Source organism: Chlamydotis macqueenii, chromosome 6 (genome assembly GCF_036417535.1).
Source record: "Chlamydotis macqueenii isolate bChlMac1 chromosome 6, bChlMac1.mat, whole genome shotgun sequence".
Lineage (NCBI taxonomy): Eukaryota > Metazoa > Chordata > Aves > Otidiformes > Otididae > Chlamydotis > Chlamydotis macqueenii.
The window spans coordinates 23,508,464-23,633,853 of NC_141561.1; the positions used below are offsets into that span (position 1 = coordinate 23,508,464).

A 125,390-nucleotide genomic window follows, 5' to 3' on the forward strand; every position below is an offset into this window, starting at 1 on the left:
ATACCTTGTGTTCTAATCTAGGAAATAGTAGAGCCATTATAAAAAGGGAGGCAAGAGCAGGACTTTATGATGAAAATGAGAAAGACAATAGCGCAAGAACGACGACTATTCATAGGACTGTAAAACTGATCTATGACCAACTACTTGAACATTTGAATAATTTAAAAAATAATTTGTATTAGGTGAGTAGATGATTGTCACAATGATAACGTAAAATATTTCTAAAGATCTGTTTAGGCTGTTAGATGAAAACCGGACCCCTTAACGAGTCCTCTGCCTAATTAAAAAGCATCAAGGATGGATTTAAAAAAATACCAAATTTGAAACTCAAGAGCCACTTCAACAAATATGTCAGAAAAACACATTTCTCATGAATCTTGACATGCACACATAACCCTCCCACAGCTCACATCACATCAAAGCTCAGAACTCTGAAATCAAGTAAGAGATTTATTGACAAGTTACAGTGTTTAGAAGCCAGACATACTCCAAGTCATGTATATCTAATTATTCAAAAATATTTGATGTAGCCCTCTTCAGCAGTTGTAATGGAAAATACACTATTGCTTTCCTTTGTGGCCACAGCCTGATACATGGGTCAATTATTTTGTTGCTGGAAAACATTAAAATATGTCAGTTTGTATAGCACACCTGTGCAGTAGTATGCAGTTATGTTCCTGTGCACACTGCAGATGTGCAATAAGACTGACAGTAAAAAGAATTATTTTTCCAGTATAAGTCTTGCATGGTGTTATAGCTACCATAAAACAACTGTTTCTTCAACAGTAGTTTATGCTGCTAAAATAACTTTTAATTTTTGATACAAAGTAGATGCATAAGTAGCTATAGTAACATTTTGTGTGCTAAAAAAAAAGAAGGGAAAGACTTTTTTAAAAAGAGGATAAGAAGAGTTATTCATATACTTGAGCAAATACATTTTTTTTAATACCTGGGTTCCTTTCCCTCACTATATAAAATTTTTATACAGACATATAAATGCTGTTCTTGCAGTTTTAAAGGGGCAGCATAATGGCTATCAGATACTGCAGTTTGTCTTTAACCTTTTCAAAATACTGCAGAAGACACACAGGTTCTCAGATTCTGCCTTCAGTGCACAGGAATCTGAACGACGCAAGAGTAACTATTTAAACATTGTGGGGGATACCTGAGGCTTGTTAGAAACCTGTGTTAGGCAACCAATACTAAAATTACAGGATCTTTAGCTACTCTAAACCCTAACGTGGATTCTTTATACAGTAGGTTTAAAAGTCATTGTATTTCATTTAAAAGGTTTTAGGATTTGATAAAATTTTTCATCTTGACTTGCACAGGTATCCAAGGCTTCCATAACATCTTTATTTGAGGCTGGCACTTCTGAATTAAACTAAGGCTAATTTTGGAAGGTAAAAATCTACTCTTGACAAAGCTGTTACTACAACCATAAGGCAAAACTTCAGAACCATTTTTTTTAAATATGAAATTCCATTACTTCACTTCTTAATTTGAGGGAGCAGTGGGTATTTTTATATGTTTTTAAGATTTGGCAAATTTGTAAAAAACCATTATTTATTCCACTTAATATTTCCTCAGTTTTAATCCTCTGACATCAGAATCATCTTCACAACAATTCTACTTTTACAAATGGAGGATTTTATCTTTAAGGGAGAAACAAGCCACCTGATCTGAGGTGTAAACAGCTAAAAAAAGTTCCTGGTGTTAGACAAGAGTAGAGTAGTAAAAACTGGGATATGGTAGAAGAAATCTGACTCCTATGAAGTCAGGGGGAAGCCTGACTATAAACAGGAATCAGTATTTCATCACACTAAAATATGGAAAAACATACAGCAACATGACAAATACCTCTCATTCATGGGTTGTTTTTTTTTTTTTTTTCATTGTGGCACCAGTCAATAAAGTTGCTCTTTCAACGTCTCTATAGTATGACAGTAACACATACCATTTTACTATTTGTTTTGCTCAAAATGGAAATAAATGGTCTAAATCCAGAGCATCTTGTTTTGTTCTAGTTGCATTCTAGTTGGAATGCTCACTAAATATCACTCACTACCATTTCCTTCAGGACAGACACAAGTAGAACCACATCTCTTAACTTTACAAGAGAGAATAACACAATTCTCTGAGAGCCCTGAGAAAGAAATACTTCAAATTCCATTGGTGAAGGCAGAGGAGATGGTGACATTGCCCCCTAACTGCCTGTCCTCTGCCTACATGCTCAGGTCAATGGCTCTCAGCTGCAACTGATCTCTTAGGAATAAAGCGGTAATACAAATATTCGTCCCGAAATTCAAATTCATTTGTAATATGCTGGATGACGCCTCCTTTCATCAGTCTGTCTCCATACACCGCAGCTTCACCACGGTCAGAGGCAAGGCCAACTTGTATGAGCCAGTTCACCAGGTCACAGCCAAAGAAGATGCCAGTGGAGATCTTTGCACCACACCTGTATGTCAAAGGAATGATTCACCCACATGTTCTGTAAATCTGGTAGCACCACTGCACGATGGGGAAAGGCAAGGAAAAATAGCAGGAAACAAGGAAAGACATCATGATAGTTAAGAGCATGTTAGAAGAGAATTTGCAAGTTTTGTACATTAGGGCCATGCCAATGTTCACTACCTTTTCCTACAGACACTTCAATGAGAAGCAAAATGTATGTACAAAGTTATTTTAGGCTTGTGCAAGCAAACTTCAATGAACATAGGTATCAGTTCTCCTAAAAACACACACAATGTAATTCTATTTCTTGGATACTTACGTCCTGTGTACTCATTATAGAATGACCATTTCTGCAACAAAATATGAATGCAGCATGCCCCCACCAACAGGAACTCCATCTGCACTTTAATTCCATTTTATAATTTCTTTACAGCTTTAAACAGACACTAACTGCTTAAATATATTGTAAACAAAAACCAATTAACCAGATATACAAGTTAAATATTTACCACATAGGCAGTACTAAGAATAAATAGAACTTTTACAACAAGACTAAACTAATTTTCTTTTACATATTTATGAGGCAATGCCACTACCATCTATCTAGTTACAGTAAAAATAGCATTCAGAAATTTACCTGCTGCAATGAATGTTTCTGGTTATCTAAAATCTGCTCTATGGAGCAGATTTTAGCACAGGGTTTCTGAAGATGATTAACAGCTACACAAGACAGCAAAAACCAAACTTCCTTCTCTATTCTTTTAAGTTAAAAGCAGCAGTAACACAGAGCAAGTGTTAACATCTATTAGCAGAGAAGCAAAAAAATTTAAATAAATAAAATAAAAATCCATTATTGCAATGTCTCAGTTACAGTATGTTTAAATCAAAGAGGATAGGATCGAGTTAGACCAATATTTAAAATTAAAAGATAAATGCTTTCTTTTAACTCATAAAGCAAAATAAGACATGAAACTAGTTCCACTCAAAAGTAATATTAAAACAATGAAGCAACAAATGTCAGATTTTGATGTATTCTCAGGTGGATATACAATTAAAAAAACAAACACAAAACCTAACCAAATGAACAGCCCAAAGCCCAAGAAACCACAACAGCAATAGAGGCACAGGAAACAGCTGTAAAACCTGTCGTATTTCAAAACAAACATTTTCTGTCATATCTTTTTCTGTCTGACATGAAAGAAGCAAGTCCTTGAACTACCATAGTTCATTTTTCCTAAACTGATAAATTTGTTACTTTACTTCTTATGGAACTTTACTGACTTCCGAGGAGACTGAACAAAATGCTGTCAAAAAACACCTGGAATGTGGTTTCAGACTATCTGACCATTAAAAGACCACCTCATCCAGCTAAACTAGTCCTACTTAAAAGCTCACATGACAAGAAAAGCGTAAGTGTCCTGTTAGAACAATTCTTCATGTCTCTATTTCATACAGTAAGTTTTTAAATAAAGGCAGAATCTTTTTCTTGCTCCTGCTGCTTCTGCCTGTATTTCTCTTTTAATCCACCTACACATACTTTAATACATAATCCTTAATTTGAGTATCATAATTTGCATATGAAAGCTTTGCCGGTCTCATAAATGGAGGTTGAGGCTTCACGACAGGAACGAGCAAAAGAAACTGTTTGAACTCCAGAGGTGTAAAGGTCCTAAAAACACTATAATCTCACATACTCAGTAGCCTCTGAGTACACACTGACATGAGCTGCAACAGTTTTGCCTCCTGTAAAAGCTATTTAGTAGTAAACCTTCAGTCACATAAATACTGACATCTTAATCTCAAAATAAAACAAATGAAGGGTCTCAAGTTTGACAAATTCATAGACACATGCCCTCTATTACAGGCATCATTGTACACTTTCATTCAGAAAGATTTTCTCTCCTGAAGTCTGGGGCCATCCCTTAATGATATAAAACTTTTCATAATTTATATAAAACTTCTCATAGTATATATAAAACCTAGATAGGATAACATGATAACTTGCACGTCAATGTTTCAGTTTGAGACTAGAAACATTTCTCTGTTACTGCTAAATTCTTACTCAGCCTGAGGTTTGAATAAATATCCTACAACAGGAATTGCCCACGGTCAGATTAAACTGCGTTTCATTATTTCTGAAAGGTGAACCATATATAACCTTTGTAACAGGTTATATGTGCAGGGAGGAACCTTACCTTCTGCCTCTGACAATGCTTTTGACACAGTGATCTCTATGATAACGAACAAACTGTTGACAGGTCATCCTGATTTCCTCAGGTACAGAGAGATCTGTATGCGCTGCTGATTCTCTTCCTCCCCAGAGAAATTCAAGTCTTAAAAAAAAAAATTAGAAATTAAAAAAAAAAAAAAAAAGAAAACAAAAAAAAAAAGAAAACCAGCAAATCAACCAGAAACATTTTTAAGGAAACTGCAAATACTAGAACAGAACTCATATAGGAATCTTATCACAACTCTTTTACTGGTTTTGTGCCAAATACTTTATATGCAACCTTCCTAATACACTTGTATGGCCTTTGAACACTGAGGCTTTATTCCAGGCTCAGGTAGAAGGAAAGAGAGCGAGTAACTGAGAGCCAGCTTCAGCTGCTGCATTCACACCACAGCCAGCTAGCTCAAAGTTAGAGATAGCTTTGTACAACTTATGCCTCCACAGTGAGGTACCAATGAAAGGTGTCCATCCACACAAAGTCCACACAGAGTACTTGCATGAGGCTACGAATATAGGACTTTAAAAGACTGATGACAGAATCTGGTTCAGCATTCACATTTAAGTTTTAATTTATCAGAATTTTATTATTCACATCTAAGTATTTATTTAATTAATTATATGCAATTATTTCGGAAGATCCATCATCTCACTGATCCAATCACATACTTCACCATCATTTGCCAAAGATCTTTTTTTTATAGGGAAGCTGTGGGACTTTTGTCTTTAGGAGAGTCATTAGGAGAGCAGTAAAAACTTGATGCACAGTGAACTGCAATTAGCTCTCCACAACTGGGAGAGAAAATAAATTTGGAAGGTTGAACAAATATGAAATGGAATGCAATGGCACTCAGTACTCCTTAAAAATTATTACTGTTAATAATTAAGTTTATAGGTGTAAGTGTAAAGATTATATTTACCTTCGCTTGAATGGTAGAATGATTAAATGCTTATCTAAGCCAAAAATACCAAAGGAAATGAAGCCCTGGAGGAAAAAATATTTAAAAAGAAACATTAAGCAAAAACTTTGGTTTCTAAAGAACGGAAATCTCTTAAAAACTCATTGCCAAAACACGCATGAAAAGTATCCCTCTTTAGATATCACTCAAAATGCATTTTGTTTCTGCTTTGATTGTTCATTTGGGCCTTGAAAAAAAAACAGATTAATACATAACAGTCCATAAAAGAAACTCTTCAAGAAACAGTTTAGTAAAACTAATGCCATGACATGCCACCTGACATTTAGGTATCAGTATCATCACACAGCCAGTTATTTAAATCTATTTTTGTTAATGTCAAGAAAAGAATTTACTTCTTGTAATTGGAATGCTAGAATGCTCTCTAGTTAATTTGTTTTTCTGTGTCAATTTTGTACCAAAACTACCATCATTACTTGATACTGCAGTGCATCTGGTAGGCACACCTGTCCACGGATCTGTGCAGCACTCCTCTAGTACGTGTATGAACACTGCCTTGCTTTCACCTTCATAGGTAACAAAGCTACCTTGTGTCAGTTTGCACTGAAATTGGCTGTCTGCAGCTGGAACAATTATACACCTAATTGTCAGCTATTAGTTAATGGTGCTATAACTGAAACTGAAGAGATAATATCTTAAAGCCTCATAGCAAAAGTATCCACATAGTCATCCTGCACCTATTTATTTATACTGGTGTAATTCCACAGAATGGAAACCCATGAGACGTTCTGGTACAAATAAGGCTAAAAATGTTTTCAGAACAAACATTGGTAAGTACCTGACCAAAATTAAACACAGCACAGAAGAACTGTAATTCCACATATAGCCTTCCAGGCTCTTGGTTGAACAGCCACCATAAACAACTGGAAAGATTCTGTTAAGAAAAAAAAGCACAACAACAAAAACCACAAAACTAACCTGACTGTTAAAAATCAAAAGCACTTTTTTTTTACTCTTCGCATGCTAATAGATTCTTGCACAAGTTTCACTATCTTTATTTAACACATCATTTGGATAAAGACAAATAAGAGTGGATAAACACCTTAAAACATAATTTTAGTTAGGCTTAATAGCTGGAGGGAAGGATGGAGAGCTTGTTTGGTTTTAAATAAAATAATGCAAAATATACCAGCATAGAGGTCCTGCCCATTTACATGTTTACATAAGGAACTTGCCTTAAGCATACTTAGGTATTCAGCCTAACATAGACAATATTAGCCCAGACAGACTTGCAGTGTTTGTCTTTAGGTCTGTTTAGCTGAGACCAGTGCTTTCTACATATTATCTGCATAGTTGAGATTGTGTTAGGCTGAAGCACATACCACTTCAGCTATTTTAGATGCCTAACAAAACGAAAAAAAAACTCCAAAGGTAACCCATTTGGGTGTAAAAGCTAATTATTTAATATAACTCGTCTCATTTAGAATCATAGAATGGTTTGGGTTGGAAGGGACCTTTAAAGGCCATCTAGTCCAACTCCCCTGCAAGGAGCACAGACATCAACTAATATTTGGGCTAACATTTGGGACACCTCTTAAATATAGAGGATTTAAAATAATATACTAGCATGGAATATTTGAGACAGGAAATTTGAGACAGGGAAAACTTTCACTTTGTAATATAACAGAACCTGAAAAGCAACGGTAGTAGCTATTACACTACATAGTTGTGCCACACTGTCTCTGCCTTGCAGTATTACATATTTGTGCCATAGTATTTTCCATTTAGAATAAAAATATTTCCCCCCTAATTCTCATCCACAGGATGCTCAACTTTAAACATTACATTCAAACAGAGAGAGTTGTTTCTCATCTTTGTCACAGATAAAAATTCAAATTATACCCCTAAAGCATTACAATCTGGTATTTCACACTTTTACACAGGAGCAGGCACCCTTACAGGTGGGATTTAGTCAATAATGATGCCTGGCAATAATAGTTTAGCTACATTTCCTCCAAACAAGCACTAAAAGCAACAAACTTGCCTTTTCCCATTTCAAATAAAGTCTTAGATTATTCCTCATTACCAAAGCACCTCAGAGAAATACAAGTTCCAAATATAAGCACAATCAGATGGAACAATTTTTGTAGCGTCTCTTTCAGAACTAGAATTCACTTTATATTTTAAATTTATTATTGTCTAGGGAAGAAGACTAGTTCTTGAAAGAAATGGGAAGAGTGGCAGTAGTGATAAATTAATTACCAAATGATATAATCACATTTTTTTCCCTTTAGGGTTCTCCACATGGCTTGCTCACTAAAATAAATTTTAACTTGCCTTTAATTTATGATGCGGCACAGAAAAACTAATTTTACAATATCGTTCTTCCAGTAAGGGACCAAACTAAAGCCTCTAATTTATTTAATGAATAGTTACATGAGTAATTGGAAGATTTTTACTGGACTGTCTATATAGCTCTCCTAAAAATCATTCCACCTCCATGAGTTAAACAACATAGGGACAAAAAAATATTTACAGCAAACAGGCCAACAATAAGAAGTAAGCACAGCAGCACATGTCTGGCCAGCTGTTTGTCTCCAGTCTGTAGAAGCTGTTCTTCCTGAGCCAATACGCAGGTTTGAGCACTGCAATGACTCACACACTGATCAGCTGAAAAACAAACCAGAATTCTTCATTAGGCTTCTAACTTAAGAACTCCATGAGCAAAATTTTTAATATAACTTGCTGAGTTAAATTACCTTGTAAGTATCTGTGCTGAAGTCACACACACAAAATTTAATGTTAGCTTTGACAATAACCTGTTCAGACATCTATTCTCAAATGAAACAGTAGTTTACATGTGCTCCTAAAATGAAGAAACATTTGCAACAGAACTCTTCTTTCAAAGGTTTAATGCAAATTTAAGTTATGGTTAACATTTAGAAAGCAGTACTAAAAATAATGAAAAATTTATCAGAATAGCTTTTAAACTTAGAATTTATTTCTGGAATAAATATTTCAAATATACTGTCAGTTCTGTATCTCAGTGTTGTTGATACATCAGACAATCAGCCATATTTATTTCAGTTCTGTGATTGTCTTTTTAACTTGGCGTATCAGAATACTGTCATAATTCTACCAAACCAGTCAAACACACAGAGAATGAACACTTGAATTCCAGCTAGAGTTCTACGGAATTCTGAGTATCTTCCTCTAGGTGGCAGTGAAAAACTTCCTGGCAAGGACATACTTAAGAATTTGCACCAGATACCTGTCATAGCAGTTCAAAGGGATAGCAAAAGGTTTAGTAATTATTGCAGCCAAAGTTACACAAGTGTATCTGTTACAATTTGCTTTTACTGATTTATAGTTTTGAAGTGTTCACTCAGCAGGTCGAAAAAATTTCCACACAATCAGGATATTTTCTACCTTATCTTTCAGGATAAGAAAATTAAACTAGCCTTCCTCCATCAGGAAGACATTCTTATGATGTTTGTCTGAATTACTTAATAGATGAAATAGTTGGCAACAGGTGGAAAGCTAGCATTTTGTGAGAGAAGACAACTATGTTTCAGTGTAAAATATTTAGATGTGTTAAAAGTTACTCTGAATCCAAACAAAGCAAAAGGATATGAACTTCCTTGCTAAGGATGCAAAAACACAAGAAAAAGAAAATAGGAAAAAAAGAAAGGTCACACTGCAACTAGCTTTGATTACTGAAAGCAATGTACAGTGAAAATGGGCTGAGCGTGCAGTTTCCCATCAGTTACTTTGATCCATTTTTTCTATTTCAGTGACTCCTAAGGCCCCTTTATTCTATTTTCTCCATCTCCCTCCACTAAACGTGAACAGTACAGCAGCACAGACGTTCGATCTAATCTGCAGTATGTGATTGCTCCTCTAGATCTAAAGTTTCTCATTCAAAACCTGTGCATGGTTACAACAAAGGCTCACTTCAAAAGCTTTTCTAGAAGATAGAAGATATGAATATGATTATGTAAAAAAGTGTTTTTAAGTTGAAAACTTGAGGCAAAGTAGTTATGCATTCAGCTTCCCAGTGTCCAAACAAGGCAGCGACAGAGAGGTAAAGTCTGAGTGCCCAGAAGGATGTGTTACTTACTTACTGGTAAAAAAGACAACCCAAAACAACTGTCTGAGTGCCGAAAGATTACAAGTAACTATAAGCAGAAGAGAATAAACACCCTACATATTGTCTAATACTTGTATTTTATATGAAATACAAGTTATCCAGGTAGAGTTGAGAAAACAACAGCCTGAACAGTTTCTTTGTGAGAACACCACACAAAATCTGTGGAAGAGTTTTGCAATATTAAAACAAGACACGACTGCTTTACCTGTCTCAATTGGAGGAACCTTGTTTTCAACAGCATTTAACATTGCTTTGCTCTCTCCAGCACAGAATAATTCATCATTTGTCATCTGACAAGAACAGCAACCTATTAAGTGTACACAGTAACACCACAGTTAGCTTCCTTCACTATCATAACTTATTTTCCGAGTACAACAATACATTCTATACACCTTTAACTATTACGCTCACAAATAATTCAAAAGAAGAAAGTAGACTTAATTTTTCCAATTTGCTGAAAGGGTAAATGGGTGACACTACTAATACAGAGAAATATTTAACATAGCACCACCACTGTGGAAGCAACACAAGTACTTTTAGCTAGAGGGAAAACATACGGGAAGTGATCAAAAAAGGCTACATAAAAACAAGGAGAATTAGAAACACATTGAGTAGCAATGCTGCAGGCATCTAATTCATTCTCAGAGTGATGTTTTAGTGACTGAACAACCCAAGACACCTAGTGGAGTGCATTTATCACATCCTTATCAAGATAATACTACTTACAAAAACCATACGTACTTTTTTTCCAGTCCACTTCCTCCACCCTTACAGTGATAACCATCAAACTTTCCTTAGAAATATAAATCTAAATCCTTGGGCATTTATATCTAGATTTCCTTCTGTCCTAGTGTTACAATTGAAAGTGTAAACAACCGTCCTTCCCAGGTCAGAATTAAATTTCAAACATTATTTTATTGTATCCTGAGCCATTTATTCTTTTACAAATCTATCTCCCCTACCTTTTTCTGCAGATGGCTGTGCAGAAGATCCTCGAGATGGCTGTGCAGAAGACCCTGCAGAAGGCTCAGGCACAGTGGCTGAAACTTGATTCCCCTCAACCTCCTCCACCTGGCTACGTGGTGAATATGGGTTCAATATCTCATAGCTTGACTCTTGTCTATTTCTGTTCATGCACATAAGTGAGATACCCGACATCAACATACTGATGAACAGGATCACTGCTGTGGCAATTATCTGTTAAAGAGAGCAAAGAAAATACACTTAAATACAAAATAAAAATAGTTGCATATATCTGTCTTTCTAACTTCTGTACTTTTCTAAATATACTAACAAATGCATCTGAATAAGACCAAGTTTTCTTTGTTTACTGCTTTTGCATCTTGTGGTATAGAAGGAGCCATCAGTACACAAGACTCCTGAGTAACATAGCTCTTTTTCTTTTGTTTTTGGTTCTTTTTTTGTTTGTTTTGTTTAAGGGGGATGCCTATTTCCCATGCAATCCAAAAACATACCCTTGTCATCATCTTCCCCTCAGGATCACTAGTGCTCCAGTTAAAGTTCTGTTCAGGTACCCTTTAATTCCAAAAAGGAATGTGCTCTTGTCATCCTCTAGCACAGCTTTAATTTCCATGCTTTCTCCAGTGAAGAGCATCCCATTAATTAACCTTTCCTTCTAGTCATCTGCCACTGATACCCAGAGTTCACTGTGAAGCTATTTTAGTACTTGGGAAAGTGCCATATGGACAACCCTGAAAGACTCGTAGCCTCTCTATCCATAAGAAAGAGATAGGGAAAACACGACAAACATCTATGCTAGTGCACCTCACATCCTCTGATAAGAGGAACTATTTATTGGTAAAACAGTAGTTCAGGCTCAGGGACTTCCAACCCATGACTGTGCAGAGGAGTCTCCCACATTGCAAGCAGTTACTGCTACATATGCAATGTAGATCCTATCTATTACAGACGAAAAGCCATTAATTAGCTATTGGGTGGCAACAACTTCAGATAATAATCAAGCGAGACTACAAATTAGTCACAAGGAAAAGGGCTCTGCAATTCATTACCATTCCTAAGCCTTTTCTTTGGGAAGCCTACTCCCTCTTTTTTCTTAGTCATACCTGCCTAAATGTGAAGGTCCTTGTTCAAACAAGTTTTCCTAATGGTTCGTTACAGAAATACATTTTTGTATCAATCTATAAGCACTCTATAATGATAGTATAGATATTATGGTAGCCTGTACTTTGACTGAAAGCTACTTACATAAGAAGCAAATAGAGAACATGTGTTCTCAATAACATATTGGACATGACAGAAGTCTGAAATGAGGACAGAATATATTCATACCTGGTATTTTCCATAGAAAAAGGCAGAATCAATACTAGCGTTGTTACGTTCACCAACAATTAGTAAGATTCCCACCACAAGTGCTGGGACTCTGAAAGAGCAAAATACAAACAAGTAACATATTTAGCATTCTCCTGCTAATTCTACAGGGAAACAGCTGAATTAACTTACCCCCATCCAGCTATGATAATAAACCCAATGGGAATCTTTACTGTTTCTCTCTTCCTCAACAGAAACAAAGACAAAGATAGAAAACCTATTGAAAAAAAAACCAAAATAAATGCCTTGTTTATTATTCAAAAGAGAACTGATAAATAGAGTCTAGAAACTCTATGATGTGACCCGCTCAATAACTAAGATATTCTTCTCAGACCTTCAGATAGTGCAAAATTGTTTTTCTAGTTGTATTCTGGAGAAAGTAAAATAGGAACACCTATTAACTTTAAAAATCGTATTAATAATGAAACATTGAAAAAATTACAGGACATTTTATATTAAACACCCACTTCTAAATGCTTAGAAAGGTTTACAAGCGTATAAAAGATGTCATAAGAACATTTAAGACACGAGTAACTAATTTCTTAAGGTATCAACAACAGTTGTTCTAGACTGACACTCTATAGTAAGTAACCAACAAATAAAGCTGTATTGTGTTATAACATTTCTTTAAAAACTGACTCGTCCTTTATAAAGTTAATGATAAATTTAGCAAAAAAGTTTTACATATTTTTACATATACAACTATATATAGGAGTATCTTCTGGAACTGCCTATTCTAGTCACAACTCAGAAGCTCAGCAGCATTCCTCATGCTGAAGCAAAGCTAGTACTTATGTTAGGCTATACTAATCACGAGCCACCCATTTCAGCTAAACACAAATACAACTTACTCCACAAAAACACTACAGGAATTAAACCCATAGACTTCTAGACTTAAGAATGGTATAAAAAAATTGCCTGAATACCCAAAGTCTCTTTTTTAATCATACAAGTAAGGTTTTCCAGGCTTCTTGATGCATCTTTCAATTCTGCCTATTTCAAGTAATCCCTTCATTAATCATCTACACCTGCAGAACAAACACATTTTCAGAAATTACAATTGCCAGGAGAAAGAAATGTTACAGCTACTTTGGTATTTCCCTTCATTCTGTATTTCCTACTTTTTGAGGCACAAAGTTTTAAAATCTACTTAATGTTGAATAATTAAAATCTTAAACTCTGCATTAATCAAAAATTGCCAATAAGATTTTGACTAGCTGAAGGGCAACCCACTGCATTCACTCCATTTGTAATTGCTTCTGCCTTGAAAGCAGGTTCTTGTCTTTTGATACAAGCTAACAAGGCTGCTGTACCTAGCAAAGACAAACAAGATGTGCCTACCTATAAGTTTCCAATAGCAGAAGAAGTGCCTGACGTTGAGCTCTGTGTTGCTAGTGCTGCAGCTTGGCACAGCTTACAAGTATGTATATTTGTAGAATTACACACAAGTGAAAGGGACAATTACTCTGAAGAATATAGTACAATTATTTCAGTACATTAATCTTTTATTACAGTACCTAGGTTCTGTCTAGAAAAATCATACCTGTCCACAGGTAGGTGCTATAAAGTGAGCTGTAGAGGAATATAAATACTAGAATCTGCATGGTGATGTCTTTCTCTTTAACAATGAAATTCCATACCACCATTCCAATGCAAGCAATAAGCTGCAAAGAAAGATAAGATGCCATTATTTAAATTAGGAATGCAGGATGACAAAAAAATACTGAACATAGTGTAATATAGCTACAATAAGCTTTGAAACTCCACCCCCAGATTCACTGGAGTGTGATTTTATGAATTGGGTAGTTCTCATAGCAGTAAAGCAGTGCAGCAGTAAATTCTATACCACAGTTATGTCAATGACTACAGTACCCTATTCTCAGCAGAGGTTTTTTTGACACCAATTACATAGCTCAGACAAACTGGGAGTAAAGCAAGCCAGAAACAATATATAACCTATATATACCCTATAATAAGTAAAATGTAAAACTTTTTAAAGTACAAAGAATTTATCTGAAATGATTCGGACATGAAGCTGAGGTCAACAGATGTTTGTTCAACCAAGAATTATACAAGTTTTCACCTAGTGACAATGCATATATGACAGTTCTAGTACTGAAGGAATCTGAAAAGCTATGCTGAAATACTATGTAAACAGTAATACAATAGTTCAATTTTTTTAAAGATGAAACCTACTTTTCTGTTATAGACAAGAAGCACCTGCAACTCTCACACATTATTTTTTTCAAATGTGACTCCATCAGACCTCAGAGAGTTTACTATATGTATACAATTTTTTTAAAAAAACTACAGAACACTTCAGAAAGCACTACCACACAGATATATTACAAGCACAGGCTGCTCTCACTGAATTTAACAGCAGTTGTGCAGTTGACTTCAAGGGAAGAAGGAAACATACTTTGTAGTTTTCTCTCAGTTTAAATAACAATTAAAATTAATCCAGAGCTATTTGGCTTTGCCCTTCCCTAGCCAACCGCCAGGTATTCCCACGTCCCTTCCTTGCATCAGCACCGGCACCCGTCAAATCCATCAGTGAGTGACTTCAGGAAGCTAAACCAGCATGGGGATTAGTTTTCTATTTAGCTCCTTGACTCAGGTAACCACAGAGTCAAACACACACTGCTGATAATCCCAGCATTGCTGACTTCAGATTGGCATAAACTGATACAGAAATGCACTCAACAGTAACTAAAAATATATTTCAGAAGCCACTCGCCATTCTGATTACTTATAGTGCTGTCTAAGAACCATACTACCAGCATCAACTACCATTTTCAAGGGTGTATTTTAAGGCACAGAAATTATTTAGACAAGTTGCATATTAGATTTCCCTGCACTCCACAGATTGCTACAAAGACATCACTGTAGAAACCAAACTTGTAAAAATGTTACAAGTAAGACTCTTAAAAAACTGAAACTCATACAACAGCATTCTTCTTACTACTGACCTGAGCAACAAGTAGATTTGTTGTAATCATATGAGGAAGTTGTTTGTATTTCTTACTCAGAAGAACAACAATAAGAGACCAGATCTGTAACACAGAAGAAAAAATTGAATTTAAGAGCAAAACAAAACCCAAATGAACAAGATGAGTATTCTGACTGACTACAGTGAAATTAAATATACAATAAATCTTGAAAAGTTTATTAGCGAGATGACTACTGTAGTCAGCTCTACACCGTCTGGTGCCAGTCAGCATGCAACTATGACCAGAAAAACCAAGGCATCTTTGTGCTCTTATGATGGTGAAATATTTCCAGAAAGCACCAAGAACTTGCCTCTAGTGCACAGAAGCCTGGTTGTTCCTCAGGACCTAAACGACCACAGAGTAGTCCAGCAATTTAGAATTTAAAATTCCTCCTGCCTCCCCTGAATCTCCCAAAATTATCCGTGACAGCAAGAGGCAGCGTTCACTTGTGGCTTCCCTTGAGGCACAGTTTCAAGACAAGAAGACTCCACTGAGACAACAATTTAAGAAAATTCCAACTCCCTCCAACATGAATGTTTTTATTTTAAAAAAGCAAACAAAATAAAACACATTATCTGTAGTGCCTATAAAGCTAAAACACAATTCACATTGGACTTCTGGATTATTAACCCACTTTTTAAGAACTGTGCACCTAGAGTTTCTAGGAAAGGAATTTGATAAAGCTAAATTAAAACTTTCAAGTTAAACATTTTCATCAATATCCATTAGTATTTTATTAAATAAATATTCATTGATGTTTCTGGAGCTGAAGTTTGTACACAGCCTCCATTACTGTGATATCCAAGCACCTCACATGGCTTCATGTAATTCTTCCCTGTGGTGTAAGCTAGTATTGTTATTCCCCTATATCCTGTTATTTAAAAAAAAAAAAAAAAAAAAAAAAAAAAAAAAAGCCCAGAAAAGGACAAACTCTTAAACCCTGCACTACTGCTCTAATTCACTTACCCGTCTTTCTCTATAGTGCAGCTTCCCAGCTGACCCACTGCTAAATCAAGACTTTTAACTCCTACCTCATCTTTCTGCAACACGATACAACGAGGAAACGCAAGTCTCGTCTTACCATGACGTGATTTACTGCTTATGTACTAATGCTACCATGACATGACAGTGTGCTTTTGCATTTCATTTCATCAACACCTACCAGAGAAACAAGGCTGACGATACTTATGTCAAAGCTAACATTCTGGAGTGCAGATGCTAGTGGGTTGGGGTCCATAGATGGAATAGTCAACAGCCATGCAGAAACATACATAATAGGTGCAGACACAAAAGTGCTTATCACCATGCCCGAGGTAATCTGCAAAAAGAGTCAAACAGAAACAAGAACAGAGTGAATCAGATCTCAAGTTAAATAATCTGCTTTCAGGAATACAACCACTGGCAAAATCGTACCTTTGAATTAAACATACATAGACCTTCAACAAATCACAGAGTTGTTTCTTTAACAAATCATTTAGAATTTGAGTCAGAAAGTATCCACTTTACACACACAGTTAAACTAAAAATTTTAACAAGCTTCTGAAAGAGTAGGAATAGAGAGTTCGCTACTACGAATTCTTACAGAACTTTTTCATGTGTGTAAAATATACTAATGACTACAGCTAGGGGTGGATTTACAATGTCATAATTTACTTTTGGATGCAAAGATTCACATCGTAAATAAATAAGAAAACATGTAGTTATGCAAATACTAATAAGCACCAACTAATGAGAAGAAGCCACATATATTTACTTTCAAGTCATTTCTATTTTGGCTTCTCATTGTCTTTCTGTTTTCAAGATTGCCCAGTGATACAAGTATTAATTGTTACTCATACTACAAATATTACAGATCTCTGTTTTAAAGAGATTTCCTGAGTTTGCTGGGCACAAAATTCTATTTTTTAAATAGAATAGTGCCCCCCCGTTACTATTAAAAAAAAGTTGGATTTCTATTGCAAGTTTTAACTCAAAAGCAATACAACAGCATCAGTTAAAGCACAAATTCATTCATAAGTTTTCAGCATTAAGCTAACATTGTTCTTACTGAAATCAGTAATATAACTTCCGTTTTTTTCCTACAAAAACACTAGTTCAAAGATAAAGTCTTTGAAAAAAAAAAAAAAAAACCCCAACAAAGATACAAGTTCTTTATATTTTAAAGTCATCCTAGTTCTTCCTACTAGAGTCATGAATAAGAAAAGTATAATGACTTATTTATGAACATGTAGTATCAAGACACTTGAGACACCCGGAAAGAGTACTTTGTTTAATTAATAATCTGAAATACAATTTATATTTCAGATCTAGGAAATACAAGTAAATCTAAGGAGCCTATACTACAGAAAAGCAAATTCATCAAGCCTACGTATTTATTTATGTATTTCATCAAGGAAGTTAAGCTCAAAGTTAGTACGTGTTTGGAAAAAGCTAACTACATACAATTCCTACTTCCATATTAAATTGACTTGCAAATATTGCGACACCAGGTGCTGCTGGAAAAACTCCATAAAGAAATGCATAGTTTGATAAACTGGTGTGGTTGACTACGTTGTCACTTTTGTCCAAGAGTTCCACCATTTCTCTACAGAGAAATGGCATCAAAAGTCTGAAAAGAGAGGGAAAAAAAGTAATTAAAAAAATATCATACTCGAACTATAGCAATAGACTCTTCTTTACTCAGAAAACAAACCAAAAGGAAATTTAAGGCTTGTTTGAATACTATTTATGAAAAGCAAAATACTGACATCACTTTGAATGATTGTCTTTACTAATACCATGACATTTACCCACGGCTTAAAATTTTTGTGTCACAAGTTAAACCAAAAAAAAAAAACAACCAACAAAACAACAACACACAAAGCAAAATGACAACAAACTGAGCTATAAGCCCATTCTCTGATTGTGCAGACACATTCTTTGTATAAACCTCAGATTTAGAAAGTTTCTCCTCATTTTTCAACTGCTAAAGTAATAGTAGCTATAAGCAGTCAGCAGCTTTGAAACTTAGACCACCTTTCTGCAAGCTGTCTGAAAGGCAAAGGGCTTGACATTCTTACAGAATTTCTCATTGAACTGGTTTACAGACCAGGTCTTTGTTTGCTAGTTAATTATACTCAAATGCACTTTCAAATTTTACAGTATAAACTTAGCCACCAAACAATTGCTCTATTACGTTTATTGTAGCTTGGTAGCAAATAAAATATTTAGTTCACCAGTAACTGAGATATATTCAAGGGAAGATAATTATGGCAGAAGTTCTAAAGAGAAACTGTCACTTATTCATACTTAAAAGTCAGAGAGTTTAAGAGTGTAAAGCAATCATTTTTAAGCTCTTGCAATACAGTAATTTCAAAGATGTATAGACAAAGCAAGGAAAACCAATTAATTCAGAGACACAGTGTAATCCCAAGAAAATACAAATACTAATTAAACAATACTTAAATTCACTCTTGTCTAACTATTTAACTAGTAAATTTTACTTTAAGCTAGTAATCCCCCTTACATCCAATTCATGACAGATGGCCTGTGGGCAGTCTGTGAAGCCACAGCAGCCTTGAATTTTTTTCTCTGCAGAGCCTGACAACAGATTCCTGGTGTGCAAAATTTCTTTTAAAAGTTAACAGTTGTATGCTATCAGAGTTTAGGAAGCCCTCACCCAAAATACTAGAAGTGAAACATACTATCCCTATGTTTTTGAGAGAAAAAAAACCATCTGACCAGCATACTCAGAGCTTAAAATATCTAGAGAACAAAATTACAAAAAGTACAAAAATCAAACTTACAGTTTAGCTGTGATGAGAAGGATCAGTGCAACAAACATACCCTTTGTCAGTTTTTTTGTTTGTCCCATCATAGTTAGTCCAAGGTAAAAAAGTGCAGAGCCAGAAAATGAACTGCCCAGTCCATCAAGGAAGTTTTCAAGGTATGCAGGAATTTTCTGGCCAAGAATAAAGTTTGAAGCAATTCCTATGAAGACCATGAATACAATTGGGTTCTGCAAAACTCGAAGGAGTGCTAGGCCCACTATTTTGATTTTGCTGTGTGACACAGTGCGATTATCCCTCCACTTCTGGATTTCACAGAAGATAAACCCAAGAGGGTTTAGCATCATAAGAGATATTGGAGCCACTAGGTAAATGTACTGGAGATATTCTGGGTAAGTGGTTTGATATAAAGCTTCAACTAGAAGACAGGAAATGAAAAGCGATGAGTGATAACATTTCAGTAAAAAAAAATACATTAATATTGAAATTAAGTTTTGTTCTCTGAAAACTAGTGAATTTTTTTTTTTCATTATCCTTCAGAGGTAACTGCATTTACAATCGATACGAGATGATGTAGTAAAAGAAGTACATCCAGTCACCATTAGGCCACAGTAGTCTAATGAACACATTAAAGATCAAAGATTAACCATCCAACGCTACTTAATTGTTCTATGAATATTCAACATTTACAGAAAAAAAAAGAAAATAATATAGCAATCCCACACATTCTTTGAGTCATCCCAAATGCTGAAAAACATTGGGTTTTTGCAGAATTGCTTTTCCTCCTCAGAAACACGGGAGTCATGGGGAATCACATGCACCTCTGCAGGACACAAGTTGCTTCTCGTCTTAGAGGAGTCTCATATCTCTGGAATTTAACTGGTTTCCAGTGGGTAAAACCAGGTGTAACTGATGATGTACAACACAGCAAAGCAACAACCAAGTAAAAAATACATTAGCACATAATTATTAGTTCATTTTCTGCAACTACTCAGGATAAGAGTTATCATTGTAGTTCCGGTCCCTCGTGGAACTTTAAATCATGAGCGTTTGCTTTCATTGCTACTACACACTTCCGAGTCAAGGTAGAACTGGCTTCTTATTTCAAGTTCGTGCCAACAGCACTTCAAAAATCATGAAAATACTCTGGAAAGATATACAAGATTCTATTTTAGGGTGAACTAAAAAAAAAAAACCAAACAACCAAAAAACCCCATAGTATTTTTGAAGTAGTATTTTGTTTTCTTTTCATTGTAATATACTATATTAGAGGCAGGAAAGTAACCTGTAAATCTGCAAGGTCTTGAATCCTGCAGAATGCAGATGTTTCTGGTCTCCCTATCATAATTTCATGACTTCATATTGAAAAGTAGAAAAGGAAAAGGAGAAAAGATGCATACAAAGCACCTCCTCACATAAGCAATAAAATAACATTTAAATTGCCATCACTTCCTCATGTTTGCATTTTAAATGTGTTTTATAAACAAAGAGTTCAAGTGAAATTACTCCATTTAAAAAAGTCTAGGTCTATACTGTTGTATTTCCTATATTGTATAAAATGATGAATTAAATCTACCAAGATTGCTGTTTATCTGGTTAACAATCCAGAGTTTATCTGTGTAAGAATGCCTTGTTAGTTTTCCAAACGTTTTTGGAAAGATAACATTTATCTTTTACCTGCCTTATCATGGTTATTATTTTCAATAAATTTCAAAATATGCAAAGTGATGCTTTTCACTGTAGTTTTTCCAAGTTAGAGAGAAACACATTCTTCCCCAGGCAGAAGTATCTTAATACGCAAGTGCAATTCTGTTTGTACCTCAAACAATATTAAAAAAAAAAAAAAGCACTACCGCATAAATACATCTACTGGACCTTTCTACGGGATAAACTTTATTTAGTACTTTAAGACTGCTAAGTTAAGATCACTAAGCAGCCAACTATTGCAGGAATTTCCACCTCCCCATATACTAAGCTTGTTCTTTTTCTAAAATAGTTTTCCCTCTTGACTATGTGCTTCAAAATCCAAAAGATTTTTACCTTCATATTAGTTAAGCACCTGGAATAACAGATCCACAAAGTGCTAAATGAACATTTACTTTAAAAAGCCTCCTCTTTAGATTGAATAAACTGACATTCTCAACTAGTTTATTTCCAATATAAAAGAAAAAAGCACTAAAGGTGCTCTACCTCTTACAAGCCACGATTAAGGTATGTATACAAGAGCTACCTGTCCTAAAATCCTGAATAAACTGCTTAACAGAACTACCTAGTTTGTGGTTAATTACTGCATTTAACAAGTCAATTTTAAACATTAACTACATTCTAATAAATAAAACCACTTGAAACATGCTGGATACTTCTTACGTAAGTAAAAATCTTCTAAAACCTCAAACCTTAGAGTGATACTTTTCTGCTGCTTTATACAGAATGCCCATTTCAATCAAACGCAACTCGATAAAAGTCACATGTAAATATGTCTGAGTGAAAAAATGTAATAAATCATTGTTTTTTGGCAAAGTAAAACTATATACCTAGTACAAAAATTAAGCTCTATAAGTAATTTAAGTGATATATGAAGTCACATTGCATTTTTCTGGGTAGCATAAAGTGAAGATTGCTGAGTCAGTGGGGGGGGGGAAAAAAAAAAAAAAAAGAAATCGCTTTCAAGGATCATCAAGATAGTGAAAATAATCCACAACTTATATGTCCAATGAAAAATTTTCTTTTTATTTAAATCAAGGTGCTTACTTGCTGATCATAACAAAAACCTGAAATTAAATATATTTTAATACTCTTTTTCTAAAAAAAAAAAAAAAAATCAAATTTCTACATCCAGCTGCTCAAATTACATATAAAATCCACATTAGTTATTCATGCTTTACACAATTAGAACCATTAAATTCATGGTAACTGAGCCATCATCCACACAACACTTCCGCTACACCTGTGCTTTAACAATACAGTACCAGAGAGTAGATGAAGCTGTTCTGTCAGAGTTGTATCATCTCACCTAGTAATAAAAACCAGACAAAGCTTTCTATCACAGTAATTCTATTTATGTCGGGGGGTCTGCTAGCAAACATCTGTACCAGTTGTTTTTCACTTGACCCAACGTCACATGTTTAAAAGTAAACATGTCATAACAATGATTAGAGAAAAACAGAGTAGTGATTTTTGAAAATTTAATCTGTATTTTAATTTTCCTATGTGCAAATCTCTGCTCAACAGCAAAAAATAGCACAGTGGTTATTAAAGAAAAAAAAATAATTACATGGGATGAAAACTCAAGATGTTATTTATCTATTTAAGAGTTCAAACTGCCTTTTTAAATAGTGCTAGTATAATACTCAGATTCATCAAGACTTTAAAAACATATTTCCATTAGAAGATCAGGTTTTGCTCAAAACACTAGCCATCATCATACATAAAAAAATAAGCAAGGCACTCTTTGTTGCCTAGTCCTGCAAACACTTCAGAGAAGAAGCCACTGACAGTAAAACGTTTGCACACCTGACAGCATGAACTAAACACTGGTGAAAGTTTGAGGTGGGAAAGGAAATAAACAGCTCTGAAATTAACAACCCTTAAATGCCTACAGCATTACTGTTGTGTTAAGGATTCCAGTGAAGCTCTTTATGAACTAAACGAATTTGGCTAGACTGTACATAGAAGAAATATGAATCATATTTTATAAATCATTAAATACTTGAAGAAAAAGGCAAACTGACAAGAAAGTAATTCAAAGTAGAAAGAATATTTTAACTATAAGGATACAATGGAAATACATTCAGACAACCTCAAAGTAGAAAAAAAGAGAAACTCTAATTGGCATTTTAATCCAAGAAACAAATATGTAACCCTCACAGCTTTATTTGCGAAATACTTCTGATTTTTCTCCAAAGAGGAATAAATCTCAGAAGATGCAACAGAGAGAAAAGGGTATTTTAATCTAGGGAAGAAAAAGTTTGCATTTTTCTGTATTTTATACATATCCAGCAAATTTGAAGAGAGTAAGAAAGATTCAAGATTCTCCTGAGTATGCTGCCCTAGAATAGGAGAATAAAACTGCCAAGTCCTTAAGTAATCTGAAATATGGTGCTATTCATTGTTACAAATAATCTGGAATTGCATGTTTAGGCCTCCTCTTTTGTAACTGTATTTTCAACTCGGTCATCAAATCTCTTGCTTTTTGCTTTGCTAGAACAAACTTGCTTTTTTTTTGTTCTTAACCTTGTCTGGATGATAAGAGTGATCTCAAGAGAATTTGAGAGAGACAAAGTACTTTCTCTTCAGGGAGCAGCAAACAAATAAAACATAGTCCAGGCGTCCTCTTCAAATGCCTGCCACTCAAGCTGTATTTTAAAGATCCTGATAACATGAAGTGTGCATTCCCCCTCCAGCCACACAGGTCAGCCTGGGGAGAGGCAGTACTGAAAGCTATATTGGCACAAACGAGCCTTCCAAGATAGGGAAAAAGCACTGCAATTGAGATAGTAGCAGGTGGGAGAAGACTGCTACAACTCCAGATCGCTTCCTAAGTATCATAGTATGTATGGCTAAAAGCATACTAACATACTATTAGGAAAACCTATAAAAAGGAAAAAGAAAAAAAAATCTTCCTTAACAAAAGGAAAGAACATAATAGTCTTGCAGATTGAGATAAAATTAATTTTAATAACTGATATTGCTTGGAATTCAGAATATAGGCTTACAAGAGTAAGAGTACACAGCTATACAAGTTATACTCTGAATGCCTCTCTGTTTTTTGGTTTTAGCTCCACTGGACTAGTTGTTAGTTACATATCCCAAGAACTGCACCATAGCTGCACAAAATTCTGATTTGACGTACGTGAATGTAAGTTACCACAGATCACGCAGCAATTTTGCTTTTAAAAGACAGACTTCTTCCAAGACTATATCCTAACTCATGTCTACTGGCCACAACAAAATGAAGATTAAGGGATAAAACATGATTGGCTACATAAACTATGTTAAGTAGCACAAAAATTAGAAGTTTCTTCTGAACAGATTTGAAGTTTCTCCCACACACCCCACAACCAATAGGCACCAGCATTACAGCTAGATGTCATATTTGAGCTAAACCCAGGGGTAATGCCAAATTAGTAAAAAACCCGCTATAGCTACTTCAGAGGGTACAGGCTCATACTTTGCAAAGACAGAGATTTTAGTCTTGAGGGAAACTCTGGCAATTTCCCATAAGGGCATTCTTAACTTGCAGTAAGTGCAAGGTAATTTATACTAATTTTGAAATTATATTTTAAACCCTTTTTTTTTTTAAACCTGATTTACTTTAATATTACAAGATCACACAGACATCAGTAGTTGGATTGTTTTAAATCGTCTCATTCATACCAGCTGACAGTTTTCCTCCCTTACATGGTCTGAGGTCAATAAACGTGACTTGAGAAATGGCTTAGATACCTCGTAACTTCAGTTGAAAAGTCAATTTCAAATTATGCAAAAAAACCCATGTCTAGAACACTGGAAAATAGTTTTGAAGAAGAAAGCATAAGGAACAACTTACCTATTGGATATCCCAGTGCAAAGTCATTGCTTTGTGTAGCAAAAATAGGGAACAAACCTGCTTTGCTAAATCTATTCTCAGGATTGGCTACCAACAATGTTAAAACGCAGACTAAGAAAAACACAGCAGCTTTGGCAACTAAAATACTGTACAGGAAGGACCAATTCACATTAGAAAAGTCAAGTACCACCATGTTTTTGAACAGTAGAGCTGGGAGTGCAAAACGGGACACAAAATTTCCCAATCCTCTGGCCTGAGTTGCTGTGATAATGTTGGCTCTTCCAGCTATGTAGCCACAAAGAATTATTCCAAAGCATTCTAACAGAGCTGGGAAAAGCCTGCTTATTGACATAGAAGGAGTACCGCCAGTGGTATTGAGTCCAACTTGTCCAGGCAAAGAAATAGACATATTAGCTGAAGATGAGAGGTTCTTTGTATTGAAGTCTGAATAGTTATCCATTTCCTTTGACCACCTCTTCCAAAAAAAGAGCTTGAAATGATCTCATCTGTAAAAGACACAAAAGTATTTCTTTATTAACTTCCAAAGCTGTATTTGTGAATATTTATAGTATAAGGCTTGCTGACAGAAGATTTTACACTTACAAATTATTACAAATAAATAATGAGACAAGTAATAAGTAGCTACAGAGAACTAACTCTTAGAAAGAAGAATGCTGAAAAATCATTCCATACACACATAATCTTCACACATCATCTTCTCACAAGTCTATACAATTCAACAAGACAATTGATAGATGCTAAAAATTCCCAAATAAATTTGAGGGTAACATTGAAATACTAAAACTAAGTGTTCCAGGCAAGGAAGATAAATTTGACCAAGAACTGTAGCTTCTCCACCCTAGCACAAAAAAAATATTTGGCAAGGCCCTCTCTACCCTTGAGAAAGATTCGGAGATCAAATCATCATATCACCCTTCAAGCTTGTACATTGCTTTGTGCAACTTTGACCTCTCCCAATGTTTCAGTATCACGTGCTAATGACACACTTTCCAGTTAGCAAGGGATCCACATATGACACAATGGCCAACGATCTAATTCATCATGCTATTGCTTACCCATATGCCTACATACAATTCTTGAGGCCCGTAACAGTGACATTAAGTATGCATTAAATTAAGTATTTGTGTACAACAGATAAGTCTTGTGACTCCTGATGTTCACTTGGTACCATCGATCCCCTTTGAAAGGGTTGACTATAACACAGCAGGTTCTAGATGTGAGTAGACATATGAAGTCTGCAAACTGGATGAAGAGAGAGCACATCAGACACCACCATTCAGTGGTCAACTGCAGGTCTTGCCAGAAACATATAGGTTTGGGGATACAGCTCTGACACATGTGCTAACATCAGCTAACTCTACATACAAAATTTTGACATTACTAAATCCTAAAGTACTCTGGAAAGGAAGTAAAGACAGCTTCTCTCTCTACAAAATTGGGTAAATTAAGGCAAAAGGAGACTGATTTGCCATAAGCCATCCGTGGCAAAGCTGAGATTCTCAGTTCCCAAAGCAGTGTTTTGTACAGCATAATGGCTAGATTAACGCAAATTAATGACTGATTTAGAAGTCTTCCCAGCCTCTTTGTATTCTATCCTCAGGGAACAGAGATCTGATAATAGTCAGCTAAATAAACAAGTAAATCGAGTCAGAGCAAAGGTGAGATCTTGTATGCTCTATTTCACACCCTGGCATCCAGCATACACACGTTCACATGTAGCATAAACTCTTTGACTCATGACTTTTATTCATGCCTGAGGCTTTTAGTAAGCAATCCTACAATGCTGTTGTAATTTATCTGGACTGAGCAGCTGCATCATCCAAATCTGTGTCCAGTAGCCCTGGCTGGGCTCTTCTCTCAAGGAAAATGAGCCTCACTCCAAGCAGGGCTTATTTTAAAGGTCGTATTTTTCTTATGTTATAGATGATACATTCACCTAGGTGTATTTGGACCCAAAGCATTAGAATCATAGAATGATGGAAAAACTTGCAATAAATAAATAAAAAACAACAACAAACCATTTCTTCTAGCAAAACTTAAGGAAGTTGTTAGGATTTGCAAAATGTCCAAAAGAGGATTACAGACAGATTTCCAACACTGAATTCTTGAAAGAAGCCAGCCACATTCTATACTAGCTGCAAGGTGAAAAGCAGATTTTTGGCACAGCCTCACCTCAAATTCTTCAAGGTTGCAGCACTGCATACAGGTAAAGCTTCTGGCAATGCAATGTGTTCAACCTACTCCCTGCTCCGTTGAGGTATTTTTTCAGCAAGAAGATAAACGTGAAGCTTTTTTAACCAAAGGCAACATTTGATCTGTAGCAGAAGTGTATTTTGGCTGTGTCTATCCCTAAATTCTGCCATTCCTTCTCATCCTCTGTGCTTTTGTATCCAAGGCTGTATCTTTTACCACTGTGTCAATACTAACGACAAAATTTGTTTTCTGATACTCTAACTCACAAAAGCTGCAGTCTACGTATAGTTATATAGTGGGAAGGATTTTTACCACTGTAACACCTCCTTCCTCCCTTTCTCTCCTGAGAAGTGGTTTGAGCTATTCAGGCTTTTGGCTTGCACAGACAAAGCCTTCACAGGTGAGTCAATGAATATAGCTACACAAGCCCACAAAAATTGTGCCTAAATTAAACACCCCTCTTGTCTCTGTATCAAAATTATTATTTCTCCTCATAAAATTGCTACAAAATATAGAAGTGCCCTTGTCCCCATTTTATAATTCAGGACTTAAACAAATATGCAGAAGACTGACGCTGTAGTTCTACCAGTCAGTAGCACATGCTAAATCTTTTATCTCCCTCACTAGATCAAAACTGACACGGATATACACCTACACATCCTACAACCATCTTTTGTAAAGTGCCACAAATATTCCTGCAGCCTTCCTTCAGGCTGTCTTCACCTTGAACTTCATTAAAAGTGGCCTTGCAAAATCAGTCAGGCCAAATTTTTGGTGAACCCTAGAAGTTTCAAAGAAACTGCATCACAGTAAAGCTGCTACTGGCACTCCTCAGAGGGCTTTGCATGTGAATCATCTCTTCAGCTCCAGAGATGCGCGCATCCCAAAACATACACATTTAACACAGATCATCTATTGCAGAGCTGTGGTATTTTCCAGAAATGCAAACTCCTACACAGCGCGCTGCTTACCACTGTGCATACATCTCTCAACTCCTTTTGCTCTATAGGATACATGCATTTACATAACTGTTGTGAGATTATGTAATAACTAATCGCAGAACTAACATACAACCTTATCACACCTGCAGCTTAACTCAAACTAGCATCTCACATGAGCGAAAATGTCTTAAATTCACAGTTCTTAATGAAATAAAAGATATTGATCTGACGGAAAACCAAAACCTTACATATTCTACATAGAAACTCATCTGTTCTTATAGTAGATGTAACAAATTAACTAGTCAAAGGACATTAAAATAATTAAACATAACACAGTCCCAAAGGAAAGCACTTAGCTTTGACTCCATAGGACATATGATTTGTGGTTGTCCCTTCAGGGATCGAGATGTGAATCCTCTAAAACTCAACCACAGTTGCACTGTTGGGAACTACAGTCCAATAAAGACAAAGCTTTTAGGAATGACGCTGCCTTATCTGCTGTCGACTGTCAAGCATAGCTGCTTGCAGCCAGACTGTCAGCTTTCTTTTGAAAGGAAGGACAGTGCAGCCAGCGCAAGAGGAAGCCTGGTATGAAAACCAATAATAGATAGAGAGCAAGGAACAAATGCAGTTGACAATTCTCTTGAAATAAATTGGAGCACTGGTATTTGCCCACTTCTCTCATAGGCTGTCAATATTTGTAAAGTGTTAAAATTCACCAGACCAGAAACTCAATTCTCCAGCAGCTGTGAGTTAAGCAACATCAGGTTCCTCTCTGAGCACTGAAATAGAGAAGCTGTCTCCTCTTCCAGCACGAAAATCCCTTTCATCTTATTTTTAATGAAATTCAAAGACGGTATGAGATAATAGAAGAGATACCTCAATGTATATCTTCTTTCTGGTCTCTTACTCTCAAGTTTTCAGCGTATAATCACTCTCAGGTGATTCTGATGACACTGTCAAGGCTGTGCACGTTGTTCGTAAGTTATATTCCACAATATGACCTCATTTCCTACCTTAATGCAATGTAGACGTATCCCGAGGATAACACATTATTTTATTCACGACAGTGAAAGTGGAACTGGGCAGGAAGAGTTACCATTCATGGCAGCTCTAGCACGTCATCCTCAGCTCAGATAAGAACGTACCATACACATGTTCGTGTAAAAGTATGTACAGTAAGTCAAAGAGGAAGTAGCTTTAACTTAGAGAGTTACAATGATAAAAGTGGGAAGAAGTGATTACTGCAAGTTAACTGCAATTTTTACTTTTCTCTCTACTGGGCTAAGAAAGCAGATATAGGATAATATCGTGATGGCAATTAACACAACAAGTGTGCCACCACTAGCTCCAACTTAAGACCACGAGACAAGAAATATCAGACCCTAAGTGCCTCTGAGCATTTGTTCTTCAAGATCACATTTCCTTTTCGTTTTTTTTTTTCTTACAAGAAAGCACCTGAACAGCGGAGAAGTGGGGAAGCTGCACGCAGAGGAAGCCCAGCGAAGCCTGGGCCTGCCCCAGCACGCGACTGGCAGACCTCACAACAGCAACACTTAAAGCTACATCAAAATTTGTCAGTGCAGGTATTCAGACCAGACCAAATGAAGCAACAGTTGCCAACAGCATGAAATACCAAGCCAGAAAAACAAATGGAAAACATACCTCCCTTTAACTTTCAATTAGGCTCATCTTAAGGCTTGTCAACAGACAGACGCATACTTTTGAAGCAAACAGCAAAACATTTTTCAAAAGACAGATTACATTTTATTGTCGGCACCCCTCAAAAAGCGCCTCACTTAACCCACTTGCCAAATAGGGGTGAAACATCCTTTGACTTCCAGTGAGAAAGCCACAACAAAACAAACACCTCGCGTCTGCCCCTTCCTTGCTCATCACCGCTCTCCTTTCTATGGTCACCCCAGCTACGAGCACACAGCATTTGCACTCAGAAACACCCGAGAGATTAAAAAAAAAAAAAAAAAAAAAAAAAAAGCTGTCCTGTGTAACAGCTGTCTCATTATAAAATAAAGCTAGAAGTCGGAGGGAAGGAGCAGGCAGCTTACCTACTTAGTTTTTGGTAGGCGCCTCCACGCAGGGGTGCGTATAGTGGATTTGCACTCTGCCAAGGTGAGAACCTCTCCAAGGCCGGGGCCGCCAGCACCGAGGCCCAGGAGGGGGAGGGCTGGGCCGAGCTGACCCGCCCCGCCCCCGCCCGCCCCGCCAGCGGCAGCCCGGCAGTCGCGGGTCCCTCGGCACCCGGCGGGGCCTGCCCCGAGGTAGCGGCGCTGCCGCGCACCGCGCCGCCCGCCCCGTGCGCCGGAGGCCAGAGCCCGCGGGCGGGCAGGGGCGGCGGACGCCGGCGGGTGGGAGGGATCAGCCGCAAGATGGCGGCGGCGCGCGGCCGGGCGCCTCAGGTGCCGAGCGAAGCCCTCGGCGGCGGCGGCGGGTCGAGTGCGGCCTGCCCGCCGCGTCCTTTTCCCCGGCGGCTTCTCCCGCTCTCGGGAGCCGCCTTCCCTGGCGGGAGTCGAACAAGCCCCTGCCGCCGCCGGCTTCTCCCCAGGGCAGACCGAACTGCCCACTGCCACCTACCCTCAGCTCCCGGCCCGGCTGAGAGGCGCTGCTTCCCCGCGGAGGTGAGGAGGCTCGGGGGAGAAGCACAGCCCCCAGCTTCAGCAGCGGGCGGTGCGGGGCTCACCGACATTTATCTGCCCGACCCAGGGCTGCCACACGCAGCTCAGCGTGGGCCGATAGCGAGGCCTATACCGGGCCTTCGTGCCTGGTGCAAGGGCAGCCCTGATCCCTGGAATTTCTACGCTAATTTTTAACAGATAAGACTGCTTTGAAAGAAAACGCTATGTTTTCTACATGGCGTTAGCTCCCGAAGGCTGGTCAGACAGTCAGTGATTTCCCCAGTAAAAACTAAAAGCTGGTAATCGCCAAAGATTTTCCTGCTGAAAAAAAGGGGATCCAGCTTCCTCAACAGCTTCCTGTTTTTACTGTGATTGATGAGACAGTGGTTCGAGCTGCCCATTTTCTAGGAACTAAGCCAGATACTACCGCCACAAAGAGAGTAAGTGTGAAATTCTGTGTATTGTACACTTTCTCCCATAGTTTATTTGATGCAAACCAGCTTTAGTGTGGCAGACATACTGCAGTTAGGACATCTATTGCTATAAATTAAGTTTTGTGGCAGACATTATGCCATCCAGAGTCTGTACTTGGCAGTTTCCCCCTCAAAATTGGAAAGATCAAGCAAGAAAAGAACCACTCCTCTTTCATGTAACATCCAGAGGAGACCAAAATAGAGAAGAAGGGAGAACTATATCAACAAAAAAATATTTATGTGATTGACAATTTGTGAAGTGCCATCTCAGATGTGATCTAATGAATTTCCCCATAGTCAGTTCAGTTTACAAGGTCTACTGTCAAAATACATACAGGAACCTTACCAGAAACAAATCAGATACTGTATTTTAGAAAGAGCAATATCAGTTGTAACAACAGAAATAATACTTAAGGGAACTAAATGAGGCCAGGAAAGGGTTAAGAAAATACCATAAAGAATGCAGACAGGGGTAGAAACTTGGGGGGATAAAAATAACTGCTGGAAACTTTCAGAAGGTACCTATTTTGATATTGTATGTCTGCTTTAATTTTAATTTAAATGAACTGATACTTAATGAGTTAATTTTTCTGTTGCCACGTTAAAAACATGCACCCTTAATACAGACCCCAGCTGACATTTAGCAGCAATGCTGACACAGAAGTCAGTGACTGCCTTCCTCTCTGCCTCTTATTCCTGTGCTCGTGTTGGGCCAACACAGCCCAGCCAAAAGATCAGAGAGAGGCTGTGCAAGAGACGTGCCAACAAATGGAGGTATATCACTGGAAGGCAGTACAGCCTGTTAGGTAACACGCCTGCTGTAATGTTAGGGTAAGACTTTTTTTTGGTGCAAACACTACTAAAGATGACTTTTGTTAATTTACTAAATGTTAAAGTTTCTCTGCTTGGCATCTGCCAAAGGCCACTTTGAAACTGATTTAGATTAGTTTTTGGAAATACAGTATAATGGGATCTTTCAGATTTTTTTTGGCTTTCTGCCTTGTACTCTTCCCTATGGAAATGACATGCCTTAGAGGGACGTACTTTGGGAATTAACAAGGGAGGCACACCAGATTGTTCTAAGAAATCTTGGTAAGAATTTATGCCTTTCCTTCTCTTGAACTCATTCCTTCCTCTTAAAAAGATCACCAGTGATTCAACATTTAATAAAGTATTTTAAAATATGTGCATTATTTTACAAGTGCATAAATTTGGCTGGATAGGCTGCTTATTGACTGCTATTGATATCCACCAACCAAACGCATGATTTTCCAGAGGATGAGCAGTTACAGGAGACGGGGCTCTATTTCCATCTCAGCTCTAGCATCTACACACTCCTTGATCAGGATAGTGCACTTGGCATGGGTCTTGTGTTTTCTTTTGGGGAACATTGAAGAATGTAGATAATCAGAAGTTTGAAATTGTACTATCAAAGGCACATGATGAGATTAAAAAAATAGAAAAAATAAGATTCTATTTAGGGTTTAGATTAATTATTTAAATAGAGTTGTGTGAATTATAGCTGCTAAGAAAAAATAAAGGAAAATTATATACAAGGAAATAAATAATTAGGACTTTATATAGCATATTTCCTCTTGAAGATTTTAATTTTTTAAAACATATTAAAAGCAACCTAGCAACTATCTGTCATTGACATGCAGCCATTTCTGAGCTGAACAGAAAAGAGCACCAGGGTTTGACCCCATATCCCGTCTAGAAACTTGAAATCTTTATTAACCAGACTGTACCACCAGCACAGCACAGTGAATAACTAAAGCACTGGATTACAGGATCAGTTCTCCACTTGGCTGGAAACTGTTACAAACATCATTTGTTAGCAAGTTTTGACCTAGAGAATCAGCAATAGTAACTTCATGCTGGAGTCAAGAATTCTTTCTACTGCAGTACTGGATACACAGGGTACTCCTACATATTTCCAAAGACTGTACAAAGTCCTGCTTCCCAGAACAGCAAAGGACAGTATCTTCTCTCTGTTGGACACCTACTCCCCGCTCACCCAGTACTTCAAAGCTCTGTAGACTTCTTCTTTGAGCCACATGTTCTTGTCTGTCCTTGAATGTACCTTTGTTTTGGGTGGAACCTCTGCTTCCAGCACCCTGGTCTTATAATAGATGTTACTTTCCTTTTCCTTTTAAAATGTTTGTAAACTAAGAGTGACAGTCATGGACACCAGCTCTTAGAGTTTTGTCCAACCCACAGAAATATCAAAAAGCCCTCCTGGATTAATAAAACACCCCAGCATTTGGACTAGCGATGACCATAGCTGTAAGCATGACTAATGTACGGGACAGGCAAGATTTTTGGCTACAGACTGCTGAGAGGACAGATTTATACAGTCCATCAGCTCTTGATCAGAGCTGTCCTCCACCACAGCAACTCAACTTTGGCAGTTTAACTGTAGATCACAAAAAACACCATTACTGGTGTTGCAAAGCCAAGCTTTCCAATCACTACTAAATAAATATAAATCTGAAAACTGTCCCCAAAATCTTAATTTGATCCTCATGAGCATTCCCATACCACCCATTACATAATCATGAACTGCTTTTCCCCTTGATTTTTATTCTGTTTTCACTCAAATCAGGTATTTCCATCCATTTATGTGCCACCCAAGTAGTCAACCAAGTGTATGGGACAGACAGTTCCTGCTTTTTGATCCTGCTTTGGCAACAGCTCAACCAGTGAAAAGCAGCTGGAGCAACCATTACATGAGTCATCCTGCTGACCTGTGGCTTCATCATACTCATTTACCTACACCAATTACACATACACAGGATGGCCCCACACAGGAGCTGCAAGAGGCTTAACTCTCTCAATGAGAACAGGCTTCAGATAATTTAGCTTCTAAGACCTAGCAATGACCGCATACAAACATATTTTTCAAAGGCATACAACTGAGCCAACTTGGACAGATTTTCAGTGAATCACAAATGTATCTTTGTACTTGATGTGAAGGCTGCTTTACTGGTAGACTGCAAGCACTTGTTGCAAAGCCTGAAATGCTGGAGTATTCTGAAGAAAAGCTCTCAAGAATTTACCATAAGCAAGTATAGTTCTTCAATTTGTTTCTGAAAATACTAAAAGTAATGGTGTTTTTTTCTAGAAAGAGTCAAAGAAGTTATAGCCAAATTGTTAGAACTGAAAGACAACACCACCTTACAACAGGAAGTGTCAGGTGAGCTTCAAAGCAGCACTATGGATTGAAAATGTGACACCAACATCTTTCTAAATAACCTCTCAATAGAATATTACTAAAGAGTGAGTTTTCCAAGAATAGACAGAAATAAGAATAGAGAGGATGAGCAGACAGTAAGAATGTTAGCAAATGCATCAGGATGAAACCTGTCTGGAAATCTACAGGTATAATCTCAGTATGATTTCCAGGCAGCTGTGCACCTTGTTTTCAACAGCATGGAAAAATCCAAGTATCTTACTAACACAATAATTGCAACAATGGGTGGAGAAACTAAGATTACTTCTTAGGTAATCTCCTTCTATTCAATTACAGGAAAAATACTTACTCGGTACTCCGTGGTTGTTGACAAGGAGCCAAATTTTATATTAAAATTGGAATTATGCCTACAGACAGCATAGCCTTGTAACTCTAGTCCTGGAAGAAGTATTGTTCTCATACTGCTCATTGCTTACCAGGTAAATGGATGACATAACGCACAAGGCAGGAACCTGTGCTCAACCCCCGTTTTCTTAGCTCGCTCCATCAAACTTCTGTTATCTAAAAATATAGTTCAGGATTCGGAAAGTTTGTTGTTTTCTAATGTCTATTCTCTTGCAGTTGTGCGTAGGATGTTCAGGAAGAACATGAAGTGCTTATCTGTATCTGAAGTGTCTGACCACTGACTCACATACTTACTGGAAAATAAACTGTAGCTTACAGTATACCTATGTTTGATGAGGCAGTTAAGCAACAAAGAAAACCTAAGGAAAATTAATCTGTAGACAGGCAATAGGCCACTGGATTTCTTCTCTGGAGGGGGGTGTCAAAACAAAAACAGTCCCACCAAAAACTTCCCCAAACTCTTGGGGCTTAAACGCTATGGAAAATCCTGCGTCTGTGTCCCTGAGAGCAATCTAATGAGAGGCCAGGAGAGTGCCTAGCCAGATGCTGTTACCCGTAAGCTTGAAGCTTGTTAATGCAGAAATTAGGAGGGATGCACTGGATATTTACATTCACTTTGATTACCTTGGAACACTTTTATAAAACATCTTCCTTCTCAAGAGAGCTATTTATCTGCTTATCTACAATTTCACAGTAGTACCCCTCATTATCTATGTTGGTTACAAGAACTTAATTGGTACTTTTGGTATAGTATCTTTTGTAAGACAATGCGTACATTCAAGCTGGTTTTGCAAACTCCGTGTTTACTGGACCATACACACTCACTTCGCTTTGTTCTGTGGCTGAGACAAGGGCACGTGTTGCTGGTATGTAGGTGCAATTATAGTTTTCAAAATATTGTATCTGCCAAAATAAAATACATTAAGCTGATGCAGTCAGCTTGCAGAAACTCAAACTCCAGCAATAATTATGTATGTTCAGGTCTGTTGAAATGGACTGCTTTTCTAAGTGAGCACAGTAAGCGTTGTGGTGCATGGTGAAATTCACCTCTCTAAAGCAAAAAGTAAAGAAAAAGAGTTCAAATTAGATTGCACTGAATTCAGTAAAGTTTAGAATAACCCCACATAATTTCACTGCTATGAGATTTTTTTTTTTTCTGAAATGGCTTTCAGTGGGGACAATACAACATTGCAGAGACCGCCTAAATCTATACATTTCATCATTGGGGCTAGGATATCAATCCATTACTCAACTCACCAAGAAGGTAAGTTTGCTGAAGTCCAATACAAGTACTCAGAGACGACTTAACAGGTTAATCATTCTGACTGATGGAGAAAAAAAAAAAAAAGAAGCATGCAAAAGTCACACAAAGAAAGAAATCACTATCTTCACATAGTGGTTTCAAATGCTTTATCTGGAAAATGATTATCAAGTCTTGTCCTTTTGCCTCATATTGTATGGTTAGAGCTGTATCTACTGTATGTAGACACAAAGTATTTTTTTTACATTTTCACATGCCACATGACTAACAGTACATGGTGAAATTATTAAGAACAGAGCATAAGAATTACAGCTTTTTCTTTACCTAAGAAAACCCATTAATTCATTTTGGCATAGGCAGCTTGTTACTTACATGTTCTCAGTATTCTTATTGCTCAGGTAAAACTACTCAAATTGAGCCTGATTCCTCCAAAACAACAAAAAAAGGAAGAGCAGTCAGTGTTGCCCACAAGTTAGCAGATGCTGCTTTGCTCAGGAAAGCTGGGTTAAGGCAAGCTGCACTGATTAAATAACTGTTTCTGATGGGCAATGTGCTGCACCTGTTGCTGATTCAGCAAGCAATTGATTAGTAAAAAAAACACAAAGAAACAAACAAGCAACCCCCCCACACACACAAGTAAATAAACCAGAAAACCAATGTTGGCATCACAAACTGAAAACTTCGGAAATATTTTCAGACTATGACCCAAACCTTCGTAAACTCACTAAGATTCCATTTGTGATCACACCATATCCCACCATTTTTCAAGCCACTATTTATTACTTATACGAACACAGTTTAAAAGTAATCCAAGAAAGGTATTGATTGCAGTGTATTGTCTCCTTTGGCAGAAATCCAGTAGGTTTCTGTTAATTTATTTCTTCTTCATTTCACCACTGCTATAGCATTCAAGCCTCTGTTACTTTGTCACAGGAGAGTATTAAGATACCCTCTTCTCCCTGGTCTTCTGCACAAAGCTGCTGTACCTATACTTTTTTTGCATACTTCTCCCTCTGCAACCTACAGATTCTTTTCTGATACTGTTTCTTCCTCATACCTTTTCCTGATTACATTTTGGCATTTCATTTAAACTGATGGCAAATATTTTAATCGCATAGGGATTGCCAGACTTGTGCTTTCTATTTCTTTAACTCACAATACAAAGGAATTTATTTCTTCTGTTAAATATTTGAGTAGATACTGGTTTTAAGACTGCAATATTGTCAGAGTGGCTTTCTTACAACCGTCTGTTACTTCCGCTTGACATTTTCGATAAAAAAGGTATTTTGTTTTAATTCTTCTCCAGCTGCAGTTAAACTTTATTTGTTAAAGGCTTTATTTGTTTAGGTCTAACAGTGCGCTGCTTTTGGTTGAATTGAAACAGACTAGAGTCGGATGTGTTATGCTGTTGCATCGTTTTTATGCCAACACTGGAACTTTACTCACCTAAGAGTTGTGCAACGGCATGGAGGAGCGTGCTGAATACGTCTGAGTGATCGCGCTGCTGTACCGAGAGTCAGCAGCGCGTAGGGTTCCTAAAATGATGAGCTACACATTGCCATGGGCTCATAACCAAAACCATGCAGTCAAAATTGTCGATAGTTTAATTCCAGGACCACAGCTTATGAATTGCTTAAGATGCAAGCCATGAAATAGTAGTGAAGCGCTTCTAATTGACATAATCCCAAGTTTTGAATGGCAGTGCCATTCAAGCCGCTCTCCTGGGCCGGGAAGCGCAAAATTCAGGAAAGCATCCCAAGGTGCCACCTAGCGCCCTCCTTGCGGCACGGCACCCCCGCACCAGTCCAGCCGCTGCCCAGGGAGTCGCGGCTTCCCAGCCGGAAGCGAGCGGGCGGCGGGAGGTGACTCGCGGCAGGGCCACGCAGCCGGCAAAGGCGGGTTGGAAACGAGCTCCCGCACCCAGCCTGCGCTGGCAGCCCCGCGCCCGCTGCCTTCAGCCCGCTGCAGTCCGTGAGCCGTGGCCCCTGCTGCGGGGAAGCCCGCGTTTCACCCGTTTACTTCACCAGGGCTTGGCAAGCCACGCCGTTTGGACTCATAATTATCATCTGCTGTGGAAACCAGAGCCCTTCATAAAAATACATAATTTTCTGTGTGAAAATAGAGGCGGAAGAAAAGTTAGTTAAAAAAAATTACTAAAACAAGTAGAGCTCTAGATGTAAGTGTTTAAAATAAAATACCCTGGTGATGATTGCAGGGTCTGTTCTTCCTGTTAATCAACTGTCTAACATGCTCTTTCATAACGTATTGAACCTCTGATTGCTTAGGCTGTGAAGTTTAGATAACTTCCAGGACATAAAGCCTCTCTTGCATCAGAGGCTGAGTATTTCTCAGCACAAAGAGAAGCTCCTAGGCTGGAGGTGCATCTTACCTATTCTCACCTGCTTAGTTAAAAACAAACATACAAAGCTTCTCATTCTGTGATGCATGCTTGTACTTGTACTTATATTAGAAATATTTACAGCTAAAAAATGGATTTACAATCCCCCCTCCCCCTACACAAGTGGCCAGTATGTGTATGAGAGGGAGGAATGAAGGTCCTGGCATAGGGGGTGTGTGGTGATTCTCTTAAAGCACACAGCAGGATTTTTGTTTTTAACTCAGCAATAATCTGGAGCAACCAGTTGGTATGTTTGGATGGCAACCCCGCAGTTGGTACGTTTGGATGAAGGCACAGCAGCAGGCCTGCAGGCGCAGTTGAGGAGAACAAACTATATATTTGGAGGAAATGAACAGGGTATCTTGTGTGTTTTCAAACAAGGATTCCCAGGTTTTGTAAGTAACCCAAGCTACTGGCCAAATAGCAGAAGTGAAAGTTTCTATTTTAAATAGGGAGGTGAAAAAATAAAAAACAAACCTCAATAGAAAGATTTCAGCAGTCTGCAGCAAGGGCTGGCGTTCAGGCAGCAGAGAAAATACTGATGGGCTGTGCAGTCTCTGACAAACAGTGCAGTGGACATAATTTACAAGGCACGCTGGTTCCAGTATCAGCATAACATACGACAGGGGCTGGATTTTAAGCCTTGACTTTCACCCATAGCCTCTACCTTACTCTCGTCACAAGAGCTGTGAGTGCTTCAGCCGCCTTTTGCTCTCATGAGGTGGGAGCGCTCGGCCTTCAGCCCCATGGGATGGAGCCCTGTGCCCTTGGCTGCTCAGGAGGGCACGTGAGGGCTCACCAGTAACTCTGAGTTTACTAAAATTTCTGCTAGAATGGAGGACAGGAAAGACTCATTTTCATATGCTTACTTCAAGTCAGGTAGGATGTGAGATAAAGAACTACCTAAACACCCGTCTTTGCGTGAACACAGAAACATTTTTGGAAGGGAATTGGTTATGCGCCTTATTGGGTGTGGTGTTCGCACAGGCTTGGAGCCGAACAATTGTGCACACAGGTAAATGCAAAAGATAGCCGAAGCGGTCCCCTTTGGGAAGGGAATGATTTTGAAACGGGAGTTGCCCAGTGATAAAGCCCTGCCTCGGCTGCAGGGAGGGATCAGCAGTTCCTGTTTTGGTGAGAGGAAGGATGAACAGCGACAAACAGCCCCTTCGTCCTCAGCCCCTCTGCCTGCTTTTCTTTAGAGGCAGAGATTTCTGCTGCATTCTAGCAAAAAATTAAATAACAAGAACAGTCCCACATTCAAAATGAGAAAGGTATTTATGTAGGCTAAACCCCAGCATTCTTGAAGAAATAACTTTTTTATTTGAGGAAGAAAAAAAGAACAGTAAAACAGGAAAAAATATTAACATTTAAAAGTGCTCTATTGTAGTGGAGACGAAAGATTGGCAATATCATATAAACAGCATTCATGCTAGATTTCTGTTTTACAGTTTGAATGTAGCTTCTGCAGAAGCCATATCTCTTAAGCCATAAATATGTGTTTTAAGATGGAGGACGTAATTATCTGAACTGATGTTTTTGTTCAATAAACTGATGTTGGATACAGGTAGTGTTAGCAGCACCCACCCAATGTATTCTCTGTGTTTTAATCAAAGTATTTTTGTGTCAGTCATCCTTTCCTCAGAATTATTCATATACCTGGACTGCTGTTGAAATTTTTAGATAGGTTAAGAGCCTCATTGCCAATGCCAGAAATAACAAAAGTGTGCTGCATCAGTACTATTTCAAATTACTGTGTCCTAATTCCATTGAAATAAAGATCTTTAGCTATCAAAACTTTAACATTTAAATATCTGCTTCCATCAGCTATGAAAGAACAGAATAAATCAGTAGTTTTTTTTTTTTTTAATTTAACAATTGAAAAATCCGGATAGATTTTTCCATCCATTATGGAAGGAATCCATTATGCAGTCGTTCCCAGAGAAAAGACCATTTAAGCTGAAAGTTTAACACAACTGAGACATTTTCTTTTCTATTAAGCTGCCATCTTACTGCCTTTAGGGGCTGTAAGATAAACAACAGGCAGTTTTGCCTCATCTTGGGAAGTGATAGCAGAGCTGGTGACAGTGGTCTGATAGACAGGAAGAGTGCACTGACATTGCCGGGATGCAAATGAAGCTTGTATTAGGAGATTTCTCAGGCACAAGAAAAGCAACGGGAGGGAGTCGTCAGATGAGCATCTCCTGAGACTTATGGCAGCATTAATAAATTTTTAGAGGAATGCTTTCAGGAGTTAGAGAAAAGCCAGGTTACTGATTAAGTCAAGTACATCCTCCTATGATGTGAAACCATCGTTCTGCTCAGAAGTGTCTTTATAAGACCTGTACGTTAGACAGTGGATGTAATCTGTGTGTTCAGCGACTTGTCCTAGCTCACATTAGTAACAGAAATTACTCGTATTCCAGCGCTGCTGCAATATCTGCCATGTAGAGACAAGTGCCATTCTGTTTACTTTTACGCTTCACCAAGGTTTTTGATTAGCAATCTGTATTTGTGTAAACACACATGGACCAAGCAGCACAGATACGCCAAAGGCAGAACAACCAGCAGGGTACAGAGAAGGTTACTGAGGCCCTCGTGTGCTCTGCAAAATGATTATTGTTATACATTTGAAAGGGGGAGTGGAGCTCAGGCACAGCTGTTTGTAGACAGAAGTTAATGTTAGGGGAGGACCATTTTTGCTTGTGTAAAAAAATGACTTGATGTTAAAGCTGGCATGTCTCTGTATGCACCAGACCCTCACAACTTGGAAGAGTGAGTACGACCTTTATAGGAGGCTCAGAGTCCTATTCAACAAATGAAAAGGATGAGCTCTTTTAACAGTATAAACCACACAGTTTCATTATGTATGAAACAAAACGTATAGGACCTGTAAGAACATAACAGAAAATGAAACTTGGAATCAAGCTTACATCACATTAAATATTTGGGTAATTTTCAGAGACTCCTAAGATAGCAGAAACAGCTGTTAATAACTGCTTGTTATACTTGCTGTTAGCCAGAGAAGAACAAATCCTGAAGGTTCTTGATCTATTTTGTTAGTTAACCTACACAATACATTAACTGTTGTACACGGATGTATAGGCCAATGTTTTGCCCCAAATTGACAACTGGCTAGGACCAGTTTGCTAGTGGAAATGGAGTCAGACGAGGTGAGAGGGCAGAAGGGAGCAGCCTGTGCATACAAGGCAGGAAGGTCATTGGAAATTGTTGAACAAGGATCAAAGGAGCTGGATATTTTTGTGTGTGCTGCGTGCAACACGTGACCCTTCCTGCAACTACAGGGAGCAATCAGAGCTGTTTTACGGTGTAGTCTGTGGGTTTATTTTAAAGCAGCAGCATTTTTTGAGTTAAATGGAGGAAGGACCGTGTTGTGGTTATGACTCAGTCACAGCATGCTCAGTTCAGTTCCCTCTTCCCGAAGTAAGGCAAGCAATTTAACCAGGAAGAACGATGTTTCCTTTGGCAGGACGTGAGATACAGTACTACTAGCCGATCATGAGATTCATACCTCCGAGTCCTCGTTCAATGCCACAGCCACTGTGATCTGCAAACAAAGGTCTCTCAGCCTGCTGAGCCAGCTCCCTTAACAGCTCACCCACTCCCAGCTTCACCCTCTGCCACGGCTCTTCTATTTACACAGCCCAGGCACCCGGACTGGTGGGCTTCTAGGCTACACCTGAGAAACAAAAATCTGTGCTTAACTAGAGTGATGTTCCGTGTCATCTCCCCATGGCAAGTGCCTGGCTTGCCTTGCCAAGAGCCAGTGCCCCCGGCTCACGCAACAACCATCTACAAGTACAGCATCACTAACCACAGATTTTGACATATTCTTTATCCTGAACTAAACTGGTTATTTCTCCTTATCGGCAGGTGCCTAATCTTTACTGTATGGAGGCCCAGAGTCCTCCAAGCACCACCGCTGTGCTGCTGCGTTAATGGCAGGCAGGAGGGGAGGAGAACCTGCCCCAGCTCCTGCCAGGCTCACTGTTACGCTCCTGCTAAAGCTGATGTGTGTTTCTGTCCTGGAAGCAACCGTGCTTGTTCTCAATGCAACAGTCAGCACCACTAATTAAATAAAAGTAAAATTTATTTGGCATAGGACAGAAAAATAAAGAGAACAAAATCACATACAAAATAAATGTTAAGCATAAAAATATTCACAGAACTAGATCAATATTTCATAAAAAGCTCAAACTTTAAGCATCTGATAAAAATATGTTACTTTTCTGCTCAGCCAATGTTATGTTTCTCTCTCTTTCATGTGTCCTGCGTGGCTTTGGAAGTCCAAATTTAGAGGTCTTCCTTTGCATGAATTAGTTTACACTAAAGAACATTTATCCCAGACAAACTGTATTTCCAAATGGCCACATACTGAAGGGTTGCTCCCTTTTTTAAGACATGCAGTTTCCATTTTTTTCTTTTAGTCTGCCTACCTACCTGCCGCATACTCATTAACTGAGAACACAGATGCATGTCCTGCTTCTGCTGAGTACCTCCAACACTCCCTTTTTGCCAGTGCTCCAGTTTTACCTTTTAAATGAACGGTCCAGACACCTTCCAGGCAACAAGATCCCTGTTTTCTCCCAATGCACATAAAGAACCATTCCATGAACCAGCTACACTTAATGTGTTACCAGATATCTTAGGTAAGAGATTCTCCCTATTTTCTGGTGAAAACAGTTTGAAAGATTAAAGTTCATACAATATGTTATATAGAGTCAACGTACCGCCATAGCAAGTTGTTCACACCTGACTGAGACAACAGTGTTCACACCATTGCAGTGTGGTATTACGTACACACACATTTTATATTGTGATTTGTACTCTAGTATTGATAGCAACGTTCAGCCTATTGGTTTGTATTTCTTTAAGCAATCTCCTTTCCAGCATCCTGTGGCTGAGGGGCCCTCTTTAGGTATCTTGACGTTTGACATTCTTCTTGAAATAACCCCAGTTCGATCATTCAACTCCATTCTTTGCTTCCAAGGCAAGAAGTACCCTTTCTATTTGCATACTTTTGCACGGAAAATTGTGTTACAACATATGTGAAGCATGACAGCACTTTAGTTACCTCATCCTCTGCTTCAAAGAGACCTCCTTCTACAAATGACATGTAAACAGTTGCTGCTACAAGGAGAAACTACTGTCCATTTTTTAAAGTGATCATTTAAGGAACTTCTTTAATAGTTCAGTCTTGCAGAAAAAAAAATAGTTCTTACGATTCTTTTAGTGTTGGGAAATGCTGTCTTCTGAACAAGAACTTTGTGACCTTAATTTAAGAAGTAGTTCATTTACAGAAATACATCCTTCCTGAATCACAAGCTGCGTTTCCTTTAACAATTCTGAACATTAATCACTGTGACCTCTTGCCAATGGCTGGCACAGAAAGTCATAACAGACACTCCAAAAATATTGAGCAGAAATTATTGTCACATGGTACAAAAGTTATTCCCATTTTATTTACTGACTTGAATTTAAAAAATGACCATTTGTGGCCATTGTCACGCAATGCAAGTCTTAGTGATGACATAAAAAGATAGTTTGAGGTGTGAAGGTTTATAATACAATGCCATTGAAACAAACCCACTAAATCTTATATACAAGCAGTGAATTAAATTTAGTCCTCTAGGAACCTAGGCAACCGTGCTGAAGTCAGCTGGGCTGTATGGACAGCAGCGCGACACACTGGTTTTGGGAAAGGGTTACATTTCCAGAGCAATACCAACAATGGATTGTGAGGTTAACCAGTGCCTGCCTACATCCCACCTAAAGACTGATCCAAGAGTCTCTCCATGCACTGAGCTCCATCTGAAGTCAGCAGATTGAGCACATTACAACAGCAGGACTTGGCTCAAACATGGTACGATGCTACTGTTGGCACTATTTACGTCAGGACTTGGAAGAGCAACACCTATTAATTTTTCTAGTGAGACACAGAGAAGTTGACTAAAAAAGTCATAAGGCACCACTGATTCAGTACGTTTTGCATTCTTCTTTTTTAACACTTCATAGTGAAATAAATACTTTAATACTGATCATATTGTAATTAGCTACTGATATATGAAGCAATATATTGAATGATAAAATGCTGCATTGTTCTGGAATATATCTAGGGACTTGTACAGCAAAAAATATAAATGGTAAAGTTGTTCTTAGGGGAAAAAAATACCTCTTTCTGCCTTGTTAAGCTATTTTACATATATGCCAAACATCCATTCTGTTCCTATAGCACAAAGAAGTGCTAAAACCCAAGCAGCTCAGGTTTCCTGGCTTGTTGACTGAGCGCCTTTTACACAGCACATTTTAAAGTGAGACTGAAGCTGGTTTGCCAAGTCTTTGGTAGTGGTCTAGAATTTCTGGTCAGAAAACCTTGCTTAAAAGATCAAATATAGGATATTTTGAATGATGCAGAGAGCTGGCAGAACACTGTGCAGCATTTTCATTGACTTACTCAAAACAGTCACGCTGGAAGCAGGTAAGTTACAAAAGAGGTATAGTTTCTGGAGGGTTTGGTTTTTTTGGCTGCATAGCTATTTGGATATTAATAAGGATTTGGCAGGTCAAGGTACTGAAAATATTGTATTCTTAAATTCAAAACGTTGTTCCTTAGACAATTATAAGTGCTTCAGTTTAATAACAGGAATACAATAACTTATCCTTTAACTTATTATCCTAAAAATCTTATTTGGACTTCTATTCACACAATAATATCCCAAAGAGACAGGCACTTTGTATAGTGCATGTGTTTAAGTGACATCCATAAAATACATACACAAATTCAGTATTGCGCTAGGTTTGATCCCAAGGTGCACCTGTCACATGGAGGGCCCACTAATATCTGTTTAAGAAACTCTTACAGCCACGATCCTGCAATGAGATGTAGATACATCCCTGCGCCTGCGCATTTAATTGCAGGTTCAGGACCATAAATAGTAACTTAAAATAGGTCATTAGATATAAAAATGTAAAAATGCTATCACAGCTAACAAGATTTTGTAAACAAACACTGAGAAGGCCAAATTAAGTTTGATCTGGCCAAATCCAACTCTGTTTCATCCCCTTCACTGTGACTGTGCAGCCTGTCAGGCAGAAAGGGGATCTGCCCCTCCACACCCACTTACAGAGCAAAAACCCCTATGCACAAACACTTCAGTGGGGTCCAGACTCTCTTTGGCTAAATTCCCTAGATTTTCAAGGACTAACCTAATTCTAGCCACAGAGCATACTTAGGATCATGTCTCCCACGCTAGAGAAACATTTTCTTAACCTACATGACTATTTTTTTTTCCAGCACGCTGAAGAAACAGAAACTGTTGAGGAGACAGAGGAGAAATTTTTCAGAGCTAACCTTCAGAAGTCCAACTAACAAAGAGCTATCCATTCAGCAATATTTCAAATCCAGAATTATAATCTTCCTCTAATTTCCAAAGGTATTTTATATGCATTTAGATCAATTTGTAAAAAGCACTCATACAATGAACTCTTTTCTCATATACAAAATTCAAAAGCCATTACACATATGAACCAATTGTCACAATGTTAGAACACTTTACTCTCTCTTCTATTAATGTAAGCCTTGCAGCTCTCTGTGGAGACTCCTTTCAGCAAAGGTTGAAAGGACAGGTTTCCTTGTAAACTCAGAAAGCCAAATGTTCCCATTTCTCTTGAACCAGTGCAGACAGCAAATTTTGGAGCCGCTGCTCCCACCTGAACACACAAACCCCAGACCTCCTTCACTACATCAAAGGGCTTTCAGTTATGCACGTTTTTGACCTCAGCTGCTCTACTGCAATGTGAGTCAAATACACTCTGCGACTTGTGACCTAAGCCCCAGGAAGCTTAAGTCAAAACCCATCATTTAATTGTACCAAAGAAACAACTGGAAAGCAGTCTGTGGAGCACTGGTGTTAGCGATGCTTTACAGAAAGAGCCTGCAACTACAATAATTGCTGCATTTGCACCAAGACTACTTTTCAAGGAGTCTTCACATGTAGTCTCAGGTAAAGGGCATTACAATAATCCAGGATACGGATGGATGACTGTGCGTTGGTCTGCATCAGAGTTGGAAAGAATTAGGTGCCTGCAAGCGTAACACTATTAAAAACACAAGGAAAGACAGATAAAAAAGGATATTTTTATGCTGCTGAATTCTTGTGTTTTTCTTTGGAAGATTCTCTGCAGATAAAAACAAGGCCAGACACTCCATCTTCAGGGCAGGATGTGCTATCTGTTGTTTAAAATAAGATTTGCTTGGCTAAGCAGAAGTGAAAAGGTTTAGGATGAACTCTTGGTCACCATGTAGTAGGTCTATGGCTTGCAGAAGCAGATGGGCCAAGTTAGGCATGCAAAGAAGGATCCAGGGGACTCCTGGCTACACAGTTTTCCCCAGCAACTGTTTTTTTTTTTAACAGAAAACAGATTGTACTTAATCATTCAAATAATACAGCCACTGTACCCAAAGTGAATGCAACAGCTTTGTTCCAGCTCTCATTAAATTCAAAGCCAGATCTCCTGTGGAGCTCTCAAGGGGACAGGGCTGGACACGGTAAGGATGATGCACGTATGTTATGTATGGTCCACAAAATGCCTTTCATGACAGCCTGCAGTATAAGCAAATAAAATTTATAGATTTGAGCAACTATAGTTCATAAGCTGCATCTATTACTTCTGTAATAGACTGAAGTTTGTTCCAGCTGACAAGCCAAAAGTGGAAATAAAGCAAAACAGACAACTTTCCAATGATGTGGACAGGAGAGCTGACTCGCAGGAAACTTGAAAACAGACAACGCCCAAAGATGGGCCAGAACCCATTTCACCTTGGTATAGGCGGAAGCGGGGGGGCACCTCTTTCTTTTCGGCCAGAGCCACCTAAAAGAGAAAAAGTTTTTTGTGTTACTCCTCATAGTTTCTTTTAAAGTAGGAGTTTACACCCAAGCCATTAATTCAGTAACTGGTGAAGATCTACTCATTTTTTTTTGCCTAGCCATTTTACTAAAAAAATCTTTGTAGAGTTTCTGGTTGGTTTATTAAACAACATCAGAACTTCAAACAGTGTAAAAGAAAGTTTTTAACTAATGCTATCCCCAAATGTCTGGAAAGCATATGTATTTTAGTCCTCTGGCCCCTTCTCAAAACAGATTGACAGCTCTTGTTAGCTCGACTATTTTATGCAAACACATACCTTCTTAGCACTACTTGCAACACATGCAAATTTCAATGAAAGTGGCAAGCATTAAATACAGTAACATTTCAAAGCTCTTCACATTTTTCCCTGTATGAAGATTTTCATTGCAAACTCATGAAAGGAAGCATTGAAAATGCATATATTACTTTGCCTTTCTTCGTTGAGTAATACAAATAGATGAAAATAGGGCAAAGTGAAGGGTCAGAGACTAACAGGAATTTCTGCTCCAACCCAAAACCTCATCATTTGGAAACAGGAGAGAGAGACAGAGAAACATCTGAGTGTACAGATGATTACAGGATAACTACGAGCCACCGATGTCACCGGTTGTGAAAGAAATAAATTGATCCTTGGGTGTATCAGGCAAAATACCCTTAATGACAATAGGAAACATTTATGCTGCTGTAGAAGACATGGTTGAGATCTGAACTGGAACAGCATATAACACTGACTGGAAAAGAAAAAAATCAAACTGAAATGTATACAGAAGCAACCCTGATGGTCAGAGAGCATAGCCTGGAAGCAGAGCATAGTACATCCTGATTTAATCAGCCAGCAAAACAAAAGCTGAGAGGAGGATATGACTGTTGTCTTAAAAAATATTAGGGGTTTAACACACCAAGGAGGGAGGATAACTAAACTCAAGGATAATGTGGCACAAGAATAAATGAGTCGTGCATGAATTTAGATGGGAAATGAGGAGGAAGTTCTAGGGGATTTTGTGGTTCTGGCTGCCTGTGGCAGAGGGGCTGGCTATAATGGCAGAGGTGGTCTCTTATGATACATGTTCCAACTTAAAACCCAAACAATTTCCCCCCTCAAATACAAGTTGAGGGCTTATGTCTGCGAACCTGCATTTAGCTTTTCCTGTGTGGTGGGGAAGGGTGACGAGGCTGTTAGTCTGAGAAGTTTTGAAACCTCAGCATCCAGTCTCTTTCCCATCTACATTGTTTTTAGGATGACACGCTGAAATTCCAACAGCAGAGGAGGAACAAACTTACCTCTACTTTCATTTCTTGCTAGTTTACTGGGATAACTTCTGTTCATGGGTACATATGGCTCTGGAGGTGGCAAATCAGATATAGGATGAAAAGAAAATCTACTTTCCCATTCATCTGAAAAAAAATCCCACACAATTTACTTGTTAGTTTTGTGACACAGCTTCAGAAAGTCAAGTGACATTAACATCATGTTTGATACATTTTATATTGCAAAATGTTTACATCGCTGAGTATTGAACCAGCACCCTCTTGGGAAGTCAGGGAAGAAGATGCTTTAGGTTAGCTTGAGAATGAAAATTCTTATTAACTTTAATGGATCACCTAGCCAATTTAATGCAAAATCAGAGACCAAAAAAATGGCTGTAATTCCACTGAAGTAAGTGCTATGCTCCCTTGCATGTATAATAGATCTGATTTTTTTATACACACACACACGCATACATATCTGTGTGTTACTGGAAATGCATAGTGTCTCCTAATTCAGAATACTATTTTGTTCCTGGGTATAGAATTTTCTGATATTCATACTTTGATGATATACAGAGCTCAAAAGCATCATTAAAAGCACAATGACTTATAAGTGGTAGTTTTTCTTTCTTAATTTTTAAATAGAAAAAAGAAATTTTGTGGCTGTTATGATAAAATTTATGATAACAAGAGCTTTTATGTAACTAGTGTCAAAACAGGGAAAATACATCAGCTGAAACTATATGGCCCCTACTGATGTAGTTACTGGAGTGTATAGGATTCTACAGGATAAAGAAAGCTGATCAGTTTATTCGTTTAAATAATCAGAAAAGGATCTTTACGTAGCCCTGTTCTGTACTTGAATTTCGAGGCCCAAGGAAGAAAATATGGGCTATCTTAAACTTTGTCATTTCTCCGCTTGCTTGCTTCAGGACTTTGCAACCTGACTTCACGTAACTTCCTTGTGATATTGTGATACTTTATTGCATCACGTAATGACCAGCTGAGTAAGTTTTGTCCAGCAGTTGTACATGTGGTTATTTGCTGAGATCCAGTTTTTCTATGTTTACTCACAATGGTTGCAATTAGAAACCAGTGTGTAAAGGAGCTGCAGGTTCTGAACCCTGCAAATGACTTGTGTAAGAAAAAAAAGTGTTTGTGACCCACCTCCCTTATCTGATTTGTGAAGATGCTTCAAATTACAGTTTTATTTTCTGCTTGTTTTTTCTAACCTTATAAATGTCAAAAATATCAGTTTTGCCCTCCCGTAATTTGCTGAAAGATTGATCTTTCTTTGCAAACAGAAAACAATTAAAAAGAAAAGCATGATGACTCCTTAAAACATAGCATCTTTTCAATAACTACTAGCAAAAAGAGAGATACTTGACATTTTCAGCAGCATTCTGACAATCTCTTCCCTCATCTGTTTTTCAGCCTTCAGCTTTTGAGTCATCATGTAAGTTGTTCTGACTTCCAAAGAGCCCTAGTGTAGCTACAGTTGGAATTCTTATTAGAGTCAGAACAATCCCCTTAGGCCTTATTTCTGTACTGTAGCAAAGCAAAGCATGGTGAATATGTTTCTTTTTCTCAGGCTATTTTTCAAAGGGTTATTTTGGAGACTGTACTAACAGCTCTGCAGTTCTGCTTTATGTATGGCTTATTTTCTGTGTTCGTACTTGGCAGGGTTAATCGAGACCCCAAATGACACCTCTATTGGTCAGAGATGAAAGGTCTGCACTAGAAATAAAGCCTCTATCCTGAACCTTTTTTGCCGTATTAAGGCCAAAAGCCACTACACAGTCTCTATCAAAGGCAAACAACTGGGAGGATGGCTTACCATCACCTGGATCCTGGAAGCCGTTTCTGACAGCCGATGAAGGTGGCGGTGGTGGCGGTGGTGCTGCCGAGCCTGGCCGGTCAGGGGGAAGCGGCGGTCTTGGTCCACCTCTCTGGTTGTCCAGCCCTGCCCGGGAGGGCAGCTGGGGAGTAGCGGGCAAAGCCCTTGAAGTGCTTCCATTCCTGCTTATGGGAGGAGGTGGTGGGAGGGGGCCTAGAGCAAGAGAAGAGGCAAGCACACAAACACCGTTTGCACCAGGGGTTATTCTGCTGGTGGTAAGCCACTGCCTGCGCCCCACAGTCTCCTGCTAACAAACTGGAGAGGGGGAATCACTCTCAGCACCCACCTCTCTGCTCTCCAGGGCTCTCTAGGGAGTTGGTGCTGATTTGAAGAGTAGAGATCAGGGGAGCAGGGTGTATCTAAGCATAAAGACACCTCAGTGCCCACATTCCCACTTCCCTCAGCTACAGAAGCCTCTGTAGAGGTGCTGGTCCTTGAAGCCACTTTTAAGCTACTCTAAATTACGTCGGCCACAACAAGCAGAAATTACAGCTGGAATTCAGGGTACCATAGAGGTCGAAACCATAGCCAATTTCCTTTCCATGTATCATTGCAAGGCAAGAGGATGTGTAGCACAAGAGCTCTGCTACCCTCAGAGGCTCTTTGTCCACAGGGGTGGTCCCCTCTGGTTGTCACAGCCAAGGTCTGCGGTGCGGCACAGGGGAATTCAGCCCAGGAGTGACAGCATTAAACAGCTTGGCATCACCTCCCTCATTTATGAACGTATATGCTGCATGCCAGGGTTTTCAGTAGTTGGAGCATATCCACCTCCTGCTAAACTGGAAACAGACCTCACAGGTAGACTGGCATTCCCAGTGTCTGTGTATCTGTGTAACTGGCGTGGTGACACAACAGGTCAAATACGAAGGCACAGCCCACGTAACACAGGACTAGGGCTGTCCTGAGGGCAGGGGAAGGGCACTTCTCCGAGAGGAGCCAGTAAATACAGGCAAGAAAGCTGCTGCTGCCAGGAAGAGAGGTACCCATGGTTAGCACATGAGGAGATGAAGCAGAGGGTGTGGAAGGCTATGCGTGTTCAAAGGTCTCACTACCTCTGTTTGGCACAGTTGGGCAACTGACAAGTATGTTCATTTTTATGAAATGCTTCCTTGTCCTGATGAAATCTAGCTACAGACGTGCATTTTTCAAAATGAGAAATCTTTCAAAAGAGAGCAGCAGATACTGTGTGTCCAGTAACAAGCACTGAAACATGCTTCAAGAAACATGCTGTACTTTGTGTATTTTTTCCTTTGTTTTTTTTTCCTTCTATTTTTACAATTTACTAAAGTTTGTCTTCAGGGAATGGTTTTGAAAAATGAGAAGCATTTAGCAACTTTCAGAACAGTTTTGCTTGCCCTCTCTATAAACCTACCTAAACCCCATAATCCATACTGAACCACCGCAGAATAGGGGCATTTACATTTATAATTTATTGCTACAACTTCCTTCTACTTATTAAGCCAGCTGAACGGTAGTGCTGATTTGCTAAAACCATCTGCCTCAGAAAAAAGCCAAACAGGAAAGCGCCGGTGGAAGCAGAGGCCATCACGGAAGAAGCTCCTGGAAGTGTCTGAATAATTGCAGACGCGCTCTGCAACTTTGATCCATGCTCCCAGTCAAACGTGACAAGATTTCTCTGATTTATTTGCTACAAGCTGCCCTGGCATTGTGCCATCCTTTGGGCTGGCAACCAGCTCCACAAAGCAGGGTTTCCGTCCAGTATGTTCTGTAGCTGCATGGCTGCTGCAGGTGCTGTGCTGCAGGAGATCCAGGCTGGGTCAAGGAGCTGGAAAGCCAGACAGATGGCTGTCACCTGTGACACGTTCACCTCTATTGTCCAGGACTGGGTGAGTCTGAGATGATTCCAGATTTTTATTCCAAAGGATGAAATGAAAGGCATCTCTACGGAGCTTCCCAGCGTTGTCTTCTGCGCAATGCTTCTCCCTTCCCAATGTTCCAGGGCCTAGCTATGCCTAAATTCTCTCATCTCCAAAGGGAGAACCATCAGGTATTAAGAGAGCTAAGTTATGATGTGCTATTTTTAAAAATTACGAACAATAGTTGTCACAGAGGGCAAAGTATATTATGAAATAACTCAAAGGAGACAATTCTATTTTTAGTCTCATTTGAAATCTGCGTATGGTAAGTAACAGCAATTAGTCACGCTGTAACAACAGCCATTATACTTAACAAATGTTGGCTAGGTCTTTTTATTAAAATAATTTGTATTTAGCTGTAAGCGCTCGTGTGTCCCAACACGTAGAATGTTGGACTCTGCAAACCTCCATTCACGAGAACGCCACCATTAACTCATGCAGCTTGACTCAGGAAGGCAAACGCTGTCACCTGTCAGCAGCGAGATACAGCAGCTTCTTTACATCAAAGAACGTAATGGGGAAGCCCCACTGGCAACCCTTTTTAATTACAGTAATTGTTACTGAAAGCTACTGAAATCTGCAACAGTACACGTGAGTAGGCCAGCGATGCACAGTGACTTTTCTTAAGCCGCTGCGATGCCCGTAAACCCTCATTTCCAGCTGCAGAATCCCTTCTCTCTAACAGCATCGGTTGCTGCCCGTGCAAAGCAGGTGCGTGCGTGGCAGCAGGCGGCGTGGGAAAGTGCTGGCCCACATCGCACGGCGCTCCTCCCGCTTCTGTGCATGCACGTGGTGAAAAACCAGGCCCCAGCCACGCTGCACCCCCTCCTCCCGGGTCACAGCGGGTGAAGCACCTGCAGGGCTGTGGCACGGCAGGGCAGCCAAGGATTTGGGGTTACCCTCCAATGGGCAAGGCCAAAGTCAACGCCACGGCTGCAGGAACTCGAAATTTCCCCATTCCATGAAGAACTGTCACTGCACCTCACCGCATCCCTCTATTCAATCCCGGTCACGCCGCCCTCGGGACCCCAGCCCTCCCCGCCTCCCAGCCCCGCGGCTCCCCACCTGCTCGGCTGGGCGGGTCTCTGACGGGCGGCGGGGGCCTCTCGCTGGGCGGGGGGGGCAGGGGTCCGGAGCGCCCCCCCCCGCCGCCAGCCGCCGAGGAGGAGCCCAGCGAGATGTTCCTCTGGGGCAGCCGCGGCATCTCGTCGGTGCCGCCGGGGACGGGCGGGACGGGGGGCGGCCCCGGCCGGGTGGGGGGCGGCGGCGGGGGCGCCGGGGCGCCGAGGGAGGGCCGGGGGGCGGCGGGCACGGGCGGCTTGCTGTTCTGCGGCGGCGGCGGGGGCAGGGTCGCCTCCCGGGCGGAGGGCGGCCTGTGCCCGGCGGGGGGCGGCGGAGGCGGCGGCTTGTCCTCCGCCGGCCGGCCCGGGGTGGGCGGCAGCGGCGGCCGGCTGGAGAAGGGGGGCGCCGCGCTGGGGCCGGGCTGCCGGAGGGGCCCGGCCGACCCCGCGCTGCGGCTGCCCGGGAACGGCGGGGGCGAGGGCCCCAGGCTGGGCTGCCGGCTGACACCCGGCACGGGCTGCGACCCCCTGTTGTGAAGGCTGGAGGCGATGGGCCGGGGGGTGCTGGGCACCGGGGGCGGCACGGCCTCGGGCTTGGAGCCGACGTCGGGCCTCGGCGGCGGCGGCATGCGGCTCCTCTGCGGCTCGGGGGCGGCGGGCCGCGGCCCCGAGGGCGGCCCCGGGAAGCGCGGCGGTCCGCTCGGCGGTCCGCTCGGCGGAGAGAAGGGCTTGGCGGCTGCGGAGCGGCCTCCGGGCGGCAGGGCGGGCGGGCGGCCTCCCCCGGCATCTGCGGACAAGGGAGAGGGAATCGGCATCCATCGGCGCAGCGGTTCCCGACGGGCCGCGGCCTGAGGCGCTACAAACGCTAAGGGGGTCAAGCCCCGGCGAGGGGCAGGCGAGCCCCCGGGGGTCAGCACCCAGCACAGCCAGCAGCAGTTCTGACAGCATTGGGGGAGCGCTCCCCATACGGGTGACACCCTCATCCCGCTCAGGAGGGACAACCTGTGAGGGACCAGAGCAGCCCGCAAGGTAACGCAAGGGATAGCGGCCCTCGCCTAACCAGCAACAGAGCAGGGAGGGGAGAAATGGTCAAGAACAAGTATCTGACACCATCAGCCTGAAAGCAAAGAGATCTTCTTGTTAAACATAATTTAAAAGCTAACAGTCCTGTAAAAGGCTCTTTTCAGCCCTTTCTAGTGGCCGTTATTAAGGATGTACTTGTGCACGTCAGGAAGAAGGCAGCCAGCCTTGCAGCTGAAGCACTGTTCTGTGGTGCCAGGAACTGTTGTGTTAATACAAGTTCCCAAAATAGACCGTGACACAATAGAAAATACCAACTCCGAGAGACTGTTTTGTACACATATGCTGAAAACTTATGTTAGTCTATAAAATATGTAAAGGTCATAACACTCTACAACCCTCATTGCTCAGTCCTTCACCAAGCATGAGATCCTATGTCTTTAACCTTACAAAACTCACTGGCCCCAGATCTCCTTTGTTCCAAAGGGCGTGAGGCTTCGGGCAGCTGTCTCAGCAGCCAGAAGAATCCAGCACATGCCCCAGACAAGCCTCCAACTGCAGCGTGCGTACCAGCCAGCTGGGATGCCTCATGCACTCCCTCAGTGGTAAATCATGCTGTTGTGGAGCTGACGCAGATGTACTTTCCATTTGGAAAGTAGATCCTTTTTCCTCGTGCACAAGGGAGCATTAACCTGGAATCCTCTTATGCTTCCCTCTGGTCCTGCACACCCACAGCTAAGGCAGGACCTGTTCTGCCTGACTGTACTTTGCAGGTAGCAATTCAACATTGCTGAGATCTTTAGTTTTTATAGATAACTAGGAGGATGGGTGTAAAGACTAGTCTCACTTCTCCTTCAGAAAACCTAGTATTAAGAATAAAACAAGGTTCAAGCTGAAAACTACATTTCCTAAGAGCCTAAGATATTTAAAGACTTTTTCAGTACCAGCAGGTAATTTACTGCCGTGCTGTGAAGGTTTTAAGCAATGTCATTTACTTTTTCACACTGAAACTGCAAGGTCTTTCTTACCAGCATCTCGACTTGCAGCAGATCTGAGCCTTGGCATTCCTGCTTGAAAAAGGCCTCCAAGGCCAGGTGGTCCACCACCACCAAAGCTGCCACCACCGCCACCACCAAAACTCCCGCTGCTGCCACCACCACCTCCTCCACCAGGTCCTTTGGGTTCTGTTGGGAAATAATCCCCGACGTTAGGCAGAGAAGCAAGACTGATCCTGCAAAGTCATCTCTTTCATTAAAGCGACATTCGTAACTGGGGAAAAATGGACGAGCTTTCAAAACACACAAATCCTTGTCCAGGCTGGATCATCACAGCTACCATCACCACCACTATTGCACCATGGAAGAGGTGATGCAATAAACATAGCCGCTGTGTTTTATTAAGCGATCACTTTCCTTTAGTCTGCTCTGGACTGGAAAGCAGAGAAATAGTTGCTATGGAGAATTTGGAATTGAGCATGGATGAGACCTCCTAGAATATCATGTTGTCTTTGTTAGCATCTTTGCAGCTGCTTCCCATTTCTTCACACCTTTGCTCTCTTATCCTTCCCTTCCACTTCCCCATAAGCAAACCAAAAGACAGGGCAATCTCATGGGAAATGAAGGAAGGAAGGAAGGAAGGCAGAGGTGTCCTTCCTCTTGGAGGTATCTCTGGTGATCACTTCTGGGACTGCACAGACCTCTGTCACTACTGATGTTGCAACACATCTACTTATTTAAACAAAGCCTCGTGAGGAAGATATTTCATTTCTGATTACTTTCCTGTAGGTCTAGAAATGCAGTGACAGGATCACTAGCTGCTAGTTTTTCCAATAGGGAGGAATTATTTTATCAGCCACTGCCCTTCCTCTCCCATTTCTCTCTAATGTCAATATTTCTGCTGTGACAACACTGGAGTCCTAAGTGTAAAATGAAGAGGCTTCCACAGCTACAAACACAGGGAAGAGCCCTATTCAGAGCATCACTGCAAAATGAGCAGGCCCAGAGCCTGGGATACCTGTGGAGATCCGCTCTCAGATGACGGGCTACATGGCTGAGGATCAGTTGCTTAATTTCTTGGCATCTTGATTTCCACAGCTTTGTGTGGGTAAAAATTTCCCTGCCTTCAAAGTAAAAAGGAGGAAGAATGTGTCCATGGAGGAATGTTTCACATCATCCTTCTCTTAAGCATGCTAGCTCAGTTCAGCTCTGACTCACATAGGGTGTGAACCTCTGGAGAAATGCTGCTACTATGGTTTAGTCTTTCATCATGATTTGTTAATTCAGGTAAACAAGATAATAGGCTGCATAATTTTAATCTTACTGTTTACCCCTCCTTTAATGCCTTTAATAGTTTTCGCCAGCTCATTACAATAGCTAGAACAGTAACTTTACTGTCAGAGATAATAACCAAGTGTTTAAAAACTAAGTACCTCACTGACTGCAGGACTGGGGTTTTTTTAATTATTATTATCCTTATTTGATCACACTCCTTTGGGCATTTCCTTCTTTCCTCATCATCTTCCTACCACAGTCCAGCCTTTAACTGCATGGCCAGACCTCGACTGAGGTGTATCACATTTGCTAATTGGTCTGCAGAAGTGTCTTCTCTCCCTAGGCAATAAACGCTGTTCCTCTGACGTGGCAGGCCCTTGTTCCTTGCTCTTCTCCCGTTCCTGTTCTGTCTTCCCAACACTTTTGCTGCACAGGCTTTTCCTGCCGAGATGTACAGTGAGACACCGCAGCAGCGCAGCTGGATGGAGACTTTGTCTCCAGCTCCACAGGTAAGTGGAGCTGCTGCCTTGTGCCAGAGCACCACAAGGCAGGTTGAGCAACAAGGCTCAGCCAAAAAGAGAACACCCCCGAGTCACTCCAGCAGCGGCAAAACAGAGTCCAGCAGTGACACCCAGGTGGGGTTGTGGCTCCTGGCTCTGGTTTTGCTTTAAGTGGCACTGGGGCCATTAACAAGCCAACGGTGTGGTTCCAGGGGTGCCTTTGTTTTTATGCTGTTTATGCAAAAGTGGAGTCTGCAATTCCACTTTATTCTCTGTGCTCTCAGTCCTGATGGGGGTTTTGTTTACCTGATCTGCTGCAGCCCCTGAGCAGAGCTCCCAGTAGGGTTTGCATAGTTTTGTGATTTAAGCAAATAAGAAAGTTAACTCTTTAAGGGAGTAAGCAAACAAATTATCACTCACATTTCATAAGCAGTACCTGATTTCTCAGCTGACTTAATCCATGATGAAGAGAATTTATATATGACAACTTTTGGCCTTTTATTTTACCTGCTTCTCTCATGGCAGTTCATCTGGTGATACATAAAATAATTTTCTGCATTCAGATATGTAGAACTATTAATGTCTGCAGAAATTCCAACATACAGAAGCATACTTACTGTCTAGAATTGGAGCACTTCTGTCATTAGTAACAGTCTTCTTCAGCTTTTTTCCTTTGGTAATATCAGATAATAGAGCATTTCGCCCTGCTTGTTCTGACCTGCTTAGGGATGGCTTTTCAGTATTTGCCTGCAAAATAAAATAAAAAAAAATGAGGAGGCAAAATAAACCTCAACTTCTAGCTACAAATTTCTGCTCAAAGACAGTAGTTACCCGAGACCTCATTTTCTGTTTTAACGGCACTAGAGCGGGTAGCGTGCTGCGTCTGGGATGTGAATGATGTTATAGGTAGCTGCCTCAAGGCGCCAAACACTGCTGCTATTCTAACCTACAGTACTTGCTGGAAACAGAACACTTACTATGTGAGTTCATATTTTTTTAATTCAAGATTTAATGTCTCTGATTTTCTTTTAAAGCCAAGGCACATCTGTGGCAAATTGCCATTTTGGAGACTGAACAAGAACAGACTACATGCATAATTTGATTACACAAAAAGGTGGACATTTTTGAATGTTGTAGTGAAAACTCCTAATATAGAAATTCTGGCTAAATCAAAAGAAAGATGGAGTTGTATTTACTATTTTAGTTTTAATAGAAATACTTTAAAATGGCAATCACCACTTCAACAATATAGACCTCTTAAAATAGATCAAATAAAACCTTTAGGTGCATGAGGTTTGTCTCTTTTCACTTATGTTTTGGTGACACAGTTTTTCAAGGAAGTAGCAAAAAAAACCCAAACAAACAAACATACACTTATGTACACACACATGCATGTATATATGGTTATTTCTGCTAGGAAATGGGGCTCCTGAAAAGCTTTCTAACTTATCAGATCAGTGTTATGGAAATTTCCTGAAAGGTGGTGGGAGTTGCCACGGAGAGACCAAGCACAGAGTCCACATCTTGCTTGTGGTAGAAAATGAGGGAAAGAGTCTTCAGCAGCACAGCCCAACCTCTCTGTGTAACCAGCTCGGGTTTCTGATCAAAATATCTGAGTACTTTACAACAACATTTCATTTTCTTTCTTGTCAGTGAGGTGATTGTCGGAGGGCAAACACAGCACAAGCTTTATTCCAGCTTAGGCTGTCTTCAGTCAGGTCTGATGTCGTCTCACCCACTACACTGTGCCAGCAGTGGATCCTGCACTCTGACACAACAGGCTGGTTGAGGGAGCTATGCTGGCTAAGAACTATCCTTACCAAATTTAAAAAAAAATAGGATTAATTTTTTTTATTAGGGTTATGTAAGTACTAAAGTAGAACAAGGGAGAAGGTGGGAGTATGTGGCTGGAGAAAGGCCAGGGGAGAGCAAGACTTCAAGTCCTGTGACTTAGACAAGCTGTTCAGGAGCTGTGCCTCTCTGCCCAGGATCCCTACACTAGATCAAACCACCAGTGTGGGAGGAAGAGGAGGATGGAGAGTCAATGTGGCTAGTGACATCCCGATGGGCACTGGAAGGGAGTGGAAGTGACGGTCCTACTTGTAGGATCAATCATCAGCCATAAATAAAATGTCGGAGAGCTTTCTCCAAATATCACGCATACCCTCGTCCATACCTCAGCACCTCTGAACATCCTGTTCAATATGACAAGCAGCAGCAGAGGATAGTGTAATACTGTACATTTACCTCCTGTAAAACTTACCAAGGCCAGTGTTGGGGGCGGAGGGGGAGCTGGAGGGGGAGGCACCGGCATGGTGGAAGGCTGACCTCCTTCTGGTCCCGCTGAGAAACCTGCACAGCAAAACACAGAAACACATAAGACCCAGAGATTAATAAGTCTGTCACCTTGGGCAGTACTTTCTACTCTAAAAACTATCCCTGCAGCTAACAGGTTTATCTGCTACATTTTCTAAGTCTAAATAGTCTGCATAAAGCACTTAATGTTTCATTATATGTAAACCAGCTGCATCCTTAAATGGGGGCTCCCTACATGACCCCTACTGCCATGCAAACTCAGAGACAAACATATCCAGTTTTGCCCACATATACAACCCGTGCATTGGTATGGCAATGCACAAAAATGCAATATGGTCACATGCAACAATAAATAACAAAAACCAACCGCGTTTAATCCAACACTCTTGTTCCTGTGGAAGTACTTCAGGATAATCCCATAGCTATACCATCAACCCTTACTTCAGGAAGGCATCATCTCTTTAAGATCATACTGAAAGAGAGATGCTGATCTTTTAAGGCCGTTACACTGCTGGAAGATCCACACACAATTACGGGTAGAGGGTGGAACGGCAGAGCTCTAGCAGACTCATGCTTCTTCCTTTCTCCTTAGTTGCTCTGAAGACACCCAGCTCCTTCATCACCTCTGAATGCACCTTCCTCCTTCTCAGGAGCAGCACACAGTCATGCTCTCTGTACCTTCCCAGAGGAGGAAGAGCAAGCAGGCAGCCTGGCCCCTCAGCTGCCGGCTGCTGCAGAGGGAAAAGCCTGGCTGCCAAAGCTCAGCCTTCCCTGAGCTTCTGTGCCAGGGACCAGCCTCCTGCTTTTCTCCACCCAAGCAGAACTTCTGACCTAGGGCAATCCTAGGAGTGTCACACCTGAGATGGATAACTTCACTGCAATTAAAATATTAACCAAAAAAAAATGAAAAGCATCGAGGATTTTTTTTTCAAGTTACAAAGACTTCTAGTGGCATTTTGGCACACTGCTCGCAGGAACTGTGCCTGTCGGAGACTCCAGGTTTTTTCTAATGGTGCTATGGCATTTCAGCATGTGCTTTGCTCTTTGCCATTTACCTGAGCGAGCTTCAGTAACAGCAATTTGCCACCACTTACATCATGTTTGCACAAGACAGGTAAACACAGCGGGAACAAGAACAAGGGTTATTCTCCAGAAACCCCCAGGTTGACCGCTGAGGTCTGCAGAGCGGTTATTTAAAAGAATACACAGCTTTTACTTTCTGAAGTCACTTAATTGTTTTTGATAAAACCAAGGAGAACTGTAATAGCACAGTATCTGCCAAATCAACTTCATGCTATGTAAAATACCCTTTACAGTTTAAATGAGCACTAGGAAAATGGTCTGAATAGAACAAAATTTGCAGTGAGAAGTTGAGGTGAGTCACCACCTACAAAGTCTGTCATGGCTCTGAGCTGATCCATGATACATGTGTGAGAAAAAAAATGGCTAGAAGTAGAGATTTATCTTGTCAGATGCTCATACTTCAAAAAAATTAGAATACAGCTTTAAACCCATACAAAAAAAAAATGCTGAGCTACCTTCCTCAGAAGAAAGCTTTTCTGAAATAAGACTTAAATGCATTTTGTCTGAAATCTTTAAGGAGAAAAGGGTTTGGAAAGGAGTCGGACACATCACCCCTAGCTCTGGCTGACTAGAAAAAAACATGGAGTTCAAAGTGGCGCGAGGCACTACTGTTTCTCTAGTGTTTGCAGGTTTTCTTCTCTTGTACGGCAGAAACTGTTTCTCTTTCCGGTTACTGCGAAAGAGCAAGAGGAGCAGAGGGGAAGCTGGCAGACAGACAGACTGACTGACAAAGAGGAAACTGTGAAGCCAAGCCTATGCAGCACTGTAGAAACACATGTTGTGTTTGCAAACGGACCAGCGTACTCTCATCAGTCCTCTGGTGAGTTACCAAGCATCTTACAGCAGCTCCAGAGAACCAGCAGCTTCACATCCAGAGCATCTGCCTGACTCGTTATATTCCCGTCTTCTGCTCTCATTCGTTACATAAAACTCTGCACGAAGCCCTGTCCTTTCCCGATCTGCTTATCCTAAATGCAATATCTGAAATCTGAAGCCTATTAAAAGCACCAAGACTAACGGTGCTTTGTTCCTCAGCTTCCTGTTTAAAAAAATAGTCAACAGGAAAATTATTTCTTACAGCAGACCACAATCATCCTGTTTCTTAACACAGTCTTTTCACAGCTGGTCTACGAAGCGCTTTCTCTAAAAAGCAGTGTTTTTGCAAATGCCATAATTTGTCTACCTCCCTGTCAGTTAAGTGATTGCTTTCTGCATGCTTGTGCTGGTCTGTTCTACTTTTTTTTTTTCCCTTTTAACAGGGTTGTTTTAGACCAGCTGCTTAAGGAATTGGTGGAGACAGAGGTGAAGCAAGGTAACGGTCTAAGGATGAGTTCTCTAAGGGGAAGCCACTACCCATGGACGCATCCAGCCTCTCCAAAACCCCCCTTGCACACACTATTTGCAAGGAGGTAGGAAGGAGAAAGGCACTGGGTGCCCTCTCTTTGCAATCCCATCTTCCAGAGGGATGACATCCTCTGAGGTATCTGTAGTCACCAGCTGCACATTAGCTAGTACCTCCGCTGGTACCGAAGGGCTTTCTCAACAGGACAGGAGTGGAAATTAGGTACGCAGCTGCACACTGATGAACTCAGCATTCAGCTACTGCTGAACAAGCCCTGTAGCTTCCAGGGCAGTCACTTAAGGGGGTCTGAAAATGGCATTTTGGAAGCACAGGACACACTTCTGTAATAGTCCAAACTCAGGCAGAACCGGCTTGGAGTCTGATGCAAGCATCCCGCAGAGTTGTTTACTCATGATCTAGAGCACACACTTCCCTTAGGAGCCATCAGAAAAGAGATCATATGGCATGACTCAGAAATCTGTGTGCCCACACACAAGAGTGTAACACATACACTTAACAGAGCCAGTTAAACACTCCAGTTTTTAAGCTAAAATCTGACAATCTAAGTTATGCACTGCTTCAGTCTCACTTCTGTCACTCTCTGACTCTGCTGCTGAGAATTTCAGAAACTCAAGCTGAAACTTTGCAGCAAGAAATGGCACCTCCATCTTTGAAGCTGTAACTCACCCTTGGCTGTTTGGTGGTTAAACTTTGCACAATCTATTTCTTTGACTGTTTGTAAGCAAAAAAAAAAAAAAAGGTGCGCTCTGGATTTTTAAACTGGGTCACTGTAAGCCTGTATGAAGAATAACAAGGGGCTGAAGAGACGCAGCGCGCCGGGGGCTTGCCCACACAGCACACGGCGGTGCTGGGGCTGACCCCTGGGATGGGCAGCACCCCTCGGGCTGCAGAGGCAAAGCAGCTGAGTCAGCACCACGCTGAGCTTGAATTCTGCAACCACTTTGTTCACCACTATTTGCAAGATCGCTGTTTTGTGCAGAGTATAGAGATGTCCTAAGATGTTAAGCATAACTCTGCAATTAGAGTGCAAAGGAAGTTTTGGTTACTGTTCTACACTGCAGCGATGGGCTCAGTTCATTATTTGCTCTTGGTCAGTGGGAAAGAGCTGGATTTAAGAAATGGACACTATGTTCAACTGCTAACAGCTGACACTATAAAAATACCTGAAATAGTAACTGATTCACCCAGTAATAAATTTTACCTACCAAACTGGTTAACAACCAAGTTGCTTATAACACTTGGTGCTGCAGGGTGCTGAAGAGGAACCAGTTCCAAAAGAACTGAAAGTATACTGGTACTTTGAAACCCAGGACACCTGTCCTTGCGTATTTTCCAGGCAGTAGTGTAAGTTATCACAGCTTTTAAGAAGCTATATGGAAATGTTGTATCTAGAAGAGCAGCAGAAAGGATTATGGTACATACACCACAGCATCGGCCCCTGAGCCCCCAAAACAAAGGTCTGCATTGTGAGCAAGAGAGAAGGATTTCCACAGCTGGCAGCGGCGGCGGCAGCTGCTCTCCCGCTGCGAGGCAGGCGCCAGCAGCACCGTGCACACCGCTGTTTCCTCCGGAGGTCCGGCCCCAGTTGGGGCTGCTGCCATTGCGAGGAGCTGGCACCCCACCGCGATCCTCACACTTGCTCTGCACCGCCTCAGCCACAACCCTGGTGCCAGGCCAGCCTCCCTGCAGGCCACCAGCAACGTTCTCCAAAGGGTGTGCGCACAGCCTGCAGCTGCTGCCTTTTGAGAAAGCCACCCCGGCCATTAGCCCACCTAATCCCAGGGAAATCGTATGATCATAGAATCATAGAATGGTTTGGGTTGGAAGGGACCTTCAAAGGTCATCTAGTCCAAATCCCCTGCAAGGAGCAGGGACATCCCCGACCTGACTAGATCAGGTTGCTCAGAGCCTCATCCAGCCTGGCCTTGAATGTTTCCAGGGATGGGGCATCCACCACCTCTCTGGGCAACCTGTTCCAGTGTTCTACAACCCTCAGTGTAAAAATTTTTTTCCTTATATCTAATCTAAATCTACCTCCCTCTATTTTAAAACCATTACCCCTCGTCCTATCACAACAGGCCCCACTGAACAGTCTCTCCCCATCTTTCCTGTAGGCCCCCTTGAGGTACTGGAAGACCGCTATAAGGTCTCCCCAGAGCCTCCTCTTCTGCAGGCTGAACAGCCCCAACTCTCTCAGCCTGTCCTCATAGGAGAGATGCTCCAGCACCCTGATCATCATGGCCCTCCTCTGGACCCTCTTCAACTGGTCCATGTCCATCTTAGGTTGGGGGCTCCAGGCACACCCTGCAGTCACTATCGGAAATGGTATTAAAATATTATGATACATAACACATTGTGATAAAAACTGACTTCATTTAAAAACCAAAGTATAGGAGACAGTATGTGATGTGTTCTGCAAAGAGCCCCTTGCTCCGTGAAGTGATCCATAAGGAGCAGTATGCAGAAGTGGCACTGAACTGAACTCCCTGAAACATAAATTCTGGGCATCTCCCATTTAATTTGGTACTTCAGAAATAATTTCAGGAGCATTACAACTGCTGCACAGAAATGTGACATTTAACGTGGGATGGACAGCACGAACAACTGGATGGCAAGTCCGCACCTCGTCAGCCATTTTGAGCTGCTTTGAGGCACCCCCTCTGAAACACATTGAGTCAGAGGCAGACAGCTCGCTGTGGTTAATCATTTCCTGTGTGATTAATTTCCAAGCCATAAAAGAGGAAGGAACAAACAACTGTAGAAATAAAATAGAAGCGATAGAACTCAGGGGGAAAAAAACCCCAAAGTTGCCAATTAAAATGATTGGCCCTCTATGCAAAAGGACCGAACTTCCAAACCAGTGCTGAGCTGGGTCTTTCAAAATGCATTACTTCCTGCTAATGAAAGAAAGGAAAAGTGAAAAAAAAATCTGAATTTGAGGAAATTGGGCTAGGTTACCAACGATTTTAGTAAGGTAGCTCTCAAAACAAAAAGGACAACTAACGATAAACACATTACAAAGTAGCTGGAAAATAATTTAAGATCAGTTTCATACAGACCACAGTATTTTTTCATGAATCGTTTTTTAACGGAGTACAGAAGTATCAAACCGTTTTGATAAAAAAAAGTTACCATGTTTTCTTATGAAATTTGTTCAAGTCCCCCTGCTCCCACTTTCCTTGGTGGACCCGAGTCATTGGGAAGTCTACGTTCCCGGACCGCACCACCGTATCCTCCAAAGGCCAGAGGGGCTCTTTGCGTTAAGAGTTGGGTGTGGATGAGAGCTTCGGAGGATGCTGAAGACACTCCTCCCACACAACACCATGCCAGTAAATCCCATCTGAAAATTATCAGATATTTTTCTTCTTCTCTTTTTATTGACGTTTCTAAAAATATAGACAACTATAAATAAATATAAAGATAGATGGTTTTCAACCCCTGAAGAATTCAAGAAGGACACCAAACCAAACCTAGTGCAGCGTGAAGCTACCCAAATATACTGAAGAGGAATTCCCCTACAGGGAGAAGAAAGAATATTTAGGAGACTCTCTGGCCTCAATCACTCACACAGAGCAGGGCAAAGCCTCTGACAGGCGCTAAAGGAACCCAATACAAGATTTACATAAGACTCCGCAAGTCTGCTGTATAACTGCCCTATACTCCTCCTAACTGGGATAACCTTCCAAAGCCCAGGAGGAAAGAACATTTAAAATGTTACTCTCAGTATTTTTGGGTCCTTTAACATCAGTGACTTGTCTTTTAAGGATGGCTTCTGGCTGAAATGACACTCCTTTTGGTGCAGGGATTACAAGACTGTGTGGCCCAAGAAAGGACATTGCAAGGGTGTGAGAATGTAAATTGTCTGAACCTCTCTGAAGGAAGCTGTGGCAGCAAAAGGAGGCACTAACATTTCACCCTTAAAACCGCTTGCAGAGAACCAGACAGCCAAAAGAGAGACCAACAGAGCAGAAGTTACTTTGGATGTATGAGACCCAGGGAAATTCTGGGGAGCTGCCGCTGCCAGAGAGAGGAAGCCATCTTTGTCTGGGACTTTTTGTATTTCAAAGAAACTCTCCACAGTACCTGAAATGAGTGGTATGAGTACGACTTTCCACACAGCCTGAAAAATGCCATCCCCTAGCAAAATGCCAGGGCAGAGAAAGCAGCCAGTACACGGGATGCCCGAGAGCTCTTGCCTCCTGATGGATGACAGGCTTCATTCACCAGCACATGCATAAAGTGGATGAGGTCTCTGTGGCCCCGAAACAGGACTTAACCCCAACCTGAATGACACACAGGAGATGGCAGTAACAGGAAAATCTGCCACGGGGAACTGCATCTGTACAAACTCGGCAGTGACTGACTTGGGGGAGGCAATGCCATCCTGCTGCAGTCAGGGGCCAAAAAGGAGACAGGAGGAAAGCAAGAGCCTGGAGGTCTCCGGCAGGAGTGCACGAGGCAGTTCTTGTGGAAGAAACACATGTCAAGCCAGTATCACAGTGAATATTTTTTTCAGCCCTACACAGGCTGCAGAGAGATGATATATTTTTTGTTCTGTTTTGTTTTAGACATACCCTTTTCAATAAATTGCAGTGTTTTAATATTTTACAACTTAGAACAATATAACTGAGCTATGTAGAAGATTTAGGTGCTGGGGGCTAGTGAGGAGCAGTGAGATAAATAACCACAACAGCAAACAAAGTACAAGGCTATTTAGGAAAAAAAAAAAAAAAAAAAAAAAAAAAAAAAAAAAAAAAAGAGGATGCCATGAGGTGCTTTCACATCTCCATGTGTTATCCCAGGCACTCGCACCCTGCCGACCCTACAGCATCTCCATCTTCTTCCACCCCTCACGCTCACCTCCCTCATCCCTGAGCACCCAGCCAAGCGCAGTGACCCTGCAGGCAGCACCGACTGCAGCTCAGACTGGGCAACTCCCCAGAGCCTTAAAACCCCCTAAACACCTTTGATCTACTTCCTGCCATCACAGCAAAACAGTAACAAAGCAGGTTACTGTGGGGTGTCAGTGACAAGTGGACTATCAGACCACTGAGCCAGCACATGACCACAGGGTGCCAAGAGCAGTAACAGCCAGATGCACTTATGGTCCACAGCAAGTTGCATCCAGCAAACCTCATCTGTCAAAGGCAACCAGGAGTTAGACGGCAGAAATCCAGCGCTGCTGCATCCATGGAAAATTACAGCTAAGAAATAGGCTGCTATGGTGTCAGAATGTTGTTTTAATCCAAGTATTTTTAAAAGTGGTTTTTTTTTTTTTTCCTTTTCAGTGACATATTTTTCAAGATATGCAGAGGATCATAGGCAATGGCTAGCTTTGAAGGATTGCCCCCAGTCTCCAATATAGTCACTATTTGGAAGAAGCAGCAAAAGCTTTTGGTCAGTTGAAGTGTTTGGATGTTGACTTGAGAAAAGCTGATAATGCAAGAGCAAATACACTACAGCAGAAAGTATCTCTCTGACTCATGGAAAAAAAGAAATTGCTCCCATCCAATCCATGCTCCTATAATTTTTTTCAGTCAGTACTTTTGGAGGAGATGTACAGAAATATTCCTGTCTGCTCAGACTCTTGAGAGCGGGCTCATGCCCTCCGCCACAGCGACCCTGCCCCGGGGAGCGGGACCTCAGCCCTGCACACGGCGCCTGGAGCAAAGTCCCTGCACTGGGCACGGTGGGAGGGAGTCTCGCCAGTGATTTAAAACAAGCACACGTATGTTATTCTCAGCAGGAGGCTCAGGCCAAATGTAGCAGAGAAATCCACAGTTACTGGGCTGTATCCCAGCCCTCAGGACAGGAGGACACAACTTGAGACACTGCAGCCTCCTACAGCTCCCTCCCTATCCGTGCCAAAAAATGAAAAGCCCTTCCGCCAACCCCTCCACAAAGAAAAGCCCGACAGCAAACAGCTTCACCTTCTCTCCCAGGCAGAAACGATGGTTCAGGACCAAGCTGTTTGTGCCTGAGCTCTCGCTTCAGCTGTCCCGAGCACAGCTGCCTGCAACATTCAATCACCTACCACCCCAGGCAGCCTTTAGTCAACCTGAACGTCTGAAACAACGCACAAGGCCGAGTTATCCCAGGCACGCTGCCCAGCGCAGCCAGTGAGGGATTCACCCCGGCTGGAGGTGACCTCAGCATGTACCCCCAAAGAAAGGGACCCTTGTTAGGGTGCTCTGGAGAGGCTGTAAGGACAACCTCTCCACATAGGAACAACACACCAAGGGGAATAAGGACCATCTATCTCCTCCTTGTGAGCATTTTGTGTTCACAAAATACTGTTCCTAATACAGAGCCCAAGAGCTTCCCTCTGGTGGAGCTGCTTTTTCCAGTGTCTCATTATTGCAGAGGTCATCACTTAGAGTCATGTGGCTGTTCAGCAGCATGTGCTTCACTGCACAGCTTTCTCCTCAAAACTTTAGCCCTCATAAGCTATAGGAGCTGTTGATAGGGTGAACTAGTTCAGAAGTGAAGGATTTCCAAGTATTGCCTCTGGCTTACTCAGTTCTAAATCAGAAAAAAAGTCCCGGAGAGCAGGACTCTTTCCATTAGTTTATACTCACAACGCAGCACTGCTCAGCTCTCCAACCGGACAAGGTAATTCATGGCCTCACCGTGGCAGGCAGCCCACGCAGAGGCAGGCAGAGTGCAAGAAGGGATGTTTCCCACACCTGGTGACCCAGAGGTGGAAAGGCATGGGCTGGCCCTTGGAGCCCCCAGCTCGTTACCATGGAAAAAAAAAAAAAAAAAAAAAACAACAAACCCACAAACTTTTGTTCACATCAGCATCCCCGCCTTTTGCCTTTAAGCCTATTGCTCCATGTGTTTTTGTTTCGTTTTGTGGCTTTTTTTTTTTTTGGGATCCTATGGGTCTGCCATTTGTTTCCTTTCTGTAGCACGAAAGCAATTCTGCCATTTGAATCAAATTGACAGAAATCTGGAAGATTTTTCTCCCCCCCCGACCTCCTCTTTCCACTGTTTTATGGCACAAAAGGCCAAAATGTAGCAGGAATTAGTCTGAATGGGTATTTTTTTTTTTTTTGGACACTCGAGCTGTTGCAACTTTCAGTCAGCATGGAAAGAAGTCATAGGAACCAAATTTGGTGAGCAAGCCCTGGGATTTTGCTGGACTTCTGCTGACCGTGGTTGCCCACCAGTGTGCTGTGGGTCCCCTTCACAGTGGTGGTTATAAGGAGAGTGGCTTCTCTCCTCTGCAAATCCTGAGGCTGAGATGAAAAGAGCCTGTTTGGAGCCACAGGTTACATCATGGGAGCTCTAGGACACTCCATATCACATCCTCTCCGTGGCACTAAATCAATAATGTTGTGACCCGTACAATGCCATTGCTGAAGCTATCTTCACTCACACTTCTCTTCTGACCAACAGGATGACATGAAGGTGCAGTTGAAAACTTTTTACTATAATGAAGGCATACAGAAAAGGATCAAGGATCTCACACACTGTCAGATTATTTTATTTTTTAGTAGGTGTAGGTTTAGAACTCAGTTGGCTTCCGCATTCAAATAGGCTGATTGTGTCTTCTTCACAATCAACTAAGTCTTACTAAACCTGCAGTGAACTGTGACTGGTCTAAAGGCAGCATCTATAAAATAACATCAAAATAGTGACTACCTCTAAAGGGGAAATCTGAGGCACCTAAGGGGCCAGACATGTGGAATTAATTTAAAACACCATTTTCCACACCCCCTCTCTTGTAAATATCGCAATATTCCTAGAAGAATGTTGAAAAACTACAGTGCACAGAGATTAGTTCAGATTTCACATCAAAAACCCAAACAAAAAGTTAAGTAAGTGGCCTGGGCAGTCAGCAGGGAAAGAGCAACTACACAAGCAAACTTCTTCTGCAGCTTACTTCAGAGAAATAGATAGAGTTTTTACAGCCCAGGTGTTGAATTAGAGAGTAACTTGATTACCTGTCATTAGGGGAGCAATAAAGAGCGGATCTGCCCAGAGTGTGGGAAAAATAAAACAAAACTCAACCCCAGATCTGCATAATGTAAGGCAGCCTGCTCCGCCAAAGACAGTTCAGAAAAATGAATACCACCTCAGAGCCAGGTTACTGTCCATAAAAGCCTCAGTTCAGTGCCGCAAGCCCCATAAATCAGTTTTGTGAGAAACAGGCAACCAGGTCTGGTAGAGATTTTAATTAAAAAAAAAAAAAAAAAATATTTTCCACTGTGCAAGTTAATTTTGGATGATTTCAGGCTGCAAAGTGCTGTGACTCCAAACCTCCACTAAAATGGGTGGAGACAGAGAGTCTGATTTTACTGTCATTAGAGTTCACGGAAAGGCCCTGGCCAGTTTGCAGAGGGTCTGGATGAGACGCGTGGTACCTTATGACTTAGCTGAAAGTGTTTGAATTATCTGGGATGATCAGACTTAAAGACTAAGAAGAGTACATCCTGCAAAGTCTCTTGATGTTCTCTGATGTGCAGGGATTTGCACTGTAGCTTAGGGTTAGTCACTAAACCAGATCATTTGGGAGGCACTGAATCATATTTGCACATAAGTAATGAATTTGAGGAATGTCACAGTCAGCAATCAAGGTTGGCGCTGGATCCCACACCACCGTCTTCTGGATGGAGAAGGCTGATGGAGCAAGGACCACAGCCACAGTCTGCACAGAGATGCCATCATGATGCCGGCATCTTGCTTCATGAACTTGGGGAGAGCAACCAGCTAGATATACTGTCATCTGTCGCAAAGGACCACAACCTATTGAAAAACTCCCCATAACTTTCCCTCTGTGCCCTGCACACAGACCATAAACTGAACAGAAACTCACATCAGACCTTACAGACTGACTAGACACTAAATGAGGACTCATTCTGCCTATGACTTGTATCCTGTATTCACAAACCTTCTGACCTCCAGTGCAAAAGGCTATAAAATGGCATTTGATCTGCCATTTACATGCGTATTTCAACAACATGGCCAGGGAAAGCCAAGTTCTTCAGAGACTCTTCTGCGCTGTTGCAAAACAATTACTTTTCTATAATTCACATGCCCAAAGGAATTAATGTGAGTTTGCAAATAATGGAAAATTTTCAGCTTACTGAGGTATAAATGAATGTATGCAAAATATACCATTACTTTGCATACTTAAGAGTTTTTAGTATGTACTATGATTGGTATTTTATCATCAATCCTCCTCTGAGAATAGCTACAAAATTAAACTCTCTGACATAATTTATGTACTAACTAGCTTACAGTAATTAAAAATGAATATCACTGTCAAAGCCTGAAAACCCTGTATGTGAAGCCGGGCAACGTACGCTGGGTATCCGCACACACAGGGAGCTGGACGACAAAGTGTCCGTTTGCACAAGCAATCAAAGCAGCTCGCAGCATCCGTTCTTGCTCGCTTGGAAGGGGGCCTCTGCCCTCTGAGGTCTGGCCTGCTGTGTAGTTCATACTGCGTCTCAGAAAGCTTTCAGATGGGCTGCTATGGTTTCAGTAATTATTTTTAAAGGTTCTCGGCAATATAAAAACAAATCTGCAGAAGAGATTTTAAAATCAGGATGGAAATAATAAAGAGGAGGGAAAACTGGAGGCAAAAAGTAATCTGAAACAAACAGAGGGTGTGCTTTACGAAATGCGTGTCATGTCCCCCCGCCCCAACTCCACAACTTTCATCACCCCTTCTTCATGCTGGAGCCAACCTTAGCTCATCCCAGACTACTCAGAAACTGTGGCCAAAAGGTGATCATCTTTTCAAATGGTCTTCAAAACTTTGGAAACTGTGTCCAAAGCAGTAGAAAAAAAAAACAAACCAAACCAAAAACAAACCTCAAACCTCAAGGTGAATTAAGGATAAGAGATTAATTTTAACCTTAAGCGTCCTACTGTACCTATTTTGGGTTGAAAAGGATTAATTTAAAAACAACAAAGAAAAGCAACAGTATTACTGAAAATACATTAGTTCACATGTGAATTTACACGATCACCTAATACCCTGGCAGTACTGGCAAATGATGTCTCATTCTATTCCATATAAAAAACAAGTCCAAAATGTTATGTTCCTGCATCATGAGATTATTCGCCTGGTTGGAATCCAGCAAGAAACTTCTCCTGCAGCTTACTTCAGAGAAATAGATAGAGGAAGCAATACATTATTGCTATTAAAAACTGTCCAAAAAGACAATTCAAAAACTATGTTTAGATGGCTTGTACAAAACTAACAGATCAGATAACCATTAAGTTGATTGAAGATTGCCATTATCTCTATATTGTTTCGTTCTTTGTATCGTATATAAAATCTACTGAACCAGACCATCTTTTTCTCTGTTTTAAAAAACAGATTTTATAACATACCCATATTAACTACAATAATTCACTGCCTTTATTACTACAGCAAGAAAAGCTTAATTTTAAAAGTCTAATTTTTTAATACAAGTTAAAAAAAAAATTATCAGCTGTCCTTAGCTGATAGGAACTGCTATAGTTTCGCTCCTGACCCACGAAGTCTTGTACTAGAGCAGAAGGTACGGTCCTGTCGTAGTTCAGCCCTGATCAGGACCCATCAGTGAACAGGGCATATCTCTTATCTCATATCTCTACCACCTTAGGCCCCCCCCCCCCCCTAACAAAACCACGACAGGTCCCAAAGTGGTAAGGCGAATCTGTATGATAAGTGATGAGGGCTGCCAGCTGTAGCTGTAGAGCTAAAGCAGACTACCAGCTGCTAGAATTGACTTTTCCTCCTGCGATACTCAACCACTGAATGTATCACATACCTTATTCTGAGCTGGCCAGCACTTCGCCACCTCTGAGACCAGTTACTGGACAAAACTGCTACCAGATGGAAATACAGATGGAAACCCTGCAGAGGATCTCCTGCTCTAGACTCTTTTCGGGAAGAGCAGCTCCAGAGCAAATTAGTGGTTTGGTGACCACCCTGCAAACGGTCACCTCCAAGCTAGGGGCCAAGCAGAGGGATGGGTGGAGGAAGAGAGGCGGGAGGGTGCCTGGAGACACGCTCACTCTTTGGCCAGCATGGAGATGAGCTCTAGATCAGCCCTGGGAATTGAAACCACAAGAGGGAGGCAGAACCAGCAGACTGGTGTTTAGAGAGACTCCCAGGCAAGGAGCCTGGCACTCAGGCCTGCAGACACTCAGGGCTGCAGTGGTGGAAGGACAAATCTGAAATTCTGCCTCTTCTTTTTGGATTTAGTCTAGCTCCTTGTGAAGCAGTAAAAATCTAACCCACAGCACACTGAATATCCCTCCCCGTGTAATGGGAGAGACTTTAGCCTTCAGCATCTGAGTTTGCATGTGTGCAGGTCACCCGCGGCGCTCATGCACTGTTCCTACCACCGACAATTTCCATCTGGGCCAATCTGGAAAACATCCGGAGTAATACAAGGATGAATTTTTCTGTTAAGTATTTCCAACGTTGCCTTTTGGCAAGAAAAAAATGTCAAAAGTCACTTGGAAAAGAAAGATACAGCTAAGAGACGTTTCAATCATTTCATAAATAATCTGCCAAAATGCAAAGAGTAAAATCCAGGCAACAGTAACATTCTTCATATCTATACCGTTACAAGCTAGGCAAAGATCAGAGTATTGACCAACCATAATTACATTTTATATAATTTACTAGAGTACTACGAAATACAAGTCAGGTAACATTGAAACAGAGGGTTCAGATTTTACATGTGGCATTTTAACTGAAGACTCAGCCTTGATATTTGGATTATGAAGTGTCCACATATGTACCAGGGCACACAGTACACATCTGCAGCAGATGATGCCCATTTAAACATCCACAGTAAGGGCACACAGTTAGGCTGTCCATAATCTAAGGTTTCCATTGTCTAGTTGAAAACTCTATAATTAAAGATATTTTTTTAAGATTTCATATATGAAATATCCTTACTTATCTTGGCAATTATCTAATAGATGGCAAGGCATAAGTTCTGTTTTGCATCAGTCTGTGGTTTTTTTAGACTCAAAGGAATTCTAATGTTATATTAAAGACTAAGTCAGTCTAGGAATTTAGATTCCCTGTTCTGCCTGGAGAGGCATTAAAATCTCTACTTGTGTATGTTGGTATACTACAGGATTTAATGATGTGGTTTTGAGAGAAAAAAACCACAATAAAACAAACTAGAAAGAAGGGGAAACTAATTTTATGTACTGTCAAAGTTTAAGATACGAAGAGATTTCTATTTCAATCATGAAATTTTAAAAAGTAATTAAAAATTAATAAAAATGAAAAATTTTGGGGTTTGTTCTTTGTTCTGAAATTTGTACAAGTTTCAGCAGCACCTATGTTTGCTTTAGGTATTTTAAATATATTTTTAAAAGGTAATTTTAGAACTTCCTGATTCCTGAAATTTAAATTCACCGTCAATCTCAGGAAGAAAAAGAGGTTTTGATAAACTTGTGGTTTTAATTAGAAAGGCTTTTCAGTAAAGATGTCCTGAAAAACTATAAGTATGATCATTAACTTTGGTATCCAAACAGAAATTTTCCAACTCAGACATCACAATCCGATTGCTAGAGGCTTATGCTTTCACAGCTTCACATCTGTATTGACATGGCGCTGCTTACCCAGCACAGGGTGCTCTTCCTGACTCCTGACTGCCTCGATCATCACCTGGTCCTGGGAGGGATACAGGGGGAGCTGGTGCCGCTAGAGCCAGCACTGCGAGGACACAGACGCGGACAAGCAAGGGGCCCACAAGTTCTGTACAGGGGACTAGTTTAAAGCATGGCACAAATCAAACCAAAAGCAACCAAGGACAACAAAGTGAAAACGCCCTTCTGCTTTCCTCCACGTCTCCGATTACAGAAGTCTTTGCTCCAATTTATTTCTCTTTGGAAACAACTTTTTACAGCTGCACATGGCAAGTACGTCGCTAGTGAGTGAAGAAGAGAAGCTGGAAAGAATGATTATTAATGGATTCTGCCAAAAAAATAGGCAGGGCAAAGTCTTCCATGGCTTACCAGCAAGAGCTGCTGATCTTCCCCTACGTACAGAGGAGGCATGTCCTGCATTGCCTTCCCAACAAGGAAAACAACGCAACCGCATTGCCTACTGCGGCAACTCGGGCTGGACCCTGTGGGCGCTTGCAGCACGTCCCGCTTTCTATTTGTGAAGCTAGGCGAGTCCACGCACACTAAAAAGGAGCATTTTCCCAAGTCATGGTTAATTAAAAGGAAGATATTCCGTTCAGCTGTCTGCATTTTAAATATTTCTCTCTCCAACTGTTTTCCATGACCTTCAACAACCCAGTGTTTCCACGTAGCAAGCGCAGTCAAAGGCCACGTGTCATGTGGGTGCCTGCCCCGGAGGGTACAGGTTGGTATACCGGGGGGCTCAGGGGACTCTAGTGACATCACACATGAGGTCATACCTGGCTGACTGCATAGGTCATCTCCCTGCTCAGCCGGACCTGCTAGGCAGCTGAACGCGCTAGAGGGACAAATCCACATCTTGCCCGAGCTTGGTGGGAGCTGCAAGCCATTGCTTGAGGACAGACAAGGTATCCCAGCCAGCTGCTCTGAGGCTGGCAGCTCCTGGTTTCTGCCAGTTTTTTGGAAGGGTGCCCAGCCAGCATCGCATGTCTGTGTTAGCTGGCAGCTCTGAGACTGCCTGCTCCACAGGGAGTAGCTGATTTTGGAGGTAATTTGCCTCTATGCAAGACAGCAGGTCTAGCTGAGCTCCTGCTGGTATTCCAAATGCAGCTTTTTGCATAAAAATAGTAGTTTGGTGCTGTTTTAACCTAAAAAAAAGTCTATATGGCATACCACTGCCATGAAAAAACATACCCACAAAACCAAAAGCAGCCATATACCATCATTCAACACTTGCATTTCCTCTTTAGAACATACTTCACCGGCAAGTCCTCTTCTTACTCCACAGGACTGCTCAAATTCATCCTTGCTAATGCCAATCTAACAAAAGCTCAGAGGAGAAAACAAATTGGTCACTGCAGGCTGGAGTGCTCAACGCAGGTGCCCCGAAACAGCAGGTATTGGAAGGTGGCAGCCAATTTCCCCGTTAATTTCTTTGTAATAAGATTGGTTGTCACAGTTGTTAAACTCTAGCTAAAGTTAGCATCACATCTGCTGAATCTTGTAAATACAGCTGAAACCCTGATCACACTGGCTGACTGGTTTGGCTAGCTTGCAAGGGCAAAACCAAGCTGGGCTTGTTTTAAGTAAGTTTGAAGACTAAGTTTAGCGTATGGCAGACTAAAGCACAACTCCTAACATCTCTGCTTTCAAAACCAGAATTGGTAATTAAACGGAGAGTTAAGAACCACTTCAAATCTGAGGTCACAAGCTTCCAGATAAAAATAAAACTTTTTCCAAAGTCAGAAAGCTGTTGTATCTGGATCAAACCCACAGCTGAAAGGAAGTTTTGCATTGGTTTTGTCTGGTCATTAGACATTATTACTCTCATGAAGTCTACTTTCTCTCTTAAACCGCAGTCCTGATGACCAGTAGTCCTGAAACAAGTGCTACTGCAAGGATCACTGTTTTCTTCTGTACTTGCCAAGGCCCTTACAAGCACGCTGGCTCACGGAGGGCTGGGTTACAGGTGGTGCTGGTCCAGGCACCACTGCGCAGAGAAAAAGCCCTGCTTCTGCGCAGAAGCAGTATGGCAGCACCAGGGCTGCTGTATGAACAAAGCCTGAACTCTGCAGCCTAAACACTGCTTCAGGTGAGCCCTGATCCACCAAAACTGGCTATTAGGAAATGCCGTTCAATGCAGACCAAACTGATTTTGCCATTTTTGAATCTGAAGTTTGCCATTAGTAGCAGAGTTTTGAGATCCATGATAAAAATGAGCAGTTTTCTGTCTTCCCACAACTGTTCACCTGCCTTTCAAGTCTCCCTCTTATACTGGGAGCAGACCTGGTAGTTACCTTGCCAGCTGCTAGTGGTAACAACCCAGTACTTTCCCCACAGTGCACAGTATAATGAGCTCAGTTTATCTATTTCCCAAATTAGAAGAGCAAAATCTCCTCAGGAAACTCAAGAACAGCATGTCACGTTCCCTCCCTGAAAAACGGAGTGCAGGATATACTGTACCATACATATGTAAGTGTTTAGAGCCTTTAAAGTAACAATTCAGCTTTCATCAATTACCAGAAAAAATTAAAGTCACTGTCAACAAGGAGACTGAAATACAGAAGAACAGACAGCTTCCCCTGAGTCACTATCTATTATGTAATTGCTGACAGGCATTTATTTCTCTTCTCTTCCTGAAAATCTCCAGTGATCAAAATCCTGCAATATCCCTCAGTCATCTAATTCGTTAGCCTTACAGCTAATGAAGCTTTTCCCAGTACCTCATCTAAACATCCTTTGCTGTGATTTCATTTGCTATTTCTCATCCTATTTACAACTGATGTGCAGAATAATTTATTTATTTCCTCTTCTTGGCTATTTGAAAACTGTTTACATGCCTCTTTGGTCTTTTCTTCTTTAGGCTAAGCAACCATGTTTCCTCCAGTCTTTCCTCCATTTCTCATCATTATGTGGCTGTTCCTAGGATGGTCCATAATACTACATCATATTTGAAACTGATGAGGGTGACACAATTCACCATCTTTATCTCAGTATTGTATTGTATGTTCTTTTGCAGCACATAATTTACTAATTTGAAACAAAATGTAAATGTAAATTTAAAAATATACATATTTTCCCTATATTCATGTCTCCCTCCTGCAAACAGGCCATCCTTTCTAGCTCTCAGTGTCCAAACGTGTGTTTGGCTACTGATCACACAGCAGTACCATCTTTTTTGGTCCTCTAATGTGGAATAACTCTCCAAATATTAGGCTTTGCACCAATCATCATCCTGACAGCAGTTTATCGTGCTTGGTATGAGTTGTGGAGCCACAAATGAGTTAGGGCTAACTCTTCCCTCTTAGATCTCCCAAGACCAGCACCCAGATTTCTCCAGACTGTGGTTTCCAAAGCAAGTGCATTGCTGAAACTACACCAACCCAAATGGACCAGCAACAGATATGAAAAAGCAGCCCAGAATGGTATTACGCTCATGTTTACAGAGAGCCAAAATCCCAGACGTGTCTGGGACCCTTCCAGCAGCAGTTTCTACCTGGCCCACTAATCATAAAGAAGCCACAGTCAGGGCTCACAATACAGTGCATTTGAGATAGGAAATAATATTTGATCTGCTGGACTGCACCAGCTCTAGGTCAGCATGTCACAGTCTATCTACAGCACATGCTTTCTGCTTGCGCCTCTGCTGCAAGAAAAAAAAAATAATTAAAAAGTAAATGCGCTGTTATTTCTTTCTTCCTGATTCACTATGTGTCTCAGTGGACTTTTTCATGCTATTTCTGTTCTTTAGCACCAAACTCTGAACATTGCAGCCTTCACTGCCCCCTGTTCAAGTGTAACATCATTTGCTCTAAGACAGGACAACTACAAATTCACAGCACTTGGTTAAGCCATATCTTAGCACTCCTGGCCTACTTGTGAAGTCCTAAAACCTTCCACTTAGCCCTGTGCTACTGGAATGAAAAAAAACCCGTCTTAATGCACGTCTTAAAAGCTTGTGGATTTGGCAGAAAATTTGACAAAACCTAAGGCACCTAAATCTGACATCAGGGAAGGCATGCCGCATCAGAGCATGTCAGTATCCTGGCACTGCTGTTAATCCCGCCCTGGAGAAGAATGACTCCTACGTTGCCACACTGCATATCAAGACAGGAGGTGGCTCTGTGCCTTCCGACTGTTACAGGCCTGGGATGACAGATGCCGGAGACGTGTTTCCTTGTGCTGCTGCTCACACAGCCACTCCTCCCTGCTCCCACCCTTCTCCCGGTGCAAACCCCACAGGCTCTGTACCTCGTCACCAGCAGGAGAGATGCTTGCACAGAATAAGAGGCCTGGCAAATTCTGTCCAGAATACACTTGCTGAAGTTAATTAGATCACAGTAACATTTCCCAGTTTGCACATTCCTGCAAGGAAGAGAAAAAAAAAACAACTATTAATTGGAAAACTAAAACATAAGGAACCACAGAGCCTGGGTACATATCTATTATGCATTTCCTTGTGTAAGGAGAAATTCTGCATGAGAAACTAGCAGCGTGTAAGGAGGAGCCCACCTCCACAAAAACAGAATCAGATCAGGAAAATACACAGCTTGTGCTCTCCGTATCAGCCTCTGAGGCCAAAGGCCCCAATTTGTTCTCAAACAAATTTAAGATAATTCCCCCGACTGCAGCATAGCATAGAAAAAGCCAATATAAATGCTGGAATGAAAGCAGAAAAGCCTAAAACCAGGTGTGGATGGATGTGGGGTAAGACTGAACAGAGTTATGCACTGCTACAGTTGCTCCTCCTAAAGAGCCATGGTTCACCAACCAGCTTTGCAATACGGAGGTTTCTATAGCTTAGGCTAGAGAAAAATGCGTGCAAAAGATGAAACAAATCAACTAAGCAAAAGTGAAACCGACCTCCTTCAACTACGAGATGCTTTTAACAGCTAATTACAGAAATGATTTGTAGAACTTGCATTCAAGTGTGTGGGGGGGAGGAAGGGGGAGGGAACGGCCAGCAAGGGGTGACAGAGACGTGCTACCAGTAGTGTCCCGGTAAAAGATACCCTCACCCGTTTGATGTACTTAATAGTAAAACAACACAATGTCTTTAACAATCCAGTCAATTTAAAATAAAATATTACAGCAGTAACCATTCAGCATTTTATGGATTTACTTCTGTTTGGAGATCAAAGTCCCGAGACTCCAGTCCCTCCCTGGTATGAAGCCTCCACATGCACCACGTGGTGGAACAACCCCACGAGGGCATTGTGCCATACACTCCCTGAAGATGGCCTGTGCAGTTCAGGTTTGCCTGAGCTCATGTTGTGTATCTTAACTCCTGTTTTTTCCCTTGCAGAGGACTGGACAACCCCGTGCCATGCACCCAAGTGCACAGCAGACACAAAGTCAGAGCAATGCAGCTGAGTAGCTTTTGGGGAGCAAAAGCGGCCAGTGTTTAAAAGGGGCATTCTGAATGGTTTATTCTGTTTGTTTGCAGAATTAAGGATAATTTGAAGTTGATTTCATCTAACTTTGAAGCTCTCTCAGACTTACAAACTTTTATAGTAATACTGCCCAAGGGACAGAAATAAAAATAAATAATTAAAAAAAAAACCATGCAGAAAAATGAATTTTTCTTCCACAGATGCCATGAATATGTGCAAACACACAGAGACAGTCTCCCTTCCTTCTGAAGTTCAGTAAAAAGGAGTGTTTTTTTTTTCCTAAGCACAGAATTTGTCCCCATCTGGTTCCATTTTTTACTATTTTCTTTTTTGGTTTCCTTCTCTCTCATTCCAATCCATATTTATTTCTCTTTGTTTAGTCTGTAGTCTTTATTCCCTTTCCTTTCTTTGCAGATTTCCTTTTTAAATTGCTAGGGAAAGAAACATTCTTTCCCTCGTTTTCATAACGCAAGCTGGTGGAACAGCCCCATTCAGAAGTTCTCCCTCCCCTACACCCTTTCCCGCTCTTTCCCTCCTCTCTCAGTCCCAGTTGCCTGTGCTCACTCCTGGTAGCTAAGTAAAAGTGTTCAGCTTGCTTTATTTAGGAAAGTGTATATCAATTTATTTTTTAATTCAGTTTTAAATACCTGGCACAAACCATTGCATGGAGGCTCAAAAATATTATTTACGAGCCATTATATTTAGCTTAAAACAACTCCTAATCTATTTGAGATGAGCCGCTAAAAGGCAGGATTAGGCTGAAATGAAAATGTCTGCAGTGGGATTTTACTAAATTGCTTTTAAATCACATTCTTAGTTAAAAAGAGTTGAGTTTCACAGTGCCTGGTGGAGGCTATAAACCCTAATAAAGCAGAAAGGCCAATTCTGGGTAGAACACTGTCTCTCTTTGCAAAAGTTGCCAGTTTTACAGAAGCAGAGGAGCCCACTTAAGGCCAGAGCCTTCTGCATGTAAAACTCCAAAGCTCAAAATAGGACAGCAAGCTCTGCAAGGCTGCGGAGAGTGAGAGCCACAGAGCTGTTAGCTGCACCGGAACAGGACACTGCTATTCCCAAATTAGTGAGACCCTCAGCAGGCCGCAGCAGAGCCAGCCCCAGCATCCACCTCCCCGGGCAGGAGGAGGCGTGCACTTCTCTGCTCATGCAGCCTGGTCCTTCCTGAGCTACCACGTTCATTTCAGGTAGATGCTTTTATGCTGAAATCAGGATGAATGCAGTAGGTGGCATGAGGAGGGTAAAACAGCAGTGCAACTTAAGTCTGTTTTCCTACAGAATCAGGGAAACGATTAAAAGGACTTGGGAAGAAGTCTGGACAATTTTAGGAATACTTGCCTGACACTCAAATCTCTGATTTGCATGTCTGGCATGCTCTTGGTACAGCATCTGCCACCCGCCACAGCCTGCACAGCCGCCACCTCCTCTTCCCCCAGCACCACATGTGCCCCACACTGGGATTTAGTTTTAGTTCACATTCTGTGAAGCACTATTACTATAGTCTACACTTTATCATCCTGAAGATTATTTTCTTTTTGATTTTCACTCCGATTTCACATTTAAAATTTTTAATTAATCACAATTGCCTACTGATGTTTAAAAGTAACAAATGTGTTTTCGTGTAGGAATACAAAACATGTGTTCCATTGAACAGCCTCCCTCTGAGAGCTCCCAAGCTCTCCAGCACAAAACTGGTGCCATTTCATTCCTGATACGGTGCATTCGCAAGCCAAAACCGTCCAGCACAGAAAAGCTGAGATGGAATTTCTCAACAGAAATCGCTAGGAATGAGAGAAAACCTTAACAAGTTTTACACCAGTAAAATCAAACAGAACAGCTATATACTTGGTAGAGCCAAAAGGAACAAAGTGAAGTTCTCACTATAGTCAATAGCTTTAATTTGCGCTTGGAAAAACACTTTCTGGTATTTATTAACATTGAATACTTCTATTAAAAATCCAGACATTTTGCTCATTATATGAAAATCTTAACAAAACAGAGAAGATTTCATTCACTCTTCTAGCGTGACTCACTGCTGTTGTACAGCAAGACGGGCTCCAGGCTTCTCACAAACTGCGTAACTTGCAGAAAAGCTTCCTATTTCTGCCCCATAAGGTCCTGCTCTGAAAGCCCACGTCGCTCGCTACCTGCTAAGATTAAGTGCCATATGGACCACTTCTTATGCTCCCCTGCCAAAAAGCTGTGGAAATACATGTGCAATCTCTCTGTAGGACAGTTAAAGAGACATTTTAAGAGGACTAACCTGTGCTCTTTGAATCCGTTGGAGGTCACCCGGTTCTGAACTTCCCCAGCAGCTTCAATCTCGTTTCCTGTAGAGCTGCATGTGACATCACACTTCCTCACTGCACCTTGCTAGACTTGCTTCTCGTACTTTTTAAAACCAGATCAAGAAACCAACTGTCCCTTACAGCATGTTTAAGAGCTTTCTGCTCTCATGTTGAACCACTGACATTTCTGCATAGCCAAAAAGCCCTCCTCCTATGGCCTTCTGAGTCACTCCATGATTCAATGGACCCTTCTGTACTATTTCTTTGTATTAATACCAAATGCTGAATGTGATTCTGTTACAGTATGCTCAGTGCCCCTCCCTTCTTTTAAAGAGGAAACAAATGCAATAGTGGAGAATGTAATTACGCTGCAGGCGTGGGAAATTTCAGTCCAAGAATATTTGTTTATTCAATTTTCAGAGTGGTAATGAATTGATGTATTTGAAGAGATGCAGTTATCAGCAATTTTCAGAAATATTTTTCATTTGAATATGGCAAATAGCTTTCACAGGAGTTTGAGTCCTATGAAATATAGTTTATGGCTTCAGAATAGTAGAGGTTCTCTTCTCAGTTGCATCCACCTATTGTCATTTAGTGATGATACAAACAGGTCTGAACACGTCACAAAAGGAAGGACAGTGAAGTCCTGGATTAGAAGAGTATGTTTACAGGATCAGTCAATAGGTGGTGCTTCAGCAGAATTTTTTTTTAAAGACACATGAATTTTGGAAAGGCAATCTAATCCTAAGTGGTACCAACACCAGAAATGCTGAAACAGCCTGGAGATAAAGTTTGAAGACCACGATATCAGAGGAGAGGCAGAACGGTCTTACCAGGGTCAGCAAGGAGATACTGCTCTGCTGGAAGATGCTCCTTGTGGAGCGGGTTAAACACCCTCCAATTAGGCTAACAGGGCTGAGGGACAGCACAGAGATCAATTAAATGTCCCTTTATTTAGTGAGAGCTGAAATAACAGTGCCTGGGGCACTGATCAGCCTGACAATTACTAAGTGAAGGCAGATGGGTTACACAGCCAAAGGGGTTCCCTTGGGGACTGATCCCAAACATCTGTGTTGGGGCCCTAATTTGGTTTAGCTACACCTAAGTGTGGGTGTGAAGAACCTGAAGGCAGGAAGAGAGTGAACAAACAGTGATGCTGCACATATGGGATGCAAAGCTTTCCGCACTCATCACCATTCATTTCTCCCACTGTGCCCCATGTCTCAGGTGTGCTGGCACAGAGGTTCCACAGCCTGTGCCATGGACCATATTGAAAATCTTAGCTAGTATTCAAAAGTCAATTCATTTTTGTTCTTTTTCTCACTCTCAGGCAGCAGGGGACAACTGCTGGCATGAAGCTGGCTCTGCTGCTACCCAGGCTGTAACACAAAACCACAGCTTACAGTGAGAGGCCCAGAGCACATCAATGGGAGCACCTTCTTTGCCCATTGATGCAGTCTATGTAATTTTATGTAAATTAAGAGGTTTCCACTAAACAATGTCACCTTTTAAATTAAACTGTGGCAGATGAAGACATCAATGTTGCAAGCAGCCTCCCGATCACTACCAGCCAGGGATTGCCTCTGTCTGCTGCCTGGGGGCTTCTAGCACTGCTTGCTAGTTTACTACTATCAAACAAGCTAAATTAGCTCCAATCATTTTTATTGGTGAGTTAAAGTAATCTAACTGATCCCACTGGAAATTGAGTGGCAGTGGTTTCCAGGATCCCTCCAACCCACAAGAGATGTGGGAGCAGTGACTTCTGGCAAAGAGGCAGCAGCAAACAGCAGGATTTCACAGACCAGCACGTGCCCGCTGCCGGGGTCACCAGCTTCCAAGTTCTGTGCTTGTGCAACAGCAACCGCACAAGAATAATCCTGCCTCCCCTGGAAGCTGGCTGACACCACACAAAAAGTTGGTGAATAAAGGGAGAAGCTCAGGAAAGGAGAAGACCCGTTAAGGCTGACAAGGTGAGACCAGCGCAAACCTTTCCAATTCAAAGAACTTCAGCAGCTAAATATTGAACAAATCCCCCCCATCTAATAGGAGATAGAAATATTTTAAGCATAAACATAGAGAGGAAACCCAAACAAAAGGAAATACATGCATGACTGAGAAAAAGACTGGTCCACAAAATGGATGCTTTTGCATCAGGCTCTTTTGGGGCGCACACACGCCTACTTGCGCGTGCACGTCTGAGCTGCGGCGGTTGTGGCAGGAGTGCATGTGCAAACACATGTCTGCAGAGGCACCTGCTCTGCCCTCATTTAAAGTTCTTGGCCAAATGGCCGAGGTATTATTTACTCTGGAAGACACTTGAGAGCACGGAGAGATGCACGCAGCTTAAGCATTTTCCCCTCGGTAAGCGTGCAGAGACGTGATACGCTGGACCCCGAGCTTCAGAGGCGCTGAGGGGAAGTTGAAGAGTTCAGGAAGCGGCCATGTTTGCTCTCAGCACACTGCCTCTTTGTCCTCCCCCAGCTGCTCACCCAGGGCCTCTCAGACAGCCCTCACAACACACCGGTTATTTCTCTCCATTTTAAGAAGGGGCTACGCTTACAAAGTCACTTGTAATATGTCAACCACCCTGTGAAGATCTAGCTGCATATACTGGACTGTGCCAGAGCTGCGCTTGAAGTCACTGGTGGGGCAAATGTCATTTTATATCCCCCCTCCCAGATACTCCAGGCTATTCAAGACGGGAGGAATTTCTTCGCCCAGCAGGTAACTCGCAGCAGTCTCCCAGCTGCTTTTAAGCTGAGCCCAAGGAAAACGGGCTCCCAGGGTGTCGCTCCAGCCAAGTCCGGAGCACAGCGGCACCTCACGTGCCCTTCAGCAGGGCCACGGGGGAGGCGCTGCAGGGACAGCAGAGGCAGCTGGGTGACACTGAGGGGACTTGTCGGTCCACAAAGCCCTCATGCTGTGGGGTTTGTTCAGCCACCATGGACACCAGAGGATCTGTCACCTCTGACCGCTGACCATAAAGACATGAAGGGTAACATCTGATGCCTGATAAATTCTGTCCTCTGTCAACATCAACAAACCACTTATTTCCCCATCCTTGCCACAGATTAGGAATCTGTTGACTGGCACCTTCCAGAAGACCCAATCCTCAACAGGATTTTCGACAGTAACCTTACGTGATAAGCCAGCTGCTTGTCACTAATGCTGTATCTCTCCTTGTATATAAACAAGACAAAACCATCTCTATCTTCTGAGTGGAAAGCATACCTGAAGCTCTTCCTTATGCACGCCTGGGTACCTAATGGAGACGTGTGCTAGTAACCTTGCAGATGGCACAAGTTGTTTTTAAGACGATAATTGACTTCCCCTCCCTTGCCAGGAAATCAATTAGCATTTGATTTATGGATAAAGGACCACCCCAGCAGCAAAAACAAGTTGCACAGTGGCCTGACAGCTAAGCTACACAGGGATGTCAACAGACACAGCTGTAAAGCCATTTACACAAATAACTTGCTGTCCTGTGCTATGGGGATAAAAAGGGAATCACAGGCTCGGAGGCTTTGGGTTTAGATTAGAAACGTGCGCTACCCTACATCCACATATTTGAGTGTAATGGACACGGTGATCCAGACTAAAGGAGCATGCTGAATACCAGCATTCAAAACTTACACATACCACTGCCTTATAAAAATGGGCCCTATTTATTCATTATATGGAAACTCATCCCCTTCACCAGTATGCCTAAGACTATATACACACACACAGAGAACAGTAGCTATGGTGAGGACTGTTTTCTATCCAGTACCTGTCACCAACAAATATGAGCAATTAACATCTCGGAGATTGGGCAAAACAATCTGTACTGCTCCCGATCTCGAGCGGGCACAACATGTGTGAGCACAAGAGTAAGCCATCGTGTGGAGCTGCTAATATGCAACTACACCCCTCACCCCCCCCAATCTGTTTGCCAAATCACCAGAGCCAAGCACTAATACAGAGGTGTTCAAACTTCAAAGCAGGAGCACAGTCAGCAAGAGTTTGTTGAAAGAATTACAACCAGCCATGGAAACTGGGACTTCTCAGTAGCATATAATCCCTGCTGTTTCCATTTCCTCTTGCTCATTATCGGCACAGACGGGGGCTGAAGATTAGTAAACAGTGGGTGTTTGGGGTGAATTAGAGCATGTGTGATGTAGAGCTAGGTATCCTGGTGGCATCTGTGTGACTTCGTAGAGAGATGTAAATATTTAATGTTGCCCACTATGTTTCTTCAGAACGATGAAATATTAACACATTACTTGGGGTTGGGAGAATCATATCAGATGAAACAGAGAGTCTATCTTGACCTTCATCTGGGACATGAACAAAATCTGATGGTCACAATTTTTCTAGCAGATTTCCCCTTTATAGCCATATGTGTTTTGATGAAGAGTTTTCACACTGCTCCAGTCCTGTGTGAAACAGGAAAAAACAAACTCTGGGACAAAAACCTTTACACAGCTACATGAGTATGAGATATTACTTGTTCAGCTATCTCCCTTGGCTTTCGCCACAGGTTACCCTTTCAGAGGACAGCCACGTAAATAAAAGCCATTACTAAGAAAACATAATATGCCTAGAAACGCCTACAAATTTCTTGACTTGAGTGAAAACTGCTGAACTGACAAACCTTGCTGACAGAAAGTTATTGTCTTCCCTGCCCCAGTAATATAAATTTTCACAGACCCCTGAAGAGAGGTCCTGCATTGCACGTATATTACGAAATATACCACAAGTCTAAAAAGAGTATTCTGTCTTCGTGGAAGTCTTTTCATATCATTACAGGTATTTCAAATAACCTTAATTTGTTCTCAGGAACCAAAAAAGAACTTCTATTAAAAGGAATGGCACTGGTTGTTGCTTACAATACTTCATTTCAGATAAAGCCTAGTTTCTCAGTTTGCAGCCTTTTTACACAATAAGCTTGAGACACAGTTTCTCCTTGATCCAATCAAAGAATATTGGATTACTCAACAAGTCCACCAACATAAGAAACAATGTATGCTGTCTTTCCAAACAGTATTTTCAACAATTTATGCTCAGTAGGATTAATCTAGCTGTTTTTCTAGAGCAGTGTTTGTTATACCTTTCCAATGGCATACCTAGTCTTCAGGTATCTTTTTGAATATATAAGCAGTGCTAAGACGGTGATATTAAAAGATATTTGTTATTGAGCAATTTGTCTTTAGCCATTAGCATGAGTCTTAAAGTTTACAAAGATTCAGGTATGAACAATACAATGTAGAGTTTTTGTATTTGCTGATTTCAGTAGAAGTCAAACTATTTTATAAGATCACATTTAAAGCTGAGTGACACTTTATACTCAAAATTCCCACCAGCATTTTTGTACCTATATATACACACACATATGTACAAGTGAAAAAAGCTAAACAGATCTGCACCTTAGAAATCATGACCTACCACCACATCTACAAATTTTATAGGCACAGAAACCATATTCATTGACAAGACCAATTTTCATCTGACACAGGCCATAAGAGTATCAAGCTGTTACTTCTGCTTAGTTTATTCTCCCTTCGCACTCTGAATTTTCATATTGGAAGCCCTGAAAACTTGCTATTAGGTAGAAAATAGAAAGGGAGCTAGCTACAAGCAGGATAATACAGGAGTATATACTGGCATGATTTCACTGGAGCCAAAAGAGCACCATTAAATGCACCATTTTAGAGCAGCAGCATCCTATCCAAAGCTCATATCCTTTTACTTTTTTTTTTTTTTCCCCCAGAAGGGAAAATAAGTCCCAGCCAGTGGGAACTTTAGTCCATTTCTTGCATTCTTCCCATGGGTGGTATAATCTACATCAGGAATATCTGGATGCCAAATATAGACACAGATCAGAGTCTGTGCATACTTGCCAAGTGATTATAAAATAGAAGCAGCTTCTCTGCTCTGTAATGGATAAGATCTTTTATTCCTTGCTTAGGTACAAGTGCCAGCAATGTCATACTGACTGGAGCTACGCCCAAGTAAGATAAGCGAGACCAGACAATGTGCAAGACAAGATCATGCATTTTTCCTTCATTAATATTTATTGAAAATAATATTCTCCCAAGAATAAACAGGAGAAAGTGAGGCTCAGTGTATGAATATGTACATCCACTGCATGCCACAGTCTCATTTAATTATCTATGCAATTACTATGAATTAGGAGTGTTTATTACTATGAATTATGAGAGTAGTAGTTAAACTAACAGGGAATTGCAGGGTCCATGAAAAGCATCCAGATAACAGCCTTAAAGGTCCCCGTTTCCTTAGTGAAAAAGTCAGCCCGTTGAGAGATCTACATCTCACTCACACGTAAGAGGTAGCTACACAGAACACATCCAAGAGAGGCGGCTCACGCTACTATGCCCAGTGTTGGCCCTGGTCTCAAAGGATCACTTGCTAGCCATCAGGGAACAGTTTTGATCCTTGTTCACCATCTGACTACTACTTTGTGATGGCTTTCAGTGTGGAAGTCATTCAATGACATTTTGGGCAGGAACTTTTGTCTTGTAGACCTCAGATTACCAACTCATTGCACTTAGGCTATGATAAAACTGACAGGAAACACTGTTTAGTCACAGCTTACCTGGCTTAGAGATAAACTGCTGATCTAGAAATAAAGTGCCCTCTATTGCCTATCACCAAGAGCTGGTTTCATCAACTGAGTCACTTATCAGGAGACTGCCCTCACAGGACGAAGTAGCACCTCCAACAGGCATGGAGACATGCTGTTGTCCCCACAGCTGGCCAAATAAAAGGAGCTGGGCTTCTGATGCCTTGGCAATGCAAGCCCCCTCAACGTGCTTGGGAACTAGCCATCAGGGTAAGCCCCTGAATGTGCAGGTTGAGAGTGAGAATGGAGGCAGCAGTTTTGTACTCGGGGTCAAAACAGCTTGGCACCAGGTCTCTCTTATTAGCAGAAGCTCCACAGAAGGATATAACTGAACGTTAAATCATCTGTCTGTATTCCATTCTGTGCGTGTTTTGTTTCTTCTTTCCTCTCCCAATAACAAAAGGCCAGGTACTCAGTAGAGAACAGAATAATTAAACTTACAGTAAAGTATATGGCTTATGGCTCTGAAGGTGTTACCTATGCACAACAGAAAACCCCATTCTCTGTGTATTTTGAAGCATGGCTGTCTGAGAAGTTGCTGCTAGCAGAGAAATTGGACTGTAAGTCCAATTTCCAGACAATTTCACAAAGCTGGCTGGCTCCTCTGCAAGGCTGCGCTACAGCAGGGACCTAAGAGAACAGCCCAGAAGAAAGCAGCAGGGGCCTCCTAAAACACTCCTGCTCAGCCTGAAAAATTATGGCTGCCCCAGAGTAAAGGGGAGATTACAGCATGGGCCCCTTGGGGGAGGTGAGAAGATTAATCACGGGCATTTCGGTAGAGCCCAATGCTTCCAGTTGGTCTGTGGGCCACGATCCAGCAGAGCCAGCATGTCCCACATCCATCCTCATGGAGGATGAATTGCAATACTCCCGGGCTCTCTTCGGCAATGCCTCGAAGCATCCCCACATGCTGCGGGAGTCTAAAGGTGTTTCTTCACCACTTCCCTGTCGCTATGTGCTGCCAGCAGGGGCTCAGCTACACCAGCTGTGATACAGGCTGTTTATACCTACTTGAGGTTTCATGATCTTAATAGTTTGGATTTAAGTAAACTTTGTGACATATTTAAACTTCGGGCTTTTTGCAGCTAAATGGGACAAGGACTGTTCTCTCAATTCCTAATGCCAAAGCCAGCACCTTGCATTGCTCTTGGGAATTCCAGTTTTGAAGACCTTTGATTGTCCATGAGGCTATTTCCATAAGTACATCCTTAAGAACTATTTAAAACAATCCCTTATTTTATACTTGCTCTTATACCAGACAGGATTCCCTAGTGATGAGGTCCGAGATCCTGCACTGATGCATGTTACAGGAAATGACAGTGACACCTGTCATTGGTCACGTGCTCTGCTGAGAAATGAAAAAACCGGGACCTGAACACGCCAGAGTTAAATACAGAGAAGTGAGACTGCAATTCGTGACAATTTCACTGGATGGAACTGAGGTTTATTGCATCAAACATGCCTGCAGATACTCTGAGTTTTTCCTCCCCAAACAGTCACATCACAGCAACCCTCCAAAACTTTAGAGGATTGATATCAAGGGCACTGGAGCTTTAGTGCAGAAGAGCAAGCGATCCTACCTTCAGGATGGTGATTTCCAAAAATAACCAGCAGTGTCCACCAGTGAACAGAGAGAGAACTTCCAGAAGCCTAATGGAGAACAGCCCAGAGGAAAGCCCTGGGAAACGCTGTTCTGACTTTGCTGGAGCAATCCTGCTCCACTGGTCTCTTCTCAGCACTGATCCCCCACAACAACCTTAACATCAAAGACAGGACTGGACCCCGGGTTGCACCTACCAGTCCTTTTGCTAGTTCAGAGTGATTTCCCCTCCTCACCCATGTCTGTGTCCCTGTTCTCACTTCCTAGAGCATAAAGTCACACCTCACTAAGAAATGGCAGTGGGATACTTCCTTATGTCTGTATAAAGGGAAGAAGGGGAAAATACACTTTTTTTTTTTTTTAAACTTTCCCTTCTTGCTGGGTTTTTCCATTCTGTTTTTATTTGCTTTTGTCCATACCTCACAGCATATGGCCTGGAGAAAGGCCTTGGAAGCTGTAAATGCTGGGGTATTATATAGCATGTAGTACCATTACCATGGTTTCTTTAATGCCTCATCAGTCTCGCTGATCAGGGAGCAGAGGATAAACAAACATACTTGTGAGAAGAATAAACGCTTTCAGTCTAAGCAGAAAAGAGAAGTCATCTACCACTCTTACTGTAAACAACTATAAACTCTATTATTCTTCCTAAGAGGAAACTTTTGTAGGGAACTTTTAAAGTGACACAAACCAGAAGACAACAACAACAGTTCTTTCCCCTGGAAGCACAGAATCCCTCAGTGTTCTCATTTAAGTGCTGCACATGATGACATCCAACTGGGTTTTACCCTGCAATTCACTCGCATTATCAGGGATGTTCTGCTAAACAACTGGCACATTTTAGATGAATAAAGAGGGAACTTGTCCAGTCATCTCAAGCTGTTTGTCAGTTATGGAACACCTCATTTTCTAGTTCCCTATAGCAGCTCAAGTTAACTTGTCTTCCTCTTCACTCCAGTCAGCATGTACACTTTAAGGGCACACAAATGAAAAAAAAAAAAAAGCTATAATAAAACTTGGAGACACTGATCCTGCAGAGAACAGCTGGGAAGAGGATAATCAATAAATGAGGAAATAAATATTGCTCTAGTTCCACTTAAGAGGACAAATAAGTATGCACCAACTCTTCAAAGTAAGATGCATCATCTTATTTGAAATTAAAACTAAACAAGATAAGAACATGACTTGTTCATTTACACTCAAGGGACACTAATCAAGTCAATCAAGAATAATCTATTTAAAGCACATTGTACCATGAACAAGTTTTCTGTCCCTCCCTAAGCCAACCTATTCAGATCAAATGCAGAACTTGTATTTGAAAATAGAGTAGGAAGGTCCAAGGAAGAATTATTTCCCTGTGGTTTGTTGCTACTTGGTATTAAAACAAAGTTTTGGGGCTGTTTGCTGCTATTTGAGAGTTTCAGGTTCCAAGATGCCACCAGAACTACTGATTGGAAAAGCTGTATGTTTAAGGAATATCTTTCTCTCAGTTTCCAAGTGGTATTAGTCCGAGGTGGTTTGAAAATCCAGCCTGCAGGCAGGAACGATTATATACAGGTAGGTGTTGCCTCTGTGGCCTCAGATTAATAGCATTATCTCAAAAAATGAAATAGTCATACTTGCATACCTTCCTTACCACTACATTTCTATAATTTGATTTTTCATTTCATCCCATTGGAATACAAAATGTGTTCTACAGGGCATTGGTTGTTCCCTATCTTGGAGATCTTAAAATCAAAGACAAGACATATGATTATATGAAAAACAAGGAGGAGCATCTAACCAGAGATACATATAAAGAGATCAGTACATTGAGTCGTGCAAACTCACTTATGTGCATGAACATGTGGCTTGTTTACTTACAACACTGGCAACACACAGCACTCTATTTCCTTTAAAATGGTTTAGTTCATGGTTTACTTCCTTTAAAAACTGTTTTCAATAGCTTCAAATGTGAAAGAAAGAGTGAAAATTCTCTATTTTGTATTTCCATGCCAGAAAAAAAAAAAAAAACCAACAACTTTTGAAAATACATTAGGCAAAGTGGGTCAGTCAGTGTTGGGTAAATCAGGACATGAGGGGAGCAGTGACTGACGTGATAGCCATGGGAGGACTGATGAGCTTAGTACCGCATAGCGAATGCTGTCCATGTTTGCCAAACTGGAATCCAAACTGATCCAAAAGAGCGTCAAAGTAGCATCCTTGAATTACTAGCTGAGGAACATTTCCTCAGGTAAGAAGTGAGGGGGAGAATAAGCAATCCTTCCCTTCCTTCCCCTCCCCCAATATTTCTCATCATCCATGTATTTCTATTAAAAAGCTACCTAGCTGATACTAGTTACAAAACCAGTTACCATCCTCTTTAGGCTACTCATAAAAGGAAGGTTCCCGATTCACGCCACCCTCTGACTGCACTGGAGTGCTACCTCAGTATCCGGAGTTTGCAAGCTGCCTCCAAGCACCTACATCTTTCCTCGGGGACCTGGGTAATTTGAGAGTGGCTCTAAGGTCCCACCATTTTCTGAGCCTGCTGGTGAGGTGAGCTAATGAGGCACCGTCTGTCATTCCCAGCAGAAATAGCAGACACACCACTATCTAGGGCAGTAGCTCTCAAACTTAACTGCTCACATCACTGCTTAAAAAGAGTTGAGGAAAAAATGGAAGCTCAGGCAAACTTCTCTTTCACTTCTCAAAAGAGGCCAGGGTACAACTCTGAGCCACTGGGGTACATAGACTGGTCTGGAGGGACACTGTACGTGCTGGCAATTAAAAAGATAAAATGAGTTCCAAGAACAAGTATTTTAATAATCATATTTTGCATATTTGATAACACTTCTCTCACTCTTTCACGGTCTCTCTTGCCTATGAAGATCTTTAAACCAGCAAAAGAGAAGATAAAACAAAAAAAATCTGAAAACAAAATGAGAGTCTAGCTCAGAAAATTCATTACATAATCTGTTATTTAATACGCACAACTACAGGAGATTAAGTTTTATATACCCTCAAGGTTCAGTGGGAAGAAACTCATGCTGCTAACCAAATCCTGTGGTGTCCTGACCCAGCATTACAAACCTGGGTGCAGAGTCTGGACCTGCCAGCCTTGGGGCGTCCGTGCCAGCCCGTCTCATGCGCACTGCAGGTATTTTCCGTGCCAAGAAATCCCAAGTTCTCAGCTCTACATGCAAAAAGACCTTTTCCAATGTTTAAGGCAGTTTGTTGAATTCAGCCATATCACTGAGCATGGCTAATTTGGGATACACTCACAAGCACTCACACCTGTCTTGCTTCCACCACAGCCAGGCATAGCACCCATACCTATGTTCCGAGCAAAGCTGCCCAGACAATTCGGCTTTATGTAGCTGGCAGGCTCAGCTGTTACAGGGCATTACTCTGACACACAACTCTTCACGGAACAGCAGTGCATGTGTGTAACCAGACAACAGGTTGCGGTGACAATAAAATAACACATTATCCTATCTGGTTTCTATGACTGAAGGGATTTCCCAACTTTCCATGCCTGCTGATGCCCTCTTAGCATTTAGATACCCATGTCAAGTGAGTCACAAAAGCGATCTGTTACTGTGGTGAATAAGTGACAGACAGATCTGCTGAATGATGCAAGGCTCCACTGACTTTTAGTTATGCTTATGTAAGTCCACCATTTCACAGCTGCTAATAATTAGCAGATGACCTGCGTAAGTGCTAGACAGAAAAAAAAAAAAAAGGAAAGGAGAATCCTGCTTCATTACTTCAAAAACTAGCTACCAAAACAAGAGTAATTTTTTTTTTTAATCTGCCATGATTTACTTTTTCTCCTCTCAACAGAATTCAGACAAACACAGCATAACGAATTCAGCATAACTTATAACTGAAGATCTGAATGGTGCCTTGTTCGTCGCATTTGGATTGAAACACAGATGCAGTTAACTCACAGCTTAACTCCTTCCACGGCACTCTTTAAAATGCTGATCTGTGTTCTTCTCAGCTTCTAGATTTTAAAAAGTTTTCTTCAAGTGATTTAATTTTTTTTTTTTAAACAAAGAGAGATTCAAACTTGGATTCAGTGTACAGCTTCCTCTGCTCTTTTTCCTCTCTTAAAAATAAGAGATTAATTGTTATGCACCAAACTGGGAATAACATCACTTTCTAAAAATTTCCTTTGCAGCTCTTGTCTTTATTTCATCAAATTCTTTTCCAGATCTGATGTTCTCAGTGTTTCCTGAAAAAGTCAATGCAATAAACTGTTCTTTAATACTAAAACACCCCTATGAATATGACAGATAAAGCAAAAGAAAATAAAATTATCTTTTGGAGGGTAAAAGTAGTCTCTGTGGACATGTGATCTGAAAGTAGTTGAGTAGGGAAAGGAGATGGTTTTGTGTTTAAAGACAATATATTTCAGCTACTAAGGCACTAGTCTGGCAGTCAGATGATTTATGATCCTCTCCCAGCACTATTACTGACCTGCTGCTGTGAGACTCTGGGCAAAGTCACTTCCCCACACTATGCTTCTCTATGCACTCTAGTTTCTGAAGTCTTTATTCAGACTTCTCAAGGCCATTTTTGGATGTTTTGAGACCACTTTTATTCCCAGATGTTCTGAGAACAGACAAAAGCAGCCATGCTTATCCAGTAATGCAGAAGCATAGCATACCGCCAGCTGGAAGGAACCGCTGGATCTCATCTAGTTCAGAGCAGGGCTAACCTGGCTTAAAGCGGATTGCTTGGGCCTTGTCCAGTCCAGTTTTTAGACCATCTCCAAGGACAGAGACTCCACAATCTCTCTGGACAACCAGTTTCAGTGTTTAGCTGTCCTCACCACCAAGGACCTCACTGGCAATTTTCACAGGAACCAGTACAACGAGCTGAGGAATGCAATTTCTTCTTAGGGCTCACTTCTGGTCCTGTTAAGTCAGGGACCAGGAAAATTCAGAGAGAAGCCTACTTCACGCTGCCTGCTCTTCATGGCAAGAAGCTTTCAGCACTTAAGCAAAGCACTCATGAAAAACATTAGAGAGGGGGAGGAAGAGGGAATCACCCCACTTCCTGAAGTTACTGCAAGAGAAACATGCACAAGCTATTTTCGGCTCGCTGAAGCTGCTATTCTGTATTGCTTTCCATTAAAGAAGATCCTGTAGTGTCTTCAGCACGAGGTATGTACTCAAGTGTAGCTCAAACGAGGAGGGCCCTCTCATGAAAACATGCACTGGAGGACAGGAGGGCCCTTCACAGGGACTTAGTCCCAGGAAGGAGATTGGCAGGAGCTACACATACTCACACACTGAGGAGATTAAAGATGAAGGGTGCCACATAAACAACTTAAGTCTTAGGAACTTTTTCTTCTGCAATGTTAGTAGTTTAAGGCATTACAAAATTATACATTTTGACTCCAAACTGAACTTACATGTAATTGGAACCAAACACAGAAGAAAAATAATGTGGTTACAGCAGAGTTAAGTGTTACAAAACAGACTCTCAAACTACTTGTGCTTCCCGTTTATCTCCTTCCAGGAATAAGGAAAAACTTTCTATTCTGAACTCCTTTGATCTCTCAGATTGAGATTAAACTGCTCCCTCACCACTTGTGTCTCCAGCCTTACAGACTCTTCACTGATCTTTGTGAAGAGCGTTGGATGAGGCCCAAGGACAGCTGCTCTTTCAGACCTGCTGCCTGCAAGGCTGAAGAGCAGCTGCAGTATCCTTCAGAGCCCTGATATTCAGGATTATTTCCACCAAAAAAATAATCTTTTCACAATTCAGATTTTACTTACAACTCAGCAGTCGCAGGACAGTGCCTGCAGAGAATCACAACAGAGTACCAACACAGTAAGCAGTCCATTGATTTCCTTCCTACGTATGCATACATGTAGCTGGTGCTACATGAGAGCACTACACTGCTATCGTAATGGTCACCACAAGCATCCAAAATATTTTAAACTAAACCTCCTACTAAAGCACAATTCTAGACATCTTCATTAAATTTAGTTTTTAATGATCCCTTTTCTGGGCTATTTGCCAACTAACAGTTCAGTAGTTATTATTTAATAACAGACAGATTTTAACGTATATCTTTGAAGTAAGGAGCTAAACAACAAGTACGTGCTCACCACACACCCAGTGGCACACAGAACAGACAGCTGCCTTGGAGATTTGTGGCCACTTCCAGTATCCTCATCTTTGGTACCACCGTGATCTGTTCTACCAACTCAAAACTTAACTGGACTAGATGACCTTTAAAGGTGCCTTCCAACCCAAACCATTCTATGATCCACTATCTCCCCACATAAAGAATGGTCTCCCCACCCCTACTCAAATACAGCTAGCACCACGGATTTTGAACTACAATACTAGACAGTCCATTTTTATAACAGATCCAACAGACCAAGTGTTAGAGTGTACCACATGAAGAAAAGGAGAAAGAGTCTGCAGCCAAGAATAAGAGAAGTCACAAAGAACACAAAAGCATTTAATTAGATTTGAATTTTGATAACACTTCATTTTTGTTAAGAAGTCACAGTTAAAATACATTTACTTTGGCAAAAGTATAAACTTCAAAGAAATTCTCCCCTCTCCATTGCATCACTATTTCTCACGGTTTCTATGCTAAGTCCATAAGCCAGATGGATATTCAATGTCATTAAAAGCACAGAACATTTCTAAAGGCTGCTGCATAAAGACATTTTACCAAATTGTATATGTACACACCAAGAACAGTATATGTGCCCCCAAAGGAAACCTATGAATTCCTGTCCTCATGTCACATTTGTCAGACAACACCACCATACGTAATAGCTGTTAGAACTTTATGCACTGTAGTAATGGAGAGCAATACTGCAGTGTGTTCCCTTCACAAAGGGATTAGCATTGCTCATGCTCCCCAGCGGCCTCTCCACTGAAGAGGGTCTGGAGGTCATCAGATGTAGAAGTGGTACCTGCTGTCACAGGTGGGAAACCGCTCCTTCTATAGCCAATACCTTTTCTAGATGCACTTTCAATTCTGACTCTACTGCACAGGTAAAAGCACTGAAGCCCTGATGCAATTTTGTGATAACTCTGGGTTCCTCTAAAAAAGGAAAGTCTAATAGTTCTGTAGCAAAGCAGCCCCTGAAGACAGCACCTTACTACTCAATGCTGTTCGGAGAGTAACGCAATGCCGTAGAAAGTTAAAAGTGCAATTTCTCTAGAAATACTAAGGCTACAGCAGAAGTTAGGACACTGTTAGAGAGCTTCAAATGTTTTAATTCTTATTTGCTGGGGTGAGTGATCTCAAAGTAGGTGGCAGGGGAGAGGCAGCACCAGGCTGATGGGGGACTTTTGTACAGACAGAGAGAGTAGCTGCTCCTCCTCCCCTCTCTCCTTTTCCACAGATGTTTAACCCAGACTGCTGAAACTTTCAGCAATTCAGTTTACAGTACAACTTCACAGATAACTGGGAGAGGGTGAACAAGCTGCAGCACAGGGAGAGGAACAGGTGAGCAGCAATAAGAGATAAGAGAAGGGGTGGGAGGGACAGGAGCAGAGGCAGAAATCCCTAAGCTGCCAAGGGCAATTTGTAGGGTAACCCCAGCCTCCAGGGCACAGCCCCTGCCCCGCCGAGCTCACGCTCCAGTCAAGGCCAGCCACAGGAACTGGTGTGCCTCTCGCTTCACATTCCTCGGAAACTTGCCTTAACCAACTTTGGAAATAATCATTTCATGTACAACACGGAGTACTACGCATTTGACAGGCAGATGCTAAGGGCAACGTCCTGCGCAGCTTGAGGTCAGAGGATGCTGAAAAGCCTAGAAGAGTGAAGCAGAAAGACATAAATAATACTTGAGGAATGAAAAGCAGCACTTCCTGGAGAAATAGTAACAGGGACTCAAGAGATACAATTTTAAGATATTTGCTCTTGCTCTGCCTAAACAGACCTTTAAACGACATTTGTGCACATATAAAAAGCTTTTCCTCTCCATTTGTAGCCTTCCTCTGTCCTCCAATTCTCTCTTGCACTCTCTTCCTGAATCTTTCTGTGTCTGTCCTCCCCTCACGTGCTCTCTCTGCACAGAGGGCAGAAGCTCTGGAACAGCTGTGTTTCCTCCTTGCATGCTCCTTCCCCTCGCCTGCTCCGGCAGAGGGGAAAGTACACACCAGCTCAGCCTGCCTCGTGCTTCACAGCACTCAGAAAGGTGCACTGCCAGAGCGGGTCCCCCCAAGTCAGCACTGCCATCCCTCCTGCTTTTATGGAAGGAAAGGCTCCCAAGTGGGGCACACTGTGAGTAATGCGCAGAGGACAACAACTCTGAGAAGACCTCATCTTTTTCATGTGGCCTTTTGGGCCTCTGCACTGTGCTCCCAAATTGGGGCTGGAGGAGCTAACAAACAGAAGAAACAGAGGGAAAAGTAGAAATAGAGTGAAAAAGGGTGTGAACAGGGAGCAAAACACACTGCCCATCCTCTGGAGGTCAAGACAAGCGAGAACAGCTGCTTATTACAGCCCTCTCTTTGGGGAAGCACTACAAGAATAAAACAGCAATTTGAAAGTACCTCAGGTTGGGTTCCTGAACAAGCACACTCTACTGCGTGCCAGAGACAAGCGCTGTCTCACATTTGTTTTACATCAGAGGCCTAAGCAGGGTGCATGGTAGCAGCTGAAGGACGCCCATCTGCAGAGAAGGGATGTGGTCCTGTACTGCAGAAGGTGTTTAGGAAAAGATGAAGCATAGCCATTAGTGTAGCAGGGACAAACAAAGGGAGAAATAAGCCAAAAGTTTAAGATTGTTTACTTCAGGTTCCCAAACTTGACTCCTTCAAAAAGCTCCCAAGAGCCAGCTTGGAGGGCAGAGACCTGCTTCGGTTGCCTCCACTGTGAAGCCTAACTACAAAGTTCACCTCAACATTCGCGACACTTTAGGGAGGCAGGCTGCACCAGACACCTGTGTGAGCGAGCCGCCGCAATGGCACCCTGTGCTTGGGTGCCACAGCTCCAGCACGGCTCTCCCCATCTTGGCACACCAGCAGGATTTCACACCCTTGGCTGCACCACAGCAGGGATGGACACGGATGCCACCAGCCACCTTCCTGGGCGTCGGGGCAGAGGCACAGCCCGAGCTGCCAAGAGGGAGCTGGAGCCGTGTCCGGCGGCCAACGCCATCCTCCATCCCGGGCCCACACCCAACCCCGGGGAAAGCGAGGGAGAAGCAAGAGGGGATCTCGGCTTCGGAAGGCAGAAGGAGAGCGTCCCAGCCCGAGAGAGAGCAGTCTGGAAGAAAAGAGAGAAAGAGAAAACAGGCACGAAGCGGGACTCGGCTCCCGAAGCAGGACCGGCCGCCCCGCTCGGACCCACCCCGCCCCACCGGGAAGAGAAGCCCCGTCCGCCTCCCCCCGGGGTCCCGCTAGCCCCGCGCCCCCTTACCGCGCTCCGGGCGGGCTACGCGGCGGGGGGGGACGGCAGCTCCCAGCCGCGCTCCAGCCGCTGCGGCAGCCGGGACATGTTGGGCCGGGCGGCTATTTATAGCGGCAGGAAGCGGCGCGGCTCGGCTCTGGGGCGCCGCTGTCCCGCCGCCCGCGCCGCCGCACACGGGCCGGCCCCGCAGCGCGGGGGGTGGGAGAGGGGCGCTGACAGCCGGCCCCGCAGCGCTGGGGGGGGTCGTCGCCCTCGGCTGGTAGCCCCGGCCCGGCCGGCGGAGCGAGGCTTCCCCGCCGGGCGGCCTTTCCCGGGCGGCGTGGGGGTGCTGGTGGAGGCTGTGCCCCCCACCCGTACTTGCGGTCCTTCGTGTTCGGTGGAAATGGAAGCCAGACGGAGTTACTGAGATAACCACATTACAGGGAAGGGTGTACAGGGATCCCCAAGTACAAACGACCTAAACTGTGAATATGGGTAGCTTTTCCAGGGGTCCATCCTGTCCAAACCCTCCTCAGTTCCCTGCTTATTCCCATTACCCGCATCAGCAGCTCTGCTTTCTGCAACCTCTTGGCCCCCATCGCACCCACTGGCAAGCAGTGTCAGAGGGAAGAGGTGCCCTGCACCCACTCACATCCGCCTCCCCCCCACTTTTGGACAAGCCAAAGCCACAGGGCCCAAAGGCCATTAAGCTAAACCTCCTTGCACCCCTACTTCTGATGCTCTATTTATCCACAGAGCTCTCCACATGCTTGATTTTCCTCACCTGCCTCCCATGGCCTTGATAGCAGCCAGCAGGGAAGGGGTAGTGGAGCTTGGGGAATGACAAGGCAGCAGGCAGAGACACACACAGCAGAGTAGAATCGCAATTAAACAGTGGGAAGAGGCACTTGCTTTTTCCCTTTTAAGGTTTGTGGTATGCTGAGGTGTGGGAAGGTCAATTACCCCTCTCTACGTGGTGCCGCAAAAGGTATTTGTGCTTCTTAGCTCAATTAACTCACACAGAGATTGCCAGACAACAAATAGATTCTGCTTCCTTTTCCCTCTCAGCTTGACTAAGTTTTCTAGAAACAAAACTTCTATTAACGTTTTTGGGTCCAGCACTGAGGTCTTGAATGGAAAAATGCCCAAGTTATATGTAATGGAGTGGCTTGGGCAGATAGGAGCAAGGTTTGAAGGGCAAGAGCGGTGTCCTGAGTGTTCTATGTGAGCCAACATGTTGATCCCACATGCTTTTCTCTCTGTAGGATCTCACATTTTGGAAGCATTTGGATGGTTTTTGTTTACTCTGTGTATGAACATGGTCTGGCTGAGCAGCTGCAGAACACTGCTGTCTAAAATATACGAATGTTAGGGACAGGTGTCCTGAAGAACTTAAATATTTTTGATTCTTTTGTAGCAAAATATCCCAGCAAGGCAAAAGACTGAGTAACCTGTGCTGAGCTAGCTTGCTACAATTTACTTTCATGTTTTGACCAGGAGATGACCAGTTGCCCAAAGACAGCATTATGATCAAACATGCTGCCCTAAGAGCAATGGCATTACTGATTTGCCTTCAGTGTAAGGTTTCAAACCTTGCCAGGCTTTTATATAGGTGATTTCTCTGTTTCTGTGTCTTTGCATGCCTAGAGTATTACAAGATGGACACAAAAAAAAAGAGGTTAGATTTTTTTCTCTCTCCTCTCTTCTGACCCATGCACACAACCTAGATTAGCTTGCAAGCGAAAGTTATGGAACTCACAAATGGAAAACCTGCAGGTACTCTGTGTTTACTGCCTCTACAGACCTAAGACTCCCTAAAGAGGGTCACAAATCCACATGAGGCTCCTAAGCACGGCATTACTGCATTTAGGTCGTTGGTTAGCTGAAAAGTCACGTAGAGGCAAACAGCTTCCTCTTAACTATGTTACTTGAGAAATTCCATGTGATGTGTTTATTCCAGGCTCCATATGGGATAAATAGCAAACACTGATACAGATCTGCTCGGTGGTTAGAAGTTGGGAAGACGTGCTGCGGTGGGAGATCTGTGCTGGGATGACAGGAAACAATGACAACCCTTGCTAGGAAGGAGTCTCCCCTTTACGGGGAATCCACCGAGTGACCCTTCATCACTGGGCTGCGGGAGCCTACAGACTGCTTTGGACTCCTGCCCGCTGGTCAGTCTGGCCTGTCACAGGGTAACAAGTGAAATTGTCCTGTCCTTGTTGTAGACAACCCACCTACAGCCAACGGAGCTCAGCAGGGCTCTGCAGGGAGCATGGAACGGTTGCTTGCAAGTTGGTTATTTTCCGTAGCTCTGCCAGTCTTTCAGACTATATCAGGGACTGAAGTACGGTTTTTTTCGAGAATCTTTTGTAGTGTGGGATTGCCCCATCTGCAGTTGGGATTTGATTTCCAGAAAGGGAGAAAGTATTCCAGAGCTTTGTTAGAAGCCAGTATCTGCATAACATTCATATGAGAGGAGCTGTGGAGACTTTGTACCAGCTGCACAGTTTTTCAGGAAGAAAAAAGAGAGAGGGAGGGAATTAATACCCAGGAGCATGCCTAGGGGCATGGTGGCTGTGCTAGTCTTTCACACTAGTAAACATACAAAAGTGTGAGGTCTTGTGACTGAATCCAAGCACAGCAACCTTCTAAAAGTGTCCAAAGTCAAAAGCATTTCTCATGTGCTAAACTATTGGTAACTTTGATGATGACATGCTGCATACCACCATACCAGAAAATGAGCTTTTTTGGGAGGTAATGTGATTCCTTTTTCCAACAGCAGTGCAGTGTTTATGCACTTTGCGGGTCCTCTGTTACACATGCTCTTTAGCCCTGCTGTCCCTACCCACTGTGGTTTGCTTCAGCTGTGGAAACAGGAACTGCTGAGTCAGCACACTGATGAAACTCACCCTGCTTTCACACATCTCTGGGGAGATGGCCACAGCAAGGAGGTTAGCAGCAACTTCTGTCTTGGAGAAAAAAAATGGGTACTTAAATTGTCTTACAATTTCCTGAAAGAATAATTTGATTTCTTAAAAGCTCTCCAGCTGAAGGAGGCTTCAGGACCTGAGCTCTAGCTGCAGGTGAATGATCACACCTGGCAAACACAAGGTCATGATCAAGCTTTAAGAGTTTAATGAATTTCATTTTTCTGCTCGTTCTGTTGATCAACTCAACTAGGTTTTACAAAGCTGAGATGCAACTGGCTGAGTAGACAGAATAAGGCTGTCAAATTCAGCTCATCTGCCTGGTGACAATGGAGAGCAGCAGCCTGTTCTGGTTACAGACTTATGAAGGGATGAAGTTGCTCCCTTGGAGCTGGTACAAGGTAATGGACTTTTAAAAATTCAAATAAGCCCCTCAGAAGGGTGAGGTCTCCTGAAAAGCGCAAGTGCTGTAGGGGAAAGAGGTTTGCGATGACTGCATCTCTGAGAATTAAATATCCATGGCACAGTAGAAAGTAGCTGAAGGTCAGCTGAAGGGATGGGAAGGGGAAAGTTAATTGCCAAATTGTTTAGAAATTGTAAAGTGAATCAGATGGAAGAAGATGGAGATGTTCCAGAGATCTGTTCTGTTAAGGACATAAATAGGGAAACAGGGTGTTATCAGTAAGGTCAAAGTGAACAAAAGCAGCTTTAATAGCAAGAGGATGGCAGCTAAAAGAGGGACAAGTCAGCTGCTCAGTGTACCATCGCTGTCAAAGTGACACCTTTTCCCCCAGAGGCCCCTGGTCTGCCCTCATTTAAATGAGGTCTGCTTACTTCAGCACCATGGTGTTTGCATTTCGTTATTTTTCACACTTATTAGAGAAATTTAACAATGAGTGTAAGGCCTGTTTCTTGTTTTGCTTATCATGAGAGCTGTTAGTTGAAGCTCAGAGCCAAAACTTGCGTGTTGAAGGCAACCAGGCAGCAGAGATGAATGTGCAGGTCGCATGAGTATTATCCCTGGGGCTGCTGGTGCTACCCACATAGGGGAGAGGAAAGTTTAGTGTCAAGATTGCAGGGAGAGACTACAGTGCTGTAAATGAGAATTCGTTAGACCGTACATTGAGAGCGAATTAGCTTCGACAGTGATCGAGATGATAGCATATTTACGACCTCCAAAGCTACTACTTTAGCAAGTGTACAGATGTGCTGACATGCTAAAAAGACAGCAGAAGATGAGAAGAAATAGTCTGTATGTAGGTAAGGGTACTCTCTTTCAGTAGATGGATACTGGTAACAGGGGATGTTAGTGATATGTAAGGAAAATATATCACAAAGGTGAGCTAGGAGCAGAGAATAAAGACGACTGGGACAGTCTGAGTATTCAAAGCAAAGCAAAAAAAAAAAAAGATGCAGATGAACTGTCTTCTGAAGTCTGCTTATTGATGTTTGGAGGACCATCTGTTTGGAAAGTCAGAGTACAATGCCAGGATTCTGCAACCTAAGAAGGGAAGTTGTTAGCATTTATTTTTGCCTGATGTCACATCTTTTGAGACGCAAGTAGTTAATCAAGACTCAGAGCGATAGGAAAGCAGATTTGCTGTGCCTCTAAAACAGATCAAAGTATCGCAAATACGAATTTTCAAATAAACTATTTCAATTTTTTTTTTCGGAGGAAGTGGAAGGAAAACACTGCAACACTGTAGTTAACTGTGTATGAAGAGAGTTGGAACTGGAGAAGCGAGCAAGCAGGCATGCATGTGTGCGTGCACGCACCCAGGCACACAAGTAGGTGGAATTTGGAGGCCAAGACCCAGATCTGCCTTGAGGAAGCTGAACAAAGATACTGTGGATGCTCACCAGTTGATGTTTATTTTTAATGCCAAGATTCAACCTCATGCTCCTTTAAGAGGATTGTTCTGTCAGTTTTAGTGCCAATCACTGCCTCCCAAATTAAGTCCCAAGCATCATTATGCTGCAGCTTAGCTCATCCTGAGGCGGGGAGCTGCGTGACTCTCTCCAAGGGCTGAAAGCTGAGAACTTACATTGAAGATAAACAGAGCTGCAGCAAGCACTCCATCCGTCAGCAGAGGTTTCGCCCAGTGTACATCGTTTACGGGGTTAATGATCATCCAGGGAGGCAAAGATTACGATCATCTAAACCGTAAGAGCTGAGCAGAGTGTTACAAGTGATCGCTTGCCCCAGACAAACTGTTTGCTTTGCTTAGGACTGCAGCTCAACAAAACATTGTCCAGCAAGGACTACGCAATGATGGAAGTATTGCACAAGTGCTGATTTTCAGCGTTTCAGATGCCTGTCCTCTGCAGACGTGACACATTCCCATAGAGCATTAACATAATACAAGTTATTTTATTAAACTCACAGCAAGTGATTTACAGCTGTTAGCAAAGTAGTCCTGTTGGCTTGGACAACCAGCTGGGAAAGATAAGTAACTTGTATCAGGTGCCCCACCTTTCCTTTTTTTTTTTTTTTTTTTTTTTTTTTGAGAAAAAGGGGACTGTATTGCTACTGTTTCCACACTGCATTATTGAAACACACATAGGCTTGTTGCTTATGCTGAATATTTGCTAAAACCCAAAGGGCTCTGGCCAAAAGCGGCACTACTTCGTTTCAGCCACTAGAGTGAGCTGCTGCTCAATATTTGGATAAAGTTTGGGTAATTATTTGCGTTGCTCGGAGGAGATAGCCTGTCGGTTTGTCATACGTACGTAAAACTGAGATCCACACTTTCCCTAAGAATGATCTTTGCGATGCTGTGTCTGACTTTAGCGCTCATGATCTATTTCAGCAGGGCAGGGGGCAGTTTTCAGGGAACAGAGATAATTGTGTCATACTGAGCACCCCCAAATTTGAAGCTGGCCCCAACATTAGTAATCACTCAAAATGGAAAGTGGAAATCAGCCTTCTCGGAGCAGAGTAGACTGAGTACAGAGGTTATCCTATGGATACCATCCTTTCCCCTGAGGATGCAATTGCAGAATGGCTCTGTTGACAGTTGAAAATCCTGAGCATTAATACACATATAATTCTTATAATGAGTATTAGCAAGTAAAAATAAGAGGGCAGCAACAGCAACATAGTTACTGGGATGCCTGATGGTCACAGAGCAGGGCTTGATGATAAAATTGGGCAAAAGAAGTCCTCTTCTACAAGTCCTTTATCATGGGACTTGATAGCAAAAAATACCTGTGGGACTCAACTGCCTGAGGCTGGATCCTTCCCACAGTAAGGAACAGTCCTTCCTCTTCTCAGCATAAAGAGTTGCTACAGGTAGTGTCACATATGACAGACAGTCAGTTCAGACTTGTGTATGAAAATCAAATGCTTAAGCATGGAGTTTGAGATATTTCTGCTCGTTACATCTAGTGTTACGACAGGAGTCATTTGGGATTCTGCCAATACAAAAGCCACAGAGCAGATATGGAAACCAGCTTCAATGCTAAAGTTGGATACAGATTTACAGCTCAGCTAGAGCTTATTACACTGCTATTGATTTCACTGGAATTGGATCTGTGGGTTACAAAGTCAGGCAGTCTTATTAATACATTAACATTTTTAATAAATGGTAAAATGGACCAAAACCTGGCTGACAGCCATTCAGTCTATCACTAACACAAGTGTTTCTTTTTTGGCAATGAAATGCCACTGAGCAGCAGCGCAGAAGTGTGCTAAGTATGGAGCCCTACGTTTTATTATCCCTGCTCTTCCCCAGCAGGAACTGATTCCTGTCTGTGAAACTTCGGAGGCTGGCCAGGTTTTGATGGTTAAGATGCTTTCAGATGTTGACCAGGGTAGGAAATAGTTTCCAGTTGATGTTCATCCTTGCTGATTTAATTCAATAAGGCGACCAGCAAATACAGCTAATGTTCCTATAATACAAACTAGCATAAATATGCCAAGGAGAAGATGATCGACCACCATCGCAACAAACTTCCACTCTTCTGCAGCCTGGGAAAGAAGGAAAGGAGATGGTAAAATCTCTGCAGAGCCATGTTTGTTACAAGCATTCTTGTAATTTCCTGTCTTGAACAAGGGAAAGGCTGTTCCTTAAGTTCCACTATTATTACGCAAAAAGTACTAATTTTCTTTCAAAAGCACATCAGTGGTTGAGAAAGCCTAAGCTACCTAGAAATACAAGTTTCAAGACTGAACTGTTTAGAAACCTTGGCAATTTGGTGAATAGTTTAATTTAAAAGAAATTTTGAAAAGCTTAATTTTTAGTAAAATGTTTGCTTTTGAAAGAGTTTAAAACATTGAAAGCAAAACTTTGACCCAACTGGCTTTTGTTTTTCTATTGCTTTTTCATTCTCTTATGATACCTAACGTATTGTTGTTAATTTAGCTCTAGTCCCTGCTTGCCATGCCTAGTCTACACTCCAAGGTCTGTGAAAACCTTCTCCATAGCTCCCTTAGCCTTTTTCCAGTTGTGAGATACCATGAACCACTTGCTCTGCAACTGCATTTTCAGTGGATGCTTTTGTGAGAACCCAGCACTGTCAGAGCAAGCAGAGTGTGAGGTGCTAAGTGCAGCAGGGCTCAGGATTTCCACCCTGTAACTCTGTGTTATGAAATGACACATACTGGCCTAAGACACACTCTACTTTTGCCTCAGTTGCCCCACAAGAAGAAGAGGCTGTTGCAAATTAGCTAGAGGACACTGATAATCAATACTGTTCTGAGGTGGTTCGTAAGTGCGTAAGTGAATGCAATGAAGTGGCAGCCTTCAGAAGCCACAACCTTCAGTTTATTTGGGGAACTTGGCTTCTGAAACCCCCTGCAAGTGGTATCAGTAGTGCCCTGATGACACAAGCAGCTGAGCTCCACTTCCGAAGCGAGCGCTTGCCAGTAACCTGAAGACCTTCCTTATAAGCCTAGGAGGAAGCAAAGCCCAGAGATGCTGAAGCCGCGCCGGCACTGCTGAAGGTAACACTTTATCTGCAGAGAGGCATGGGGAACGTGAGACTACAGACAGAGCCATTCCACATGCTCCAGGAATTTGGTCACAGGAACAAACACCGTGGTGTAAATCCTGCCCATGGGAAGGAGGCACCTCCTTTTCAAGAGCATGGCCAAATTATTTTCCCAGAGAACTCTCCTCATCTTCAGGCTAACCTGCAACTCAACAGGAAAGGTCTAGGATCATTTGAAAAGGTGAGGTACCAGAATGAAATTACACATGCAAAAGCTGCGTGAGCTGTGATAACTGAAATAAAAGAGAGGGTTAATTGCACTGAATGTGCTAGAAAGGAGGCAGAGCTAGGTTTTCCTGGGGAGCACTGCCATATGTGACTCTACACACATTTATCCTTCCTTTGGCTTGCAATGTGGAAAAAGTCAGTAATCAGAGTAGCTCATGATGTGCTTCACTTACAGGGACTACTTGCAGCATTCAGGAATAAAACAAAACCTTATCAAAATTGGAATTATCATTTCTAAGCTACATTTAACGTTTCTCAGATAAAAATACTGGCCTTTTGGAGTTTGGCTTCCTTCCTGGCTTTTCAAAAGTGACGGGAGCTTGCTTACTCCAAGGGGAAGTTGCCCAAGTGAGAGACAGGAGGAATGTGTTTCGGAACTTGCTTGTAGTTCTTGAAACGGCTTTGCTACTCACAGAGTCTCCATCTCTATGGTTTCACATACTGCTCTTAGAAAATCTTAGCACTGACACTTTTTTTTTGGGCGGGGGGAGGGGGCAGGGGGGCAAGATTAACTTGCCATCTGCAACAGTTATCTGTCACTCCTTGTTGACTGCATCAAGGGGAGAAGACTGTCCCCTGCTAAAGCCAAACCAAAGCTTGGAGTGTTTCTGTGAGGTGGGGATATTTTTGCCAAAAAAAAGTTGCAGTTTGAAAGCAAGAAATGAATCATGCACAAAAAAATGCCTTACATTACTGGCTTCTTGGTCCGCTTTCATCGTTTCTGCAATGTATTTGATTCCCTCTATAGCATTTTTCACATCTGGATTTCTGGTAAGTGGGGAGTAGAAGTTGACAGGCACAGAACCTGGCTTCCCAGAAATTTCAGAAATATCAATATCTTCTGCAAAAATATTTTTGTCTTGTTTGTCCCTGGATGGTCGTTTCATTGTAGAGAAAAACATGATGTTTGGGATTGTGTCAATAAAGATCTGAGAACAAAGAGAGAGAAGACGACAGTTGCTGGTCTGTGGGGCTGTGTTACAGATGCAGCTGCGTGCTGAACAAAGGCAAGCCTCTCCGGCCCCACATCGCTTCCCGTGCTGGATCAGCTACAGATTCCCTCTCGGAGTATGTCGCAGTCTGCGCCTCAGTCACACTGGGGCTTTTGTCAGTCTTATGTACCGGGGCAGACGGAGTCACCCACAGGCCTGTCACGCGCTTTCTGGAAACCACTTCCCCCTGCCACACAGCCAACATCTACACAGGAAGGGGGTGTGATATCCCAGAGCAGACCCTCAGCTCCTGTGAACTGACAGAGCTCTGTCCATCTCATCTAGTTTCGAACATATTGCTTATGAATCTGGCTTAAAGAATGGACTACAAAGGATCTCTTTTGGTTACTTATGTTTGACTTTGCTGTTACAAATGTTTGTTATACAGGCACATAAGGTTTATAATAATTTCCTTTGGAGTAATAGAGGCTTGCTGCCAGAACAATTTTAAGCACATGCAGTGTCTGCCTGTGGAAATCTCCCCTCTGCAGGGATTGTTTGTGCTGCAGAGTGAATCTGAAGTAAGCTGTAGCCTTAAAAGTATAATTAGGAATACACAGAACAATATCCTATTCATGTCATGGTTTAATATGAACCCAGGCAGGCTTAAAAAGGGCAAGAATAACTGAATGGATCCTCTCGGGTACTATCTCCCTGGCAAAGAATTTGCCATGACAGGCATCCAATTTTTTTCTGCATCTTTTGGTTACCATTTAGACTACTGTGCAAGGATCTCCTTGCTTCCCAAGGACTGCAGAGCAACTGTATTTACTGGAAAAGTACAGAGAAGATCATGCTTTTGCTAAACTCTCTTTTGCAAAATGGGATGCTGAACGCAGGTATTCCCAATGGCCTTTGTGCTCTGCTCTCGTGCAGGCTGGCAAACTTGGCCACTGGCAGGCAGCAGTGCTTCTCAGATGGAGAATTAGTCCAGGAAATGTAATATGAGTCCACCTGGACATTTTCTTTTCCCTGTACCTTCAGCTGCCCATGTTTTGCCTCATCTGTTCCCTGCAAGACTCTACCCCAGTGGACAATTTTGTTACTTAAAGGAGCACTTTAGCAGCCTTGCTGACTTTATGCACAGCTAAGTAGTAAACACAGGCCCTTATGCCTAGGGAGATTTAATGTGATGCATTTACTTCCCCAATTCTTGTTGACTTTTATTAGAAGACCTGCCAATAAAATATGGGGTGCTCAGTGGAAACCAGGAAACGTGTAAAGCCATAGAGCTCACCTTCCTGACCCAGTGCGGCATGGTGTGCGTGCTTGGGGAGCGGTGGTGGGTGTTGATGACGATGACCGTGATGATGATGGAAGCAATGACAAACACCATTGTAAACAACATGTATTTGCCTATCAGAGGCACTGCACTGGAGGTGGAGGGAATCAGCTCCACAATAACCAGAAGGAACACAGTCAAAGACAGCAGGACAGAGATGCTGAGAGTCATTTTCTCACCTGCCAGAAGAAGAAAAAAAAAAAAAAAAGCCATTGATGCTCCTGTCATTCAGTACGGAGAGTATTTGGGAAGATAGGCTGTGGATGATGGCTATCCACACAAGTATATGCATGTGCATCTGGAGTGCTATCGTCTCTGCCAGCATCCAAAGCAGTAACTAAGCTGGCCAAACCTGAGAGCCTAACGTAGCATCAGCTCCAGCATTAAGGCAGGAATCGCCACGTGTGACTGTGCTGAGGTGTGGGTGATGGATATGGAAAGCTTACTTGCCAGGAGCGCTTCGTGGGCTGTGCATCTCGAATGGTGAAATAAATGCACGTGATTAGCGCTTGCTCCACAGCCTCCTGGGGGTTTGCTTGCCTCCCTCTCTGGCAGGCTCATGCTGGGCTGAGTGGGCAGACAAAAATCACATCTGACACCAGAGGTCAGTTGCTCTTTGAGATCTTCCAGTATACAGCATGTCAAAACCAAACCTCAAAACATGATTCATACATTTTTTGTAATTTTTTTTTCCTGTAAAGTTCAACTTTCTAGAAAGTTTTCCACCAAAAAAAACAACAACCATCAAGTATTTCATAGAAGGGGCTTAATGAAATCAAGCAGTATAAAAAGCTGGCACAAGATAAAACAAATGAAGCTGAGGAAATCGTTGCAAGGAGCAAGAGCTGCTCAGCAGGGACAAAAAAGGCCAGAAGAGGCCAGGATTGCTCTTTGCATCACACAAGGTAACATATGTGAACAGGTAACAAGCTCTCTGCTCCAACACGGTGCAGAAGGGCTTCACTTATCCCGTGTGCTCACTTGCTGCATGACATACTAACCTGCAGTAAAACAAAAATCAGCTAGCCAAATCTTTGTTTTGCAGAAGTTAACTGGAGCCTTAAGCCGTGATTTCCATCAGAAATCAGCCCGGTTTATTTATATCAATAGTTTCAGCATTCAGAGCTTTCCCTTTATTTGCAGAATGTCTAGAGCCATTATTTTGAGCTGAAATGTCCAGTTTCAGTAAGTGCTGCCCTTCAAGTTGGCTGGTGATTTCAAATACGCAGAATTTCTTAGAAACTTGTTAGAAGAGCAATTTCTATGGGAGTAGAACGAATGAATTTGCATACCTGAATCTGTGGGTAGGTAAAAAACTAGCCCAGTTAAAAAGGAGAAGAGCAGGCAGGGAATGATGACATTCATGATGAAGTAGAGAGGCAGGCGCTGCATGAGGAAGTGGTAGGTGATGTCCAGGTAGGGGGTGTCAGGGCAGCAAGTGTAGTAAACCCAGTGCTTCCAGCCGCGGTAGTCCTTCATCACCCACTCCCCACTCTCCATGAAGTTACTCAGATCCGGACGATCACTCTCCTGACAGAAAAAAAAAAAAAAAAAAAAGAAAAGTAAAAATTCTTAATATTAGATGTTCTGAACAAAATAAAAATTTGGTAGTCGTTCAGGAACAGGTTTTCCAATAACTTGAGCACTTAATGCATTTTGTGAGCAAACCACTCTTGTCTGTTATTTTGCCTTAGAATATCACCCTTTACCAGCATTTAACAAAATATTTTACAGAAATGGTCAGGGATAGTTGACTAAAAAGTAGACTGATGAAATACTTGAAGATGGGAGACATACCTGAGGAGACAGGGAAAAGTCCTTGGGCATGGAAGCCATGAACAGAGAAAAATCACCCCCCACCCCTGCCACCTCCCCTCCAAAAAATAAGAAAACAAACAGAAGCAAAACAGGCAGCACCGTGAAGAGTGGTGTGAAGCTGTAAGAGGACAGACAGGTAGGAGACTGCTAGGGTACAGGAGTTATGTGTATGCAGAATTTTAGAAGCCAAACTAGGCAATCTTGTGCTAGACCTACAAATAGAGCTTTTATATTTTACAGGTAGTGCCTGTTCAGGTTTTTTTTTTTTTTTCCAGTCAAAACAAGGTTATATTCCATTCTAAACCTGAGATTCCCCTAAAAACATATCCAGATCTTTACTGCTTTTTCCAATTATGAAATCCTTGCTTACTGGGTTAATAATCACCACTGTACCATCGTACGTCCAAGTTCCCAACTTCATACTGCAGTTCTGCTGGTCAAATGGGAAGTGTGTGACTATAATTTCACAATAACTTTTAAAAATAGCTGGTGGTGTCCAGGTGATCAGGCCTGTGTACTCCAGAAGGACTTTGGTGTATTTAACAATGGCAAAATCGCCGTCTGCACTGCGAAAGGGAAAGGACATGAACAACAACACGGGCAGAATAATTAACATAGTCCCCCCAGTGCCATCGTGCCCGCTCCTGGAGAAGCTTGCTCTGAGGCATGCTACCCGCTGGCCCAGATGTGACGGGACAGAAGCCCCACCACAGCGGTGGCAGAGGGCAGAGCTACGGCTCCCTCCCCAGGCAGCCAGCACCACTTACTTGTTGTACAGAACAAGGTCTGGCCTCCAGATATCGTCTGAGGGGATGCGGATTTTTTTCACGCCGCCGTAGTCATCCGGATTCCACTTGAGGTTGACGTCTGTCCATTGCTAAAGAGGGAGGATTTCAGCCACTGAGAGCCTCTTCCAGCACTACTGGGGGTAGATTTGATATTTCCTAGAAACATGCACCTCCTTTGCTTTGGGACATGTAGATAAACATATGCTACTGGGACTCCCGGCTGATTTTTTAACACTAATTTAAATACTGGTTCAAGAAACTTATCTTAACCCAAAATAAATATACCAAAAGTCAACTGTTTGAAATACAATCAGAGGAAGAATGTGCAAATGCAAAATGCTTTTCCTAAGGCTCTTAGTGGCCAGTGCATTTTGTTCTTGAGAACTCCGAAAGAGGAAATGCTCTGCTAGCTGACCCACCTGTCCAAGCTGCCCCTGAAAGTATAACAGAGTAGGTCATTCCTGGCTGCCTCCAATGCATTTATTTGAATTGGAATAGTAATGAAATACTTAGCAATATTTAGTTACCTGTTTCAGGCGTACATTGGTTGTTACAATCTGATTTACTTCATCCTTTAGAAAAAAAATAAAAGAAAACAAGACAGCAGCAGCAAACATCAGGATTAAAGGCAAAACATAGTTTCCTCAGAAAATGACACTGTTTGGCACTACCACACAAGCCAGTGGCTCAACATGCACCACACGTTCATATCGCACCACACTAATAAGCTGAATGAGCTGCAGCCCAACGGTGACAACGACGGCATCCCGATGGTCCTCCACTGGGCGCACCACCTTGTTGTAGTCTCTGAACAAGTCCTCCACGAGTCGAGTCTCGTCTTCATAGCACAGGGCCAGCCCAGCTGCAGAACAGCAAGGGGTGGCATTGATGAGATGGGACAGGGGACATGCTACAGCACCATCAGACTGAGGTGGGCATGAAGCAAATAGTCAACAGCAAGCTGCTGGCCCTAGGTTAATGCCGAGTCCTCTATGTGACTCCTCATTTCAGGAGTGCGTTACATGCATTGCAAATACCACCAACAGGAGTAACTACCTGTCTGATTGGAGGTCATCTTATGGGTCAGCCTGATAACCACGAGATAAACAGAAACAACCAACCATGTCTATGGACATCAGACTGAGCATTAGGAACATCCTCCAGGCTCTCTCAACCCACAGCTGTGGTTACATTCAATATTTCTGGGCAGTTAGCTGCAGAGAACACCTATAATAAGGGGTTTCTGATATTGTCCTCTCCACTTGCCTGTAATAGTAATGTTAAAGGATAGGGCCAGCCACAACACTCAGTCACTGAGGTGAAAGCACCATCCAGACTCTGCGTTTGAAGTCTAAGCAGAGCAGGAGCTCCTCTCTGCCATGGGAGTTGTGCAGGTTGTGCTTGTGGTAAGAGGAAAGGAAACCATTCATAATGCCTTCTCATATTTCCCTCTCCTCAGGGAAGGTCTCAGCCTGTCCTTGGAGAGCTCTGCCCACAGACTGCTCACCTTGACTTGGCATTGCTACACAAAAGAGCCCTTCTAAGAAAAGCATCACGAATGAAAATGGCAGGTAGCAGCTTTGCTTCAGCGCAGCTTTAGCAATGCATGTGTGTGGCACCATGATCCCAAAGGGTGACAGCTCAGATTCCCACCTGACAGAAAAACACAGGAACCCCATTTCCAGATCCCCTGTTGCAGAGCAATCTGTGAGAACAAGCCGTCACATCGTGTGCCCAGAGTGTAGCTGCTGCACTGTTACAGGGGAGTAAAGCAAATGGAAGTGGGGCTTGGGGATTTTTTTTTTGTGTCTGTACCCCCTCTTAAAGCTAGACAGAGAGAACAGAAAACAGTTGGACCTCGCTGCAAGCATTTTTGGCAGATGTCACCCCTCTCAGTTTGAATCCCAGGCCATTGAAGTCAACAGGAATTTTGCTGCTGACTCCAACCTAAGCCAGGATTTCCCCTTGTTGCTTAACTGACTTTTCATCAGATCCTTTTATATAGTTGAGCTGAGATGCCAAGGATTCTGTCTTGGCCTCATCCTGCCACGAGATGGGATTAAAATACTTGGATACCATTGAGAAAAGCTCTCTGCCACAGACAAGCACTGTCTGCTTCTCCTGCCGGGAGGCTGGTCTGGGGCGGGCAGGAGCCATCTTTCCATTTTTAAGTTACGATCAGAGCATCGTATCTAAGTCAAGCATTTTGCTATACATTATTAATCCAATTAAAATCCTTCACATTGCTAGCTTCTGGTGTAGCTTGGTAGCAATCTACTACACTGCTTGAATTCAGTGAGAACTTTTTAGGATCAGAAAATACTTAATCTTTTAAGGGACTGTTTAAAAACAATTATCTCAGTAAAACACATTCTTCTTCCTTGTCAGTAGCCACACAGCTTAATGAAATTACTTGTTATGAAATTTGACATGTCAAGCCATGTTGACCGGATCCTTTCACACATTTTGAAATACATGTAGCACTCGAGTAAAAGGGAGCAGGGCAAAAAAGATGTCAGAGAGGAAAACAATTGAACATAAAAACTTCTCACTTCAAAATATCTGGTGTCTGAAACAGCAAATATCCAAGCTGTTACCAATGCACTCCAAAGCTCTCGTTTAAACAATTTAGTGTGTTCACAAAACCTTATCAGCAGGACATGCTCCCAGAACTCACATGTGCTGTACACCGATGTATAAGCAAAGCCCATGTCCTGCACGCTTAGGAAGGAGCTGACCCCCCTCCAGGGCAATGGCTGGAACACCCTTACCTGTGGAGATGAGGAGGAAGAGTACACAATGGACCTTCATCATCCCAGATCCCTCCTGCTGCAGTCATACAGAGCGGGGCACGCACAAAGCGCCTTTAAGGTCTCTTCAGAGGAGGGCTGTGCTGCCTTCCTGCCAGGGTGCTGGCAAAATATAACCACTGAGGTATTGATTTACAGCACCTGTTTTTGGGAATGACAGCTGAGGGCCACTGCGCCGCCAGGTTGGAAACAGGAGCACAATGTGTTTCACTGGTCAAGTATCTTCTGCAGTTTACAGACAGTTATTTTTCCTAAGTGGCAATGTGATCTATGACTTAAACAAACAAATAAATAAATAAAAATAAGAAAGGCTTATCTGTAGAGTAACTGAATGTCTCAATGAGAGCTCAGAAACTTCTCAAGCTGGAGACACAAAGCTATGTGTCACCCTTTGTGACCAGAGCGACTTGCCAGATTTGGGATTTTGTTTCTCCCAGGGAAAACATCGCAATCATTCATTTCTGATGCACCCTCACCAGCGTACAGACTGTGCGCTGGGATGAGGCTGCTCCCTTTGCATCACAGATGGATGAGAAATCTTCAAAGAAGTGAACAAATACTTTCAAGAGAGATCCATCTCCTTGAATCTACTGGGATTTCCGGAAGGTACTCAGTAGAGTTCCCGCCTTGAAAGCTGTTAACTAACCTAAGTAACCTGAAGTAAAGGGGAAGATCCCCACACAGATATCTATAGACTTACTGAACTGTGAAAGGGAAGTGGTAGAAATATATCATTGGTTCTGTAACAGGGCAGATCCGGTGGATTCCTGCAGGGCATACTAGTGCTTGCTCATTATTGTCATAAATCACCCAGGAAAGGGGTGAAAAGTGAGGTATCTGGTAATAACACTCAGTTATTCAGGCTTACAAAGAACACTACCAACTGTGAAGAATTATATATATATTTAAATAAAATAATTATTAAAATTATTATTTTAAAAATATATGAGATGACCTTCTCTGAGCTCATCAATATCACTCAGGAACAAAATCTTGAGATAGATTTTGAGTTCTGTGAAGCGCTCAGCAGTGTGAGAAAAGCAAGTCCATCCATTCCTAGGAAAGGAGATGAAGTGAACAGGAAAGATGCTGTTATAAATCCATGATGTGTGAGTGCTCTCTGCAGTTCTGATCCTCTGGTTTCAAAAGGAGCCTTGGAAAAGGCCCAGGAGAAAGTGACAGATATCCATGGTACAGCCTAGCTTCCGTGCCTGGAACGGAGAGACAGTATGAACCTTCAGTCTGTAAGAGAAGCCAGGGAGAGAGAGGGCTTTGGTAGGGTCTGTAAAACCCCAAATGGTCTGGAGAAGGCAGAGTTGGATTCATTCACTGTTCCAGTGCAAAAAAGTAGAGGGCATCAAGGAAAACTTAGAGTTGATAGGCTTAAAAAAAAGACACTCCTTCATACAGTGTGGCCACAGTGGAATTCAGTACAACAGGAGCGTGTGGTTACCAAAAGTTTGTGTGTATTCAGAAAAATTAGTCTGGTAAATTAATTTCATGCTATTAAATAATTAAAAAAAAAAAAAACCAAACCAACCCCAAGAAGTCTGTCACAGAAGTGCCAGAGTCACAGGAGGCTGGGGTGTTGTCCTGAAGAGGCATTGCTAAATCCTTAAGCTGTTCTTGCTCTTTTCCCTAGGCACCTGCTGTTTGGAGACAGGACATTGCACCAGGGGACCTGGCACAACCATTCTTACACGCTGCTACAAGTTTCCTTTCCCAGAAAAACATTCCCCACAAAAGTATTTCTTAGCTTTGCCTCTGGGTGACACCAGAAATACTTTCTGTTTCTTATAGACACCCTTTGTGCTGCCTGCCAGCTGCTTTGGTGTTTCATGCTGGATGCCTTTATTATTATTATATTTTTTTTTTTAATCACTCCCCCTCACCCACCTCCCTCCACTAACTCAGCCTTCAGCCTCTGCATTTACATTTATCCTCCAGTAAAAACTCTCCATCTCCATGACTCTGGCCCATGCCTGGGCCAGCAGCTCCCATTGTTGCAGCTATCTTATTTCAAACAAGCGGCTGGCTGCTTCCAACCTTTATCCTGGGCCGGGCAGCTGCCGTGCCCAGCGGAGATACAATTGCAGGGAGGCATTGCGGGAATGCTGACCACGTCCCTCCTGTTTCCCGCAGGGTCTCTCAAAGCATTCCTGCCCACCCAAGGCAGGGCTGGCAGGTTTGCTTCGAAACAGATGGAGGAGAGCGTTACCACACTCTTTGGCAAATTATAGCTCTAGATATAGATAAGTTTCTATCCCCCCCACCCAACTATAGATAAGTTTCTGTCCCCCCGCCCAAAAAAAGGTCTAGAGCCCCAGAAAGCCTTCGTGGGTGAGCGACAGCCTGGCTGCAGGGAACATTCACTGGCAGAGACACAAGAGTGTTTCTCCTGACCCTGAAAAGAAAAAAAAAAAATAAACCTGAGCTGCTGCTTGTTGATTAACGAGGGAATGTGACCAGTCATGACCAAGGTGAAAAAGCAAGGGGAGGGGGCAAGCTATCCCGAGTGCCTGAATTTGATCCATTGCTATGAAGGGTATTTTTTTTTTTTTTTTTTTTTGCCTTCAGAGTATTGAGAGATTTTTTTTTAAACAAATGTTTTATCCCCACACAGACAAACTCTTTTCACCTCTATCTCAAGTCCTTAGTTTGTGAGGCCCCCTCAGACAAACCCACTTCCCACCGTGCTAACCTGGCAGAGCAGGTCTCATTGACAGCGACTGGAAAGAAGCAGAACTCACCGCTGGCTGAATTTAGGGCATCGCTCCTTCCATTCATCTACCAGGAGCAAGTGCTGTGAGGGCTTCTGCCCACTCCAGCCTGAAGGAAGTCAGCCCTGAACAAACACCACTGCAGATAAGTCTTTTTGGCATGGTGATATCACACAGCCACGTTACAAGTGAGCAGAATGCCTAATACTTTTGACAGAGAGAGAAATACAAGATTTTCACTGAAATCTTTGTCACAGAATTGCATGCATAAATGCAATGCCCTTCGAGAAAGAGCAGATGCAGGAGGCTCCAACAGCTGCGGGAACTGCAGAGCCTGCATGGGGCACACAGAAGTGAAATTCATGAAGAGAACAGATAAAAGGTGGATATTACATCAGAGAAATTAAGGGCGCCAGAGCTGAAAAATAATAGCAGTGTTTACTAGGTGTTTTTTAGCTTCCAAATGCAGTATAAACGTTTTTAAATGCATTTTGGCTTCAGGAGAACGGTATTGCTGGTGACGGGAGATTAAAGCAGCAGCGGATGAGAGAAGGCAGGTGGTTCAACAAGCCATTTGTGAGCTCGCCCCGTCTATGTTACCGGTTGCGCCTGGCTCCCGGCACCAGGCACGCATTCCCGCCGGCACCGCGCACCTTTCTGCTGGCAGCCATCTTGCAGGAGGCTGGTGGCCTGCCACTCTCATTGCCACCAGATGGCAACCGATGGCCAACAGCAGTGCAGCAGGCAGGTGAGCAATCGCCAACAGCCCCTGCAAGAGTAGAACAGAGGGGGTGAATATTTTCAGGAAGAAATGCGTTCGAGGAGCGACAATCTTGAGACACTAATGGAGTGGACATCCCCTCTTTATTCCAGTGCCCGTAAGAACACGCTGAGTGTGTTCTTACATGTTCATGTAAGTGTCAGTATGTACTATAATCACAGAATCATAGAATGGTTTGGGTTGGAAAGGACCTTTAAAGGTCATCTAGTCCAACCCCCCTGCAAGGAGCAGGGACATCTCCAACCAGATCAGGTTGCTCAGAGCCCCGTCCAACCTGGCCTTGAATGTTTCCAGGGATGGGGCATCCACCACCTCTCTGGGCAGCCTGTTCCATATTGACAAATAGGATTTAAACCCACAAATCAAGAAATTAAAACTTGTGTTTTTCCATACTGAGATACACCTCAGCCACCCTGCAAATATATTTTATCCCCATGGATGTTTGTAGCAAGTTTGTTTTCAGCCTGTCTTTTCTTTGTTTTCTATTACACAGGCCAAAGGAGTTAAAAATGCCAAAAACTTCCTCAAAAGTGGTGATCTTAACCTCTGCAGTTACAGAGCTTACATACTATAGCATAGACATGGTGCACATCTCTCGAAACAGAAGGATGCTTCTGAAAATGACTCTAGTCTGGAAAGAAAAGGAAGAGCAAGGAAAAGGTCCACAGTCAAATACAGAAACCATGATCACAAAACACATAGATCAGTGGCACAAGTGTTAACCTATTGCAGGTGAGGAGAAACACTGCTCCTCTCTAAAGGGACATCAACCCTCATGGTCAAGCTGCTCAGGTAAAAATGACACTGGCAACAGACAGCAAGGGAGGTGCAGCAGTGAGAACAGAAACCAGCAGTAACTGAAAGACAATTGACTGAGATGACAGGCACAAGCTAGCCAGCACGAAATCACTAAGAACATTGCACCTTCACATTGCCTCTCTCTTATGGAAACGCCAGGAAACCAGCCCTGGAGTTGAATAAAGTTGCTGAATAAAGTAATGGTACATTAATCTCCAGCTATCAGCCCTGACAAGGTTGCTTCTAGGGCTTTTATCTGAGGACTCCGGCTTATCCCTGGGACCTGGGTGAGTCATACTGGAGAGACAAACATGACAGCGGAAGAGGACAAGTCCATTAGCTGTCGTGTTTGCTCTGCCCTGCTCCTACAGACCCCTCTGCCAGCAGAGCAGCGTGCACGAGCCATGCTAGAGTGGCAAGGACAGCAAAAGGACAGCTTTGCTGGTCCATCCCCTCATGAAGACTGTCCTGCACAGCATGACTTCTCAGATACTCTGCTTCTGTGGACAGGAAAATCTCACATACTTGGATGCAGTTAGATAACACCTGTATTAAGGTTATAAAAACTCTGCCCTTTCCCAGCAGCTCAAATCACCAGCTGGAAAATGTACTCAGCCTGGTACAGACCATTAATACTACCTGTTACTACAGAAAAAAAAAAAATCATGTAAGAGATTTGTCCTAGAGATATTAAGAGAGGAAAAAAAGAACAATTTGATCTGAACTGTTATTCTGCAATTGAAACAGGAACCCCATAATCCCTGTGCCCAGAAGCACTATTCCACCAATGCCAGTCTAAGCAATGTAATGATGGCACCGTTAGTGAGGCAGAAAACACACCCAGGCTTCACTAGATTTGAATCTATTTGGATGACTGCCACAAACTGGTGCCAAGACAAGCGTTGGTTCAGCCATTCTTGCAGTTTGTTCTGAACTTTGTCTGCAGCTACCAGGCAGAAGTTTGCTCTCTGCAGATGCAGAAAAATTCTGTCAGGCACAAATCTGACAACTGATAGTGAAAATGGCCAGGGACAGTGGCCTGGGTGTCAAGGTGGGGACCCAGGTGGGCACTGCCAGCTCTGCCACGTACTGACCATGGAGACATCCAAGGCAATGTATTGGGCTCCGAAGTGCTCTCCTGGAAGTGTCTGCCTCTGGAGGTGTCATTATGTCATCATATGTTTTGGGTATATATTTGGATGTTGATTTGCTTTTGTAAGTATATAGTAGAGTTACTACAAGTGCAGAAAGTAGAGCCTGGTGTTGCCTGACTTCTGGACATCCACGTATATCGTATCATACTCCTACCCCATTTCGTTCTTTCATGAGTGGGACCACAGACAGCATGTAGCCTGAAGTATATCTCTGGATGCTCACACATCCCTGCTCCTTGCAAGGGGGTTGGACTAGATAACCTCTAAATGTCCCTTCGAAACCCAAACTATTCTACTATATAATTGTTTTTAAATGCAGATGATTCTCCATTGGAGTAATTGCAGTGCAAACTGTTCAATTTAACTTTACATAAAAGCAAACCACTTGTTTAGCTCCTATGAGGTCTGAAACATTTTTGCCAGTATTCTGTAATTCAAAGTTTTCCTGAAGACATTCTGGGGGACCTCCACTACACAGCCAGTGGAAAGAATTGGCAATGTGGGAAGTATGTTTTAATGCTTAAAAGCTGCTGCACTGGTTAGCTGCTCCTTTTATCCAGTTCACAGGGGAAAAACCAACCAAACAGAAAAGATAAAAATGACATTTTAGCTCTTACCTGATATGGCTCTTCTCTGATTGCTGGCCCATAAGGATACAACCCTTTTGCAATGTCATCACTCCCAAATACAAAAGCAGTTAACTCCAGGAACATGGAGCACCCCACAGCACATTCCCCACATAGCTCCGGCACGAGAGCACAAACACCCATCTGGAGGTCATCTGCTTCCCACGGAGCACTCGCGCCACGGCAACAGGCAGGCATGCCAAAACCATCCCACATCACACCTGTGGTAAGCACAACTAGGATAAACTTTTGTGACCTCCATAACCCTGCAAGAGTCCTAGGGTAGGTAGCTTTCAGGTGCAGATTCTCTCATTGCTAGTATTAACTGGATAAACATGTAGGAATAAGTTTATTTTCTTTTGAATTCTGCAGCTAGGCCAAGCGTCAGAGCACTCTCCCCCTTCGCATACAGCACTTCCCCTCCCTAAGCCCTCGCTGATCTCAGAAAACACTTAGTGGAGATCTCTGCAAAGCATCCCTCTCACCTAGAGCTGCAGTGGTTGACTTTAAAAAGTCAACATTTACCTCACTATGCTATCTGAAACACCACAGCGTTTTAGAGCAGGAAACACCGTCCTCTACCCGTGCTGTAGCTCCCAGGGACAGATTTCTGCTCCTGCACATGGCACACTTGGATTTGTTGATGTGTGCTTTACGTGGGACTGACCTCATGCCAAAATACACACTTTTATTGCTTATGTTGGCATCTTTGCCAGCACATGCACGGCATTTCAGTGGTAATTAATGGAAAATATTGACTTCTGTGGTTCCCAGTGCGTAGCTCTCACCTGTCACATGAAGTTTATTTTGCCTCCTTGGCAGGCAGCAAGATCCTTGCCATGTCCCTCTTCTGCATCGGACAACAGGGAAATTACAAGCTTGTGTTTGTAACTGATGAAACAGAAAAACACAGCCATACCCTAACTCAAGAAACACCTTCAGAGTGATAACTAAAGTATTTAAAAAGCCACTTTTGGAGTATATTTTGCAGTGCATGGTGGCTCTGGGTTCCCCCAGGAGGGGTGGGGGCCTGCAGCGGCGAGGCACAGCTGAGTGGGACTAAAGGCCAGGCAGGATTTGGGGGGGCGATTCCCACTCCTCCGACGGTCCACACTAACTTTGTACTCAGGAATGCACATAAAGCCAAATTCCAGATTTCCCAGCTCACCAATATCTGGGATTTTACAGCAGTTCCAAACACCACACTCAAGACAGCTGGGGGAATGTCTTTGTAAATGAGCAATGTAGGTGTGACACAAGCAGCGCAGGAGCAAAAGCCGTACGAGTCACAGCCGTGTGAGAGAAACTGGCATTTAAACAAAGAGTAAAGGTCCAGCTTAACAATTCTTAATGATGCCTAGTTTTCAGATCAGCCTAATTGTGAAATTAATCCTTCTAGCAGACAAAGGCCACATCATGCTGACTTGTCACACAGCCCTTGAGTTTGATTTGTCTTCAGGCAAGCAGTCAGCATTCACCGTACAGCAGCTTACAGCACGCTGCAGTGCACCGTGGCCAGTGGCTTTGCGGTGCTAGCAGCATTTTGATAGGTGTCATTCCAAACAGCGGCCAGCCAGTCCATACTGCCTTTGCTAAAAAGGCAGAGAAAAGCCCTACGTGACCATTTTACTTGGTCAGTTTTCCTGATTACTTTAGGCAATTAATTCTGAAAACTTTGCAATACCTTTCCTTTCTCCTCTTTTCGTGCCCTCTGCACTTGCAGGCCACTGGTGATGTACTGGGATGGGTACTGGAAGGGACGGTACATGGGTCACTGGCTCTCCAGGAAGGCTTTGACAACAGCAAGAGCCTCATTTATCTGACTGCTTCCAGTGTACTCATGTGCCAGCGTAATAAGGGAGCCGGGGGCAGGGAATCAACCTGTCACTGTCTGGTACACACACCATTAGTGCCATCCAGCAGAGACAGGCAGAGATAAGATAACATCTGCATTCCCTGGTTCTTCTTAGTATCCCTTTAAATATAAGCAGACTAAAAAGAACCAAAGAAATCAAGAGGGACATTTGGGCCATTTAAATATTTTTTTTTTGATGCAGAGGATACAACTTCCACGTACATTGCAAACATTCCCCAGCAGACAGATTAGCTACCTTCCATCCCATTACAGAATTAACCTACAAGAAGCGGGCAGGTGTAGGGTGGGACATGCCACAGACACCATGCTGGTCCCTTTCAGACCATAAATGGAGACAGCAATAAACGGTGCCAGTATGCCCACGCTGCTTCTGATCCCTGCCTACCAGCAGCAGTAGTCACTCAGGAAGCTCTCGGCCAGCACTGTCAGGTAAAGCAAAGTGTTCGGTGTGTTACCCTCACCTTCCAAAGCATATTTGCCTTTTCATTTGTGATACTGAAAGGAGTCTTTGACTGGAGCCCAAGGAAGCTTTAGGAGGAGGGGTTTAGCTAGGTCAAAGCTCACTGTTGAAGTTATGAGTAACAGAAGACTCAAGTGGAGGTGCACTAGTAGCTTAGTTTTCCATTCTTAATTAATGCTATTAGCAAACTGACACGATGTCTCAGGAGTGAGGCTGAACCTGATACCAGAGCTGCAGATGGAAAAAGGACCATTAGTGGGGGTTTTCCTCCCACCAGCACAAGAGAAAGAGAACATCAGAGCCCTCCTAATGCTGGGGGAGATTTCCAGCCCAAGGACGACCATGAAACAAGCCAGCCCATGCTTTCTACGGCACTATCTCCAACTCCTCCTTTAGCCTTCTCCACTGCCAATATTCTCACTAGGCAATGCCAAGTCACTTTTTTTCTTGCTGTAACTTAACTTCAGACTGACCCTTCTTTATTATATTATGGAGGAAGAACTTCAAAGTAAGTCAGGGACAGACCACAACTCTTTCTCCAATGAGAGGGCATGAACGAGCTGTAGAGACTCAGCATTGCACCATATTTGAAAATAAGTGATTTGGGGTGGGGAGGAAAAGCATCTCGATTGCTGCATGTGGAGTATTTTTATCAGATTGAAAACTACTGTATGCCCTGTGTTGTGACACATCTGGACATTGTGTCTTGTCTGCGAAAGGCAAGATTATGCGTGGGTTAGGCGACTACTTGCAGGAGAAGCTCACAGTTTTTTGTGAAGTTTGCAAGTGTTATTGCAACTCACCTAGGGAACAGCTTGTGACAGATGCTACGACTCCTCCATGTATGTTTGATTATTAGCCTGTGCCTACTTTTAATAAAGGTGTTCACATGGGCTTTGAACCTCTTTTTTTTTTTGTGAGGTATCTCCTACTGCCCCATGTTGGTTTGTCTAGCCCAACTTGCAGCAATCTCAGTGTGTTAAGATACAGTACCTGAATTCCAGTCATTCACTGGAAGTGTCACATGGGAGTTATTGTTCAGTACGAACAACATATGTCCAGCATCATGATGCTGCAGAACATGAAAAGGGATGAAAGGACAAAACACAATTAAAGGAATCTCTCCCCTCCCCTTTTTGAGAACAGAGTAGGTGCTGGCAATGAGCAGTGAGCAACAACATTGTGCTGTGCTAAGCTCTTCTGGGTTTAGTGAGTGATCCTTCAAGTACGCTTCAGGATACACCACCATATGAATATTAATCTACAAAATGAGTAATTTTAATAGTTTGGACAATCCTGTTTGCATTACCGACACAGTAATAAAGCGGGGGGGGGGGGGGGAGCCAAAGACAAAAAGCTTAGCATTCAAAAGCTACTCTTGATAGCAGGAAACAGAAATTACAGGCAACATAGTGCTTGACAATGAATCCTGGTTGGCTGCCAAATGTATTTTTCAAAACAATGCCTAATTGCCTGAGGAAACACATTAATCAAAGGGTCCCAGAGGCCTAAGAACCGTTTGCTCCAATCCACCAAGGCAGAGTAGCATTAAAGACCTGAGTAATACAAGGAGCTACGTGTGTCCTTGAGACAAAATACTTACATGAGAAATAGGAAAAGAGATGCAACTAAAAGCTCTTCAGCAAATTCCTTGTGCAGCTTATTGACATAACTCTTGGGAGAGCTCAAATAAGAAGAAATGGGACTCTGACCATGAAACAAGCAATAGGAATTAGAGTTGTTCATGAGTTG

At 42.2% G+C, this 125,390-nt stretch overlaps 3 protein-coding genes across 8 annotated transcripts; all 3 read right to left on the minus strand.

The window, feature by feature from the left end:
• Positions 1–437: 437 nt before the first annotated feature.
• Positions 438–30,244, minus strand: GPR155 (G protein-coupled receptor 155). Of its 4 annotated transcripts, none has more exons than XM_086751453.1 (16): positions 30,153–30,244; positions 24,406–24,911; positions 18,876–19,275; positions 17,533–17,698; positions 16,253–16,408; positions 15,070–15,153; positions 13,644–13,764; positions 12,233–12,317; positions 12,062–12,152; positions 10,714–10,948; positions 9,957–10,058; positions 8,138–8,271; positions 6,440–6,535; positions 5,605–5,669; positions 4,653–4,790; positions 438–2,461 (listed from the first exon to the last, which is right to left on the minus strand). In XM_086751453.1, the coding sequence occupies exons 2-16, from the start codon at positions 24,863–24,865 to the stop codon at positions 2,239–2,241; spliced, it is 2,556 nt and encodes an 851-aa protein (XP_086607579.1). In that variant the 5' UTR covers positions 24,866–24,911; positions 30,153–30,244; the 3' UTR covers positions 438–2,238. The 4 variants fall into 4 exon arrangements, with proteins under 4 accessions (XP_086607579.1, XP_086607580.1, XP_086607578.1 ...); XM_086751454.1 differs by lacking the exon at positions 30,153–30,244 and adding an exon at positions 29,631–29,871; XM_086751452.1 differs by lacking the exon at positions 30,153–30,244 and adding an exon at positions 29,627–29,870.
• An 11,772-nt stretch (positions 30,245–42,016) lies between these two features.
• WIPF1 (WAS/WASL interacting protein family member 1) lies at positions 42,017–99,492 on the minus strand. 3 transcript variants are annotated; one of them, XM_086751458.1, is made up of 10 exons: positions 99,414–99,478; positions 86,108–86,212; positions 78,356–78,469; positions 58,988–59,076; positions 57,342–57,471; positions 54,983–55,138; positions 52,939–53,721; positions 49,937–50,149; positions 48,133–48,246; positions 42,017–46,815 (listed from the first exon to the last, which is right to left on the minus strand). In XM_086751458.1, exons 4-10 carry the CDS (start codon positions 59,036–59,038, stop codon positions 46,760–46,762), a joined length of 1,503 nt encoding a protein of 500 aa, XP_086607584.1. In that variant the 5' UTR covers positions 59,039–59,076; positions 78,356–78,469; positions 86,108–86,212; positions 99,414–99,478; the 3' UTR covers positions 42,017–46,759. The 3 variants fall into 3 exon arrangements, with proteins under 3 accessions (XP_086607584.1, XP_086607583.1, XP_086607585.1); XM_086751457.1 differs by lacking the exon at positions 86,108–86,212 and having other exon boundaries at positions 99,414–99,492; XM_086751459.1 differs by lacking the exons at positions 86,108–86,212; positions 99,414–99,478 and adding an exon at positions 81,773–81,817.
• Positions 99,493–105,735: 6,243 nt separating this feature from the next.
• Positions 105,736–115,293, minus strand: CHRNA1 (cholinergic receptor nicotinic alpha 1 subunit). The gene is made up of 9 exons (XM_010117586.2): positions 115,185–115,293; positions 113,130–113,275; positions 112,941–112,985; positions 112,393–112,502; positions 111,996–112,191; positions 111,100–111,337; positions 109,763–109,986; positions 108,223–108,462; positions 105,736–106,283 (listed from the first exon to the last, which is right to left on the minus strand). The coding sequence occupies exons 1-9, from the start codon at positions 115,225–115,227 to the stop codon at positions 106,152–106,154; spliced, it is 1,374 nt and encodes a 457-aa protein (XP_010115888.2). The 5' UTR covers positions 115,228–115,293; the 3' UTR covers positions 105,736–106,151.
• Between the last annotated feature and the right edge of the window lie 10,097 nt (positions 115,294–125,390).

Coding starts and splice junctions, on each gene's coding strand:
- GPR155 (XM_086751453.1), bottom strand. CDS start 24,865: ATGGATAACTATTCAGACTTCAATACAAAGAACCTCTCATCTTCAGCT. Junction 13,765..15,069: donor CAAATCTACTTGTTGCTCAG/GTCAGTAGTAAG, acceptor CTTTCTTTGCAG/CTTATTGCTTGCATTGGAAT. Junction 2,462..4,652: donor AGCATTGTCAGAGGCAGAAG/GTAAGGTTCCTC, acceptor TTTGACATACAG/GTGTGGTGCAAAGATCTCCA.
- WIPF1 (XM_086751457.1), bottom strand. CDS start 59,038: ATGCCGGTGCCTCCCCCTCCAGCTCCCCCTCCGCCCCCAACACTGGCC. Junction 50,150..52,938: donor AGACCCGCCCAGCCGAGCAG/GTGGGGAGCCGC, acceptor CTCTTGCTCTAG/GCCCCCTCCCACCACCTCCT. Junction 46,816..48,132: donor AGCAAGAAATGAAAGTAGAG/GTAAGTTTGTTC, acceptor TTTCTCTTTTAG/GTGGCTCTGGCCGAAAAGAA.
- CHRNA1 (XM_010117586.2), bottom strand. CDS start 115,227: ATGATGAAGGTCCATTGTGTACTCTTCCTCCTCATCTCCACAG. Junction 109,987..111,099: donor TTACCTACCCACAGATTCAG/GTATGCAAATTC, acceptor TTCTTCTGGCAG/GTGAGAAAATGACTCTCAGC. Junction 108,463..109,762: donor TGCCGCACTGGGTCAGGAAG/GTGAGCTCTATG, acceptor CTTTGTTCTCAG/ATCTTTATTGACACAATCCC.